At 40.9% G+C, this 120,449-nt stretch overlaps 3 protein-coding genes across 3 annotated transcripts; 2 read left to right on the top strand and 1 right to left on the bottom strand.

Moving 5' to 3' along the window:
* The first annotated feature begins 9,530 nt into the window (after window positions 1–9,530).
* On the top strand, window positions 9,531–12,496 carry sox21b (SRY-box transcription factor 21b). Its single transcript, XM_035603827.2, has 2 exons — window positions 9,531–10,394; window positions 10,572–12,496. Exon 2 carries the CDS (start codon window positions 10,590–10,592, stop codon window positions 11,328–11,330), a length of 741 nt encoding a protein of 246 aa, XP_035459720.1. The 5' UTR covers window positions 9,531–10,394; window positions 10,572–10,589; the 3' UTR covers window positions 11,331–12,496.
* Window positions 12,497–28,511: 16,015 nt separating this feature from the next.
* dct (dopachrome tautomerase) lies at window positions 28,512–32,651 on the top strand. The gene is made up of 8 exons (XM_035604181.2): window positions 28,512–29,003; window positions 29,111–29,410; window positions 29,664–29,764; window positions 30,544–30,710; window positions 30,852–31,031; window positions 31,156–31,291; window positions 31,393–31,594; window positions 32,014–32,651. The coding sequence occupies exons 1-8, from the start codon at window positions 28,715–28,717 to the stop codon at window positions 32,187–32,189; spliced, it is 1,551 nt and encodes a 516-aa protein (XP_035460074.1). The 5' UTR covers window positions 28,512–28,714; the 3' UTR covers window positions 32,190–32,651.
* A 153-nt stretch (window positions 32,652–32,804) lies between these two features.
* LOC118282783 (glypican-6) lies at window positions 32,805–99,334 on the bottom strand. The gene is made up of 9 exons (XM_035604180.2): window positions 98,762–99,334; window positions 80,556–80,714; window positions 70,772–71,163; window positions 67,584–67,749; window positions 55,744–55,874; window positions 54,923–55,066; window positions 37,035–37,171; window positions 35,868–36,043; window positions 32,805–35,218 (listed from the first exon to the last, which is right to left on the bottom strand). The coding sequence occupies exons 1-9, from the start codon at window positions 98,910–98,912 to the stop codon at window positions 35,013–35,015; spliced, it is 1,662 nt and encodes a 553-aa protein (XP_035460073.1). The 5' UTR covers window positions 98,913–99,334; the 3' UTR covers window positions 32,805–35,012.
* Window positions 99,335–120,449: the final 21,115 nt, after the last annotated feature.

The following is a 120,449-nucleotide window of genomic DNA, read 5'->3' as shown; positions in this document are numbered from 1 at the left end:
TTATTTGCACTCTGATTAGACAAACTGCTCCCTGCACTGACCAGGCTAAAGCAATTCTCCTTTAGCAATTTTATACTGCTGCCCTGCGTGGAAATGATTAACACCGCCTGGATGAATGTGGCAGCCATTTTTTCCTGCCCGGCTCTACTGCTATGCATTGTCATAACCAACGCATTTGGTACTCATCAAAAATGTTATGGAAATAATCACAGAAGTGACATTCTGTTACCGCAATAGGTCACGACAGAGTAAGCAAAGAGACATTACCATTTGTGTCGGGGCAAGTTTGATAATGTATGGCTGGCTGACTCAGCAAAACACCAGCCCCCTTTTTTTTCTACCCCCCCACCCTCCTCCACCCCCCGAGTATCTGACATACTTGATCTTATCGCTCAGTTTAAAGTCTGTAGTTGAAAATATATTTATCAAAGTATGAATTTGTGTAGGTCATTGTGCAAGAAATTCTGGCGGTAACATTCAATATTACAAATTGAAATGCAGAATATTGCACGACAGACACACACACGCTTATAGTAGGGGTTAAAGAAATAAATTCAAACACCTACATAAAAATGACTGGAGCTTGGAAGAAACTAAATGATACACAATCATACAAAGATGAGTTATACTACATCAAAAGGCAGTTTGCAGAATTGATCAGATAGAGCAGTGCACTGAATATTACAGTGTATATATAAAAAAAGGAGAGTCTGGAAAATCAGCACAAAGCCACTGATGCATGGGCTGAGTGGCATTCATGCTAATATGAATAACGTTGTAGCAATGTTTCCTCCAGCAATTTTCAAATGGATGTTGGCACCTGCAAAGTCGTTGCTTTGAATTTTTTAAATTTTTATCACAGTATAAGTCAGTTTTATTTTCGAAATTGTTTACATTACTTTGTCCGACCCCTATGTTCAACACTTGCCTATGTACACATACAGACATGCACAAATACACACACACACACACACACACACGCACACACACACACACACGTGCACACTTCCAAGAGCAGACAATAACAATAACCTTCAAATGTATTGTGCTGATAGAAGGTCTCCTGTTGCATTCAGAGTGGAAGGCACTCCAGCTTGGTCATTGTACAACTTATTTTTCATGCTTAGGTGCTACACAAAGCCAATGCACCTGAGACTAAATAGGTATGTATGTAGTGCGCTGGCAAGGTCTCTTGTCTTTCATCTACTTCTGTGCAGAGGCTAGCAAAGCACTAATGAAGCCGTTTTTTGATATGCTTTTTTTTTTTGATCCTTCGTCAGCATGCCTCTCGATCATTTTTGTAGTATTTACTGTATTATCATAACCCTGATGCAAAGCCCATTTAGAATTGTGCTTGAGCGACTGGCAAGAATATTAAGGCCAGAAAAAAAGAATTATTGTGAAGAAAAGGTATAGTATAAAAAGCTGAAAAGAGAAGAGTTCAATGCCCATAATGGAATCTGAAAGCTTTCATTTTCCCCCTCATTGTCTCTTCCTCCTTCTGTAAACAACCTTCCCTTTTGCGGCGATCAGAGCAAAGTTCTCAGAGAGAAAATAAAGTGCATTCATGCACCCTGAAAGACGCTTTTAAGGTTGAGTACAGCACAAACAAAAAGGGTGAGCTACGCCTAGCTGCCATGCGGAAGTTAAGAAAGCTAAGGACATGAATGAAGCTGGCTATGAAGCGCACCCGAGCCACAAATCTGGAAGACGTAATGAATGTCTGTCTGTCTGTCTGGGTTGCTGCAATGATGTGACGTGTTGCGGGTTTTGTGAAAGGTTTCCGGACAATTAAACTCACGTAGGCTAATTATTAGGCTAAAACTATTGTCGGATTCTAGTTATAGAACTGATAGTTTTTTCTTCTCTGAAAGAAATATTTTTTTAGTATAACATTATTGTATTCTTATTGATGTAGCGGGCCAAAATGATTTGCATCTTGAAGATGAATGTATGGCTGCGATAAGATACAAAGAGCATTTTTCTCAGCTGTCACACACACTCCCATTGCTCCCAGCCCCTTTCTCTCTTCATTTTGCTAACTGGTGCTCAAAGCGTCTCCTCCGCTGACCAAGCATCAGCTTGCCTGCGCTGATAAATGGGCTCCTTTGAATTGATGGCAGGCTGGAGGAAAAAGAGATACTCCTAGATAATGTGGACACAGTTTTCATTTCTTGTCACCCAATTAAACTGCAATTATCCCAAGTGCAGGAGAGGAGAAAAGTGGAAAGAATGGCCAAAGAATGGGAGAGCGGGGCTCCCTGGGACACTCGCTACCAGACACATTAGCCCAGATTTGCTCCGTCCTGATAAAAGAGACTCATTTCTTGCACTTGACAGTGCACAGCGAGTGGCAGACCAGCTGCATCCTGGGGTTCAGAGAAGAATGCCTGCACGATGTTTGTGCCCTGCCTCAAAGTGGCTGGGAAGAAAAAAGATCAAAATGTATACAGGTTGTCGCCCTATTAAAGCAGAGTGGTGTTTGTATGGCGCCCCATGTGTCTTTAGCGGAGGACATCAGGGTTTTATCCCTTAATAGCCCATACAGATTTTTTTTTAATATTCTTATTATGCTAATGGCCGAGACACATTGTCACAGGGAACAAAAGTGTATGTTTTGTTGAACCTTTGTCACCGCTGACCAATGCAAGAACCCCGGAGTTGACTACACAGGAACCTTCAAACAATCCCTTCATATCCAAAAGTGCTTTGACAGAGAGCTTGTGTGCACCTACTGTTCCTTGAAAGAATCGACCACTGCTTTAAAAAAAAAGAAAAAAAAGGAAAAGAAAAGGCAGCTTCCTCTGTGAATTGTTTGCCTCCAGATGAATCAAGGCTGGGTGAAACCCTTCCCCTGGCACAGAATCTAAGAAGTAAATTAATGTCTTTTGTAATTACTGTTCCACTCAGTAATTATCACACGGGACAATTTATGGATTAACATATTGATTTCACTTGACCCTTGGCAAGGCTTAATTTGGACAGAGAAGATACTTTTGGCTTGTGCTGCCAAATGCAAACATCCCTCAGGGGCCCCTGCTGGAGCCTCGCTCTTTAGGCGTGTCACAGCATCTTTAGCAAATGTCCCGAGGGGATGGTGATCTGCCTCTTGCAGCGTCCTGGCCTTTCGGGTTATAGCTGTCTCCTCGGAGTGTATCTCTGCATAGGTATTGATTTGAACCGAACATTAAAAAGAAGAAAAAAAAAAGATAAACTGCACGAGGGGAAAAAACTGAGAGGAGCATTGGTAATAGTAATTCATTAATCTTCACGCAGGCGATTAGCGCTTTGAAGTGTTTAATTTTGAAAAAGCCATGTTCCTTGCTTTACTATCCCCTCCCCTCACAGGCTCTTTAGATAAACACTGGAAGTAAACAGATTAGTTAGAATTATTTAGGCAAAAAATCTTAACACGCAGACACCGGCTGCCTGCTTTGGAACGGTGCTGATAAGTGTAACCCCCTCTGCAATGGCATCTAATGATGCTGCCGCCGTTGTGCGCCGTTAGGATCAGCGTTGTGGCAGCAATGCATTGCTGACTATGGAGAGGGTGAGAATACTCTGTCAAAATATGATCAATATTTTCCCTATAAGTGCCCCGGCTGCTCTGCATGAGTAATGGCCTGATTAAGTGAGCAACACGAGAGAGAGGCTAGTGTTGAATGCAGCCTCTCCACAGCGGTGTCCATCAAATAATGAGATCACCTGAGACAGCCGCCATCAACCCCCCCCCCCCCCCCCCCCCCCCCCCCTCCTCTCTCCGAAACAGGACGTGCTGACAGGACACTTGCCCTCCCATTGATCATAATGTCATTCAGGAAGGTGCGTAGGAGGAAACACACATTCACACCTGAACACACTGGCACAAAAATGCTGTGCAAATATCACTAATCTTTGCCCGTGTTATGCTGTAGTGTCTGCAAGATGAACTCAGACTCCAGCTGTTGGAATGGCCACATGTTTTGTCCCTGAGGTGTGAAAGACAACACTGCTATAAAGGGCCTCACATGGAGGCATCTGCAGGAACTCTTGTTTATTTCGCTCTTTTCAAAAGTATAGGACGTTTTTTCTTCTTCTCTCAATTACATGGTTATTATCTTGGTCAGTTAATCTCCTCACATTAGATTGATTTCTCCTCTCATGCTGTGTTAAGAGTGCCTCTGTCAGAATGCGCCCGGGCCATGGGAACCATAGAGTTCCAGTGCATCCTCGCAATTTTCCCATTTGATGGAGGTCACAGTCGCTAAGGCTGTTTCTTTGACACACTGATGAGTAGACACACAAAGGCTCTTTCATTGTTACAAGTGATAGCTAGGAGCATGGCGGCACGCACAATACGCAAAAGGAAAAAATGCAGGACAACGATTGTGACATACACATAAAAACACACTGAATTGTCAGATAACTACATATTTGGAAACTCATAACTGATGGGATCATTCTTTAAAGAACATGTAAGAAAGTCAAAGTGAGAAATAAGAATAATAAGACAAATGTGGAGAAAACAAAATCACAGTGGTTCTCTTTAATAGCAGACCTGTGAATAATTTCAACTGTTTTGCAGTTTTGATTTTGTCATATTTAACTTTCACATGTCATTTTTGCAGACTTGTGCATGTAAAAGACTGAATGTGAAAAAAATCTTGACCTTTAATCTCAACTTTTCCGCACATTCACCGTCTGCTCATTCAACCCAGATGAACACAAATCCGTGGATTCAGTTCTTCCTTTCCTATTCAGAGCGTTACAGAAATTTGCAATGAGGGTTAAAGGTGTTTAATAAGCTGGAGGCATTATACTGTCAACTTTTATGCAAGTGTCTTTGATGTTTTCACCCTCTGGATTATCTATTTTTTTCTCTGGCTGAAGGACGATGGCACATTATGAAAGCCCAAATAGCATGTTACTGCCCTGCCACGGGTTCAAGGAGATTGGATCACTTTTTGTTTGCGGAGCGGCCTCAATTCAGCCTCCACATAAAGAGTGAGAGACTAGGAGAGGACTGAGAGAGAGCAGTCTTTGTGGGGTTGAAGGGAAGGGGTGGATAAAAAAAAATTGCCTTGGTGCATCAGTTTTCTCTGATCCCAACTGCAACTATAAATGTATCTGAGATGAGCTATCTGTTGCAGGCTGCGCCACAAGCTGGCCTTTTCTTCCCTCTGTCCCTGTGATGAGTTAGCAGGACCCGGAGTGATAAAGCTGATAGAAGGGCCGCTATCAGGTGGCAGTCTGGGTAATTACAACTCTCTATTTGGGGCTTTGCAGCGATGCTGCGGCGATAAGGGGAATATAATGAGGAAGAAAGGCCAGCGATAATGTATCCTGCTAAATGGTTCAAAATAGTCCATCACGGGAAAAGTCATCTCAGTGCCTGGAGGTAAACAAGTATCCGTGGATTTGAACCACAGGACTCAGCGACAGAGGATGTGTGGAAGGTTTAAGCTAAACACATGGCCCGTGGGGGGTAGCAGCAGTCAGAGTTCAAAAATCTGACTCTCGCAAAGGGTAGGGTAGTTTTTTTTTGTTTTTTTTAATGATCCAGGGAGCCGTTTGATTGCAGCTGCTATTTTGTTTGCCCCTCGGGGTCTGGAGATATTCTGCAGTGTGAGATTACATATAATACTTTGAGAAGCGGCGGTTTAAAGACGAAGGTCTTATCAACCTCGCGGACTCCACATCCCTCTGTGTAGCCATTCTCCTTCCATAATGTGCTTTCAAAGTTTGTTGTATCTGTCAGTTCAGGTCCTCCAAGATTGGACTGACAATCACTCCTCTCTCGTCCCCCTTTACCATTATTCAAGCAGTCACACATGCAAACACACACACGCACACACGCACACATACAATCCTCAGGGCCATTTGCCTGTTACAGTCCCCAGTCTTTAATGCACACTCCAGTGTGTTCTATCTTGTATGGCTGCTTTATTGTGAAGTACAGATTCCCTCACCCGGGATCATGACCACTATCAATAGTATTTGCACTAATGTGATTAAGTTAATACTGTGCTCTATGAGGGGATTATTTCTCAATTCCTCTTGATATGCATAATATTTAGGTTGTGGTTGAGTAAATATTTTGGTTCTCCACCAAAATAATTCCCACTGACACAAAGACGTGAAAGTCTGCCCTAAGGAGCAATAAAGACTGTATAATTAGAGTGATTAAAGAACTGCACAACTAATTTGGCACTTATTGAATATATTTTGAGAACACAACGTTCAAAATAGGTCACATATTTAAACCACAAAAAAAATATATTAACTTTATTCACATTAATTATGTATTTATTCAGACACATCCAGTGTGTGACTCATTTGAGGTGAAGCAGAAGTCGGCATTGTCTCCTCACCAATCCGATCATTACATTGCCCTGCGCTTAAGCATATTTTCTACATATTGTGGGAGCTTTGAAGAAACCTCATTAGACAAAATGACTTCTAATCTAAATGCACTCATCTTTAAATAGTAATCAATTGGATCCCTTACAACGCTAAACTGTTTGTCATTAGCACTTCAACAAAGGCTCACTTGAGATAAGATTCTGCAGCTAATGGTGTGTGATAGTGACACATTGACTTTCAATACTCCCCACATCATGCAGCGATACACTTTTGTCCTTCAGTGTATGCTCCATGTTTGCTTTGCAGGAAAATGTATTTGCAATTTTTAGATTTTGTTTCCTCGTAAAAAAAACCCCACAAACATCTTTGATGAATTAACACCTTTGTCTTGGAATTTATTTCTGCCAACGATTTATAAAAAAAAATAGGCAAAGTGATGAAAAGAGTTGACTGAAAATGTATCGGCAATTATGTTTGCAACTATGTCACATCTATAGCCACTTACATCCCCAGTGTTTTAACATCAGTCACGCGTTTAAATTTGTTTTTCATGCTAAATTAATGGAGTATTTTTGGTCCCCATTTGTGCTGTTTATCTGCAGAATAAATCCTTAATCAGAAAATCGTGTGTAAAAAGTGGAGCACTTGTCACGAGTGTCGATGGAAATCACTAGACGGGAAAATGAGAGGAGTACCTTTTTTTTCTTTCTGTGGAGGCGCATCTACTACTGCGTCTGCCTCGGCCTCGGCCTGCGTGAGAGCAGCTGAGCCCGGAGAGGAGAGGGGAAGAACCAGGCAGAGCTGTGATTAGACGAGCTGAAAGGAAACCACATCAGGTACACAATCAGCCACCCCTCCCTCTCCCTTTTCTCCGGTCCATCCTCCAATAATGAGCAAACTTTCAACGTGGCAGTAAATACTCTCCACTCTGTGGGGTTTGAAGTGGCAAACAGGGGGATATTGTTGTTTACCCATGCTCACTAGAAAAAGCCATCTGATAGCAAGAGGTCAACTTGTGTTCCCTTGAAATCAATTTATTCCAAGACTTGATTCTCCTCCCTCCTCCTCCTCCTCCATGGGAGAATAACAGCAAACACCTTGGAATGAAAGGGGTTAGAGTGCACATCCCCGCAATATTCTGTACAGATGAGGTCTTTTTATGCAAACTGGGATCATCCCGGGATCCTCATCAACCCTCTCTATAATTTGTTTTGCTTTATCCCAGAGTTAAGTCGAGTGTTGGGCAAAATAAACTGCTCGGTGCTATCACCAGGAGTCTTGCACCTCCAGGGGCTCCTATTTCAGAGTGATGGCTTTGGCACTTTGGAGTGAACTGTGTGCGATCTCTCTCCCCGGGTTGGAAAATGTCCCCATGGGCTTGTTGTTGCTGCTGTCTGCCTTCTATTTGCATGATATTTTTCTATTCAGTCTTATCATCAGTGTGCTGTGAGGTGGGAGTGCTGGCTCCGTCTCAGAGGCTGGACTCGGGCTTTATCGGCAGGTAATTCTCCCACTCTCACTAACTCATCTTGAATTATTTAAGTGTTATTTCCAAGACCCAGGCACAAGTAAAAGATGAAGAAAGAAAAAAAAAAAAACCACCACAGACAGGAGGTGTTATTATTATTATTTTTTCTTAAATCTAATCTCAATTGAATTACTAAATTGAATAAATTAATGTTTTCTCATCCTGCAAATTAATAAATTGTTTTTTTAATAGATACAACGAATCTTGACATTTTTATGAGTAGGAAACATAATGGATGGCTGCACCTGCTGTTAATGCAGCCTCAACTAGGCCCAGGCATCATCTAATAACCTCCAACACGTGTTTATAAAAAAACAAACACACAGAGGTTGTTATTTGGCAGCAGCACAGTGAGGAGAGGTGTTTTCTCAGAAATCATTTAACAAAATCCTGAAATGACATTGGGAGCCGTGAAAAATGACCAAAAGAGGCCAGTTAAAATCATACATGTGAGCACGTACCTATGGCAGTCAACCCCCGATAAGAACTTTTAACTTATTCATATAATTCATAACAATATATATATATATATTTTTTGCCCGCTGGTGTCACGAGAGGCAGATGCTCCTGCGGAGTGAGTGGAGCGCTTCATTGCAGGAATGTTATCGAGGAGAGTGACACGCCGACAAAAGGGGCGCACGGTGTTGAGAGATGCTGCGACGGAGTTTCGAGGCAGCAGGTCTGTCTCTCATCTGGTCCTTTTGGAGAGGCGTCATTCTCACCTTGTCAGGTTTCCTGCTTGAGACAAAAGAGCCGGTCCCTCAGTGAGCTTGTTTCTTCTTCTTCTTCTTCTTTTTAATCTCCGTTGCAATTAAATAACAACCACCCCGAATTCTCGCTACCGAAACATTTAAAGCAACGTGGAGCAGAAATGAAGGAGCCAAAGTGATGCGTAAATTGCGCGTAAATTGCGCATCACTTCGGGGATAAGTGTCACATTCATCACTTCACTTCCACCCTGTCGACACATTCGTCCGATTATTCAGACTAATAATATTCAATATATTATTCTTATTATTAATATTATTGTCATTATAAGCATTACAATTATTGTTATTATCATGAATAATAATAACAATTATAATAGTAATAATAATAACGACAACATATTGTGTAAACTGTCCTTAATCAGGCTGAGCCGTTGAAAAAATAACAATAATATATGAATTGAATTTGACATCCTTTTATGTAGACCTACAGCCTAATTCGTCATTTATAATATTGTTCGATGCAGCCCCTTCTCCATTTCCTTTTTTTGTGCGCGCACACTGTATATAATTATGTACAACGGGGAAGGTGCGAGAACAAACCACTTAAACCTACAATTTACTCAACAAGTCCTGCAGATAACTGTAATTGCTTAGTTGAATATTCGACAACCTAATTCCAGTTGTCGACTCGCTGCCCTTGGGAAAGTCCTTTGATGTGAAAGTGAAAAGGGGGGATTTCAGGAAAGTAATTAATTTCACCGAGCGCGATTAGAAACACTTCAGACCTCCTCAGCATTTTAGTATTTACGCCAAAATGCCACAATATCTGGAAATTAAAGAAGACATTCTTTACTTTTTCTTGTCGCCCCCCCCCTCTCTCTCGTACACACACACACACACACACACACACTCGCACCACGTTTCAATGGCAGTGCCACCCATGGGGAAGGGAAGGGGCACAGACCCGAGGTGAGGGAGTGCACAGTGACAGCAGCTGATTCGAGTTGGCCATAGATTGTCAATGAAACAAATGAAACAGGGAGGAAGGGGCGATTAGGCGTCTAGTGACTTTTAGTTTTTTTTTAAAGAAGAAGAAGAAATTAAAAAAGAAAGAAAGGGGAGCTCGATCCCTTTAGATTCAACGTCTGTCCAGACTCGTCCTGAGCGCCACGCACCAGATCTGTCAGTGTGTCAGTGTCAGGTACGTTCAGGTGCACCCCATCACCACGCGTGAAGAAGTTGATGACTCCAATTGAAATATAAATGACTTCTGATTGTTTTTCTTTTTTCTTTTTTTTTCATTTTGCTCATTAGAATAAATACAATTGACAACACGAGCTCAGGCAACAGGCGAGGTCACCGCTCTGAGTCAAACCACTCTCTCTCTCCTTAATAAAGACACAATAATAAATAACGAGATGCGTTTTCTTCTCAAACTCAGGGTGGGATTTTAAAAAAAAGAAAAAAAAAAGAAAAAAAAAATCGCTCAACGCGCGGCCGGCGCTGCTGCTGCGCATGCGCCAATGGCACTTTCACTACCCTCCACACAGTCGCGTATTTCACATGGGGCGAGCGGGAGGTCTCATCCACTTGCGTGAACGCTGCCGCGGAGAAGTGGTCGACGGTCCCGGGCGACGCGACGACGCGGTGTTCTCCCTCCCTCTCGCTTGGCTGCAGGCGTCGGCTTCACACTGATGGACGCCACCATGGAGCAGGACACATAAGTCGAGCGCTCACAAGGACGCGGCCACTCGTACCTGTTTCTTTTCTCCAGAAGACAGTCAACGGTGGGGATGAAGAATTGAACTCCTAAAGTAAGTGGTCGAAACACGGGCTGCGCGTATGTATAGTTGTCGTCGAGTGAATTTGAATTAGAATTCGAACTTTTTTCCAATCATAGCGTTGTGTGTGATTTGTTTGTGCTAAGTTGTTTATTCTTTGGCTCGTTTTAATTTGAATTTTTTTCCCCCTTCTCCTCCCTACACTTCCAGAGCGCATCTGTGCCCGACATGTCAAAACCGATGGATCACGTAAAACGCCCAATGAACGCTTTCATGGTCTGGTCCAGAGCCCAGCGCAGGAAAATGGCTCAGGAGAACCCGAAGATGCACAACTCCGAGATCAGCAAGCGGCTGGGAGCCGAGTGGAAACTTCTCACGGAGTCCGAGAAGAGGCCGTTCATCGACGAAGCCAAGCGACTGCGCGCCATGCACATGAAGGAGCACCCAGACTACAAGTACAGACCGCGGCGGAAGCCCAAGACTCTGATGAAGAAGGACAAGTTCTCCTTCCCCGTGCCCTACAACCTCGGGGAGCACGACGCGCTCAAGGTGAGCGGCCTCTCCGCCGGAGCGCTGTCCGACTCCATCATGGGCCACCCGGACAAGGCGGCGGCGGCGGCGGCGGCCGCGGCGGCGAGGGTGTTCTTCAACCCGTCCATGTCCGCGAACCCCTACTCCTTTTTCGACCTGGGGTCCAAGATGACCGAGCTCTCGCCGCCCTCCTTTCCGTACGCGTCCCCGCTGGGCTACCCGGGGGCCACGGCGTTCACCGGCACCGGCGGCGTCGGCGGCGGGACGCACGCGCACACTCACTCGCACCCGTCCCCTGGAAACCCGGGCTACATGATCCCGTGTAACTGTTCGGCCTGGCCCTCTGCGGGACTCCAGCCGCCCTTAGCCTACATCCTGCTCCCCGGGATGGGGAAACCTCAACTTGAACCGTACCCTGCATATGCTGCGGCATTATGATAGACCCCCCATCCACCCACACCCCCCCCCCCCCCCCCCCCCCCCCCCCCCTCCACATTGGACTTTTAAGAAAATGAAACGTGAAAACAAAAACAAGAAGAAAAAGGAAGAAAAAAAAACAACTATCCATGCAAGAGTTTTATTATGCATGCACAAACTTGTACATGTGATGAAGTGCTCGTCGTCTCCGATATCACATGTGTATGTACATTGATTAATGCCTTTATCTACAAGGTCATGCTTATTTAGAGAACCCCTCTAATCTGTTAGGACCCGGGGCCGTCCCCTCTCTCGAGGACTGAGGGATGGCACAGAGGGAAAAGGGAATCAGGACAGTTTGTGCGAACTCATTTTGAAAAGGTACCCCTGTTCGATTTCTACCTTATTTTTTTTTTTTTGCAAGTTGCACCTGCTTGACTGACCTGTTGGAACGAGGGCAGCCAATGCAATGACAATATGAACCACGGGACCAAAGCGTTTCCTCTCAGATAACATGTTGCCGGGCCCTAATTCACGGATCAAGGAGGATTGTCACAACAACACCCCCCCCCCCCCCCACCACCACCCCCCCATGCGCCTCTTGAGTGACTGTAAATGTGTACAGATAAAAATGACTCTAGTTTATTTGCCGTTATAGGCTTAGTGTTTGAGCTAGGGGCCAGGAAAACCTGCGTATTTCACTAGAAATCCGCGGTATATTTTGAGTTTTTCCAAACCGTTTTATAGATGTCTGTAATATTTATTGTTTTTAGTGGAATCTATGGTGACCCAGACGTTTTTTTTTTTTTTTTTAATTTGAAAAAGGACAAAAAGCAGTTCTGTAATATTTGCACATGAAACGGATGTAATTTATTATGAAGGTGGTATTAAATTCCAGTGCATTGCAACTCTCTGGGTTTTGCTCGGCGGTAAGAAAAAGTACACACAGTTTTTAAAATGCAAATGGAGTTTATTCAATTTTATCATTTTTCTTGCCCCCCCCCCCCCCTCACACTCCTCGTATCATGTGCAGCAGCAGAAGAAGAAAAAAAAAAACGTTTCTAACTGACTCTTAAGGAATTTGTATGTTTTTGTGTTTTTCTTTTAACCTCCGTTGTGTACTTCAACCTGCTGTCCACCTGTTGAGCAAGGGGACTACAATAAAGCGTCTTCGGATTGAACGGAAAGGGAATCGCGGCTGTATAGTTCTTGGTGAGATGAACAAGATTGTTATCTCTTTCCTTCTTCTTCTTCTTCCTCTGCTCCCCAGTCCAGGTGAAGTGTAAGGTATCCTCCAAAGGCCGCTTTTGTCCTCCTGCTCTGAATGGCACGAATTAAGGGGGGGGGGATCTAAATCAGCCCATTGTAATCAAGAGCCAAAAAAACCTTATTTATCACAATTTTAATCGTGAGCAGGGAGGAAGATAAAACTCTTGAGCTTCCTTTTCCCAGGGAGAGAGAGAACAAGCTCGTCTTTGAGTCTTTTCACCAACCTGAGCTGCGAGTGTGTGCTGACAATTGATGATTAACTCAACTGACGTTTGAAACAAAGTCATATGTGCCCGAGGAGAGCACGCCCCTGCACAGGTGTGTGTGTGTGTGTGTGTGTGTGTGTGTGTGTGTGTGTGTGTGTGTACATGGCTCCATGCGTATTTTTTTGGGGGGTGCAAACGCCCCCCCCCCCCCCCCCCCCCCCATTAGATCTCCTCCTGACGTGCATTGCGCGTTATTTAAGCAAACTGCCCCTCCTAGATTACACCGGGAGATTGATTCATAAGGATCAGAGCGATTATGCAAAACTAATTTGGGACAGTCCAGGGATAATTATCTCCGTCACGGTTAATTAAACCCTTTCAGCGCCATGTTCTCCATTGTGACACCCCCGACCACTTCTCTCCACGGAACTTCCTCCTTGGCCCCCGAAAATAACGCGCAAAGTGACCTTGTGGATTTTTCTGTTTTTTCTTTTTTTTTTTCATTCACAGCCTGGAACTTGGTGGCATTTACACTTCATTTTTCAAATATTCAAAATAAGGGAAATGGAGGCAATTTAAGTGAATAATGTACTGGTTGTCTTTGACTTGAAGAGGCTATAGGTCTTTGCATTTATTTTATTGTATTTGATCGGTCATTATTCAAACTATCACATGTTGTATTTTTGAGGCCGAAAAATGAAAAAATGAAAATAATTCGATCATGATAAATGTAAAATAATAACATTAAAAGGGCAAAAGTCTCTCTAAAAGAACCTGCATTATGAGTTCACTGGCCATTTCTTTCTCTTTCTTTTGGCGTTTTTGTTTTTTTTTTATTTTTATTTTTTTAAATCATTTCCCCCTTTTCTTTTCCTTGAGGGAGAAGAAAAGGGTGAAAGAAGTTTTTTTCCAACTCTGGGAGCGTTTAGACGGTCGAGGAGGTTTTGTCTGGGAACAAAACGTGGGTTGGGAGGTTTTGTGAGAGTGTTGTTTGTTGAAGTGGAGCTCAGCAAAAGCGGCTGCTTTCCCTCATTGTGATGAAAGCAATCAGTGGTATTTGGAAAACTGTTAGCATTGTGCACTTCTTCTGTGTCCATTGTGGAGGATTTCTTTTCACCAGGTTTCCCCCCCCCCCCCCCCCCCCCTTTTTTTCTCAGCCGATCCAGCTGGCCGGAGTGAATAGCACTGCAATGTGTACACGCTTTGTCCCTGCGAGCCCTTCAAGTAGCCCACACTGAATGGAGTGAGTTGACACTGCATGACAGTGAAACAACATAATAAAAAATACATGAGCGCATGAATGGAGGCAGGCGCATAAATAAATAAAATGGGTGGCCAAAACTGGATAAACTGAATGACAAAACGGTGAAAGGGGAACAAAAAGATATTTAACACGCCAGATTAGCATTAGAATGCAATCTACAAGCCAGAACAATTGATGAATGGGTTTACCGGCCAAGAAAGAAATGGACTAAATGCCTTTTGAATAGATAGCCTATGTTTTTTTCTAAGATGGGAGCTGAGTGGGAAAAGGTGGAGACGCAACTATGGAAATAAGTGGAAGAAAACTTTTTTTCTTGTCAAATATTTTCTCTCTCTTGATTCCAAAAAATACTCAACACAACAGGAGAGATGCTCTCTAAAAAAAAAACATCACATTCCCGGGATTTGACTTGAAATTCTGGTGAAATTCCTGTGCAATGTTTGACCAAGACCTATTAAATACCCTGAACAGAAGTCACGTCTTTGGGTTTCCTCCCTCAGTAGCTTTTCTTTCTTCTTTTCTTTTTGCCTCGTGTCACAATCTGCAAATATGAATTGTCACCACTTTTAATCAAGGCATAACTTTTTTTCTTTCAAGATATGAATTTACACATTAGCCCACGAATCAAAATAGCCCCACACCACCCAGCTTCTCTAATGAGAACCAGTTTGTTTGTGGAAACTAAGAGCTGTATAAGTGATAAGCATCTGGTCCTGATGTAAAAAAAAAATTAAATAAAAAAATAAAAAAGCTGTATAGATGCTGAACAATCTGAGCGCTTGGTAAACACACCGGGGGAAGAAAGACAGTGTTTGGATTAAAAGAAGACTGATTTAATTTAAAACACTTATTCAAACTAGTTAAGTTACTATAGCAGCAGTTCTGTATCGGTTACCATGGCTCTCTCTTGGCACAGGGAGAGTGTTAGGAACGGGAAAATAGTAGATTGAGTGAGTGAAATAAAGTCTTCTCCTCCTGCAAACGCAGCCTCTTTTTATTCATTTCACTCGCAGACCACATTGATTCATCTTCAATTCAGAGAGGAGCAGAAAGTTCTGAAAAAACAACAGTTAAGTAGTTTTGATTAAAGCTTTATTCATTGTTAACATGAAAACAAAAGAAATTCTATCAGAAATTCATTGACATTAATCACACATTTAATTCAACCAAAACATATAGATAGGAGATGAGTAAAAAACTTCAGGAGGAATTCAGTCATTCATATTTAAGAAATTGATTTAATAATAACAATGTTTGCCTTGCTATTTCGCTGTAGCTATTCTGACGGTCCACACAAAGGTTTCCATACGTATACAATTTAAAGCCAAGGTTGCCTCATGTTTTCGTAAGCTCCCCCCGCCTGATGCCCTGATATCATTATGTCTTAGTGTTAAACCCTTTATGTGCCTGTAAGACATTTGTAGAAGTGAGATTAGGCAAATTAACATACATATGTATCACCGGTTCAACCATGTTGACCTTAGAGGGACGTACAATGGTTTCCTCATCCCTAATTCGCCCAGGGCTGCCCCACAAGCATGTGGATTATCACCTGGCTTCAATGGCTCGAGATGGATCATTTTAGGTTCATTTTCTTGGGACATGAATTATACATCAATATCCCCTCTTTGAGGATATTTTGCTCAGTTTGTTTGCAGGAGTCTGCCTCTCGCTCACCCCGCTTGTCATAGCATGCGTGTGTGCTGTGTGTCCAACGCTGGGAGATGTAGAGCCAGCGCTGGCCCTCTCTGTGAGGAACCTCAAAGAGTCTGATCACTGACTCCTCCATCTCATTTTAGGCAAATCAAAGTGTGAAAAGTCTCTCCTGAAGCAATATCTGTGTGATCAGGTTGGGTCAAGAATGTTTATGAAGGCTGTGTGGCACATTACCTGTAATCTCCAGAGTGTGAGCTGCTGCATTTCTTACTTCTCTATGCTCCCAGGAGGGCAGTAAAAAAAAAAAAAAAAAAGCCAAAATTATCTTGCATTGCACCTTTTCCGCAACACCCCAACGTGGCAAATCAAAGCCTCAAAACGGTACATGTCACTGTGCCCAAGGTCACCAAAGGAAATGAGAAATCTCTGTGTACTGTACAGTCCATCCCTATAAACATGCCACACAGCCTCTGAAGTCTGACTCTGCTCTTAAGAAGTCCAAGTTTGTTTAATAGTACATAATGCAATAAGTCGATGGGCCCCTGCTGGAGTTCAGAGAGGGAACGCTTGAATTAGGTCGGGGGCCGGTGGGCGGAGGTGAGGAGCTGAGGGGGGAGTCGAGGTAATCGTGAGGTTTTTTTGCAGGTGAGACGAGTGAACTGCACTCTCAGTGTCTGCCAGAGTGTCTGGCATTAACACGTCCATTGTTAAGAACAACAATAATCTCCATTATGCTATTATCCATAACTGCATGTTAATATAAATGTTAAAGCACTTTTTATATTAGAATAAAAATATCTCTAATTTTGACACCATGACTGAAGCTGATGAAATCGTACACTAATACTGTACATCGTGTGTGTGTGTGTGTGTGTGTGTGTGTGTGTGTGTGTGTGTGTGTGTGTGTGTGTGTGTGTGTGTGTGTGTGTGTGTGTGTGTGTGCACACAGATTATTTCACCCTTCTGTCTTGGAACCCTCTTTAACTGATAATAAAACACAAACATAACACAACTTTATCAGTATAATTATTTATGATTAGTCACAATTTTAGAGAATTGCTGTTGACACCTTACAAAAATCATCACAGAAAATAATATGAGTAAGGTTTTGTATCGGTACTCAGAGTTTGTTTTACACACAAGTTTTAACCACTTTTTGGCAAACAGATTAAATATAGATTTCTTTCTCTTTCGCCCATAGAATATAGAAAATGCAGAACATTTCCTTTGGGTGTAATAATAATGTTTTATGTCCATTTCCATGTTCCGTCACCTTCCCTAATTCCGGCTTGAGGGAACGGTTACTACTTCAGCCCTTGTCCACATGCACAAGGTCAGAGGAAAGGGAAATATTTGAAGGGAAAAAAATAAATTGATTTTTAGCATTTCTTCAGTGTTATTTTTGCACACAGGGCATTGGGATTTATGGGTCTGCAAACAACGAGGAAGTAAAGCCAATGTCAACGAAACAAGAGATACGTTTACTCATCAGACCGTGGAAGTCTAAGTGAAAAGAAGAAAAAAAAAACATCTCAAAAAGCAGATATCCATGACCTCCCAGATTTTGAGCATTTCTGGGGTCGATTTTTTACTTTTAAAAAACACTTAAATGGAAGAAGTGATGAGATTTGTTGTAAAGACCAACCTGACGATGTTTGTTGTAGTCAATTTAAAGCAGAGGGAAATGTGCAACGAGAGAGGCTGTCTAACTCTAAAGCTCCCACTGCTGTCTAAAGGAACTCACTGCACTATTAAATTCACATTCATATTCAGTATTATTCAGATGGATTTTTATTTTACAAGAGAGGTTGAGACCTCACAAAGGCCGGTTTGAAAATATACAATATGAAACTATTATATACAAGCATAAATACAGAAACTTCCACGTGCAGATGTTGTGTGCGGCGACACAATCAAATGTTTGGCAATGTTTTAGATTCTCTCAAAAAATACCCTATAGCTGCGAGGTAGTCTCTGCAAATCATTAAGTTAATAACCTGAAACATGAGGCATAGGATTACTCTATGAATCCATCAATAAATTATAATAATGCCAGTGAGCAGCCTTAAAATATGTTCTTTAAACTGACATGACATTTTTTGTTCCATTTCCAAATGACCGCTGGCAGAGATTGCTGGCTCTCGTATTAATTCTCAGGTTTTTCAAGGGAAAAAAATAATATATATATCTATCATAAGTAGAAATAATGAAGTTGAAGAGCTGATGCCCCGGGGAGAAGTCACAAAGAATTATATCTTTCTATAACACAGGACACAGGCAAAAGATAAGTACCTGTCAGTTGGCATACTCTCTGCTACATGTGCCTATCAATAAAAGAGATTATTTTCCCCAGTTATTACAACAAAGATCTGGAGGGCTCGAAGATTGCACCTTTAATGAGAAGGAATGATTTCCTCATGCACACTCACAACCACACTTGAAGTGAGTGAGCTGTAATGCCATCAGCCACCCCCCCACCCCACCCCTCCACTTTCTCGATTTTTACAAGAACTTATTAAAATGAAATATTGCCAACATTAATTCACAGGGATTATTTATTACATTTTAACAGGATTATGGTGTGCAAAGCTTGATTTGGGATTCACACCCTGCATTGTGATATCGAGGTTTAGCAGTCAAATTCTCGCAGACTTGTTGTAATTAACAGTGGCAAAATAGATCATTGCCAAATGATATGTCACTCCAGAACTAATCTTTGTGTTCTGAAACGTTGGAGTCCTGAAGAATGCATTCAGTGGATGGAATCTTGGATTTTGTCTCTATCAGCCGTGGACGGCTTGCCGTTCTGCTGCCGCTACTTTTCTGTTGAAGAGACTCCGTATGGGGATCTCTTCATATCAGTCATGTTGGTAAGTTGTTTAAGTCAGGTGTGTAGTGCTTTTTTAATAGAGCTGACACTGATCTTGTGTCTGTCGCTGTCAGATTCCCCCCCACGCAGTTTTGTAGCCACGGTGTAATGCACTGGAACAACCATATAGATGCCTTAATAATAATAATATCAAGAACCCAAACGCATGTACCTCGATGACAGCAAACCAATAATTCATATGACCGCCTTATCATATTCAGCAGAAAATCCAAACACTTGCGAAACACGTCTTTAATCTCCAAACATGGCTGGTTCATGAAACGTGCCATTAGTTATACTGATGAGGGAGCATGACTTCATACCTTAATTGGGAAGCAATGCGAAGGTCCTCAGAACAAATCTATTATGAATGGTCCCAGGAGATATCACACGCGGGGGTCCTTCAGACGTGCCTTACTCTTTAGCCACACCACCACGCTTTGCCTATAGTCATATTGTGTTGCGGGAATTTTCCATGTTCTTTGTTGCCACAAATGGGGGTTACACTGAAGGTAATGGCTTTTGAACAGTGCATTTATTCCCACTTTGTTTGCTTCTGTGTAGGAAGAAAGGGGATCTATAAAAAAGAGATGTGAGACAGGGAAAGCAATCATAAGTCTGGCCTTCACTCTCACTGTGCTGCAAACAAAAATGTTACAAGGCTAGGAGCTGCTGAAGTACCTGCAGACACAGAGACATCTCTGTCTCTTTCTTCCTCTCACTCTCACTGAGACATTTCTCATCTCTGCATGTTTTTTCTTCTTAATTATTCCACATGTAAGACACGCGGCTTTATTCAGGGCTCTTCTTGGCCAAATCAAATATCTGTCTAGGTTACAAATAGCAATTAAAAGTGTGGTACAGCTAAAGGATTGAAGCACATTGCATTGAACCGTCTACTGCTGCTACGTATGACACATCCGTGGAAAAGTCTGGAACTTTAAATATGTTAATTCAAGCACACTGGAGTTGTTTGTATGAGAACTAAAATGGGTCAAGTGGAACAGTGCCCTTTGACAGTCCTTTTCAAAATGGAATGAAACCTGGGAATAGCACCATGTTTTTGTCCCCCCCCCCCTCCCCTCCTCAAAGAGATGGCACCCATACAAACTCTTACAGGAGACACAAATGAACTTGAATATCTAAAAGCAAACCTCTACACTTTGATATTAGCTCAGACAGGTGTAAAAATATACATAGCTCACACAGAGCAATAATAGGAGATTTATGTATATAGGGCGCAAAAGAAATGCCAAGCGGTGCCTGGTGCTGTCAGGCTCACTTTCCTGTTGCGTCATTCACCGTGCCCGTGCACAGTGAAGCCAAATATGGCAGGAGCCTCTGTTTCTCGCACCACGTGCCTCATGAGCTCTTGTCAGGCGAACAGATGTGATGAGCACCATGGATTGTTGGATGTTTGTATATGTGCGTATGAAATGAGTAAACAAGTTGAAATAGTCCCCCAGTTAATTTGATGCACAATGCATCTTGACAGCTAATTCAATTCATGCAAATTCAAGATCCAGTGTCACATGTCAGGTCCTTTCTGCTCGGGTAAATGCGCTGGTTCAGCGGCAGCCGGCTAATAACGCAACATCGCCACCCAACGCGACCAATTGGGCGTTTCTATTTGTCCTGTAATATTATCACCCCGTGTTGACCCTGTCTAACCTTTTACCTGTACAGTCAATACACTCCGAGGTGATAAAAGACCACGGGTGAATGAAGTGTGTGTGTAATGTTGCAGCCAGCAGCGATAACAGAGGTAACACGAACACTTGGAAGCGACACTGAGACGGGGCCCTTTGTGCCTCCTAAATTGCTGGACAGCTCCGGGGCTGACATTTAAAACATAACATCACCAGACAAAAACACATTAAAAAGAGAAAAGCTGAGCAGGGGGCTTTAAGCAAAACCTGAAATTCCACTTTTGGCGAAGGCAACTGACCCAAATTTCCTGCCCCTTCTTCTCCTTAACATGCTTCTGCAAGCCCGGGCCCTGGGGTGACGTATCCCTTACACAGGGATTGCCAGTGCATTTACATAGCATGGTTAATGAGAGATCAACACCAGGAAAGCGCCTTGAATATAAAGCTTTCTTGTAAAAATAATGAGCAAGCGATTGATCCATACTCAAACAAGCCGGTTTGCTGAGTTAATACCAAGGGCAGATTATAGCGGGTGCCAAAAGTGCCCTGGCGTGCGACGCCTTTTGCTGTGGGGGTCCCCAAACTTGTCATCACATTAGCACATGGTCAAGGAGTACATCCTACCACTCTCATAATCTGCTTTCCTGCACAATTAGCCTTCTATAATAAGGCAGCTGCCTGAGAGCCGCCAGGGAGAAAAGAGGAAAAAAATCACTGAGTTTCACATGGGATGGATGGATCGTTTACCGCCACGGAAATATAGACTCGGAGGTGATTCTCTCTCCAACGCATCACCTTCTCCCGGTCCTCATATTAGGTCTGAATGTTTTGACAACATGGAGACTTGCTCCTCTTTATTGTGCCAAGCATCTATTGCACTTTGATGAAGCCAGACAAAGGGTGGTAAGGGAGGAGGGTGAGGGAAAGAGTGAGACAGAGAGTATGAGAGAGAGAGAGAGAGAGTGGCCAGGGTGGATGTGTTTTAGCTCCGAAAAATCGGAGAGAATCAGATGTTGGAGAGGGTAGAATGGCAGGGGAGAGCAATTTTTCTGAATAAAATAATAGATAATTTCATTCCGACAAAGGCGAGGAAAATACGGGCGAGAGAACAAAATAGCAGGAAGGGATGGAGAAGGGAAGGGGTTTTGAAAAGAATAAGAAGAATTCAGTGCTGCTTCTTGCAAGGGAAAAGAGAAAAAAAAAACATTGATGACACCCGGTTCCATTCTTCCGCTCTCCCCTTTCTCTGCTCCTCGCCTCGCAGCACGGCGGGCTAAGCTGGGAGCTGTAATGTCATTAAATTGCAAATGCTTTTTTTTTTTCATTTCCGACACACACTGTTTACTTATCTGGCAAAAACATATGTTGGAAGGAATCCGTTAAATTCTGCCCATTGCCTTGGGTGAAAGTGCAATAGAAACGGGCCCACTGAGCTCCTTCTGTCGTCTCCTTTTAGCACTTTGCCTTATCTACAAGGCTGCTTAGCAGCAAACTGGCGAGTTCAATGAAAAATGAAGATACAGTGCAAGATTAGGGAAGAACAGTGAGGGGAGAAATGCTTGGAGAGAGGGTCATCCCATTGCAAATGATTTCACTCCTCTCCATCTGCATAAATGACTATTTTTAAGGCATCTCCAGCGTCTGTATATTTTTCTCACTCTGCCACACATTTAATTTCACGCCCCGTGTTCTGAATATGCTTAAATGCATATCTCTGATGCACCTTTAAGCCAGAGGAAAGAGGATGGGGGGAGTGGGGAGGGTACGAAAGCAAAATTAAAGATAAAATGGTGTGATTTGCACTACAAGTCTATTACTTTATGGCATTTACATATAGTTTACCTCTGCAATTCCAAGATTTTTTTTTCCTATCAGTATTTGGGCTTGTATAAATATGTATAAATCTTTGTTGAGAAGAAATAGAATTCCTAGCACTGCACTGGAAAGTTTGAAGGGTGCACTTTTTTTGCTTCAACTTCTTCTCTTGCTCCCACGAGACTGTCAGCATATCTGCTGGGGTTGTTCACCCCCCCCCCAGCCTGCCCCAACAAAGGCACAGGCTCCGAGCACTTTGTGCCCCATGATCCCCAGATACTCCTCCCCTCGTCGCAGTGACTGGGGCGAGGGATCCCCGGGTCAAGGCTTGGCCGTGGCTGTTTGAGGGAGGGCCTGCATGGCAAGGCCTGACTCAAGTAAGGATCCTAAAAGCATCCTTGTCAAACAGGCGGGTGAATGGCAGTGTGGCCCAACACCGACTCTGTGATTGGGGTCATGAAGATTGTCATCGGCAATACTTACAGAGGACCCCCGCCTCCAGCCTCCCACACAGGCCTCTCACGGGGACATGATGAACGTGTGTGCCGTTCCATGTGCTATCAGGTGGATTTGTTGTTCTACAGCGGCGAGGAAGTTGGAGCCGCGACTGGAGAGCCCGCCCCTAACAGCAGAGGAGAAGACGGCCGTGGATTGGCCTGGGAATGAAAAGGAGAGAGGGAGACTATTCAGAGCACGATTCCTCTCCCTCATTGTCTGCCCGCTTAGATTTGAATACGCTCACTCAAAGCAGACGAGAAAAATGCTTCAGCCCCTCGCATTGTTGGCTTTCTCTCTCTTCTTTTCTATTTGCAATTAAATGCATTTCAAATGGAACAACTGTACAGAAAGCATTTCTGATAAGAAGGAATTCCATTGCCTTTAACCTCCTTTGTAATGGCTTTGCGATTTCTGAGCACTCTTATTATGGGAACTGCACAATCAAAACATATCTTTGAATGGAAAATGCCATACAACTTAAGTATTGCTTCATTGAAAAATTAAATTGCATTTAAAAATCATTTTTAGTCCCCTGTGTTCCTCGTTTCTTAAGCCAACCTCAGTGTTTCTGTTTTGTTGCTTTGTGTACACGCAATATTGTGCCTTGACAGGACCCTTGTGTCCTGAGCAGTATCACACACACTGGTCCTGAGCATGGGATGAGATCAGTCAATTAGAATTAATGTCATCTGGTCATTTACAGCTAAACACCCTCCACGTGTATTGTGTTTGCTTTGTGTGCAAAGCATCAACTGCAAAACCAATCTCATCCCCCAGACATGAATTTTTGAAGGATTTGAACGCTGTAAATAACTCCAAACCCTCTCTTACGAGGTTTACCCCTGGAGCACTTTGTAACTTATCAGGGCTGCCTTGTGCCTCCTCTAATGCCTGCATTATGCTCAAATGTAAATCGGTAAGCTGCCAGAGAGGTGGGCGGGAATCACTGAAGAAAGAATCACTGAAGGGTCTAGCCAATATTCTGATTGGGGCATAGCAAAATAAACAGTGTAGTTTTGTTTTTTTAAAAGAAGCCAGTTGAACAAAAAAATACATCACACTATTCTCTTATACTCATCAACAATTGTTCTTTAGTGTTACACACTTCCAGATATTTCAGCTTGGGTGATAAAAAGTGACAATCCTGCCTTCAAAATTATTACAATATTCGGTAAAGTCTGAATAGTTGCGAGTTTTTGTTTTTCGAAATGCCAACACTGATAAAAAAAAGGAAGGAAACTCTAATATATTCTAAGTCAATGATGCCCAGGGGTCTGTTTTGTATTTCTAATTTCCATCTCTAATGGTACAAGAGGCTGATTAGTAATTAGGACAGACTCATTTAAACGCATGTAATGAGCATCATAGGTTTTCACATATACTGTGCACTCCATGCCGAGGAAAGTGGATAGCATCTTCATCGTCAATTTTAACGCATGTTGACCTTTAATGGTGATAATCTACAACATGACTCTTCATGCTGCTTGTCCTTGAACTGGGAGTATAGTGTAATGAGTTTATCATTGGAATCTACCAAATAATTGATCTGAAGCGTTTTAAAGCATAACTAGGCCTATTAATCTTATTTTCCAGTGAATAATCTGATCAGTTTGCTGGAGAAGTGGGCTACACAAGTACAAACTAGTGCAGAGGCATATGTGGCCCCTAGATATTAATTTGGAGATGGATAGGAGTCTTAAAGAGGATTAAAACTCCATACAGGCTACTCATTTCACAAGGCCCCATACCACCCAGTCCACTGTATATACTGTCAGTCACCGCTCGGCATGGTTGAGATTTGAAATGGTGACAGTTAAAGTACAAAGATGTCCAATCCAACACTATTTCATGGCATATTTGGTGGAGCATCCTGAAGGAAATGCAAACAGCAAAGGGCCAGTCATTGCACTGAACCACAGCCACCAGGAACAGCAACACTGCCCCCTGCTACTGTCTACAGCTACTGCACCGCCCCTCACACAGTGGCACTCCATCTCCCGGACTTGTATATACACTGTAATGTTCAATATAAAGGAGAAACACTACTACAACTACTGCTAATGTTTGCATGTCATTCAGGTCTGCTTTTTGGCATTTGTGATATTTCTTCATGCACAAAACGGGGGAAAAAAAGTCATCCTTCAGAATTGCCACAACTAGAAACATCAACATCATATCAGGAAAAACTGTAGGAAATATAAATGAGACACCAGAAAAGGCATTCGTGGCTTTTGTGGGACAAATATTGTTTGGGGATATGAGAAGAGGAAGACGAGATGGCCAGACAAAGAATTATATTTTCTTATAGAGCAATATTGATGAGAGGAGAGGGTTGTGGATTTGGACACATTCTTAAGAGCTAGGCAAGCCAGGACTTCTTAGAATACAATTAAAGATGAAATATTAGAAAATGTACAAACATTGGTTAGAGATATTTAATAAATTAATTAGTTTTATAGCTGTCATGTATGTGAGTGTGTGTGTGTGTGTGTGTGTAAGTGATCATATGATCTGTGCTATATTTCAAAACTCCTGGGAGCTTTTAATTTTCAAAATTGATCATTTTGATTTCATCTTATCTGTTGATTAACGATAATTTGCAGTATTTCGTATTCGTGGGTACCCGTGCAAGAAATGACCGGGCCGCGTTGAGGTTCATGTAACCTGCTGTCCAATCCTCTTTCATCGTTGAAGCATATGTGCATTTGCAGAAGAACAGAAATACTTAAGGTTGGGAGAGAAATGCACAAAAGCCGTGGAGGAGGAGTTGAGTGGCTCCTCACATTACGTGTCATTGATGAAACACAAAATACAAACAAGCGAAAAACATTTAAATGAGTTGGTTTTCACAAGTTTCCGGGACACTGAGCTCCGCTCTCTGTAAATGTACCTGAAGTGGTCTGAATTAAAAATTTGAAAGGCCTTCTATTATTTATCCAACACATAAACCTATAAAACTTATGCAAAGTGGGATAGGTGTTAGGTGTAATATTCACAAGGCTGCCAAGGAGATGGGTGCATTTCTCCATCCACATGGTAATGGGTGGATTTCACCTCCATCTATGTTGAAAGACTATTTACATATACTTCAAAGATGCATTACGGACTATTATGCACATCCTTCTGTTGAACCTGAGAAGCGAACCCCGTCTGAAAAGAACAACAGTGAATAACTACTAAGCGATATGCAAATCCAAATTCCATCTTGCAACTCCCTTGTTTTTGTATTATAATTATATTTCCATGGCATCTCCTCAAGACATAATCATATTTTAGGGCAGTGGAACTATATCGGCATTAATCTCATTCTGACAATTTGATTTTCTGAAACGGATCACAAGAAAGGTTCCAGTTTTTTTAGTTTTTTTTTAAATAGCACACCATTTTATTTTAAATATTTTTGACTCTCACAGACTACTGTACGTCTTGCATGCCATTATACGGACTTTCTCCATGGCTCTCTGGCACCATCCTGTGTTTCAGTGGGAAAAATGGATTGTGTTTATTTATTCAAGTGGAAGAAGTCAGTTTTGGGTCAAAGGTAGTTCAACTGACAGAATCAAAAATATCTGAAAGATACTATTTAATTATAGTCAGAGCATTCAGGGATACATTGATGTTTGTGCTTTTACCATTTCCATTCTATTACAAAGAGACGAGTTGCCAAGTGCTTATATAAATCTTCATAATCCAGGTTTTAGTCCTCTAATTTATTAACAAATCTGTTTTAGAGTATCTTTATAGTAAAAAGAATAACAGCCTCAACTACCTAATCTGTGTTAAGCGTGTTACTATTTAAAACATACTGAGTAAATCTTCAAAGACATGATCTTAAAGGGAAAAAAAATCACTGTGTAGCACACACAAAAACGTACCGCATGTGTAAACAGGTATGTTTTTCACTTCATGGCACTTGATCGTATCTCATGTTGGATTTGATTTAAGTTTACATGCTGCTTCAAAATGGGTTACGCTTTTTTGTTGTTGATGCAGAACATCAAATTTTCCTTCCGAAGACAAGCCATGACTGTGTTGAACAACATTGAAATGAGTGGTTTTGTCATTAATTTGTCTCTCACTTACATGCCCGCAGACTTCTTTAATGAAATAAATGTGCGATTGTTTTTACAGAGACATTCCATTTGACTTCCAGGCATTCTGCTCACTAATCCCGTTGAGTGCATTGAACCTCACACGGCCTGTTGTGTAAAGGACTCACTGGTCACACATGACATGTTTTTCTCACAGGGCCATGTTTATGTCTGCTCCCGGCACACACTCGTGTCTTTTGACTTGTACAGTAATTTTGAATCTATCACTTTACAGTTTTACAGAAATTTACAGTTCGGACCGAATAAACGATATTAACAATCACAAAATTTGTTGAAGGATGGTGTTTTGAGAGTAAATTCACTTTGGACAGAAAATACATCAATTGACTTGATCTTATTTGATTTTGTGTCGGTAATGATGCTGCACTTGCGAATGTTTAGCTTCAATAGGAAAAGTAGCCAGTAACTTTGAAAAACAATGGTGTTCTCTTCAGTGTAAGCGGATGCACAGTCCCCCTTTCATCTTAAAACATTTCATGTAGCTTAACAGTCACCGGTCACATGTCTGGCCTCTGGAATGCATCAGGAGGGTTAAACTGGACCCACGCATCACTTTAATCTGAAGTGTCTTTTGTGGGTTCCTGCCTCTGAGAAAGGGCAGCACCTGACTGTATACAACCACACATTCAACAAAATGCACAGATAACACAACACACAATACACTCTCCCCAACCGTAATTATTGTTTACTAGGATCAATCTCTCTTTCAATGTCCTTCTGCGTCACTGTCTCCCTCTCACTCGCAGAGTACCACAGACCAGAGACGATGTGGTAATTAGAACTGCCGACTGCTGAGATTTGACAGATCCGCGAGCCTCTCTGCTCAGGGAGAAATTACAGATGGCTCAGTGTCCAGGATTTCAAATTAGAATAAGTATTCTGTTTTAGAAATGTGTTTATTTCGTCACAGTAGATAAACTTGCTTTATAGTTTGGAGAAAATAACCACGAGTATTGAGTATTTCCATTTTCTGCTACTTAACTGCTATTTACTCTTGCTATATACTTATCACTCTACTATATGTATTTGATAACTTTAGTAACTAGTTAAATATCAGATTGACAAAGTATAATCGACAAATTAATGATGATGTAATATTACAGGTAAAAAAGGTTAAGATTACTATGTTATAGGAAAATTCCCCACGTTACCCACAGTTTCATCAGTTAAAATCCGTCCCACCATTACCTGCTGCAACATTAAAGTGATGTACACAATAACACAAAAATAATTATTATCTAAGTATAATATATACTAAATATTCTGAGAAAAAGGTTATTATGCATAGTAAGGTACTTTTGACCATTTTGATGCTAGCATTTTTGTACGTTTAAGTAGATGAAAACGTTTGTAAGGAGGATTTTAACATGTGACATATTATTTCTATACTGTTGTATTTCTACTTTTGTCTAAGTAAAAGATGTGGCTCATCATATTTCAAAGAATTCCTAAAACTAATCTTTGGAGATTTCATATATGAGGTTAGTTAATGCTAAATTAGTCAATAAACAAGATTGAGTGTGAAAGTGTGAAAGATAATAAGAGTGTAAGTCGAACGTCAAGTCCTACAATTCCTTCTTTCTTCTCTTCCCACCGGACATGCACAGCGGAGGGTGTCAGCTGAGAAGCGGGTGAAAAGTTAATCAATGGTAAAGGAAGCTTACATAGCTCGTAATTTACAACATGGCCAGCAATTTGGTGTTTCTTTTGTACAAACTAGCCATGCAACAACGTAACAATCCCTTTAGGCAGCACAGGCGCACACCCAGCTCTAATGCAGCTCACAACTCTGTCAGGTGATCATCACAAGACTAATGACTTAATCCCCCCAGCTCTACAAAAGCCAGAGGAAAAATTTTAGGCTCTCTAATGTGCATGCAACCAACTGGAACACAACATGATTTGGGTCTAAGTGTTGTTTCCACTAATGTTGACGGTGATGATACACTCCACATCAGAGTGCAATCATACGCTCTTCTGTGGAGACTAATTTACAGTGGACCTGCTGAAAAATTGATCTGCAAACTGATTGGTCACCGTCGACCGGAGAGAAGAAACAGGTGAAATATGGCGAACATCTTGGGTCTCGGTCTTCTTTGCTTACTCCTCTGGCCGGAGCAGGCGGAGGCTCAGTTTCCTCGAGTGTGCTGCACGGTGGAGGGGATCCTGTCCAAGCAGTGCTGCCCTGCTCTGGGTCCAGATCCTGCCGATGTCTGCGGCTCCCTGTCAGGGAGAGGGAGCTGCTCTGCAGTCCGAGTCGACAGCAAGCCCTGGGGAGGACCGTACAGACTGAGGAATGTCGACGACAGGGAGAGGTGGCCGACCAAATTCTTCAATCAGACCTGCAGATGCACCGGTTAGCGTCTCCAGTTTTATCAAAGTGTCAATCCTTTGAGCAGCTAAAGGAGAGAACAACATGATATTTCCTGTCCATTGACATTTAGTGTGCCCTCTGTGTTGCAGGTAACTTCGCAGGTTATGACTGTGGCCAGTGCAAATTTGGCTGGACCGGACCCAACTGTGACCAGAGGAAAGCTACTGTGGTGCGGAAGGACATCCACTCCCTGACACCCGAGGAGCTCCAGGAGTTCCTGAACGCTCTGGAACTGGCCAAGACCACCATCCACCCGGACTACATTATTGCCACCCAGCACTGGCTGGGACTCCTGGGACCGAATGGAACCGAGCCACAGATTGCCAACATTTCCATCTACGACTTCTTTGTATGGCAACACTACTACTCAGTGCGAGACACTCTTCTTGGTAAGTGAGCATGCTCACATTTCTTGACATGAAACCATTAGAACTAGTTATATCAAATAGGAATATGTTAGTTTATAGATCCCCGTTTAATCCATATTTCTATAGCCTTTAACAAGGAGGATAACAAAGGAATGTACGAGGTATAGTAGGTTGTGTTTTCATTTTTAATGGCTGGATTGTGCCTTATAATTTTTTCATGAAAACCCATAAGTCGTTTGTTTAATCTGAATGAAACACCTAACTTTCCCTGCAGGTCCCGGTCGCCCGTTCAAAGCCATTGACTTCTCACACAAAGGTCCGGCCTTCATTACCTGGCACAGGTATCACATTCTGAGCTTAGAGAGAGAGCTGCAGGTACGAGTAATATTCAGTGAAAAAGAAAAACTGATTTATTTTCTATTCATCTATTGCATTTATTTTTGGCATAATAATGGTTATTAAACAGTTTGGAGTATCCAAGTGGGTTTGGAATATGAAGAAAATCTTTATATATATTCAATATTTAAATAAAATCTTTATTAAAGATTTATATTAAATTCTTCACTTAATGTTTTTTTAATCACATTTTCATTGTGTTATACATTTTTAATATGATAATTACCTTTTCAGTTAATCGTAAATCCTAAATTTGGTTAATGTTATAATACTGTCTTTTGTAAATGAATTTCAAATATCTTGGAGGTATTTTGCTGAGAGCTACATAGAGAAGTTTATAAAACCTTCTCTTCAGCTCTTAAATGTTGTTTTAGTGTATTCATTACTATTGGTTTATAAATCCAAACCATTTGAATGATTTCATTCCTTAAAGCACAAATCAATCACAGACTCCCCACATTTAATTTAATGTGAATCACTGCCTCAATAATCAGATTAAGAAATGTGATTTGTAGCCTTTTAGTTTCCTTGCAGATTCTTTTTTTGATCTAAAAAGCTTTAAAAAAGAGAGGGAGAGACAGATGATAGATGAGAAAGAGAGAGATCATACAAAGACACCGTGTTCAAAGAGAACATCGCAGGTTTTGTAGTAATATGTACTGCTGCTGTACATTACCTCAAGATGTTTCTGATGAAAATAAGCATTTCTGTTATTTATGCAATCTAATATCAATATAAAATGTGTCTGTTCCCTGCAGAGACTGACTGGCAATGAGAACTTCGCGATCCCCTACTGGAACTTTGCCACAGGGCAGAGTGAGTGTGATGTGTGTACCGACTCTATGCTGGGGGCCCGACACCCTGACAACCCCTCGCTCATCAGTAACCAGTCCAGGTTCTCCAGATGGGGGGTGGTGTGCAACAGGTCAGCACAAAATGTCAAAGGCAGGGACAAAAGAGAGAAAGAACCCCACATTTACCAGTCAGATTGTGAAGAAATATACAGGATGGAAATGAATGTGTTTTCAGTGGAGCATTTTAACATTTGAAATATTTTCCCTTTCAGTTTGGACGACTACAATCGCCTGGTGACTCTTTGTAACGGCACCAGCGAGGGTTTCATTCAGAGAGGGATTATGGAGCAAAGTAACATGTCTCTGCCTACGATGAACGATGTCAGAAGCTGCCTTGGGATCAGGGACTTCGACAGCCCTCCCTATTTCACCAACTCGTCCTTTAGTTTCAGGTATAATTATACTCTTTGGCATCAATAAAAAAGTTTTCATTCATGCCCGCTCCCTCGCCTGATGTCTGATGTTGTCAGCAGGAAGATTTGTCAACTAAACATAACCGTGTCTTGTCACTCACAGAAATGCTCTCGAAGGGTACGACAAACCAACTGGCGAACTGGACGAGTCCGTCGACAACCTTCACAACCTCGTCCACTCCTTCCTCAACGGAACCAGCTCTTTGTCCCACTCTGCAGCCAACGACCCCATCTTTCTGGTCAGAGGCTGCGCTCACGGTTTCACGGTGAAATGGCCCAGCAGAGTTGTCGTTTTTAAAAAAAACAATCCTGTGGTCTTCCTGTTTGTTTGACCTCGCAGGTGCTCCACGCTTTTACTGATGCCATTTTTGACGAGTGGATGCGGAGGATCGACCCATCCAACGCCACCTTCCCAGATGAGATGGCCCCCATCGGGCACAACAGGGACTACAACATGGTTCCTTTCTTCCCTCCGATCACCAACGAGGAGTTCTATGTCGCATCTGAACAGCTGGGATATTCCTACGCCATTGCCCTAGATGGTGAGCACGTGTTGAAAGGATGGGTGTGAAGGAATGGCACGGCATTCAGCGAATTTGGGACATTTGGATTTTCTTGTCGAGAGTTGGACAAGATTGAGTCCTTCTATCTGACCTCAGACAAAACTACAGCTTGTAACAGTCCAACAGAAGTCCAACTAATCTCAATATATATATAAAAGAAATAGTCAATATAGAGCAGAAACTCAAGTCTTGTGAATGCATATCAATGCACAAAATACCATAATCATTTTGCTTTTGCACATTTGTTGTCAAGCACAAGAGCGCGCACATGCAACAATCCTCTGCTCTCGGGCAGTTCAGTGTCTTCAAATACTTAAAACAGAAAGTGTGAACATATTGAATGACATTTTCATGACAAACAAGGTTGTTTTACGTCCACCTGTACTTCATCTTCACAGATGCAGACGGAGGGGCGACTGTGTTTGTGCTGGGCTCCACTCTTGGGGGAGTCTTCGTCGGTCTCCTGGCGCTCCTCCTTATCTTCGTGCTCTACCTGCGTCAACAAAGAAACCGCGGCTTTGAACCTCTGATAAGAGCAGACTTCACAAATAGAAAGTACACAGAGGAAGCCTAGATTTCACCTGTTGTTCTGAAATGCACTTCAGTACTCATACATACGTAGGAAAGATGGAGCAGCCCATCTTCAATGTCCTGTAAGCCCAATTCGGACGCAAAAGATTAATGTTAATCTTTTAAATGAATGCCACTTGTACATTTTAGATATTTAGACACACATGAATAATAATGTGAATTGTGCTATCCACTGAAACATATTGATACAATAACATTTCAAATGAAACTAATTGAAAATAAACATATATTGTCTTTGAGAACTATCTTTTTTGCCAGCTCAGCAAAATGTGAAACTTTATTTCTATACGTGCCTTCAACACATTTTTCTTTTCTTTTCAACAGTCGCCACAAGTACAAATCTATTGGAATGTTTTTAATAAATATTTATTCTCAACAGTAACAAAACACAAATGCGTTCATCGTAATTGCACTGGAAAACAATAAGGCATATTTGTTCATCTAGTTCCTCTTTATATTCACACTCCAAACAAACCTTTTTTTCATTCAGAGGTGAATTCATACTGCAATGTATCGATAGTAAAATAAAAATAATAATTCTGATTTATATTGTTTCCTTCCAATTCTATTTTTCAGATAACTTGTCTGACCAGACAACCATTTTCAATGTTTTTATTGCAAAAATATTACCATTAAAAGTTCAATGATACAAAACATAAAAAGGGCATCCTGTAAAGTCAAAATCCATACTAAAGAATCCTCTCAAATGACACATTTGACATATTTTCTCTATATTTTTGCTCCTGCAATGTGGATGCAAGTGCGGGACGTAAATGCAATGAAAAGAAAAGCTAAAAACAAATATTCATTGATATACTTTTGCAAAGGGTATGTAGGCAGGATATGTAAGCTTAGCTGGCCTGGTGGTTATGGAGCTGACGGGCTCTCAGAGAACAGTGGACGTACATACGGGCTGGTTTTGTCCGCCCCCCCCCCTCAGCAGTGCCAGGCCTCTCACATTCTCTGTAAGTACGCTCTACTGAGGAGCTTCACTGGAGCGTTCAGCCCTGTCCAGTCTCCACATATTCTCATTTCACAGGTGACTGTGGTCGGCTTCAAGCCTGTCTGTGCTGCAGACATAACCACTCAAGCTTTGCAGATAAATTTAGGGACCCTTTCTTTGCATTTCTAGTGGCCACTGTGTGCTGTTTGCTACTTCCTCACTTAATAACACCCCCAACTTTTGCATAACTGTGGTAATGATAATTTTTCTGGAAATTGTTTCATTTTACAACTTGACTTTTTATAACTCTGTGAGCGTATTTTAGTTGTGTTGCTACAATGCATAATTTAACGACTATCTTATCCAAGGTGGTGCAGCAATTATACACCCTTCGGCTATTGCATCACGTACACAAAAGTGGCTAACACACTTGTTTTGTTGCTGTGTACGTAATTTCAGAATTTATCTAACATTTTAAACATTAAAACCATTAGGGCCCCAATAAGTGTAAATTAATATAGATATTACAGCTGTACATACACCTTGTTCGGTGATGGTGATTCTGTATTGTATTTATGTGGTTTTCATAGACATTATTTTCCATAACTAGTATTTTCAAACACGTTTTTAAGATCTTGATATGTGTATTTCATTACTGTGAGGAGGTGCAGGTCACTGATACTTTACCGTGGCTAGGTTGAAGCACACTGTGTAAACAGTCACTTAGAGGAAACCCCTACTGATATAAAACAGAAATACATTATTAACCAATCATAATGCGGTTCATAAGTGGGGGTTTTAAATTGTTACGCACACACTGTTATGAATTAATTGATTTCACACAAGGACATGTACCCAACAACACTACAGAACCAGCATCACTATTATACTGGCGGCACCTTCTCTGAAACAGCTCCACAATAATTCTGTCTACTCCCGAAGCCAAGCCTGAGAAACCATCATAGTATGAAAGATTTTGCAGATAATAAATTTGTTGCAAGGCAAATGAGTACATAAACAATGTCAGTTGTATCCCTTTTAAAATAATGTGGGTTGTAGCACAAGGCAGCTGTTGAACTGTTTCATGGAGAGCTGAGAGCAGAGCAGACACATGACAGAGCCCATGACTAATTGCACGTACAATCTTGCCAAATGCCGTGGTTATTGTAAAACATAGGATGAAGCAGACATGATGCTCATGGAAACATGACAGTGTTGGTGAATATTCAATCACTCCTCCTAAAAAGCAATAATTGGCACATGAGTTGATGACAGTGGAACAAAGATTCAATCAAATTTTTTGGTGGAAACCACATGTTCCTGAATTTGTACGTCATTTTGATCATTATACTTTCTTTAATTTTTAAAATATAATACTAAACATCTATGAAAGTTACTGTGCCTCTTTTAGGTGCATCAATTAACCACATTCTCAACATTTTTCAACACACAAACAATTTTCGCATTCAAAAAAATCGAAACAATCAAAAGTGCGTGTTATTTTTTTTTCCACATTACCTACATACTGTATACCTGCCATATGTGCAAGAAAATACTTTTTTTTTTTTTCAAATCAATCTCTGAAGCAGAGTTTGTTGAATGGGGCACCATCAGTTTTAGATGGGGGAAGTGATGCCATAAAATATCAAGTCTAAGGATGGCACTGCATGATCTTTGGGAAAGTGGGAAATCATGATGCATGACCGCTCTCATTTCAGAGCAGACTCCTTTAGCCTCGAGGCTGGCAGCCCGAATACTGTCTGCTTGACTGTAGCTCCAATCTGCCTGATTACAAAAAACTGCAAGAAAGGGGAAAACAACAAAAAAGATCTTGCTGTCCATGTTTGGCCCATTCCTCCAGCATTATCTCCATTGTCGGTGGAGTGCCAGGGCTGACAAGGCCAGCATGGTTGGCAGGGCTACAGAGGGGGCATGGAGCGGGCCAGAGTCACCCACGGGCCCGCTCCGGTCGGCTTTCACCACTGGGGCTTCGGTGGCAGCACTGTCCATGTCTGTGGGGCAGACTTCTGTGCAACCGCTGCCACTGCCTGAGCCACTGCCCTCATCACCTGCGACACCATGACAAAACATAAGCCAGATGCACATCACTGAAATAGTCACATTAGTCGACAATTCAGCCCCTATTGTACAAACCTAAAACCGTTAGTTTAAAGCTAAAGCATTTTTTTTAATTAATATTAATAGGGGATTAAATGATCATGTGCATGTGTGGGTTTTCATTTTTCTAAAGAGGAGGTAGTGACCCAAAAGTGAGCTTAAAGAGACTACATTAAGTAGACACCAAATTAATGCTAATACTGCTGTAACTATAATATATAAAAATAATAGGTGATATCAATTCAGTGTTTGGGTCAATTTGGGGTCAGCTGCACAAAAGGGCTACGGAAACTGGTTCATGGTTTAACAAAAAAAAAAAATAGATGAAAAAAATTATACAAGTCTGTGTGTATGGTCAAGTCATTTGAACTATATCTTTTTATGAGATCGTGGGTAGTCTTTGAGTATATTTAAATCTTGGAGAATACTGCACATTTAATGTGCTACCTCCAAATAACTGTCTTTATCAGTTTTGTCAAGATGAGTGACAAGCTGGAGTATGAACGTGACCAAGAAGAGATGGGGAGACTAAAAATAAAATTCCTGCCTTAAGAAAAAAATTAAAAAACTTGCATGTTGTCACGTGTGACAAAAGCTTACTTGAGTCTTGGAAGTAGATATCGTTGCCGTTGTAGGCATTTTTCAGTTTGTTGGTCATCACCCTCAGAGCCATGATCTGCTGGCGGATGAAGGTGTCGGGGCGCGTGATGTCCACGACCACCTCGGGGTTATTCACCTGGTTGGTCAGTCCATCCTTTTGGACTTCAGGGAAGTACCTTGTAGTTTTAAAAAAAAATAAAAAAATACAACAAATTAAGTAAATAAGTTGAATTGCTCGTGAGTAAATATTGATGATGCTACACAACTGTCTCATAGGAGTTCTCTGAACTGAATGAATTCTTGTGTCTAAGAAGTATGACCACAGAGAGGTTAAGGGCGGAGCGCAGAGGACAGACATGTGTCTGTTGTTATGAGATGTGGGTCTCACTTAACATTTCCTCTTCCAGGAAAGGCAGTTTTGGGGAAATAAACATTTGATCTTCTCATGTTCTGACATACATGGGAGCTTTTTCTCCAGGGAAAACCTGTCAGCTGCCTGCATTCTTGTTTGATGTGTAAGCAGCAGGCCATCACGTGAGGGCATTCCACAAACCGTCCAACACAACAACTATTGTTTCCCCTAAGCCCAGGTCACTGTGGAGGTTACATTTGATTTTTGTTGCAGTTTCTTTTTGAGCACAGAAAATGCAGGAGTTGACCAATATAATAGCAAAATAAAGTCTTAAAGTATTAGTTGTAATCTTTATTTCAATCATTTAAATGCTGAACATCTTGGGATCACACAGTTGACAGAGATTAATGGGCTGTAGGCATTTGAAGCTCTTGTGCAAATATTTGCCTTGACAATTAAGTCAGATTACAAGAGAATACACCATGCTGGTAGCACATTATAAAAGAATAATTAAAACAGTTCAATAGTGACACAAACAAAAAATTAAAAAATAGCATGAAGTAAATTATACTTGGAGGGATATTACCAATTCTTGACTACTTGAGAGACCACATCACGTTTCTTTAGTTGCCGAGAGTCAAAGTATGCCAAGCTCCTGCACGGCTAAGTTTAACACAGTGAAAGTAAATAATCTGGTTCTTAATTCTAGGATTAGACTGATTAACAGCTGAACAGACTTTGGAATGCTTAACAATCTTTGGTGCTAGCCTGCATCAGCCCAGGGCCCCGGGGCCCCGGGGCCCTGGCGCCCTTACCTGCCCTTGGCGTGTCCGTTCCAGCACTCCTCATCACTGGCATTTCCAGCGGTCACTCTGTCCTCCACGCACATCGCCTCAGGCAGGTTGGACCAAAATTTCTTGGACAGTTTCAGTTTCTCTTTTATGTCAACCACCTAGGCAAGGACAGGGGTCATTACATGGGAGGAGGGACAAAAACAAAAAAACAAATCAAGTCTGTGTAGCAGCTGCAGCCTTACAGCTGATACAGAACATACTGTAACACAAGAAATGTGGGCACTGAGAGAAAATACTCCCTTAAGGTTATATTTAAGATGATAATTATCGTATTGTCTAAAAGTGTGTTTGATTAGACATTACAAAATCACAAAAGGTAGGATCATTGCCTTTCAATTTTAAATATTAAAATCAAAGCTCCCACACAAATCCATTCCTTTATTTATTCTTCAGCCCTTGAAGCCTATAAAACATTATTTTCTAATTACCATATATCCTTGTAAAGGCATCTGAAAGAAAAGGCAGGTAAAGGAAGAAATCCCTGATGTTTCCGATATAAAGTACATGAAAAATGGTTAGGTTGAATTTAGCGTGTCCTAACTAGTGATGTAGTTCATTTGTGAATTAATCTTTTCATATTCACCCAGGGTTTGTAAATCATAGGATTAAACCCCGAAACATCTTAACCCCTGATTTATATATATAAAAAATGGATTTCATTTTCCATCCTTTTTGAATATGAAGGTTTGCATCATGGAAAGTAAGACCACGCAGGCTCACAGCAATAATTTCAGCTTGAATGTCAGACTCAAATGATCCTTTGCATCCCGGCCATGTGACACAGTCAGATATCGCTTCCTGACTTGAGTCCGTTGACCTGCAATCTTTCATCAAACACACAGAATTTGACATATTTCACTGAAGCTGAGGGGAAAGCCTGATAGCAGCAGGTTGACCCATTATCTTTTTCCGTCTGACTTGCTGTTGGCTTACGTGAAATTGTAGTGAACCTGAGCAGAACATGAAAGGTGCTGTACTGAGTGTGTGACGCTGCTGTAGGCCCCCGAGAGTGCTTTTGATGTGTTAATCCTGTCACACTGATGCCGAAGCACTTCAGCAGCTCTGATACTGCCCCGAGGGTCAAGGCTGCACTCAATGCAAGAGACTGACTGGCAATGTTTGACTAAACCTCAGACATTAAGTTTAGTTTAACAAGTGAGAGATTCACAGTTTTTCTCAGGGTCTGCCAGCAAAACCGGGCCGGTGGAAACGGCTGAACTACACTGGGAATGACAAACTCACATTGTCATAAGGTAAATGTTTGCAATGTGCAATATTGACACTTCAAGCCACAACGTGCTTATAGTATTGGCAGTAGCATTAGACTTACTATTGAGAAAAGAACAAAAAAAAATAACTCGATGAACCTCAAATGTCTGATGTCTGATGCTTCAAAGGAGTAAAAAAGAGGAAAAGGTCAAGCCTTTTCCCAAAATAATAAATATGCATCTGGGAAAAGTCTGCCCCTCACTTCACTGCGCAATGCCCATAAATAAATAATATGACCGCAACAAGCAGTCCCGGCATGCATCAGCTGCAATGCACACTAGATGGCACTATGTCTTTGAGAAAGAGGGCAGACGACAGCAGCTGGAACTAAAATGCAGAAAGGAAATGAGTACACTTCAAATATAAACCAATTATGTTTGCCATTAATGCTTCTTTCACATCAAACCAAATGTGCACATGAGTTTCCATGTGGTTTCACAGAGAACAAGTACTTGCCATGGAAACAAACTCCCAAATTTGTTGAAGTATATGAAGGAAAAGCTTGTTACAGTACGACTATGAGTGTGAATGTGTGCAGAGCAAATATCATAATTATAATAGAAATCCATTTCCTATTACTGACAATGTTGATATGCTAGTTAGAAATCATGATGGACCCCGCCCACGCACACACAGCCTCATATCAGGATATTACACAATATTCAGATTATGTCCTGACAGTAAATAATAATAATAATAACTGCTATTAGTTCTTGGTACAAGGCGGTTGACAGATGCAATAACTGGATGCCATGATCATTTATAGTAGAATGTTTCCTTCAGAGCACTTCAATAACTTGTGAGCTCAAACAATTTATAAAATATTACCAGCCAACGTTTGGGAAACAGAAATTTCCTTTTGTGTGCATTTATTGCACAGATGTTTTTACTGAATGCACTCTTCCCCGGACATGGACTAAGGTTTTAAATATTACAAATGAATATTACAACCCCATTTCTCCAGGTTGGGGGGTCATCGTTCCGACTTTGGTGTGTTCATGTGTTTTGAATTTGGAATGTGGAAAAAAACACAACTCACTCATACATGCTTTCTATATAGCATCTATATGTAGCATACAAACACTACAGAGATTACAAACCATTTATTAAACGATCATAGAGTTACAGTTAAATAGGGAGGCTAAAAGCATTACGGAAAAAAAGAGAGCTTTGGTTTTCTCGCTGGATATAATTAGATCATTCTACCCTCAACCCACCTTATCACACAGATTTTTCTTTCTTTCTTTTTATTTAATTCCATTGTAACAGCAATGTAATTAATCACATCAATATTGTACTGTACTGTAATTGCATTATGTATTTTCTGTGACATCAGTGTTGTGTATGGAGCGGTGTGATGAAGGCTCATCCTACAGGGCTGTGCTTGGCCTTGTATCTTTGCACTTATGTCTTATGTATCACATCATCTATATTCTATGTTTCTTAAAGGCAAGATGTATATAATGTGCCTTACACTACAAAATGTGTGTCTACATAGGCTCAAGAAAGAACTAGAATATTCTGCTTCGCGTCAGGGGCTGTGAAGATTCTCGGTCTCACAGTTAGGCAGATATTTCAAAAGTGAAAGGTTTTGTCTATTTATATTCGTTATAAAAGAGAAAAATACAGTTGGCCCAGACTTCGTACGGCTAGATATTCACATTAAGGAGCTAACGTTAGAATAAAGTTTCAGATTTTGAGGGGCCAAAGGTTTCACTGGTTCAGCTGAAGTACATATCTACAGCATCTGTCTCAAACCCTCCACAATATACTGAACTCACTTGTAAAAAGACTAAAGACAACTATACAGTTTAATCAAATTAGTTAAAATAAACTAGTTTAATTAAAGGTTTTCGTGATGATCACAGGATTAATTCATTGTGTGTTTTTCCTTGGGATCTGATGACGATAACGATTAAGGAGTAGCGACTATCGCCACGCATGCTTTAAAGATGCTTTAAAGATGCTTTAACGTGGCATCGACAGGCAGATAGAGTATTCTTGATCATGCATCATCAATTGAAGACCTTGACGAAGGAAAGCTGCAGTAAGGTGCTCTCTCCTTTCCTCTTGAGTTTTTTTTCCTTTCTGCCCTCCTTCTCCCTGCTTCTTCTCAACAACCATATATTACTTCATTGTGTTTCTCTCTTTCTTTCTCTCTCTCTGACTCCTCACTATTACTCTCGTCTCATCTCTCTTTGGCCTTTCTCTCCCCGTTACCTCAGTCTTAAGTGAAAGTGAAGGTTTCATGGCTTGCTGACCCATGATCTTATGGCCCAGACTCCCATTTCAATGAGCTTTGTGAATAAAGCCTCTCTCTTCCCACAGAGATATACATCGTATGCTTACCCTTTCACAGTGTCTTCACTTAACATTTCTTGAGAACCAAAACTAAATGAATTGTAGGACATGATTGTGTAGTTATGCCTCAGGAAAAGGAAAAAGGGGACATTTACCAAACAGCACTAAACCACAATACAGGAGATTAATTCAGCAGTAAACAGTGCGTTATAGTAGCCTGTAACGTCTTCCAGCTCACATGGCTTAGCTTGTCATGATCCAAACATAATCTTATCTTTGTTCTCATTTTAGTGGCTTGTTTGAATGAACAAACATGAAGAGATGTTTACAAGGAATTATTATTTCCAAGAACATGGACTGGTGTTCGCAGGATTAAAAATCTGTGCGCTTGCTGACGCTCAATATAATATTTACCCTCTGTCATGTTCCTGTGTGTTTACACGGGAGGTCGTGTCCGCATGTTAACGGGGTGGCAGTCGCGCGTCCGCCTTTCAGCTCGGCACAGAAATGTGAGCGGCCTGCACTTTGACCAGTGGTTTTCTGATGCCCTCGCCCATTCTCAGATCAAAAGCCGACGTGTCGCTGGCTTTGAAGCTGCAGTCACACTACTGGCAACAGCACGATGTCAGTGGCCTGAGCTCTTATCTGGCTGTGGGTTGATGCCCCGTGTGCTCTCTGCCTTTCAATGAGAAAAGAAGGTTCAAAAAATAAAAAATAAAGCTAAAAAAAGTAATACTGTACAGCATGTGGCCGGACTGCCTCTCTAACTTTTTACTCTCAAAAATACAGAAATGATGCTCACGGCGCTGCCAGAGCTGAAATACAGTGACTGTACAGCGGCTGTTCTGTAAGCTGCAAAATCTGATAACAATCATCATATGTCAAGCACCTATCTGGGGGTGTGATTGCTGCTCGACACAGAGATCATGCCTCTGGTGCAAGTCTGAGCTAAATTAGTGCATGTTCAAGCTAATGATAGACTCGGCAGCAGGTCTCACCACAAGGCCACAAGGAGCGGACAACTCCTCGATCCACTTATTTTCCCTGGCAACTGCTCCTTCTGTCTGCGTTAAAATAGTTTTTCATTTGATACGAAAGGCAGTATTCTCCCTGCATCTCAATTACAGAGGTCAGGGAGTCAGCCCTGCTCATACCGAGACCTCGGCCGTGCCGCGAGTCTCTCCCTGACCAGAGACCACTTTGGGGACTGACCGAATAGTTTCTCACAAGCAGGAAGGCCGCAGTAGGAATAACTCTGCCTCTTCATCACATTCTTCCTCCGAGTTATATTGTTGACCGAGCCAATCCTCAAAACTAATACACACCCCTGTCCAAGTCTGAGAGCGGCAACGCAGCCAAAGATTCAACTGCCACAGTGTCGAGTATCAGGGGGCAGAGGCCCTGAGGGTGTATATCCCCGGACATGGCTATTTAATCTGGTGTCTAACACGTCATAAAGAACCCCTCGTTGGTTCAGGTCTGTCCATGAACAGCAGATTTCCTCTAACCAAGACCTGCCATCTGGCTCCTAAGCACTTTCAGCATATTAAAAAATGGGTAGCGCAGAATATACTGGCTAGTCGGGAGCACACCAAGTAAATTTCCTCTGTGATAATATTTTGAGTAGCGGTTGTCTCCACTCTGTCATGTCCCCTTTGCCCTTGTCTGAGAAGGTGACTGGCGGTGTTGCTCAGAGCAGGTAACTACCTGGGTGCATATAGATGCGGGCCGTTTTTCATCCAGTCAATATCCATCAACTGTGTTTCCCGTCTGTGACTTCACAACAGACGAGACTAGAGAGACAGTCAGCTGTGTGTGTCGGAGTTCTCACACGGAGGGGAATGGTGCACCACGGCAAATCATGGTCAGACAACAGCGCACCAAACCACTTGCAAGCGGCACGTGGTTTGGTGTGACAGTGCAATGCTGGTTTCTGTCCTCCACTGCTGGGCCACATGCCACGTGTTCATTATAAACCCGTTCTTGGCGTTACTCCGTGGGCCGTTGCACTTTTGTACACTCTCAGCCGAAGACACCCTCCTTGTTTCCCTTGATTACAACTGATTATGTCCCGGCATAAATCTGCCACGGCAGAATATTACAGCAGAATTCACGGCGGACATCTCGAAAAAAAAAACTCAGCCGGGGCAGTGCATACATCTTTCTAACATCTCCTGGTGACAGCAATGTCGCCGGTGACAAATGAGATTGTGATTTCAATGCTGTCTGGGAATAGATACTTGATATCAAGTGAAATTCTACTGCTATTCAAAACTGGCTATTAGTTTGCATTCTTTTTTTTTTCTGCCTGGGTTTCAAAAGCAGAAATGCTGTGAGATCCACTACAGTAACAATAAACAAAAGTAATACCTATTCATTACTTATCAAGGTAACACATGCTTTAAGATTCAAAACCACTTTCCCAAAGTATCACGGTACAGTGTGTTGATGTAATCGCACGATACATTATATTTGATTTGCTGCCATACTGTCAGAATGTGTTGTCAAATATGGCTTTGATTCCATACTTCAGTGAAAGGAAGTAGAATACTGAATTAAATTATTCAGCTCTATGGCACCCTGAAGGCATAACTCTATTGTCAACTTTCATCAGTCTTCATAACCGTTGTTGGAAAAAGTATTCATCATTAATATAATGTGACGGTGAATTTCTATACACCTTGAAAAACATGAAAAAAAAGAAACGCTTGTTCCAAAAATAGCAGAAACGGCATTGTCAGAAGAGATGCATAATTACAAACCAACAACTTTGGTGTCTTTGGTCAGTAAATAATAATACTGAAAAGTAATATTAGTCAAAAATAAACATAACATTTTGAAACAAAAATAGCAGGAGTATTCTATCTCTTAACCATGAAAATGTGGTGCCATCATCATAACTCAGAAGTCAAAACAAATGTAGAGGTCAACTTAGCCTCTTACTATTTAAATTTTTATCCATATTTCACACCACATCATAAGGTCTTTTGAAAAATCTCTGCATGTTGTGTAGCTCGCGTTATATTTACATACTATCAATGTGCAGTAAACTGTAGGTCATATTCTGTGGCCCTCAATATGCCTCCAACCATTAACTCAGTCCCATGATAACTACACAGTTAGGTGATATGGTTTATCATGGCGAGCAAAATTTATCACACAATGATCCCGCTGTGAGGGGAAAAAAATGACAGAATATTGATGAAAGAGTGGCGAGGGTGCGCTTGTGATTTGCCCACGGCTACAACAGGAGAAGTTTGAAAAGGGGAGATGATTAAAGGGAAGCTATGCTCTGTGGAGAACAGAGCAATCATTGGCAGGCCTGGTCTCTCCCTGCTGCCCTTGTTCCCCCGAGAGGCAGGCAGCCCAGAGTGTAATGGGGCCAATGTGCCTCATTAATACATTGACAGAAATGAAAAGTAGCAGCGCCTTTATGGCACCAGCATTAGTTGCTGAGGAAGGAGGGACGATGTATGGAACGGGTCTACTCTCAGCATTGTGGCTGCTGCTCGACTTGGACTTTGAAACATAAAATCCTCAAATTGAGGGGATTATGTCACAAAAGTTACAAATCTGAACCATTTCAACTCAGCTATTGCTAAATATTATTTTCAACATACCTCAGGCAAATTTTCTGTTGTAGAAAATCTACAAAACTCCCAGAACAACCACAAATACATCAAATCATCTACAGCTCCAAAAACATCTGACACTGTCTATCTTTGTTAAAAACATGTTAAAAAATACCAGATTTACTAGATTTGCTTAAAATGTGATTCTATTCAAAATTGTTCATAACCCCACATGTTGTCATCAAATTTGAATTTAAAAAAACCTCCAAAAAAACCCCACCTTTTTGAAATAGGATGCAAATTTTTTATTTTTTTTTTCTATTCTGGCTTAAAACCGAGAAAATAAAAAACAGCAGGATCACAGTCGACCATATATAATTCATCATAGTTGACATCCTGTACTGTATTCAAACTGCATTTACAGCATTTAAATGATAATTGCAGCCTTGTCGTTCTTACTACATCACTGGAGTTGAGGCCAAGATGATATGACGAAACCCTGGTGCCATATTCATCAAAATGTAGAATGCTGAGATGTTTAAAGAGGATTAATTAAATAATTACTTTACTCCTTGGTGCAAATAACAAGAGCGAAGTTGCCACTGATTTTGTCAACATTGTAATTTCTTGCATCTTTTTCTCTGCATATTTTCTCTGATGCTGCTGCAACGATTTTCCATTTTGATTTTGTGTCCATATTCCCCAGTTGAGTATAATTCATCCCTTTTAATTTAACTTAATCCACTACTTGCGATTTCAAAGAAAACACAATAACAATAAAATCATATGAGCTTAAGCAGGGTAAAAGATCACTGATTAAATATTATAATTTATAATTAAAAAAGAACAGTCTTATGTTTAATGCTTACTGGCAATTCCTCATGTGATCAATCTTGTGATTAACTGAGAGCTGTTTTTAAAGATTACTTTGAGTTTATATATATATATATATAATTTTGTCTTTTTTGTGTAGAACTTTTTTTCTGTAAGCTGATTCCAGGGAGCCTTCTTAAATGTTCCTCTTAGAACTATGGGACAGATCTGACCCATGAAGTCACCCTGTGATACAAACTGCAGTCATTCTTTATGAAGTTTATTATGAACCATTTTGGAGTAGGCATTTGGAAATGTTGAAAGATGTCAAATGTGGGGGGTCAGGAATCAGGAACTCACGTTTTGGCAGTGTTACCCTTTTTTTTTACACTACACAGGAACATGGTTGGCATTCAAATTGTTCTGAAACGGTCTCAGAGAATAAATTGATCACTTCTACATCTCCTCGTCTCTTTGATAACATTACAGCTGTTTCCTTGTGATTGACAACAGTGGACTGTGGAAGAGGTATTTTGTGGTTGTTGCACCGTTTGGCTTGATTTCTCAATTCCACTACAGGACCACGGTGGCGAAGCTTTTCTGTACTCTACATCTGAAAGATCAATTCTTGATGCCTGATGCATTATTGAATTATGCCTCCTGACCTAAAGTGATGGATGTGTGATGAAGAGGAGCTCTACCTCCCATTAATTTAACACACAGTTTGTTTCTGTTTCTCAAAAGACAAGACGTTTCAGTGCTTCCCCTGCAAATTAACCCGATTTGTTGGATGTGGCGATTGGTGGTTATTGGACACTTTAAGCTGGTTTCAGTATAGTAAAGACGCTTTTCTCTATTCCCAGGGATGTGACCAATAGAAGCATACCAGGCATACCAGACTTGTTGTTGTTATGATCTCTAGGAGTCCACCAACATCAGGTGTACCCAGGGTGTTCCTGACCTTCGATGTCATGGTGACAATAATAAACAAGAGGTTGAGGTTGTGGAGAAGACCTGTGTTTAGTCATGACCAGGCAGAAAATCGACTTGGTCAGGATCAGGAAAAGATTGCGGTATCGGTTAAAATAAGTACTTCCTTAAGGGTTAGAGGACCTCTGTCGTCATGGTTACAATAATCATAAATATGTGGTTAAGGTTGCGGGATGGTCAAGGATAAAAAAAAACAAAAAAAAAACAATGATGACTTGTCAGTTTTACATGGGAAACAAACAGGATGTCTCCTCTGTAAAAAGACATGTGTGTTTTGTGGACCCATTCATCCATCATACTTCTCCAAACACCGACTTTGTTGCTTTAGGTGCCACATCACCTGACTTCCTCCTCCAGCCTTTAGAAGTCACCTAAAAATTTTTTTTTTACTATGGGTTGTAATAAGCTGCTTGTAATAATGACCTATGGGGTCCTCCCCCCCCCCCCTTCACATGACAAGCATGCACACTGTGATGTGTCATGTGGACAACGCTCGTATTCAGACAGAAAAAGGCTTTGCTTGAATTGGAACCATGGGTGTGGCAATATTTTGGCTTCCATGTCGAATGAAAGAGTTCGGGACAAGAAAAAACGGTAAGCTGTGCAAGACACCAACACAAACAGAAAACAAAACCGACATGAGTACAGGCACGTAAAGACTCGACAAAGGAAAGACACAATGAAAGAAACCGCGACGGAACCAAGCAACATGACTGAAAGTCGTTTTTCTCCTTCTCTTCCATAAGTCGAAGTTTAAGAAGCTAAAGAAATAAAAGAAGCAAATGGCGACTCCAGCCATTTACTGGAGTCAAAAGCATGGGATTCAGAAAGTTGCTCAGAGCGCTGGAGCCAAAATACCAATTTATACCAAGGAACCACTTTTTGTGTGTGTGTAGTCACACCAAATTGCCACCGAGGAGTGAGACAAAATGTCACAGAAAGCTTGGAAGTGCCCGACTGCATTTCGCTAACGCCAAAACAGGTGGACCTTCCACTTCACTCATGGCTATATCACAATAACAAGTCATGAGGGAGACCTGAGAGACGGGCCCCCGTGTGTTGCAAACGCGCCCATCCTGGCTGTACTGGAACTTGTTGGAAATTGTGGACTGGCTTTTTTCGAAGTCAAGTGTTCAGCCCAATTGTTTCCTAACAATATTATTTCACTAACCGAAAATGAAGGAACATTCTTTCCTGTGCCATGCGTATAAAATATGCTAAAGGAGAAAGAATCCCTCGTTCCCACAGGTATATTCACCAGGACACGGGAGAGAATTCACAGGATCTCTTGGCATTCAACTGTCTCCCCAACAGGCAACCAGAAAATAAACCCAAGCATGTTTATTCTTTTGAGACACAATGTTCAATGCTGGAAAAGACAAACAAACAGAACACACTGTACTACCACAGCTGTGTGGGAACAAACCGTGCACACACTAGTGCATTCAGGTTTCAGGCCATTGTAAAATGAAGAATATCTGCATGTGTTGTCCTGCCGCAGCTTTGTAAGCACAGCAGAATATCATGCTTCAAAATGGAAGGTACTTTCTGTTTTAGCAGACAACAGTAAACACAGTGGTAAACATAACTTCATGTCTGCTTTGGGAAGCTCTTGATGATTTTTGCTATTTTGTGTTCAAACACCGCACGCGGCACGACTAGTGTCTGTTGGTGTTAAATTGAATTAGTGAAGTGATCAGTGTTTCAAAAATAGGTCTGTGACCTCCCTGTAAATCATGTGGTTACTAACAAGCCTTTTCACTTAGTGTTTGTTTTCCACATCCGGTGATAAATCAGTGGAGTTTGGGTTTCACACAAAACTACTCAGAACACTGGTGTTTGAATGCCGAAACAGGCGGTGCAGAAAGCGTGATTTACATTTAAAGGTATTTTAGATTTTGTCAGGCTTTCATTTCAACAGTCAAATATGTATCCACTTCTAACCCAGGGCCCATTGTTACATTCACCCTCAAACAATGCCTTGAAGGATCATGCCACATATGCACTTCGAGACTATTTATTTTGATGTGGTCTGAGAGAGAGTTATGTTAGAATCCGTGGAATCTCCATAATTGCATACCCTGGGCAAGAGGCAAGCACATCCATTGCAACGACTCGGAGAATGGGGCTGTGGATATGCCCACTTAACTTCCATTAATCTGTATCCAAAACAAGAATGTCAGTGGCTTGACATGTTCCTGGACTGAAGAAATATAATGGCAGGGTCAAGATTTTGGGAAAGGAGTGGTTGTGCCTTTTCTTTCTCCTGACAACTGACTTTACAAACCACACAAAAGGATGTTTTACACAGTGTTTCCTACTGAACATGGCAACGGATGAAAAAAAAAGAAAAAAGGATTGTGAGCAGGGATATTTAGTTTTACTCAATGTTATCCATCTTCTAACAGTATGGATACATAGAGCACCCTAAAAATAAAAGTGAGTAGAGAATATGAGTGATATCACTGTTTCACAGTCGCCATTTACCATACAAGACAGGCGCCCGTGTATTGACTGGACCCGGAGACAAACCCCAGGCAGATCACTGGTCTGTTTCAACGCTAACAAACACGGACAATCACACAGCCACACCTAATAGCATTTTATTGACCTGCACACCATGGTGGCTGGAAACTGGAGTAAATAGAGAAAAGACAAAATCACAGACGTGGAGGAAACCAAAGACTGCAAAACTTTCTTGCTGCGAGGCAGCAATTCTAAGCATCGATCCACCGAGCTGCCACATTTTCCCATTGAGAGGGCATGCCAAGAGAAAAACAGAAAACGGCCTATTTTTGGCTTCACTGTGTTCCAACTACCGAGATGGACACGAGGAAGATGACGAATGCGGCGGACCTGAGGGTATCAAGCACGACAAATTGTCCTCAATCTAATGTCACAGTGAGAGCGCTGGCTTTTGGATATTATTCATAAAGTCGATCTCAACTAAAAATGTGTTTTGCTTATTGCTACTTCACTTGGATGTTTGAATTCTACAATTTTTTTGTGTGTGTGGGGAAACCATATCAGAAACAAATTATTACACCTTACTATTCCAAATACACAGTATATCAGATATATAAGAATAATACACCTTGCTTTTTGTTTATCTTGTTAATCCTCATGCAATGTTTTGTAAAGTGTTACTTTTTTCTTATCTGAGCAGGAACTAATTGATGTAGTAAGTTCAGACTGACCTTGGGGTGTGTGCCTAAATGCATGCTGGGTAGCCACTATTGATTGACTTTGGTTTTTCAAAAATGTTTACCTTATCCGACGATACAAAAAAATGTTTGACAGAGTGAGATGGGCAGAGGCCGAGAGAGGGAGAGAAGGTCAGGAGTAAATTATGTCTGTACAGATGAAAGGCAGCTGCGATTTGTTTACAATTATTGCTTCTCCATTTGACGTGCATTGTAGCAATATTAAATCCTCTATCATGTTTGTGTGCACAGAAAAACAAAACTATCAATGAATGAGTTTGGATATTATAAAATGGGTGAAAATTGGATTTGAGAAAACCTCAATTGTATTTCCTCCTCTGTTGTCGCTTCTTGTTTCATGTGAACTGAGGTGATTCGAATCTTCTCGTAAACAAAGTTGAAAGTGGTCAAAACCAGTCAGAATCCATTTTGTACTTTTTTCAAATGTAAGAAATTCCATGCATTCCTCTGAGAAAAAAAAAAGGTTTCAGAATTCATCAAGGATTTTGGAGCTGGCCATTTCAGTTTCATTTATTAGGTATGTGTACAATTGGGTTAATGATTTCTTAATAATTAAATTCAATCTATATTATCGGTTATCGGATACATCGGATTGACCTTAAATTCTGTTTCTTCTTAAAGCTGCCTAGAAAGGCCCCTTGCTATTCACAAAGTCATGGATCAGAGGATTGCATTTTGACAAATATTGATCCCTACACTCACTTTCCACAGTCTGATCTGTTTGTGTTTGGCTCTCATTGTTTATAGTGCCATTCTGATAAAATATGAACCATGTATTACACAAGGGTGACAAAGCAGTCCAATAAAACTACTTTAAATTGAACTGCACAAAACTTGTTACAAATGTCAAATTAAAAGCACCACCTCTTATCTTTAATGTGCCTCTGGGGCTGACAGTCTGTTGTGCCTTTATCCCCTCTTTGGACTTTGAAATCTCCATTTCTCTCAGAGCTTTGAGGGTGTGTGCTCTGACAGAATGTCAGGCAATTAAACAGCCATGGCTCATTGGGCCTGGAGGCCGGCCCGCTCCTCCAGGCTCCTCTATGGGCAACAGAAGAAACGAACGCCTTCCCTCGCACGCAAAAAACTTCTTATCAAAGGACAATTTTAACCATTGTCAATTTTCACAAGGCTGAGCAGTGTCACTGTCATGGGTAATAATGCTTTGTCAGGATGTTAACAAGGACAGTGTGTGGGACAACAAAGCTGTGCTCTCACGGGGAACCCAGTCATACAGGAGGAGAAACGCATAAATGGCGTCACATTAATGATGGCAACGAGGCGGCTGCTGGACAAGACTGACACCTTTACAAATACCCCTAATGTACAGAACAGAGATATGAGAATTGACAGGGAGCAGTTCCAATTAAGACGCGGCTCACTGACAGAAAGTTTCAGGTTAAAACCAAAGTCACACTGTACTTTTGTGATATTTCTCCCTAAAAAAAGAAGAAGCTATATGCACAGATTTAAGTGTGTGCACGTTTTTCCTCTCTCACTCAGTGTAATATTTCTTGTATTTCTCAGGTATACCTCCAAAGAGCTGTTACTGGTCAAATCCTGTGTTTAAACTCCCATATTTTGTTTATTCTGGATATTAAAAGAGAATTGGGAATCTTGATTACACACTCCGGTCACAACAGTGGCAGACTCGCATCTCGATCTGCGAAATCATAGTGCAAAATATTTGTTCCGACACCCAGGACCCTTTTGAAAAGATCACTAGCCACCTACTGAGCCACTGCAGCATTGCCACATTGACGGGAGGAGGCAAGAATCAACAATGCCTAATTTAATTGCTTGTCATAAATCAAGTTACCACATTTGAGTGGTTTCCTCCCACTGAAAACCTGTCTCCTCTTTGCTCAAACAAATCAGAGATACAAGGGTAAGATTGCGGAAATACAGGTAACAGCTTCTGCCAAACAAATTATAGTATTTATCCTTGTGCAACCTAAGCCCATTGGTGGATCCAGAATGTGGCTAATGAATTGGTCTGGAAAAATCTGGATGGGCCTGAGTTGTTTTTATCAAAAGTCAGAAAGATATATGAAACAAAAAAGGGGGTGAAAAAAACTGGTGAGCCAATAGTGAATTGTAAGCTGCTTAGTACTCAGAACACTGTATAGGTATATCGATGAACCTGCTACGTTTCTGTTGAGCAGCTGAAACAAAACGTCTGAGCAGGACACAAACACACCTGTGATAAGCAATTTATAGGCAGCCTGTCTATTGTGTTCACCCAGCATTAGTGGATGTGTTGTCTTGCTGAGAACACGTAGCAGACCTAAAAACAGCTGACTGCCACGGAGAGAGGACGAGTGTACATCCATCCACCCATCACCTGCACCACTTATCCTTCGAGGGCCGCGGGGCATTGGGCGAGAGGTGGGGTTACCCCCTGGACAGGTCTGCAGTCCCTCACAGGGCTGACAAACAACCGTTCAATTTAGATATTTAGATATTAATATATGCACTGGACACCAAGCCTTTGACTGATATTGTCAGAATCATATTACTATTGCTTTAATCACATTAAATTTAATTTTTTTATACCGCTCTTAAAGCATCTGCAGTGTTTGATTAAATAGACTTAACAAACATTGAATTCATTATTCCCTTTAGGTGTTGCTGTGCATTGGCTGAAAATTTTTTATTTGCTCTTATTTGACTTTTTCCCTTACGCGCCCAGTGAATTAACAGTGCCTCAGAGACGGACGCGGGTCTGCAGCGCACAGCAGTGATGCATGAGTTCAACTCAAGTTCTAAATAACTTACAGAAACAAAGCATATATATTCGACTCCCGGTCGGCTGGATCATTTACTGTTTACCCTTTATAGAATTGTAATGAGGGAGAAGGAGGGGATGCAATTTTTAGATTTAAAGTATTTGAATTTTGTTTTGGGGAGCGACCATATGGAAAACTAATGATTATTACTGTGTCGATCGAAAACAAAGGCAAAAGAAAAAACATTCTATAAAATGACTCTCAGTAATTCTGTTTGCTATAAATACTTTTTCCACTTACGTCTATAGTGGAATTTTCCTTTGATGAGATTATCTGGTGATCTAGCTATTTCAGCAGTCAGTGGTGACACATCTATATTCTGCAAAATTGAGCACATCCACCTTCTGCCAGTACGGTGGCTGCTAGAGGCTCTGATGTCAGCTGCAGCACCTCAATAGAAATCAATTTAATTCATTCATTTTACAAGTTTGAACCTTAAGGTTATAAATAGGACAACCATGCATCTTCCAGGCAGTTTGTCCTTGTCAAACCTTTGCATGCTTATTGTGTGTTAACAACCGATGTCACGATGTTAGATGTTTGACAGCTGGAGGTAAGCTGCAGCCGGACACAGCAAATATGTGACGTCTAAACTGCATGACCTCAACCAGAATAATTCAGTGTTGGCTGAACAACTTGTACCATTTTTTTTTAGTAGAGAATAATAAATGCTGACTAGCGCATCTCTCATCTCACACAAGGCCACTTTTTTTTTTCTGTTCACTCACCAAATTCATAGTGTCATTTTCTGGTTGCAGACGGCAGCTTTTTCCCACTCAAAAGCTATGATAAACACTTCACACCAACCTGATATTACAGACAAAGTTGGTGAAAATTATTGAGCATTTAGCAGCTGAAAAAATATATATTTCCCTCAAAGATAATGATAGAGATAGTGGAGACCCCCTCGCAAAAAAAGAGCGAAAAGGAGAACAAATATCTGTCAAGTTGCCTGAATGGGTTTGTCACTAAACATATATTCCAGAAAGCCTTTAAATCGATTTAAATATTCATACATTTTGAGTCTCAGCTGATGTGAAACTTACAGACATGTCACAATTTGCAGCGTCCTGTGGCCAGATCAGCATGGTTTCCTTGGCTACACATGTTTATGATTTATCATTTTCTTCTTTCAGGTACACTTAGAAGTGTATTCATGGGTAGTCGAAAAAATAATCTCCAGTCACTAAGCTCCATTTTGTGGGACTCTCCAAGCAGGCTAATTGGCGTAGTCTGGAACTTCCACATCACTGTTCCATTAGAGCAGATGCTGGCTGCAACACTCATCCACCAGCTCTTCACAGTTCTCCCCTCTGCCAGCTCTGACGGCCCGGGTCACACATCCATTGGTTGGCTACCTCGAGGAGCCGACTCTATTAGCTATGGCAATGAGGGTCTGAGACTGGAATGTGACTAGAATAGATTTGGTGGTCGGACCAAGGTTCATGTTGGATCTCCAGGGAGAAATCCCCACAAGCTGAGGACACCATGGCACCTTCTCAACTATCCCTCTGGAGTTAGCAGCTTGACCGTAAAATACTGTGTTTAACAGCTGATACCATGATGCCATAACACACCACAGAGGCCATTGTCGACCTCTGAACAGTTCCTGCGTTAGAGCGCCTGATAAATTAATGGAAAATGCTCCTTCATGGCAAATTAAAGACAGTTTGTGACACTGAATCCCTTGTGAGATGAAAATTAGACCACAACTGACACTTACCACTGGGATTAACAGGTCACAAGGCTTGTGTAGTTTCTCTGTAATGCCACACATTATTACATACGTTTTGCTTCCAGCCATGATACATCATACAATATGAGATGATAGTCCCAGAAAAAACCCCTAAAATGAGTATAAAATTATGAACCTTACACTGTGTTGCATCGCATTCCATACAATCCTCTGGTTTGCAGCATGAAGGCAGGGAAACAGAAAGTCTTAATTAATTCAGAGTACAGTAGGTAGAAGAAATAAGTTGATGGACATGCAAAGCTACAAAGGCAATTGCTCCATATAAAACATTAAAAATATGTGGCAAATGAATTAGATTGTATTAGAAAAATAATTACTGTATTGTACTGTAATTATGTAAAAAAAGCTGTTGTTTTTTCTAATTATGTATTCATCAACTTAATACATATTATATTATATTATCCACATGAAGGAAGCCGCTAAGACGTGTTGTCTCAAGCACTGTGGGAGAGACTACCATCCCACTAAAGTCAACTAATAAATCTGCTACTTTTTAAGGGTCAATGATAAAATTATATATTAGGGGGTTTCTGATATAAATAGCTCAAAATACCAACAAAATTGAAGCAAGTCGAAAAGATTCACTTTGGAAGGGGCAAGAGGGGAGAGGGCACTGTGTCCGTCCATGATGAGAACTGTCTCTCACTTGAATTGGACTGTCAGCTCCATGTTAACCTTTAGCCTGATGCAGCATTTTGGCTTTCAAGGTTGCTTGAGATGGAAATCCATGTATCAAGATCCAATCCCGCAAACATGCAACTAATCTGCTAGAAAATAAAGGCGTGCTTTAAAGCGAACAATTGATATGGTCAGCCACGCAAAATCTATCCATCCATCTTCCTTCAGCCCCTCTCCTTTTCTGTTGTCCAAGTACACAGAGATGAGAAGGGTACTGAATGCATTGCGCCGCACCTTGCAGTGCCCTCTTGGGGTAAAGCTGTTGATTCGTTAACAAACACAAATCAATACAAGGGCCTGAATGGAGGACATGTACAAAGAATTAATTTCCGGCTCCAGGGGCTTACGATGGAAAATCACCAGCTTTAATCAACAGTGTCAAGTCAGAAAGACAAATTATGTTTACACTAGAGCGGTGTCTTGCCTGAAAATAGCAGCATTGGCTCGGTCTCCTTACCAGTCTGTCTAGGCTTGTGCCAGCTGCAGTGGTAGGCCGCTCCTCTGGGCTGTACGGCCTGAAGCGAGCGTTGAACACATCCGAAACACCACGGGTAGACCTAGTCATTCCTGCGGGTTTGGGCTGGCCACAGCCTTGAAAAACCTGCAATTACAAAAACATGGGCACGCAATTGTCAGGGGTTTAAATTGCTTTGGATGCGGAAAATAGGGAAAACATGCTGTTTTGCTAAGGTCTTGTGAAGCATTTACCCCACATTACCAGCATGACAGTGCTCTACGTCAATTTGAGGTAACCATGTTGATAGGTTACTCGACTAGGAGCTGTGACCAATGCTATTTAAGATGACAGAGTTTAGTTTTTACAGGCTTTTTGGAAAACACCACATATACTTAAACCATAAACAAAACTGCATCTGTTGCCTGGGAAAGCCAACAGAGCATTTAACTTTGAATGAAAACTGGCATCCAAAACTGTGCGGGCAGAAAAAAAATAAAATCTTCACAACCACGTCCATTTTTTTTTTTCTTCCTGACTCCAATTTTGTGGCCAAAGAAAAATGCAGTAAAACACAGGAAACACATTAACTACTGTTAGTTGAACTAAGACTTTTCTGACCAAACTGAAACATGTAATTCAAATACAAGACCTAAACTTGGACATAATTAGAATGCGTTGTACTACACACCTTAGACACGGCCCAGTATGGCTTACAGTGAGTTCCTTCCCTTTCTCACTCATAAGTATGTGAGAAGTTGGATTTCAACAATCTGTCTGAGGTGATACTTCTGTTCTCCAGGGAATAAACCTAACTGACATACCCTGTAGGAGACCTGGGCACTGTTATCTTGCATATTCATGATGGCCTCGGAAATCTTGACATCAATAGGCTCCATGACAGATTCAATGTTGAAAGGTCCCTCCAGCCTCTGCGCCACCAGCAGCATGGCATCTGTCATAACAGTGGTAAAAAAAGGTTGAAGGTGGAGGAGGAGGAGGTGCAAACAGACACACTTACAGTTTAAGAAACTAACACTTACATGCAAAAAAAAGCTGCAATATCTAATTTTGTTAAATTAAATGCAATGCCAATGCAGGGATTTGAATCTCCATGGGAAATTATAGGATTTTAACTGACCACCTTTATTTTTGGTCAATCGCAAGACTAGAGCAAACACGGTGCACTGCAACTTACAGAAATACAAGAGGAACTATGTTCAGCAGTTTGATTACACATTTAGAAATTAACTGAAAATGTAGAAAATACCATCATAAAGACAAGCGCCCCGAATTGTGACCGGATTCCTTCAGTTTATTTGAATTTGGTTAAATGTTAAAACGCTGCAACAAGTTGACTGCAAAAAGGATTTACCATCCACTATGATGTGAATAAATTAAAGTATAAAAGTTAATTGTTTCTAGTGTTTTCTGTTTTACATCCCTGTAAGTTGAAATAAAATGTTTTGGCCTCTGAGGAGCAATTTTGACATTTAAAAGAATAAACAATGAATCCATTATTACAAACAATAATGAAACAAGTGAGAGTATTCAACCTTTCACTGGAGGACAAAGTATGTTAGTATAACTTTTGTGTCTTGGCTTCTGATTACTACAAAGTATTCTCAATTCCCTCTGCATCACAGTCCATCAACACACACTTGTGAAGCATGAATCAGTCTTGGGGCAAATTCAATTTTCATGTAGATCAATTTAACAAAGTCAACAAAATCCTGTTACGCCGCATGTAACGAATAGTGCTGATGAGTCATGGACTTAAGAGAACTTCTGAAAGCCAAGCACTTGCTTATTTCTGCTGTGGGCAACGAACACCGAAAGGTCAATGGCTCATTAATATCACTGCGTGGACACAAGCCAGGAGGCCTTGTTGAACATAAAACACATCACATTACCATCTCCACTGAGTCCGTTTGTTTTCATCACTCTCAATTAACACCTCTGATAGCTGGGGAAAAAAGGATCAAATTTCTTAATGAAAATATTGAATATTTACAACTGTGACGGTGCAGACTTCACAGGAGCTCAAACTAGTTTGGCAAACGTTTAGAGGCTAAGTGAGTTAATTGGTATTGCCATGAAATTACAGTGCTCTCAACCCCACAGGCTCTTTGCCAATGTGCCATAGTCTTTGTAATGGCAGTTCTGCATTTGGAGAGTTGGGCATCAGCCAACCACTAGATCATAACTGTGCAAGTTTCAGACCTGGAGACATTACTTAGACAGTCTGTGAGGAGAGGTTTCTCCATCCACAGACCTCCCAGGGTGAGACCTCAGCAGCAGGCTGTCATAATGACTCTACAATTACCTCCCTACTAAATTAGGTCATCCCGTCATTTGGAGACTACAGAAACAATGACATGCCCGTGATTGCCTTTGCTGTTCATTTAATCTTACGTAAATGAAGGAGACAGCTTGCTCTTGTTTTTTAAGAAAATAAACAACGGTGACAGAAACAGTGTAAAACAGATTTAAATTTTTTTTTTTAATCCTGTGGACCTTAATCTGTAACATGATACTTGGATGTGAAAGCTCGCCAAATAGTTAGAGGAGAAATTGGAGACAAATACTGTACTTGAAATATAAAAGGCTAATTACACTCCAGTTCTTTGACAGCAGACCTGTCCAGATTTTCATTCGTCTGGGACCTGAGATCACCAATGGCAGCGGAAGAGAGCCGAGAAACATTAGCACAGCACTGGCTCCATTTCCTTTCCAATCATGTGGAAGTCTGAGCCTTTGAAGAGCTCTTCTGTTTGTTTGCACGGTGGATTGCAAATATCCTGTGATGCTCGCCAAGATTTCAATATAGGTGAGAGACTGCTGTACGTCAGTGCCAAGCGGTTCTCGACTGTCGCTGTCCAACCGCACCACTGTGGTGACGTGTCCATGTCGCAGCAGAGGAACCAGTGGCTGCCTGTCTATCAGCAATGGTGCTGATCAGTTGTCGGAAAGTTTCTCTTGAGTCTTGAGGCTGAATGTTTTCTCTTTGTCTCGCAGTGCCTAAAGAAATAATTTGAATGTGGCATTGGCATACAGCTTGCCTTTTCGGTCTGATTATGATGTAAATTCATTCAGCTGCCTCAGGTGCGTCTGCTTACTTTATAACAAACACTGCTTAAAAAAAAACCAACAACAACAACAACAAAAAACGTTAGCTTAAGAACTGTCAAGTGCAAATACAGAGAATTTAGGTCAAGGGAGCCAAGTGGGAACAACTCATATTTCATAACAAGAGAAAAGAAGAGTGCCTCCAGCATCAGAGGCGATTACAATCTTTCCAAACAATGGTGACTTATCTGCAACTTATCAGATGGGCTCAACAAACAGAGGGAGCTTTTTACCACACTGAGGGAGAGCAAACTTACAAATGAGAGACAGGAAGATAGAGAGAGAGAGAGGAAAGAAGAAAGCAAGAGAATGAGATGTGGTCCTGACTGGGTTGAGTCAGGCCAGGCTATGGCTTCATCCCGGAGGAAGAGGGGCTCCCGCACCACATGTGGAAATGTCTACCTATATGCAGAATTAATGACTCTCATTTATGAAGCGCACATGAAGTCCGGTCCTCAGTGGCCTGGCTGCAACTCTGAGCCAAATTTCCCCCGCCTCACTTAATGCTGCACGGAGATAGGCCAGTGGCCAGCCGGAGGATATCTTGTTATCGCCATGACACAGCCATGCAAATAGACGCATCTTGTCCTATTCCGAGCCAATGTTTAAAAAAACAAACAAATACTCAGATTGCGCCTCAGTGGATACAGACATGTAAAACTAAAAGACGCCCATGTTGTGAAAGCACAGTGTGATCCACATATTGCGTTTCATATTGGAGGTCAATGTGTCAGATTGTGATGTGAAACATGCCTATTTGAGCTGTCTTGCTAAACAGCCCAAAAAAATAATAATGTGCGGAGGTAATATTACTCTGGGCTCTGCCTCTTTATCGAGATTGATGTCCACTTAAATTCAGGCTATGTCAGCCGGCAGCGAGCCTCCAGCAGACAAGGACAAATAAGGAAAGTGAAAAAGCCCATCTATGACTCTTTGCCTGTGAAGAGCTCCACAGGATGAAAAATGGCTCTGGTGTAATTTGGATTCTGTAAAGCATAGCTCATCTGTGGCTCAGTCAACAACTAATGGTGCTGGATGAAATGGTACGAAAAGGAAACAGGAAAAAAAGACGATGTTGTCATTTGGTCACACATGACATTGGGGGGGGGGGGGGTAGGTACTTGGGTTTAGTTGGTTAGGCTTTATATTTTGTTATACTTGGCGTCCATCTTGTCTTCATCCTATGTATTATTTGGTTAAGCCAAACCAGTATTTTCAGAAAGGTTTTTAGAAAAAAACAACGAGATTCCAATGAGCCTCAGCTGTATTTTGTTCTGATTAGCATTCTAATGTTAAAAGCTAAGATAATGACCAAACGTAAATATTAGTAGCCGCTTTTGACGGTAATTCATGCCACTGTTCACATTCAACTGCTAACATGGCTGAAGACTCCTTGTCTCGTATAAAAAAATATAGCATGACTCATTCATCATCATTCTTTTTCCATTAATACTGTACAGGAGTTTAAAAGAATCCTGACCAATTTTGAAATCGGGTTGCATCGAGCACTAGTGCAGAATCCTAACAGATATTCTCCTCCCAAATCTCAAACATGCACACACTACAAGATCTGAAAATATACTACAGTATATTATTCCGATTATCGCTCCAGAGGGAGTGATGCACCACCTCACGTCACCTCTCTGAAGTGATCTGAAAAAAACGAAAGCCAAAATAGCAAGTCTGCTTGAGAGAATGGTTGGCGAGCCGTGGTCAACATCTCCCCATCTCTACTCTTTGTCTCTGTCCGGATGTGGTAGGTCTTGGACTCGGCCGGAAATTCCTATAGTCTGAACCCAGCTTTATCATGGGTATTAATGCAAGACCCATGCTGGAGCAACACTGATGCTGTACTGCACTGCTAATGAAACTTAGCAGGGAAAGCCAATAATAAGCCATTCAGAAGCACATTGTCTTATTAATAGATGTTGCAGATGTCATGGAATTTGAAGAAATCTACCCCCACCGCTCAGACAGCTTCCTCGTTTGCCCTTTGCATAAAAAAAAACCAAGTGTTACGGAGCACATCACCACCATAGAGCTCAGATGTGATGTGGACAGGCTCAACGGCCGAGCAGCTCCGAGCAAAAGACAATGCTCGGCCTCGCTGCTCATAAACACACCAGGGAGAATCATTTCAAGAAGTTTCCCTCTTTCTGCAGTTTCCTAATTGCACAGGTGGGAAGGGAATCTGTTATTACAGCCGCTCAACCACGTCTTCATGTAACTGTGAGTGATTAGGCAAGCAAAGAACCATGAAACAAAATGGAAATTAATGTTGTAGAGACAGATGCTTTTGCACATTAAACAGTGCGAGGGCACAATTTTTCACCTGGTGCTGTTGTGTCAAGGAGCACAGTATGTTCAATAAGATCTGTCTGATTTCTTTGGACAGATTATGTAAATGAGAGATACAGGCTGGGCCTATAATATGCCAGTGATAACTCCTGTGTGAAGGTAATAAATATATATTCTAATGTGATTTCCTCAGCTCTCAGTTTTCCTCTGCTGGGAGAATTAATGAACAGTCTGCAAGTTGAATTATCTGCTTGAATACCAATTTAAATTATACTATTTCATATTATTCAATAGATTTATTAAATATAATCTTATTCTTATGTAAAATCAATAACCTTCTCAAGCCCTTTTTCAAACTTGTTTCAAGGTAAATTTGTAAATTTTTCACTGACTACTTTTCAGCATGAGCAGGAAAGTCTGAAAAGTGCTTTGCATGGTTTTCACATACATCCTGCAAGACGAGCTGACTCCAGCCCCCCATGATCCTCAAAAGATTAGAGGTATAGATAACGGATGGATGGATGGGAGGATGGATGGACATTCTGAACATCTATTAAGAAAAGTCAGACCAAATGAGGCAGGACAAAAAAAATGTTGTCAGGCATAGTCTTCACTGATGAAACCTATTAGAAAAATGAGCAGGGTCATTTCAAAGTTAAAATATAAACGTGGAGATCCGATTTTCCAATTTTTAACTTTAATAATTCATCAGACTTAAATGACTACATTAAGCAAAATTTACCCAAAGGTCCAGTTTGACAAAATTACATTTTTTTTGTGTGTTTCTCTGTTTCTTTGCTGGGATATGAAACTTATGCCAGGAGATCCCGAATTGATCTGAATAATTCAGAATACTGAGGCCACACTTTGGTTGAACTTAAAGGAATAACTTATTGGATGGTTAGCTTAGCATAAAGACTGAAAACAGGCGGAACAGCTAGCGGGGCTCCGTTCAACAATAATAAAAACTGCCTGCCGGCAACACTTAAGATCACTATAAATATATCTTATTTGTTTAATAAAAGAAGTAAAAATGACAATTCAGTCTTTTGTGGGTGGTTGAGCTGGAGAGCAGGTTGCCAGGAAACTGGCAGGAACGACATAAAGTTACTGCCCCCAGAAGACTGTGGATTCGCCCCAATCTTCTATAGGGTATTCTCGTTATAAGGTGTCGCTTCATGGCCAGTAGGATCAGGAACATTCAAAACAGCGAGCAATAACTACCTTATCATAAAAATCATGGGCAAATGACAATGCACTTATGAAGTACTGCTGAACGGAGTGAGTGATTTTAAGAGGACATGGCTTTTGTATAATTGGATGGTTTGAGGTTTGCTGTTAAGTGCACCCATGGCGAGCTACATGCTCCTTTTCCTTAGGTATATTGGAGCAGAATTCATTATTACGAAGACAAGAAAAAATAATATAAATTCTAGAAGCTTTATCGTGAAATGTTGAAGTCTCAGTATTTCAAGTCTGTATTTCAAAAACAAAATCAAAGCCAGGGGAGATTTATGCTAGTTACAGAAAATCATTAGGTCATTTGTACTTACTCCAATATAGTAGATTTTCGTGTTGGAAGAAGATATTTTTCTACAGAGCGTTTTGCCCATGGGTGTGAGACAAGCTACAAATATTAGACAGTGCAAACAATTATTATAAATCAATTTTACTCCAGAGGTGTGGGTGAAATGGCATCAAGAAAAAAGAGGCTCCACTGTCCTGAATCATCGCGGTTCAAAAGCATCTGGTCCTCTGGAGGGATAAACACAAACTAGTTTGCGGGCAAACTTGATGTTAATTTTTAATGTTGGTGAAGACAATGATGGCCAGTCATTTCCTCATATTCAATATAACCTAACCTCTTAAAGTGGGTGATCCAACTTTGGGAACCTGACATGCAAACTAAACATAATGACCTGTGGCTTTTTACAAGAGCTCAACCGCTCCAGTTTTGAATCCACGCTGGGGTCTGATTGCACAATACGATGGATTATTACAGAAATATCAGATCCAAGGAATTTTTCTGTTCTCCTTTTTCATAGAGGTCAATATACGGAACAAGCAAAGCTTAAGGGCTCATCAAGAGATCTGTACTGGGAACCATAGAAGAAATCAGAGTCAGTGTGCCTGATTCAAATTTTGCACTGGAGGATTATGACAATCAAAAGTAGCTTTAGGGTTGTTTTTTTCTAAGAATATGATTATTCATATTCAGTTAGAGCAAACTTGTCAATTATGTTCTCAATCCACAATTCCAGTGCTGGATGGCAAATTAAATGCAGATACTCAACTATTGTTTAGTAAAGATTTGGAGTGTATTTTCTTTTCATGCTTATTCATAAATTTACTATAAGCCACTATATTTAAGAGGGGGAAGATATTTTACTCTAAAAATTATCTGACAGGTGGAGATTTTTGCTAACCAAGCACAGTACTTAAATAAACTTCCCACGCAGAGCTGAAACAACAAGTATTTTTAATCAATTAGGTAATTTCTTAAATTAATTAATTAAGTGGTAACTGAAGATGCTACATAGACATTATTACATCAGAAATAATAATTTTAATCATATAGAATACTGTTAAACTCACGGGGCAATTGTTCTGCATTCTGCAGGTATATTTTTCTGATTATGCTTACATCCTGCGCTTTAAGTAAGATTTTCCATACAGCGTTTAACTTATAATTTACAAAGTATTTCTACATTGAGGTATAAAGTGAAGGATCTGAATACCTCCTCTACCAGCGATTATTTCATGTCAGAGGTTAATGGTGGCCGTCACCATTCATGGAGACAGTTCCATACGCAATTACATTACATAAGTGCCAAATAGAGACTCAATGCGTTTGTTCTCTTTCACTCGCCCACTCTATGTCTCTCTGTCTTTTCCCTTCACTTTTCAGATCAGATGCAGAGTGAATACAATTTGAAACAATAATATAACTTGATTTAATCTCTACTCTTAGGTCTATAAAATTTCCAGTTGACAAAAGTGTTATCAGAACAGCTGAGGATGAGTTGCACTGGTCAATTCACATTAGCTTCTAAGGATGTGTTTAACCCACACTTCTAGATCAATTGAATAGATTCCCATTATTATGGTGAAGTGTAAAGGTGTCAGATGCAGTATATCAGTGTGTAAATTGACACTGGTAAGAGCACAAGATTCAAACCCCTTAGCGTCTTCGTGAGCAGAGAATATTTTGGTCCGTGTGTGGTCCGACTGTTCACTCCCAACGAGTTGGGAAGGGGTTATCTTACAGTCAATATTTTATTCATGAGGAATTTTTTCACAAAGGAGCGGATATGTTGCTGGCCTCAATTTTCATAAACAGTGAGGTTGCGACTGGCTCCAGTTGCACAGTGAAACAAATCGCCCCAATTAAAAAGAAATGAGCAGATAGAATCGATGCCGATCACTTCCAATGTGGTGACATGTCCCTCCAGAGAGAACAGTAACAGCCTGTAAACACCAATCCAACAAGATTGCTGAGCAGAGCTGCGGCACACTCAACCAGTTTACTTAAAAAAAAAAATGACTGACTGCAAGTCTGACTGTGAATAGTAGGAAGGAAAGAAAATACACCATAGATGTCAAGTATGCGTCAGAAAAAGAAAAGAAAAAGACAGTGACATATGTGTTGCAAACTGCAGAGGACAGTGTTTATCACCACAACATGTGACTGATATTCAAATGAGCGGAGAGGAAGAAGACATTGATTTGCGTAGACAGCTTGATAAATAACATCAAGAATGGTTAAAAAACTATGTGCCTCAGAACCTTAGTCAACAAAAAGAATAGCAAACCAAAAGAGTTTCTTTTTTCTTTTAAAAACCAACAGACAGGCAAGTAAACACTGTCAAAGTGATCATCTAAAAAACAGACACCCAGTGATTTATGCAGAGAGCGTGATGCTCTATATATCTCCGAGGGTTTGGTGTGTGGCTCCTGATCGGTTTCTCAGGTGCAGTCAACAGACTGTTCATCAGCAACACCGTGTTTAAGATAATTCATGTAGTTAAAATCGAATCGCTCCCTTGATCTCATCCAATTGCCCACAGTCTGATTTTTTCTGGTTTTGTACGGATATGCAGTGCATCAAAAGTAGCATTCATCACGTTCATTTCTCAATCGAATCTCAGCATTTGTTTACTACAAGAGATAATACAATTTAAAAAATGATTAGCATCTGTTTCCATAATTAATGCGATGAGCGAGTCTTGTGATTAGGGGCAGAATGGGGAGAGGTCAGAGAGGATTTGTTCTCCAGTGGGAAACGGATGGATTAGCGACTGGCTACTCATCAGAGAACATTTAATCTACTCCATAGCTCTATTTAGATTATGCTTTAGTTATATTGTGCTTATTTTAGCAGCTGCGTGACCAAAACTGTACAGTATATTACATGAATACAAATGCAAAGGAACAATGGTATTTAGGATGTTAATTTTTCCATCATTTATAGTACACTGGTCTCAACAAGAAATAATTAATTTCAGAGTAAGTGGAACATTAAAGCGCACCCGTGAACCATTATTGTTTTTCTTCGTCTGTGAACAGGCAGCAGGAAAAAGAGAAATTACATTTGAAACGTTTCACATTTATGTGGAATATGTAGCCGTGCAGCTGCTCGTCACACTCACATCTGTTTCAGTTTCTCTGGCAGTGCCACAAAAAGTCCCTTTTCGTTTCACACACGCATACATGTATGCGGGGACTTATAGTGAAGCGGTGCATATTTTTGTTCAAGTTAAGTCACAAGTTGGAATGTATTTAATCAGAGGGTGTCGTTTCCTGCAAGTGGAAGTGAAGGAATAAAAAGTTATGGGGAAAAAGGAAAAGGAAAAACTGCCATCAGGGGCACAGCCTCCGGGTTTAAAGGATTTCTCGCTTTTTGACTGGATACATTTTCACCTCCCCAATATCTCGTCTTCGCTGGTCACAGAAGCAGGTATATGATGTCGGTGTGAATGGACGCCATGGGATTCGAGATGGATATCTTGGCTCCAAATCTGCAAGACTCTCAGGCGGTCCTAGAAATTTCTCTCAGGCCAAATCGTATTCCCTTTCGGAGAGATAACAAACCCCACTTTACTTGACTGCTATATGTAAACGAAGGCGAGATGACAGTCTGCCATGTCTGAGAAATAACAATGCATTTGTAAATTATCATTCATTTTAACATAGTACTCATACACATCCCACTAATCTGTCTGTCTGTGCAGAACACCAGAGAGCGTTCCTGACAATTTAACTCCCATAGCCAAGTCAATACCTCTTTTGTGCTTAGACCTGAAGCTAATTGAAAATCTTTCATCCTATAATGAGCAAGAAATGTCAGCGCCAAAAGATATAGAACTGGCATTTAATCTACACCGAGGAACAATAATCCAATTGACAAGAGTTCTGATGAAGAAAGAATGAACGTTGCTCCAGGACGGATGACAGAAATGCAAAGTGTGTGAATTAAAAAAAAAATTGTTAGAGGGGCTAATTTAGGAATTTCGTTCCACCTAAAATAAAAAAACTTCTTTCTTTATGACATTTATGAACAGCATATTGTAATGTATAAGTGGAGACAGTGGTTGAGTTTACGTTTTTCTCATGTATACCAAAGAAAGGTAAAATGGTGACGCAGACTTAACAGACAAACTTAAAAGCAGGAACGAAACAGGCACGTAGGACTAATCTGCTGCTTGGCCTGTTGAAACTGTAATACACAGACATGCTGTTAGAGATTGTGACGATGTCAAGTTTACTTTGTTGATTGTTGAATGTGAGCTCTGACAGGCGTCTCTTAGCAACCAAATTAGTACGTTGCTGGGTTTCAAAATCAGCAACAGAAATAGAAGGGACAGTTTTATTCCACTGGTTTTCATCAGCATTAGATTACAATTAAATAATGGAAATAAATTGAAAAACATAAGAAATATATTATCATCATTTATTGATGAGTCAGCTCTGTAGGGCAATGGGTTTAACATGCAGTTTAAACATTTTCTGACAATTCTGACAAGTTTTGACAATTCTTTTAAACATCACAACTTCTTGCTTAAAACTGCCAAATCATATTTTACTCTTCAACGGCCCATGTGCATTTTCAATGATTTATTTGTCAGAGACTCGCATGGAACAACCATACGTCTTCCATTTCCCACAGCAGCTTAGTCACGTTTTCACTGTCACTGCTCTCGCTCGGCCCCCGAGAGAATGAGTTTATCCAACTGACAGCAGGAAACATTTGTGTAACGCATTTCATTAAATATCAAATAAATATATAAATATAACATTTGTGTTTGTAGTCTTTGTCTCGCAGCGGAACAAGCTCCCTATGAGCATCTCTTCACAAAACTTGACACTCCCTGTGGCGCTCTTTTGCCCTCTTACAAGTCCCCGCTTAGCCCAGCAGGAGAGCGGTATCACACGAATTAGATCTTTTCATGCAGGAGAGTGTCGATAGAAGAACAAGAGCCTTCACCGAGGGTCGACGTGTGTCACTGCAACTATTGTCAAAATGTGATAACAGCACAGCTCGAGCTGCAACCTGTCTTAAAATAGAAAGTCAAACTCTACAGCATATTACTCTGACTTATGTTATCCTGAATACTTAAAAATTTAAAACTTTAACCACCTTTTAACATCACGTCGATAAAATATAAAAAGAGTTACATACATTGAAGTCGCATAGGCTAAGAGAAAGACCAAACACTGTGGAAGCATAGAAATCGTAAATGGTATATATACAGTATATATATAGCTCCTTCCTAGTCTTATCGACAATCCAAAGCACTTTACAGTACAAGTCTTATTCAGCATTCACACACACGTTCATACAGTGCTGCTATACGAAAACACTTTTTCTATCACACATCACTCACACACTGCCGGCACAGCTGTGGAGGGGCAGTATAGGGTTAAGTGTCTTGCCCAAGGACACTTCGGAACACGGACTTGCGAAAGAAAGATGGTTTAAAAAACTGAATACCTAATAGTGAAATTTCAGAGAGGGAAACTGAAATCACAGTAAGATGATCTTCAAAGTTAAAAAATATTTCATTGCTATAAATTTTGTGGAATTTGAATTGCAACAAAATAAATACATTTTTGAATCATTACAGCCCTTCTGAAAATTACATTTTAATCCATTCTCTCCATGTGGTGTAAAAGTCTTGAAGCATTAGAGCCACACAAGCTGAGATAAATATCAAGGAAAAACGTCCATAAGACTTACCAATGTACTGGTTCCACTCCGGATCCAGGTCCGCTTGATTGGCCAGGCAGCCCTTCATGGCATTCAGGCAGTAGTTCTTACAGGGTTTAACTGCGGGCATGCCCTGACAAAAAGGGCAGTAAAGCATCTTCGTCAGCGCTCGCATACATGCTGGAGTGCTGCTTACCTGCAAAAGACACAGAGCGCGACAGCAGCCATTAGCATCTGGGGCAGCTCCTATGCAATCCATGATCATTTCATCATCCTATTCTGTCATTTAATAGTTGAATGGATTGGAATTTGAATGTTTGCCATTTTCTGTTTCCCATGCTTGTCTAAATTTCACAGCGCGTTGGCCGGAGGAGACAATTTGTCAAATGCATTTTGAAAATGTTTGTTTCATCAGAACACTAATGTCACTTTGTCAAAGATTTGTATTAGTGTGCACATTCAGAAATGCCACAAGACTCGAGGCAAGACAGAGTTTACATTCTGCCACTGTCAATCACAGCGTGCCAGAGAATTTACCCTGAATTAAAAACCAGTATTTATTTGCCCACTCTGCTGCCAGAATTAGCTGTCAAACATTTTTGCCCCTCAATAATTCATCTTTCTCAATTTTCTCATTCATTTCTCATCCGCTGATTTCACCAATAAAATCCACATGATGTTATTGTGTGACAGCCGGAGATGGAAGTCAGTCAGTGAAGACCAAATGGCGTGAAATGTCACACGAGGAGCAATATATGAAATGACTTAAGACATTGGCACCTGGCTCATTCAGGTGGTCTGCGGCGATTCTCGCTCAGTGAGGTCAAGGTTATCCATTAGGGTGTTGCATCAGGAGGTTTGAAAAACCTAAACCCTGTTCGATATAGTTGTGATTGCAGCCTCGTTCAGAAGGCATTGTGATAGTGAAGACGTCCCCAGAGAACCAACATACAGTCCAGGGAAAAAATATGGCCATTGGCTGGATTAGATGTGCAAAGTGCCAAATCGTATTAGGGCTTCGGCCTTGTGTAATCTAGAACAGTGGCATTTCAGAGAGCAAATACAACCTTGGCTGTGTGACCTACTGAAACAGACTTTATTACATGATTTCTAAAGAGCATGCAGCACTCAACATTCTAACTGTAAACACTTAGACGCTTGCACTTTGAAGCCCCGTGTTAGAAATCAAAGCTCCTTGGTCACAGCTAATGGACTTTTTTTGTGTGTGTTTTATGAAGCACCAACAAGCATTTCATGAAGTGTCTTTTCAGACTGAGAAGCGACACCCTGTCATGGCAGCGCTTATTAATGTCTCATTTCCTTGAAAAAATTAAAACATATTAAGAAGCAATGATACTGTGGTATTGAGGATTTTGCACCATGCACTAATATTTTTTCATGATTGACATTTTTGAGGAAAAAGCTTGTGATAAATCAGGGTGAGGGAACTCCTACTATTACTTGTGTGCACTGGTTTCCTTGCTCCCACTTGAATAAGAGCTTGTTGACAATTCCAAATTCCCCTTTAAAAATAAAATATGAGCCATGCAATAGTTATATGATTCAAATAGTATTAGGCCCTCTAAATAATGAAACCTAATAAAACTACAGCAACATAGGAGTGAATGCACAAATTAATTATTCATTCTCTTTCTTTTGTATAAAACTGTTCCATCTGTCAGATATGCTATCTTATTATAATGAGTGCATTCAGATGATGAATGTATTCTTCTCATACGCGAATTTAACAATAAAAAAAGGAAAGAAAAAGCAGACAGATTCTTATAAGATTTTAATCACTTTGGATAAACAGAGGTTGGGTAATGATCTAGAATAAGTTTGAGCTTTGTTTGTGAGATGCAGACTCCAGAAGGAAGTTTTTGTTTACTGCTGGGTTTTGTCTTTTGTCTCTTAAGCTGCCAAAAGAAATAAAGTACGACATCATCTGCCTTTATTCAATATGCAGTATATCCCAGCAGCAATAAGCATGAATGTCACATCTCAGAGACACCGTGTAACAGACTGCTCTCGCAGGGTGTCTTATTCCATTATGCTTACACCCAATCCCTCACGATGAGTTTATACCCTCGAGATCAGAGGGCTGCGGTCCCAGACACATGACCTGGATCTTAGGTCCCGTTGAAATGTCAAGAGGTGACGCCGGGACACGCTGGCAGGTGTAACTGCAGGGTGTAACTCAGTAAACGCATGCTAACAACACATCCTCTGTGGCCGCGTCTAAATGAGCCTCACCGCTACTCCTGACGAGGGGGGAAGCCGGCACAGAAGGAGAAGGGAACGCGGTTTAAAGTTCAACAAGTGCACCGTGGCGGGACAGGCACAGAGTGAATGTTGGAATCCTTCAAGAGGATCGATGTCTTTCTCTTTTTTTTTTTCTCTGCTGATCGAGGGTTAGTTTCATCGGTGTCTGGGTATATACCGTACAGCAGATCTGTCAATATTAACCACAGTGTTGATTATCCAACCCGACTGATATTAATACAGTGGTGAAGGGGAACCAGGGTGGCTGGGGATTTTCAGTGTAGCGCTCATCAGTGCTTCTCTATACCCTTAAGAACGCTTGCGGTCCTGCTGTTGATCAGTGTGAATACATCTATGCCTTAGCCTTTTGCCTTTCCTTTAATCTTACTTTGGACATGATCAAAACTACACACACTCCCAGGAAAGTATGATATACTGCAGTTAGGATTACATCGCATCAAACAGAATACGAAGGCTGCAGCTTGATTAATGGCTTCTGGATACAGGCTGAACAAATATTAGGCAAGACAGCAATAAACAGTGCTGGCAGAAATTTCTTTGTTTCTCCCTCACTTTTTTTTTTCATTGTCTGGGCATTTCTCCCGAGCAATGCACACCATACCATCAGACACTGTTTTCTAGACAGCCCCGTGAACAAGCCGCCCAGAGCCCCAAACTTCCCGAAGACATGCACCAAGAGAGCGCACATTTGTCAGAGAAGTATCTGGCAGGAGCTTGTTTGTGTGAAAATCTTTGGGGGAAATGTGTGCGTGCTTACTGCAGAAACCCCAAATGAGAACTTGAGCCTGTTCAAATTTGTCTTAATTTCAGCTGAGGTCAAATATTGAATATATAACTGAATCAGCATGGTTTGCAAGTGAGAAAAACAAGCAGACGATTGGGTGTTTCATCATCCAGTTGAATTAGAATTTTACCAACATGGTGAGAACATTTACCTTAGACACTCTCTGGGCCACCTCCCGGCCAACGGAGAGCCCTTGGACAAATGTCCGAGCGGCGATAAATGCCCGGGTAACCTGAGCCTTGAGCTTCCTGGGCACGTCTCCAAAGGGCTTGAGCTGGTCGGTGTACTTACTGATACACTCCAGATAGTCCTCAGTGATGACATACTGCGAGTTGAGCAGCGTGAACATACGCTCCAGTAGCCGCGACCAAAAGTCATTAAGCATTTCCTCCAGGTTAACGTTCCCTCCGGTGTAATAGCGCTTCAGCTCGGCAAACAGGTTCTCAAAGACCTCCGAGTTCTGCATGTAAGGCTTGCCGTAAGTCCTCACAAACATCTCATTCAGGGACCTCTCCGTGTTCTCCAGCAGCTCCAAGAAGAATTCTGAGTTGAGAGGAAATTAAAAAGTGTTAGTTTTTTGTGTGATTTTCTTTCAAACCTAACGTGTGTGTGTGTGCAAAATATTCTGTAGGCGGCATGTACAGTACATCCGGTAGATATGCCTCAGTATCTGCTTCATTTGTGATTATAATAGTTAAAGAGCAACATTACAATACATGTGTCTCGTTTTCGAGATAGACTGCTGCTTGTAAAGGAAGGTTCTTTGATTACAATTCCAACAGCAAATACACAGACAGACAAAATAACAAATCAGTCGGAGCTTTCTGATGTTGATTTCATTTTGAAGAGACCACACAGCTTTGTTGATCTTTATCTCCAGTAAACTACTTTTGACATTGCAATATAGGAGCCTTCCTCATATATTTCTGGAAAGCAATAAGTTCTGTGTTTGCAGTGCATGAATTCTGTATTGTCCACGCCGCACCTTTAAACTCCCAATATATTCATGTGCTTTGTTCGTGGTTGATATATTTGGGTGAATGATTCTTATGTATGGATTCTGACTGGGGTGTTGCTCCAAATACTGGAAGCATAAAGGCTGTCAGACGAAGTCTAATGAATTATCCTCCTACACAAGTATGATTTTAGAAACCTTGTTGTTCACCTATAATGACTCCTGTGATTCACCAGCGACTGCGATGAGGTGATAACATTTCTGTAAGGAGAGTACTGCCTTTCAAGGACCAGGATTAATATTTAAATAGGCTTCCAAACTCTGCACATTTAACTACAACGTGAAAGAGTTCGAGACTAGTAGGAGAGACTCAAATCCTATTAAGGCTAGTGGTGAATACAGAAAGGATTTTCTATTCCTAAATGTATTTTATAGGGCAATATGTTCAACCCAAAGCTTTAAAGGAGCATTAATTGATTTTTTTTGGCCACTTCATGGAAGTGGAAAAAGCTGTAACCACAATATTTGTATATTATCATCACAAACAGAAAATGTACGCATCCAGAAGACAGATTCACATCTTTTTAGATCCATACATCTGAACGCCGCCCAAATTTACATGCAATATATACTTTTTTTGGTTTATGAGCAACATTCTTCGCCTTGCACACACCACGATGGCTATACACACACACACACACACACACACACACATATTTATATACACACACACACACACATACACACACACATATATTTACACACACACACACACACACACACACACACACATATATATTTACACACACACATCACATTCATTGAATAAGTTACTCTTTTTCAATTAGTTTTTCGATTCCTGGCTTGAGTGGAAATTTATTTCAGCCACGGGCCCCATTTGGAAGAAGTTGTAGCCCCTGGGTTGATGGAAATTTAATGTGGCATTGCTTTCCCATAGTTATTTAATTAATTGTGAATATAAAAAATATTGATTAGTGCAGCTTTAAATCTCTGTGATATGGCGTTAGTAGAGTAACGGTGTGGACGAAGCCAACAGAGTAAAATGTAAATGTTGGGACAATTAGAAATAATGATCTGCGTGGGTTGTCACTGTCAAAGCATCGTCAATCATTAATACCATGGACCCTGTTCCAACGAGTGTTTTTTATTTCTCGTGGACTATTAAGACTACGCAGACGTTTTACACGAGGGACTGTATTTCACTGTAACTTCAACCCGTATGTATCTCACAACATGTTCTGAACAAACTAGTCCTCAAACCTAAATGAGAATTTAGATTTGTTTGCCACCTGCCCTCGGCCGTAGAAGCATACCAGCAGCAGGTGTACCAGACCTTTGTAGTCATGGTAACAAAAATAAACATGCAGATGAGGTGGGGACAAAAGAAACACCGCTGACATCCATCCATCCATCTATCCATCCATCCACCCCAAACTCTTCCTGAAGCTGACTGTACAGTATATATTTGCCTCTCTTTACACTACATTACCTTACTTCTCCCTTTGCCACCATCGTAATAACCACAGCTGTTGGAGGTCAGGCGTCACCTGAGTTGGCAGCTGTAACACAACTGTGAAGCGGCCCGCGGTGGCTGGGTCACGTGACATACTCTGAACACATATCTACTAACTCAGAGATCCATCTGGCACCTCTGAGCCAACGCACATTACAGTCACTTATCAGAATGGCCCTGACAAAACTGTAATGGATTTCAAGTGGTCATTAGTGCTCAGCACATTCAGGTGAAATTACAGAATTGGAGAGACAAAAATGGTTCTGGCGACTGTCCATGGCATCACGCCAAACCAGATCTGATTAGTTTTATACTGTATGTTGCACACCAACAGATAACAGAATATTTGACATTAGATATGACACTTTCATGCACATGTTTCTGCTACACTTAATGATACTTCCTTTATAAGTTCATAAAGTAAACTAATGCGGGTTATGTTTATTTTGAGCATCTCTAGGCGGCACTGTGAAGGACTACAGTGAGCAGTTGGTTAAATATGCAAATCTCCAAGTATGATTTGTGCTTCAGTGACTCGTTTTGGGTAATGAAAACAGTCAGTGGTGGTGAGTGATATGCACAATGATTAATGACAGCTTCAAAACTCATTTCATAAAAAAATAAAAAAAAATAAAAAATCTCTCAGTGTCAGCTGAGATAAATAACCATGTAATTAGGCAAGATGTATTGTTAATGTGGAAAGTATATTTGATCAAATTAACTATGCTGTGTTTCAGAGTGATTACTATTAACAATTCCATTATGGATGGAATCAGTGTCAACAATGTTTAGTTAAAAATAGACATCTTATTCTAATTAGTGGTTAATTCACGAGCGGGACAATATTCTACTATGGCAAATTAAGCTTACACCATTCCTTAAAACATTGGAGTAATCAGGACGTCTTTCTAAGAACAGAGGATAACGATGATGAAACGCCAGACGGGGGCTGTTCTCATACACACAACTTGCAGAGACTTTATTGCATTTTGCTGAGGTAGCTCAGTTTGGCTGCAGCTCCTCAATGCGCAGAGGTTACACACAGCCACTCAGTGTCTCTGTGACGAAGAGAAGGCCTGTGTGTCTACTGATGGATGCCGCTCCTTCATGTCAGAGATGTCAAATAGTCTCTATTTTAGCAATCTTGAAACAGACCACTCCAAATTTAAATCTTAAGGCGAGATGATGGAAAAAAAGGCGAGGTGAGGGGTTTTCATTAAAGGGCAGGCAACAACTTTTGGAGACAACGGATACAAACTGGATGGAGACGGCCCGATTTACTGTGGGGAACAAAACCAGTGGAGGCAGCTGAGTAAGGAGCACATCTGTGAAAGTGTGGCATTAGCCTTCTGGACTACATTCCGCATGTGGTCTGTGCATTTAGAAGTATATTTGTGGACAAACGAATTAATCAAATGCATAGTGAATCAGTAAATCAGGTTCTGTGTTAAATTATCTCAGACAAATTGCAGACACACTAGCCGCATGCAAGCAGCTCATGCATCTAGTGACATAAAGAGAGTGAAGTGCATTTCAAATTGAGTGGGAGGATCGTTTGTTCATCTTCATTTGCCAAAACCGGGGCCTTAGAACACCCCAACCCATGTGATGCAATTTGTGGCATGTTATTTTCATTTTGTGTTAAATGGAGAACGTAAAAAAAAAAGATTGCAAAGATGTGGGAGGATAGTGATTTGGTGAAACGTCTTGGGAGCACAAGGATGTTTCACCAAATCACCCTAACCTTAACCCAGCTACAACTAGGAATAAAAAAAACAACTCTGGCACAGATTTTTTATGGACGTTGTGCATGGATTTTATTTGACCTGGGGTTGTGAAATTGCAAGAAACTGGTTGAATATGTACATTTCACACTACATTCCTTAAAGTGCAGCATTTAATTCAGTCAGTCAGTGAGTTCAAAACATTTTGTTTTCTGGTCATTTATTAGCTGTTTCCTTTGTGGAAACCAATTCCTCCCAGCAACACATTGTCAGAACTGTGTGTAATTCCTTTGTTTGCCCAGTGTTAACTGCAAATATGAAATGGTTTGTTTGCCCTCATGCACCCGAATAAACAGCCTGCCAGCTCAACCACAGACAGGACTCCTACAGGACTCATAGAAGGAGTCGATCGCTCATTTTGCGACCATTGAAATTGCATTATGTAAAGTACACAGCTAGGTCTGCAACCTATTTTGAGCTCCCATGGCTGTGTATGAATCTGGAATTTTTTTCTGCCAAACGGAGCACTTTCAAATGGCACATGTCAGTCATAACCTGGGTCATTGATTGGTCTGACAGGAAGTGCTGGTCTACAGAGGGCTGCTTTGAGTGCTGTGTTACTGGCACACAGTCACACAGTGACAGTTAAAAGCAAAAGGGCTTTCGAAATAAAATAAAAAAGGAAACAGTATGCCGGAGAGTCAATGATGTCCAACAAAAAGGTCTAATCTAATCTCATCTAAACGTATCTAATCTAATCTAAACGTATCTAATCTAATCTAATCTGATCTAATCTAATCTAATTGGATTCTACGTCCTTAAATTTGAAAGTAACCTTATCCAGTGAGTGGTGGTTTACGCTTCACGTGTTAAGTGAAATTTGTTTTGCCCTCTAACTCACCGAATCCTGTGAAAACTTGCATTGAATAGATAGGCTTATCCATCAGAAACCTTATTGACGTTTGCTTCAGTCGCAGACATTTCTGTGTTAACATCCTTGTGAAAACCCTGTAGAATTTCTACCTGAAGCCTACACACTCTCACTGGATGGTCCTAAAGGATTTCTTAACTAAAGAATGGCTTTGCTGAGCAAGCATGCCCTTTTCAGCAGCGTCCGGCTCCACATTTATGTAGGCACACACATCCACACATGGTAGCGGCCGGCGCATGGACGGTCTTCTATGGACGGCAGCTTCTTTGGAGTCATTGTGCGTGAGGTTCGTTGCCCAAGGGCACATCGACAATGGCTGCCGAGAAAGAAGCGGATTCACTTTTCATATGCTTGTGTAAGTATACAGAATTCTGCAACATTGTGTGCAAGTAAGTAACTGCATGAAAGATCAATTGAGGAGGGTGGACCGCATTACTATTCTGTTTGGCTTCCCAGCACCAGGGTGTTCATGGCTAGGAGGGCCAACAATTGATTGGCAATTAAGATGAACGATTTAGTCTGTAATAAGCAAGGTAGAAAAAAAATGTATGAATTACTTGTGGTTTGGGGATATGTTTTATGGTGCTAACAATGAGAATATTCAGACATGGTATTTGATAGATACATAAGTACATTTACTGATGAATTGCAGCAAATGTGGCAGCCTGTTTGACAATGATTCATACAACTGTACCGCGCATCTGGGTTGTTTTGGATATTCCTGTGTTTGTGCTCAGGTGGTCTTGGCATAGTCGAGACAGTGCCCTCTCACTGACACATAGGCTGTGGTGTCAGGTGTGCGTGGGCTGGCCAGCTTCTGACAGCTACAGTAACACACTCATCACAAACTCTGCATAAACCTACAAGGAAATATACATTGACTCTGTGTAGGTGGAACTACAGAGCCAGGTGCTAAATGTACACTAAAGAGCATCAAACCGACGTAACGGCACTTTATTGTTTGGATCTTTATTGTTCTGTCTCAGTATCAAGGCCAAAACAATTATTGTGAATTAAAAAAAAAAAAAACTCGTGAAATACTAAACTATGTGTTTCAGCTAGTGACGAATAATGATAAAGGTGAAATTCAAATCTGGTAATCAATATTGCTCATTCGACGTGCGGGGGGTCAGTCAAGACCCTCAGCAGACACAGAGTCTCCAGACAGCAGAGGACTGTGGAGCTGCAACCTGCACACGGCCTCTGCTTTGACGCTGATGAAATTATGGAGAAAGGCAGCAAACCCCAAGAGGAAGAAGGGTGCCTGGAGTCGTGCATCTAAGTGCTGCTGGACAAACCCCATTTCCTTCCTGACTGGAGTCCTCCTTATGACATTTACCATCCTGACAGCAGCTGATCAAAATAACACTTATTTATTCATGCACGCTTCCAGGAATCACATGCGGGCTAAAGAAGTGTATATTCCTGGAAAAAACAGACAGACATCACCCAGTCATCGAGACATTGAGTTTCTGGGCAATGTGCAATCATCTGAGAGTCTTGTACTGTAACTCAATAGTATTTGTTTCATACAATATGTTGAATACTTTGGGCATAAGAAAGACAAGTCATTGAATGTTGAGTATTAAATTGCTCTATTACGCACTCAAACATAATTTAGTAGTGACAGTGGATATATTTACATAACTCGATATGAACAACTATGCTTCTACATTCTACATATCGACAAAGATTTGAATTAATTTTGAATAAACCGAATAGTTGAGGGTGTTGCTGTTCGCAGATCTATGGGGAGATATTATATTGACATAATATATATTTTACTTCATTCATATATCTTCTATATCTACAAGATGTTAAGAGACCATACAACAAAAGCCTAATGGTAATAAATTGTATAAGATTTTCTCATAGGGCATTACAATACATACATTACAAGGTGCTACCTGATAAGGCTCATGCCAGGTCACCTTAATGGGCAGCTAATACAATATAAATTGTACAGCATGTTGCTGTAAATTGTTTAGTGAACTGCTGTTTTGAAGCCTCGTATGTAGCATTTTGGCCGGTGCCATCTTTTTTTAATTTTAAAAGCAGAAGCAACCATATTTGGAGGAGCGGGGATGGGCCGACTAAGAAGCCCGTCCACTGCATGTCCAACTACACCTTCTACCTGCACCCATTGGACGGTACTATCTGTCAGTCACACGGTATCCACACCCATATGCATATCGTGGTGTATCATCTATTCTAGTACAAATAGTACCATAATTTACAGAATAAATCACGTTGTATTGAAGAAGACTTGAAAGTAGATGTTGAGATCATAAACTCCTCAGGAAAATGTTTATCAACGTTATTAATCAAGTGAGTAATAGAATCATTTTCTCATTGACTTCTATAGAAGCCAGTGACGTCGCCCTCTGCTGGTCATTCAAGAGAATACAGGTTTTAGGCACTAGCTTCACTTCGTGGACCAGTTGACTCCGTCCATCTTCATATACAATCTATGGTTCTTCTGAATGGATGCAGGCTAGAAATGAGCAGGAAGTCAACTCATGGAAGGGAGTGAATGTGACACGTCACGACACGTACCTAAAAGAGAGGCTACTTTTGTTGCATGGATGTGGTCTTGTGGTGGCACAGATCAGTCTAGCCCCAGCAACAGACTCAAACACACTAACCTCTTAAATCACCTACGCCATAATCATGGCAAATGGTACGGAAAGGGTCACGCGTGAGAGCCTCAAAAGCACAGTTGAGTGTTCAAAACAAACCCAGACGTTACACGTAGCTTTTGCCTGCAGCACAACATATGGTAAAGAATCACAAAGACGGAGGAGATAACAGCTGCCATGGCAACTAAACATCTGCAACGACACAGCCGCAATTTACACAATCCAGAAAATGTTAGAGTAATGAGTAATGATATGTATACTTACGTGGATCTAAACCGACATCTTAATCAAAATATTAGGACACAAAATCAATCATGTTGAGGTTGATTAAAAAAAAAAAATCGATGTGGCCTTTTATTCAAATCTTTTAAAATATGTTAGTTGTTTTGTACGATGTGCTTCTGGTTTGATTGTGTTTTGCTTGTTGCCTGTGCACCTGTGATAGCCCTGAATACAAGAAGCTGTGAAGTACCATCAGTTCAGTCCTCTCAGCGCCGCACTGGTAGTGGGACTACTACTCGATACTAATTTAGAATTCAGAGACACTTCAAGATTCATCGCCCCAGTCTCCTCCGTTCTGAGAGATTGTTGTTTCGCAATTTAAATTCCGAGGGTGACGAGCAGAAAAAATGGATAGCAGAAAAATGTCAGCTAAAGTTCAGCAACAAGATGATTGATTTGCTAATAACACTCAAAATAAACTTGGATTTATGTTGTTTGTGAGCATGTCTTACTACTTGGCAGCAGGAAACGTGTTTTTATATGCAACTGAATACGCAAACCACACATGTAATAGACAATATTATGTATTAATCCTACTGAATGAGATCAATACACTGTAGAATGAATTGGCTTAATCTTCTTATCAAATGCAAACTTCTGACAGCTGCAATGCTACTTGCAGATCACAACGTGTTCATTTAACTGTGCAACACACTTTCTGTTCGAGAAATTTTAATATCTTATATGTGCAATCCTGTTTGTATTGTATATATTCTGTTCACACAGTACATATTCTGTTTACATTGTATATATTACACCTACTTTTTGATATTTCTATTTCCTTTATATTGCATATATTTTTACTATGGTCTTTGCTGCTGTCACATGCTGTTAATATCTGCATAGTGGGACTAATAAAGGAATATCTTATATTATCTAATACAATATCCTTTTATAAAGGTAATTCTGCTTTTGACTGTAGAATAGTCTCAGCCAACTTTGAAAAAAAAACTTGTTAAACTTTTAACGCCATTGTTTCCTTTGGCTTTTCTAGATGTTATAACTTACAAAGTGTCTCTTTTGTTTCTCCTGTGAGAAACCTTTTCTACCCCTATTTTGGCACTGATGTATTACCATTATTTTACCATTAAAACTTACAGACTAAAGGGAAACAATAGGCCGTACTTTCCTTCAGAAGAGTGGGGTTCAAACTGATTATAGAACTTGTAATCTTTAAAAGGTTGCAGAGCTGCAACCCATTAAAAGGTTTCATACTGGATCCTAAATAAATTGTTTGTCAATGCTGGAAAGTGGCTGTGCTTGACAATTTTCACCTCCACCACCCTTCACCATTGTCCACAGTGATAAGCTGCTGCTGCGCACACAGGCTAATGTTGAGAGCTGGAGGGATTATTATTTCTCATTAAAATGTTTCTACGAGGAGCTGACTCCACGGAGAAGGATACCGAGAGGGAGAGATGGAGAGGTAGAATCAGCTTGGTTCAGTAATGTGTACATCCGCTCCCATAGCTCAGCTCAGCGGATGTGCGGTGGTCAAGACAGTCACTATGGGGCCAAGACAAGATCACACACTGCACAAAACCACCAAACAACCTTAATAATGCAGAGTTTGGCAGTGTACTGCTGTTCAGGCTGCCAATCTGCTGTGCAAGAAGCCATGTTTGTCTAATCCAACGAGAGGGTTCTCCACTCCAAGGCATATTAATGAGATTTTCACGTCTCATCTCCTCTGGAGGGAGGACAGCTGCAAATTAACACATACAGTCTCAATCCTTTGTTTAACCTCATTGTAAAAATGTATTCTACTTTGAATGACCACCAAAACCGTAAAAAACGAATGAAAAAGAAATTTAATAAGCATAAAGTATTAAGTAAAAAAAAAGAAAAAAGGAGAAGACTTAGGACTTACCATCAAATCTCTTGTGTCTGGAAACAAAGGTGCTCCTCAATTCATGGCTCGTTTCATCAACCAGATTTTCAAAGTCCTGTTTACTCTGTTGGCCAAATGTGTCCTCCATTTCCTGGGTGCAACATGTGTTTCCCTGAGGACATACACGAAGATGTTCACCTGCAAAATAGAAACAAAAAAAGTGTTGGTTGTTTTCTTTTTACACATACCTCATAACTGTAACATGACTAGAGTATATAACACCACTTCAAAAATATCAATCCTTTCAATGCTACACTCGTCCTTCCTCTATGTTTAACTTTTATAATGCCACCAATATAGTTTTTTTTATATATTAAAGTGAAACTTAACAGGAAATGAAGTCAATTAGTCTATAAGGCTGGCGCGGTCGATGCCACCGAGTGCCACACTGAGGTCAATAAGTAACACAGAATAATAAGTAACCACAACAATAACACGGCACATGCACCTTGGTCGTCAGCCATCACGAAATTACTTGTAACTCGAAGCAGAGCTGTATCAGTGCTGTGTAGTTTGCGTCACATGTGACGCAGATTTCATAAGATCATGCAGTGACATTTGAACAAAAAACAATTCAACAAACTCAAAGAGGGGGAGGTCTACTGCAGTGACATTTGCCCTTTTAAGAACAATCTTTTCATCCATCCATCCTCTAAGAGTCGCGGGGGGGCGCGGGGGGGGGGGGGGGGGTACACCCTGGACAGGTCGCCAGCCCATCTCAGGGCCAACATACACAGACAAACGACCATGGTTGGTCCAAGCAGAATTCGAACCAAGAACCTTTCTTGCTGTGAGGCGACAGCGCTCACCACTGTATGAACCAGGTTGCGCCCAATCCTTTCAGTGAAAAAGATTTATTTTATTCTATTTTCCTTGCAAGTAAGGCTGTGTTAGGAAAGCAAGTTAGCCGAATGGACGATTGCAGCTCATGCCGACACAGATAAACACCTTGTTTAAGCCCTTCACACTTTTGCTCTTGCATCTTTTTTTGTTTTGATTTTCTTATCATAATCATATTCAGACTCCATCAAAAACCTGGGTAACCTCAATAAAGCTGGTGGGCGTTTTGAGATATGGCAACACGAAAGAGCCGCATGGTAATGAATTACTTAGTGAAGAAAATTATGACTCTGAGCCACTTCAGTTAATTAGAGACTGCTTTAAACTGATTTTAACAGCTTCAGACACACGAGTTCGTGCATGTGCCAATGAAATATAGTAACAGTTATTTAGTCAGATGTGCAGCTTATACACCCAACGACATTTAAAGTCCCAGCAGTCTAACCGAAAACCCTGTCTGTTATATTTTAGGGATAACAATCAGCGTCAAAATGAAATGTGCAGTTTCACCGTCAAAAAAAGGTTGTAATTACAAAATTGTAATTTCAAAATTTGAGTAAAAGCAGCTTGTGCCTTGTAGGACCGTGGACATTATTTTGACTAGAAAAGGAACAATGGTGATATTACTTATTTGGTGTGACAATAAGTTGCACCATTTGCTGGGTTTCTTTAAAATCAATAGAGGAGACAGACAACACATCCTTTTAAAATATGCTCTTGCACATTACATAATTGATGACGGTGGGAAAATGTTTAAGTGAATCAAAAGTTAATGATCTACAACATTCTATTTTGCCAAGCAGCCTTTTTTTAAAGAGCCAGAGATAATGCAGACTCAGTCTGCAACAGGATTTATGTCTTCATTTCACAGTCTTAAACCCCATATCACCGTGGGAGGGTGAGCACAACAGGAAATGAAATGGAAACACAATTGCGCGGTAACAATGATTATCACGTCGTAATGACTGAAGACTGTCATGTGAAGACATCAAATAGAACTCAGTCCATGTATTAACCGAAATGCGTTTGCCAAAGGTCCCTTTACAGCCGGCTTTAGCAAGTATCTTAATAGTGTCATGACATTTCAAAGATTATTCCGTTGCGTACCCCCCACACGCACATTATTCCCTGATTTCTCGTTCCTCCACCAAACACAAGGAAATCAGATCTAAAATCCCCCTCGAAAAATGCAAATTGAATGTACATCGTCTACAATGAGCATGAGTTTCCAATCAGGAGAACAGCTGTATGCAGGAGGCAGCTGCAATCGTCTCACTGCATGCAGCAGCAGATAGACTGCACAGAAGTAAACTAGAGATGTATTTCACTAAGGGAGTGAACCACAATATGACATGAGCGCAAGGTTGTGTTTGCACAAAAAATAGCACGATGTCAGATTTGGAAAAGTTTTTTTATTTCAGCACCAAAAATAGATAATGATTAATGAGCCAAACACGACCTGTCAGAACTTGATTTATAATGAATTTTATTCAATATGATTCGATATGAATGCTGCGACCTTGTCTGAATGCTGCTGTTGTTCACCGTACAGTTTGCCTCAGAGACGAGTAAAGTTGTCGACTCGATCACAGACGAACCTTTGAATGGTACTCTGGATAAATGTGCATGTTTAATAAGGCCGGCATGCATTATTACTTCTTCGGGTACCACTATGCGTCGAACCCCTTCAGAAATTCAACATTCACAGCTGCAGTCTGTTGCACTTCTGGTGACTTCAGATGAACAAGCATGTGTTGCCTGGTGCTTGCGGATCAAAGCAGATCAAGAAACGCACAGAACTGTGACTACAGTGTGTGAAAAAATGATATCAACTGAACGCCAACTTTCAACTGCATCTCAGAGTCACCGTCAGTGAATGAAAGTGCCTTTAGAGACATTAAATGACCTAAACATATAATGTTAGTCATGTGATAACAAGTCATTTTAATACCTGAGCCAAATCATTTCACTGATGAAGACTGTGAGATGTGGTTGACACCTCCAAAAATTGTTCTTATTTTGTCACACATAATTAATTAAAGAATTAAACTCCTCACTAAAATTAACAACATTCCATTAATCATTCGATGCATTGTACGTATACTTTGGAACAAAATATCCATACCTTTAAACTTTTTTTGTTTAGCAAGGCATTCTCTTAATAGAAAACAGTAAAATGTGATTAATGTATACCCTTTAATAAGCTTAATGTTCATTAACAAAACAATGGAAAAACAGTGTGCAGTGCTGATAATATCATTTAAATTATCTACACAAAGTGTATTAATGCAAGTATGCATGAGGCAGAAAGAATGCGTTAGTTGCCTGGAGCAACAGAGATTGTGTAATATAACAATGTTGTAGTCGTTTATTTTTGTTGCCTCCATAAACTGGACATAAATCTTACTTTTCGACATTATTAACCATTAAAAAAAACTACGTAATTTACATTGAATTCAAATGTGGTCAGTGTTGTTTCTTGTGTGTACTATTAATCAATCAAATAAACATCCCACACATTGCAAATCTATAGACAGCTTCTAAGTTTAATTAATAATTAATTATAATCACAGACATGGATCTTTGAATATGATTTCAATATATTTATCATGTTTTCATTGTGTAAATGTTCTTGCTGTTGTAAATGCGTCTGATTTAGACAATCTCCTGTTGTGTTTGTTAAAAAAGTGAAAGGCAACCTCCTGAAAAACGTCCAGAAACAATTTTCGGAGTTCATAACTGAAAACAGCTTACGTCACTGGGACATTCCCAACATTTTGTTGAATCACAATTCCAGCACCACTCATCTGACCTACACTGACTAAAATGCAGATGAAACATTTGCATTTCAAATCGCTACGTATTAGTGATAATTACTTCATTACATCACACGCTGTCTTCGAGACAGCCAAGTCGGGCGAATGTTACTGTGAAGTCCCCGGGGCTACAGTACAAATATTGAGTGCAGCTATTTCATCAGATATATCAAGAACCGGAGTGAAAAAAAATCCATCTTGACACAACAACCCTTCTGTGTGCACCAGCAGTCTCAACAGAGCGAAGCATCACTTAAAAATAAGCATGTCGTACATCAACATATGGGAAGCGGCTTTCAAGGGACTTCGCCGCACAGCAAAGTGCCATGACCTTCCCAAACAAGGTTAAAACAGCACTGTCGCCTCACAGATAACCGACCTACGGCAGCACAGACCCCACATTACAACAGACAGGACCACACTGTCCTCAAACAGAGAGAAAACACAGTCATATTATTAGATTTTAACATTATTTTAATACATATTATTTGGGTGATATTTTAGATATTCCACTGTCAGCAACTGGGCCCCTCCAGCCAAGCCTGCTATGTGGCATACTGTTGGCTGCCCGCACACAAATGGGCTAAAATAAAATGTATGAATGTCATAAAATAGAATGGATCAAATTCTTCCGCTGCTCCTGGTCCAGGGATTGTGTTTTGCAGAAATGCTTTGGGGGCAAGAGTGCGCCCCACGATGAGCATGGACGTAGTTCAGCCACTCCTACGTCCACTTCACCTGCTACTTCACCTCATCCGGGCTAATCGCAGCTCACCACACACACCAGCTGCTTTGACATTTACCAGCCGAGTCTTTTCACTAATTACACTTTCCCTTCAGTTCTTCTCAGCGCATACACTTCAGTTGTTACTTCAACGCCTCTTTCAGTACACTTTCAGTACAGTGCTTATGGATGGATGGTGCAACAAAACATAGGACTTTCACAGAGGAGGTCGCTGGTGTTTTCCCGTGTGAAGCCGGTAGTCAGCATTGTCTCCTACATCCTTGACCTTTCCACAACCTCAACCACATGATTACTATTCTGACCATGATGAAGAAGGTCCTCAAATGAAGTACATCTTTTTAACACCTAATCAAGGTGTTATTGCGCATAAATCGGACCATTCCACAGTCCTAATTGTGTGTGAATCATTGTTAGCATGAGGACGAAGGTCTGTACGTGTCGCTGGTATGTTGCTATAGGGACCTATAGGACTGCTTAGCTACATCAGCTGATTTTCTGGCAGTTGTAATCACATCACACTAGTTTTAAACAGTGAGTGACTCATTTGGGAACATGCTTTTTCTTTTTTGTCACTGCAGTCCTGCAGCAGCACAATCCAGTTGTCTGCCGTTGATTCATAGAGTATGTTCCGAGCAATGAAAACATAGCTTTAAGTCATAAGTCACACTCCTAAAATGGAGACAAGGAGCATGTTTATTGTTGGTTCGCAGCCCTGGGAAAAAGGATTAAAAAATAAAATAAAAATTCAGCTGTGCAATGAGCAGTTGGAGATGGGGGTGGCCTCAAGTCCGCTGCCAGACATTATTGGCTGAATAAAATTCCATTATTATCATTTCTATGGAACTCAGCAACTTTCTCCAAATAAGCTGTAGACTGGCACAGACACAGTGCAGCATTTTGAAACATTCAAGTATAGCGACGACAACACATATTCTACTGCCATGGCTGTACCTGTGGGTAGAGGTGAACCATTTAACAGCCTGTTGACATTACTGAATTGTCAAAGTGCTTTTCTCTGACTCACTCACTCACTTGTGCACTTATTTTCTGCTGCATCACAAAACATTAGATTGAGATATGTTTCCTATGTTGAAGTTTCCCATATCTTCAAGCTTTTATCAGCTTGTCTATCGCCCCATGTCCCATCTTTCAGACAGAAAAATAGGTCGATGCGATTGTAGACCCAAGAGAGTTGCAAAGGGATTTTGGAAGCACTCGTGAAAACAAAAGTATCCTTTAAGTAAATGCCTCAGCGCAGCTTTGGGATGTCTCTTCACTTGTTTGGTCTGCACCAAGCCAAATCTGATGCAGATTGGGGTTTTTTGTTTGCTTTTGGTTGATATGGTACCAAATATGATTTGCACCTCAAGCTGTCTGTGATCCTGAGCAAGCCATACTGCAGGAGCTGAAGGGGAATTATTTCCCACTAATATCAAAGCAGGCTTTGGGTGAGTTATTCAGAAATAACAGGATCCTGAGGGTGAGACAAGGAGACTTGTCCCAGCCTAACCTCGTTTGCACTATCCCAGTCTTTGTCCTCCATTGGTGCGGGGCTAACATGATGATGCATGACTTTACTTTGCATCAAGCCATGGCACCGGATCATGTTAAACATGTATTCAGAACATCACATCCTTCTCACAATAACATATGATCAAGCAATACGTTTTAAATAAATACAAATGATATGCTGTTAGGTTGACTTTCAATGAAAGAGGGTTTTGCAGCTACTTATTAATGTATATTAATTTAGATCATGATATATTGCAATTACTTCGCGTCAGCCCCATGTCTGTAATCAAATGGAGTGTCAGTCAAATCAGCTTCGTTTTAATCAATGCTAATGAAGCTCTGACATTAGCAGCTCTGCTCTACCTTCTTCCTGCTTATGTGATCACATTTTTCAGTGCATACCTGATGCTTTATATTTCAGATTATTTTATCCTGAAAAATGTTAAGGGTTACGTTTGTTGGAAAACTCAGAAATCCCTTCCCTTTACTTCCTCAGGGTGAACAGTGAGGCTTTTTGATGGTCCTGCATATCATGGGATGGCATATGGATAGCATGCAATTTTATAGGACATTTTACAAGTCATAAACGAGTCATTAGCGCCGCTATGTCCCACATGTGATTTAATGCTGTTTTAATTTGGGTTAGGGGGCTAATGTTAGTCATTAGAGAAGTTACGTGGCATGAAATGACCCGCAGGAACCAGGACCCAGGACCCAGACCCTTCTTGCCGTGAGGCATACCAAGTCGGGTAGCAAATTACCATTTCAAAACTACACATATTAATGCACAGTTAAAGCCACTGAAATTTAGAAGGAAGAAAGACTATAGGTTGGATATAATCACAAAATACTTTTTAATTCAGAAATTCGTAATTTGTCAATAATATGCTCTCTCCAGGGCAAAGGTTTTTTGTTTTTTTTAGTTTATATGATGATCCATATGGCTTTTATAAAGTCATATGCCTGCAAGTTAACATATACGTGAGCTTTGAGAATAAAGTACCTCAGCAAAGGTAGGCCAATTCTCAGAAGTGCTCGTCAGTGTACCTGGCCAAAGAGACGCACAGCATATGTGCGCTGCCATCTGCTGTGTCCCATGGTTCCCACTGACAAACTTTTTATGCATTCAGACCCGAAGCCATATTCAGGCCTAATGAGATCAACATCCCTTATGTCAGGGAAGTTTTTTTATTCTTCCTTGTCACATCACACAATCAAAACAAAAGACAGCTACAAAGTCCTCAAATCTGAACGACCATACAGGTCGTTTGACCTTAACCTTTTATAGGAAGTGGCAGCTGTACCTTGGTCATAGTGGTTCATTACCAATGCAGGTAAGCTTATGGAACGATGGAATATTCATGGTTTGGTTAGTTTAAGGTAAAAAATCGTGGGTTCGGATTAAAATAAGTACTCTCTTAAGATTACAGGACAATCATTGTCATTGTTTGAATAAAACACGGTTAGATGGTTGGATGGATAAAAGAAACAACACAGACTGTTGGGTTCACATGGGAGCAAACAGTGGTCTCCTGTGTTTTGTTGACTCATCCATCCACCTCGACCTCCCCCTAACCTGGACTGTGTCCCTCTTTATACTAAATCACCTGACTTCCTCCTTTGCTACTGTCATAATTACTTTGGCCACTAGTGGATCGCTTAACAATAAAACATAACTATGGGTCGTAATAACCTCATGTACCCTATTGGTTTGTATTTACAAGAGGACAATTCCGAGAGTCCTCTGTAAGATTCTTTTTTTATTCCTTCATATTGTTGGCCAGTTTTTAACCGTACAAATCTCTGGATATCTCAACATCATTGTAGTCATCAATGAAATAGTCTCACAATTTTGAGACAATCAACTGGGATTACAGCACAGCAACGCGCTCATTCTCTCTTTAAAGAAGTGGGTAGTATCATAACTAAATGGTTTTAATGAATTACTTCCCTGCACATATGCATGTCATATGCACTTGTATAACTAATTGCATTTTTGCTTTGTCTGGGTCAACAATCTTTCTGATGATTTATTTATCAACCTTGATTCTGCAACAGTGCTTGTTTCACATTCTCAAAACAGTTAAACAAGTGGAGTACTGCAATTTGGTTAAATCTAGCCTTGCTGCAATATCAGCAATTTTATTTTCGCCCGTTTTTGCCACACAAATGACTGAATCCATAGAATGGAGTAGTGGTGGTTCTGGCTAACTGGGATAACTTGAAAGGCTAACTATTACAGTGAGTGAATACATGTAATGATATGAGTTCAAGGCTTAGGGTTAGGGTTAGTAAATGAGTGGATATACTGTAGGAATAAGACAAAAATCCGCTCATTCATGTCACCTTCCTGTCTAAAATAAATCAAAAGGTTTGCTAGAGGTTGCTGTAACTTACTGGTCTATCTAACGCTGCTCACATTCCGCTGGTGTCATATGCTTTCAGACATGCAAGGTGCACTTGAGATTTAATGTATCGGGCATTCACTGTTTCTATTCCACCTCTCACTGTATATGGCCCCAGATGGATAGATAATCAGGCTTGAACAAGAAAACTACACGAGAATGAAATTCATTGCATGTGAATATTAGCATGAATCTGTAAATCGACACTTGCTTTTACACTTTTAATGGTGTCTCTTGAGGGATTTGTGTACAGAATTGCCAAGTTTCTCACCCAGGTTAGAACTTGCATCAATGGAAAATGAATGACAGTATTCCTATCACATTGTGGGTCATGTCAGAAGTCACAATGAAAGCCATGCTCGCGTTTTAAATAACTGGAGGATGCAGATACAGAGGAGTGTATGTCCTTGGGTGAATGAGGACAGGTTCAAGAGAAAATGAAATCTCACTGACATAAAACAGTCGACAATAAAAGCAGCGCAGCACAATGGTATGATGGTATTCTTCATCCTCAGGAGAGTAAGCGTGAAGGGAAAAAGGACAGGAATAAAGATGTTGGAACAGTTTCATACTCCCAGCAAATGTGTCAGTATTTTTCAGTGAATATGTCAAGATATTCCACGGCAACATGCCATATGCGAGGCTGTGTGCATGATAAAGCAGCCAAGTGTTGACTCAACGGTTTGGTGTTTCATAGTGAAATATTTCTAAGAGTACTATTAAAAAACTCTTTGAAGCAAGAAATATAAATGCATAACTGCCCTCTGTCACCACCGGAGAAATTTGTTTAAGGGGGTTTTGAGGAAATTGTTGTCGTTCACAAAACTGAGCTACACCGTGACATTTGAACAAAAAAATGTTTCTGCAACTGATACAGAACTCAAAGGTTCTAAGACGGACATTCTGGGTAATCGTATACAGAGGAGATGACCATACGAGTTAAAAGTGTTAGCAAACCACTTGAGCCAAACACATTCTTGGATGAATAATTTCCTAGATCAACAGAAAATTAACCAATAACTGTGCTGATAACTGATTAACATTGTCAACAAATTTCAGTCCAAAAGCATGAATGCACAAATATGTTCTGCCTCCAGCTTCTCAAGTATGAGGATTTTCTCCTTTTCTTTGTCATATATCATGGTACACTGACTATTGGTCAGTAAGTGATGGCCATTTAATTTGTTTTGATTGGCTCTCTTGCATGGCATATGATATTGCGATGATTGGTTGGATATTTGCTTGACACATTCATTTCAACTGTATTTTAACTGGAAATATTCTATTTTGTCACTTGGAGAAAAACAAGTGGTTGTTCTGGTTTGCTCTGGCAGCACTGCACATATGCACCTTAGGCTTTTTCCTATCTTCTGAAATTTCCCAACCTTAATCCTAACCCCAACTCTGGACAATTAATTGAGAACAAACAACAAATTAATCTTCAAGCCATAAATTAATCCTACAATGAGAAAAAAAATAGCCCATTAGACTCATCCTTGTTTAAATATTTCCCTAGAAGATAAATAAACAACCAAAAAGAACAATACATTTGCCCTTGAGGTAACTATGGAGCTAATAACTAAGGAATATTCATGTGTCATATCCTTCTGCAAGGTGCACTAAAATCATTACAGCAAGGATTAATGTATAGATTTCCTTAACACCATGTGCAGCACATTTACGAATGACAGGCAGAGCATAATCAGCATATGTAGCACTGTGTCTGGCTTTGATATTTTTTCAGAAGTATGTAATAAAAAGTCCAGTGAAGGCATGACAAGACCAGTGTGGATATTCGATCTGTGCGGGCAGCATGCCTAGACGCCCCTGAGAATTAGACCAGAGCTGGCGAGCCACTCACTCCTGCGTCACCTTGCTAAGTAGAGCATGGAGGACTTCACTGCCGGTAGCTGCTGGCAGCTGTTTGGAGACCTGGAGGGAACATTGATCATTACTTTTCACTCAACATTTACAGCTTAGTTTACCAACACCAGCCATTATTCGTTCTGATACCTTGTTACAGCGCCAGTGGCCTCTACGCCGCTTCACCGCGAGGAAGAGGACACAACACACTGCTTCCCCTCGACGGGGTTACTGAAACACACCACTCTGAGCCATCCTCAGGAGCAGTGTAGAGGCAACACATCCTCTCCAGTTGCACATCAGGTCTAGTCAGACGTTGTCAACAAGACAGGGAGTGGCAGACGTGTGGCTAAAGATAGATCCAACGGCAGCAACAAGGCATTCGAGGGGGCTTTATTTCATGATGGCTAGGTTTTGACAAGCAGATGAGGTGTTGGGGAAAAGTACCAGCTACATGTCACAGCCAAAAGGCCAAAATTTGATTCTCGTGTCAATGACGAAACAGACATTAAAACTAAGTCGGTGACGATTCATGCAAGATTTTGTCAATTCCTGAAAATTCTACACATAATTCTAAAAAAAATTATAATAAATATTATCAGACACGGTAGACAGAAGTGAGATATATGTGCCAGAAAAATCAGACCAATAACTCCTGTGAGTCTTACACAGAGAGAAACGTAATAAACCTGGTGGCATTTCATGATCTGGGATTTTGAGGCAACACATCTCAACTACCTTGCACGACCATATGAGCCTGAGAGTATGTGAACGGAATGATGTCCATTGTATCAATGGAATCTGATTGAAAGAGATTATTTTTACTGTAAGATGTAACCTACCAAAAGGAGCTGAAGGCTTTTATTTTTTTATTACAAATCAGGCATGTAGGTTGCACCGAATATCATTATAATCATACAAAATTCCAAGGTGGGCATCTAATTCCGTCACTAATGTAGTATGCCACCAACATTTTTTTTTTTTTTAAATATGGTAACATTCTCACCTTCTGCTTCTGAGTTAAGAAGATTCCTTATGCCAGAAACATGTTTTGCTGAGCGTTATAATGTCACAGTGAAGTTGACCTTTTGGATATATAGTACACAGATGTCACTTAATAATTTCATCCAATGAGATATTTGTGTGAAACGTTGTCATATTTAGTGCATGAAAGTTATTAAGTTATTGCCAAAACTTGCTTTTTTGAGAGGTCACAGTGTCTTTGACCATTAACCCTCAAAATCTGAAAATTTCATTTTTGAGTCCAACTGAACATTCGTGCCATGATTGATCAAATTCTCTCGAGGCATCCCTCAGTCATTGTGTTCATGAGAATGGGAAGTATGGACGGAAAACCCGAAAACATTATGCCTGCGGCCTCTGGCTGTTTGCAGCACAGTGGCATTAAAAATAGGATGGATGAAAAGTGGAAATGTGTTCATAAATTCTCAGTGGCTCCAGGTTAGAGTTTAATTGGGCAGTTGTGGACGAGATCAAAATAACATCCATTCGAGCTCTTGTTGACAGCATGAGCACTGGTTCTTTCACATGATTCTTAAAGCATTAAACAGCTATTACCATGCGTCTCAGGGGAATACCTTCAATTAATTCCCTTGTTGTTCACATTTATCGCAAATGAGTTTGACACATTCATTTTTCCATGGCTGTGTTTGCACCATCTTTCCTGCAGTAACCTATATGGCAACTGCTGCTGAACAACAGCATAAACATGGAACATCAGGTTCATTGTATCTTCAATAACCCAGTATATCTTTCATGTGTTGTGTTTATAGTCTTAATATATTCAAAATTTACATGTGGCTACATGAAAAATAAGTTTTGTTGTTATAGAGTGAAATTATTTTTAATGAGGATTTCAAACTATATGCTCTGTAAATGAGCAAAATACAAAAACAGCATTGTTGATAACTGGCACCCAAACAACTAAAATTCCTTCTGGTTTCAGAACTTAATTATTCATGGATTTATCAATTATGTATGCTGAGTAACTTTGTATGTACGTCTGTGTACTTTTGATACATGTTTATATGTTATTTGTATGAATTTTACCAGGGACTGCAGATGAAAAATAGCCTGCATGGCTTAAGTTTGGCACGTTTACATGTTGGACTCAAATGCCGATTAATGTGGTTTGTCCCTTTTAAACGAATAAACATATATATACATCAACTTAAATGTGTATGTTGTATTAAAATATCGGCAACTAGGGTTATGAGCAGGAAGTGAGACATAAACCCAGCTGAAGGCCACAACCAAAGTAAACAGAAGGCTTAGGTCACAGACAAGATTAGGATTTAGAAATATTATCCAGAAAGTTCTTTGGTGTTTGAAAAAAAAAGTAACCCCTAAGTCAAGACTTTTTCCTCCTTCTTACTCGAATGCATCAAAATTCACAGCTGAGGACGTCTTCCTCTCGGGAGCTACAAAAGAAAAATAGATCAAGAGCGATAGGATAATATAATTTTGTCTAAAAAAACTGCATGGCTTTATGGAAGCAAACGGGGGCTTTGCATGTCAATATTGCATTTGTTCACATTTAAAGGCCTGGATAGGGGAATATAAAGTAGTGCGCCTAACAGTGACAGACATACTGTGAAGATCAGCTAATGATACAACGTCTCACTAAGGAACATACACTGTGTGTAAATAAAACAGAAGAATAATTTGAACCAATTTATTTGGGACAGCTATTCCCAAGGTGTAAAAAGATCTTTTAATATAAAGCAGCAATACGCTTTTCTGTCTTGGGGCAACAAAGTGTGCTCCTCCAAATTAAATTAGGGCTGCAATTGGTATTGGTTCATTTTTGATAAATCTGCAGATTATTACCTTTTTTTTTAATTTTTATTAATCAATCAATCAGTCTTTGGTCTATGAAATGTCAAAAATAGTCAATAGTCAAAAAGCCAATTAATCAAATAAATTGCCAATAATTATGTGACATCTTCAAATATCTGGTAGGAGAAGAAGCTGTTTGAGAAGCTGGAACCTTAGTATATGTTGCAATATTTAACAATTTTACGAACAATGACTGAAACAATTATTATCAAAATCAGCTAATGGATTAATCAAGTGATCGTTTCAGCTGTAGCGTAAAAGCCCTGAAAATTTGGTTTAAAAATGTCTTCATAGCATTACATATTCCTGACTAAAGAGGCAACAATCAAACCTTAAGTGAAGAAAACATATTCTCAACTTTATACCCCAAAACTGTGGTTTGATACGATTTCATCAAACACAAATAAACAACCTCTGAACAGTCTACAAGATTTTGATCCAATACGTCTAAACTCAAGTTCATGCCGTCACCTACATCCCGCTAAGACCTACCCTCATCAAAAATTGAGAAACGTAAAAGCATAAACCGAATCTATACATGTATCACCCAACTGTTCATGGTGAGAAACTGATTGAGAACATGAGTTTCAAGGCCTTTCTTCCACACCATATCACAAAGACAGTGGTAAAGACAATTGTATCTCATCAATTTACACAGCACAGACAACAGTGAAAAAAATTAAATAAACATAATTTCCCCCAACACAAGCGTATATGCTTTGAGAGATGTCTGGCTCTGCTTCCGATGCTGCAACAGAGAAACACTTGCAGGACAAAATGTTTCCTACATCTCTCAGAGGGAACACCCACCGAGAGAGCCCATCATGGGGCCATTTTGGCATTCATGAGCATGATTGATGACACAGGGATGGAGGCATCGTTTGAGAAATCCCTTCTGCAGCGGGAAAAGTGATGATTGTGTTTGGATTCTTCTTTTCTGATAGTATCCCCCCTCCGCCTCTCAGTAGGACATGCTCACATTGCATTATATAGCAGAATACGGCCTCAAATACTGGTGCTACACACAGCATACAAACTCAATCAGGCCCTGGTAATTTCAAAAGTCCAATTATCTGCAATTATCTCAAAAATATCGTGATGTTTGCAGAGTGAAATGTAAAAAGCCACTACACACAAACCCATCAAAAGCTTTGATCTTCCTCAGGACTTAACTTCCGTGCTGATCTACTGTATCTCCATGTGTGACTGACAGGAAGGTCACAATATTCTGACAATGCATCACTGCAGTACTGACGTATGCTGCAGGGGCTAACAAAGTCACCTGGCCGTTCCCTCCACAGGCACTCCCATTTAGCCCTTTTTAATCCTCTCCGTCCCATTACATGACAGTTGAGAACCCGTGCACATTACACGCCTCAGCAGAGATCATTTGCCTCATTGTTCAGGCAGCCAATGGATCACATAAAACATCTGCAACGTTATTTCTGTCCCATCTCCATCATCTGCTGGCTTGGAGTAAAACAGCGCCGGACATCAAATGGCTGCATGACAGCGTATGACATGCGAAGAAGTTCCGCTGAATCCAGCAGTCAGCTGTGTGACTCACTTTCCATATCTTCCCGTCTTGTCTCAGACGTTGGGTAATCCACTGAGTGGAAACTGAGACGGTAGGGGCAAGAACGCCTGGTGGTCTTTAACCAGAGCATTGGGGGAACTGGGTTTAAAATTAGATCACTAAGTCAGAATGTCTAAGGAATACAGAAATATGTGTATTTGTTATTGATCTAATTAAATAAATAAAAAACAACAACAAGTAAAGTATGCTGTTGACTTAGAGACGTCTGATGCTTCCCATGTTTCAAAATGCCTTCACCATGTCGCTGCTGACAGCCTCCAGACTGCCCTGGTCCGCAGGGAGAAGCATCTGCGAAGTATTGTGGAATTACTGTATCAACTGAGCCTTCAGGCTTTAGACAATAACAACACTTCTGTCAATAACACTGACTCCTCCGCTGTCATTACGCCTCACCAGGTTCCTTGTGAAAATCTGTGATTTTAAGCTTTTAAATCCCCCCCCCCCCCCCCCCCCCCCCCCCCCCCCCCCCCCCCCCCCCCCTCATAAATAAACACATAGAAGCTGTGGGGCTGGGGGCACCACACCCTGCTGTTGAACAATCACACATACAATTGATCTGGCTGAATGAAAACAAATATCATTAAAGCTGAAATGAAGAATTTTCGGCTTAAACTTGTCACTGCGATGTTAAACCTGAACGCACAGCAACCGCGGTACAAAAACACGACACCACCCGCACGTATATTGGTCCCCTGTAAGCCTTGATTTCATCGTGTTACTCTCTGGGCTACTGGGATGCAATTGTCCTGGAAAAATTACAACTCAATTTACGGCAACAAAGGAAGTGTGTCACCCATTGGGTAAACAAAACAAGAGCGAGAAAAGCGATCTCCCGTTATCTACCCCCAGTGATGGAATTGGATTTAACTCTTGTTTTCTGCTTTGGACAGTAGCCATGATGCTGGCAGTGAGTTAGCAATGGTGGTAACTCTGCTGCTGGTTAACGCTATGAGCCACAAAACGAAAGTAGGAGATTAACTGTGCATACGTGTTGACAACTTCCCTCTAAGGAAAAGTACCTGCGTCCTCGCCAGCGTCTTGCTACTGCAGCGATCTTCACGACAGTTGCCAAACAACAATACCACCTGGAACCACAAGGGGCACAGAAGTTTATCTGTTGCCTCTTTAATAGATAAGCAATTGCATAGTCCAATGTGAGTAATACAGATAACAACAGGCAGCAGATAACATGAGTCAAAACATTTCAAATATATATAGTGTGATGGTTGGAATCTAGTGTTTTGTTTAGAGATTAGCGTGGGCTCTAGTGGCATCTTACATCAAAAGCAGCAACAGCACGCACACACACCTGTCACTACGATTCGACGTTGAAAGCTCTGCCGATCAGATAACGCTGATTTCTAGAAACCAAACAGCCGCGAGCCCGTCATTCAACGTGAATGTACAGCACGGAGGAGCGGCGAAAAGCATCATTGATATACAGTAGGTGTACCAGCAACATCAAGGTTGACTTTTCTTTTTTTTTGCTCAAATCATCCGTGAGTTAATAGAGTGTGATGGCAGCTGTAAGGCTGACAGAAACAATAAGCCATACAGGAAGCTTTGAGAGTCGCGCTCTACACTGCGTCCCACAAGGAGCGGCTAATCTACAAGTGCTGGAATATTAACTGCAAACTAATGTCACGACTTAACGTCCCAACCGCCTGCGACATGGGCGCACTTAACCCCTTCACTGCCACCTCCTTTTAGCTAAGATTACAAACCAGGGACGTGAACATAATGACTAAGAAGGTCATGCAAATGTTATTTGTAAATCAATCAAGTATTACATGCCCTTCAGAGAGCCTTTCACTAAACAATTATTCTATAAAAAATGATATTAAAATATTACTTTCAGATAGATGTTCCACAAAATAAACTGCTAACCCCTACAAACTATTACATTGTTCATATTCTCCTTTTAAAAAAAGTGATAAAATACAGAACCATAAACGTAATCGGGTCAAAATTATATGGACTTCCACAGTTTAACACAATGAAGATGGGAGATCTCCATAGAAAACATACTCTATTTCTGGCTCTATTACTTAACAGATAATTGGCAAATACGTTTTTGATCAGAATGTGTAATTATTATTATTGATATTATCAGTATCCATTAACCATTTCCGCTTTCACTTAAGTCAAGATTTGGCTTTGCAGTGATGCTGTTTGCATGAGTTAAAGGCGGTGGGGAGGGAGCCTGAAGGACATGTCCATCAGCGTCGGAATCTGCTGAGGTGTTGATAATGTGCTGTCTCTCCAGCAGACATGTAAGGTTAGAGGACTCATTCAGGGGCCAGATCAAACGGCGTTCATTCGGGATGACATCATCTGCGAGATGAGAGAGATTGAATTTTTCACTCGTTTGGGAGATTAGCTGTGATGTCAGGGTCGGGGATGTGGAGGATTTAATCAGTTTGTTATGCGGCCCATCTGTGAACAGGTGTGTCCGTTGTCTAATGTGCGGCCTTTGTTTCCTGCTGTACAGAGAACGAATCTCTGGCCCTGCGGCGTAAAAACAACGATGATCTGGACTGGAGAGATAACACAGCTGCCGCAATATGAAACAAACACACACTCTCTGAACAGAGTCACACATAAATGACAGTGAAAAGTGAAATCACAGAAACTTATGAACTAATATATCACTCTTGCACTTTTTAAATATGTTTTCATTGGCATTATTGTGAGGAAGATTTGTGTGCTTTTTTGACATTTTACTGGAGTAATTTTTGTATATTCATGTGATCAGATCAGATCAGCTACTTATTTTTATCCATTTAAATATATAAATATAACTTATATATAAAATATAAGTTTCCAGGTTATTATAGTCAACAGGCAGTCCATCTAACCATCATTAGAGCAGCATCATTTGCTCTTATGATCTCTGTCCATTTTTACACCTTTAACTGCCACAGGAGCCAGACGCCAATGTGTATAAGGCCTCAATGTGTCATTCATCTATATGAGGTATTTGAGATAACTGCTCTGCGGACCAGTGGCTGACATGAAGTCGAATGGGTGATTCCCGGTTCTGGACTGAAGCGCCGTGAGAGGCGGCAGTTCCACTTCACCCCATCGCCTCCTTTTTCGCATGGCACCACACAGTTAATCTGCAGAGTTGACCGTTCGTCATCTCTCTGCCCGGGGGCCACTGCGTGTCGGGGACCTCTGCTTGGACCTTATCCACACTCGGCGTCGATGCTGGATGGCATCATCGGAGGACGCTGTTATCGCAGCAGCGCCAACACGTGCACCATCATCACGGACGGTGCGTGAGTGCCCCGGGGCGCTGTTGGCCGCCGTTCCTCGGGACTATTTGGCAGCGGAGGAATACTGCCCCTCCGGTGCGGTTTTTCAAACTTTGCTCGGTGAGTGACAGGTGGTTGCGGTGCAGTCTGCAGGATTCTCCCCCTGCACCACTCGCAGGACCGTACATAGTTTGCGTCGCGAACGAGTTGAGCGGCGGGACGGTCCGGGATCATGCAAGTGTGTGAGCCCGGCACACAGCGCGCAGTGCGTCGGGGACGGGCGCCACTCACCTGGGATCTCCTGGAGGGGGACGTGCGCGAAGCTGAAGCCCTTCCCGACGCAAGCCTCCCGCACCTCGCTGCAGTTGCGCGCCCTGAAATCCGCCCTCGCCGCCACCGACAGCACGGAGAAAGTGCAGAGGAGGGTCCCCAGCCGGAGCATGGTTCACGTGTGCGCGGCTCCGCGTTGTTCGAGGCTCTCCGCAGCGCAGCGAGGTCCCGCTCGCCGCCGGTCGGAAGTCCCCCGCAGTGGGCCCGCAGGTACTCGCCGAGTGCGCGTCTGATGGTCGCAACTTCCCCAGTCGCGTCTCTCTTCTACCAGCGCATTTCCCAAAGCTGCTGCCGCTGCTGCCGCTGCTGCTGCAACCGAGATTGATCAAGAAATAAAGTCCCTCCGGCGCCGCAGACGAGACGAGTGAGAGTGTGTCGGTGCCTCATGAATCCAGGCGACGCGTTGACTTCCAACTTCGCCAGAGCAGACGAAGCCCCCGGTCGCTGCTGTGGTGGAGTGGAACTGCTGCGTTGGAGAGAGAGAGAGAGTGTGTGTGTGTGTGTGTGTGTGTGTGTGTGTGTGGAGGGAGCGCGCTGCGTTCAGATCAGATGCACTGGCGAGGCGAAGCGCAATACAAAATATGGACTGGAATCCAGCCCCATCCATTCCCGTGGGGTGGTTGTTGGGGGGGGGGGGGGGGGGGTGTCTTCCTGGCTGCAGGTCGGCCCCCACCACCGAGCACGTGGTGGGAAATAATCATTCAAGACATACATAGAATGGTCCAACGGTGGGTGGACCAAGGTGTGATCAAATATCTGGGAGGGATGTTTTTGTGAAGTGGTATCAACTAGAATATATGTACAACAATTGACCGAACTACATTCCATGTTACAGTAGATACCCAATTTTGATCAGTGATAAGTTAACTCTTGGTAAATCCTTATGGGTGCTATATTATAGATGCTTCAAGATGAAATGTTGTGTTGTGAAATGCACCTTGTCCCAGTTTTATTTGTATTTATTCATTTCATATTATCAATATTTTAGTGGTTAATATGATTCTGAAAGCTTCACTAACTGTATTTGGTCTATGAGGATTTTTTTTTTCCAGAGATGGGGATTTTACAGAATTCAGTTGATGTTGACATGATGTTTTTCTTCTTCTTCACATTCATGTGAACACCAAAGCTAAACCACCAGAAGCACAGTATCAATTTGCCTTAACTCGAGGATCTTAAGGATGTGATGGAGACCAGAAGGCAAAGCGTTCGTGACTTTATTGATTTTGAAACAGCTCGATCCTTGGGGTGGCTCAACAGTGGATTAACATGGCTGCCATGAATTCCTATTCTGAAAGGTATTTACAAGTGACATTGGCTCGTATTCACAGGGTGACGCCGCACTGGAAGCTCTGGGGTTAAATCCACTGGTACAGGATTTAACGGGGACAGGTTCTCCTTTTTTTTATCCTGAAAGAATCTCAACTTCCCTTTAATGGGGTCACACTTTAAGGAGAGTGATTTTTTTGCTACAAAAGACAACTACACTTTGCCTGAGAAGACGCGTAATCCTTACAAATTTACACTCGTCTCCATGTCTCAGATTAGTGGAGCATATGTGTTTTTTCACAAGATATAATTGCAGACATTAAAGAAGAAACCTGTCCATACACTATTGTTAACATAATCTGAAGAACAAATGTAGTCGCTACGCAATGGCATTGAATTAAAGGATGATAGACGCAGTGATTTAGTCTCAGTAATCCCACAGCTCCCTTCATGAATACTCCGCTCTACTTCCATAGCTCTACTTCCTGACCTGGACATGTCACAGTTAATTAATCTACCCAACTTTGACACTCGGGGGAAAGTTTCATCCAAATGAAGAAGAAGAAATCATACAATAAAAAATTTTCATGGGAAATTCTCAGCTAAGAAAGCTGTCAAGTTGCCTCACTAGACTGTTAGGCACTGCAGGGAAGATTTCCGTATGTACAGTATGCCTCTGTGTGTGTGTGTGTGTGTGTGTGTGTGTGTGTGTGTGTCCACAAAGCCATTTGTAATATAACTTATTTTCTTTAAAACGCTGCGGCCATCAAGGGAACTAAATTATAACTTTGAACATTGTCGCACTAGTAGAACAGAAAGCAACAAACCGAACTTGGACATGAATGATCGGACACTAATACCCCAACAGTACTTACAATGGACACATTATCATGAGAAGGAACACAAAGAGCAGCTCCTTAGATCTCAGCAACCAGGAGGTCATAACACATACGAACACATAGGTACAAATTCAGTGACGACACAGCAGCTCGGCCATTGTCTTCATTTGCAACTGAGAGCTATGCGATCAGAACCCTGGAGAGCTCCACAACCTTTCCGGGGCACCTGAGATATACCTCACCTGGGTTCCTCCCGTATGTATCGAGATCCTCTCAGTCAACTGAAATTTCCATCATCTCTCTCATTCTGAGATATGATGATGTTTTGTCCACAAACCAAAATATATGAAGTTTACCGTCATAGAGGAGCAAAGAAAACCTGAAAATATTTGCATTGTTTCGACTTCTTTTCATAAGTACCTTCTCAACTATCCAAAAGTTGCCAATTAATTCAGTGGTTGATTACTAATCGATTAACGGTTGCAGCTTTATACCTTTTAAATATTATAGAATTCAATAGGTTTTGATCAGATTTACAGCTCATGTGCAGGACTAGATAAGAAGAGTAAAATGAATCATGAGAAGTTTGTTAAGTGGGGGACCAGCTAAGTTAGGACTGCAGCATGGAGAAATAGATGAGGGGTCTTTCCTCAGAGAAGCCTTGAGGGAATCATATTTTAGAATTTTGCACAAAAATGATATGGAGAATGCTGATGGACTTTCAAACCTGCGTGAACCTCATTTGCGTGAGTCGTGACAACAGAATCAAGACAGTTTCTGAAGATTTGAACATGAGTCCAAGTGTTCCACTTCTATACCTACTACATGTCTGTAGTTGGGGCTGTTGCTCCTGCTCATGCCTCATATGGCTGAGAAAATAAATCTGTGTTTATTCTCGGCAGCAACCGAGGTGTCAGAATTGGAGGCGTGGAGACACGCGGAGCTGATGCCATGATGTAATGAAACCAGCATCATCTGCAAATAGAGTGACTCAAAACTCCCCTTGTTGTTTGACAGTGTCCATGGATATAATAAACAGTGAAGGAGTGTAAAGCACATGCGTGTATGGATTTCGTGTTATATACTGTAAGCACAGGACATGCTTGACTTGTTGCCAAGGATTTAAACAAGGACTCCATCTCTCATTGTATGGGGACCGCTTTACTCATGGCAACCGCCACAATATACATGTACAGTATATCTTCAACAAATCCTCAATACATGCAGAAAGGCAGCATAATCCCTGTGGTATTCCATTATTATCTATGTTGGAGACACTGTTCATTGTTTTGAAATCGGATATCATTCTTGAATCCCTGGTTCAAGCAGAAGCATGAATCTCCTGTAATGCATTTCTGGCAAATAGGCTTTTTTCTAGAGAGGCTGTGTAGTATCTGTCTGCAGGTATTGTTCCAACAATTAAGAGGCAGGTCAGCTGCTGAAACAGAAGATTATATCTCACCATTCCGTGTCATATACAAATGCCATGCTGTTTCAAACCAGTTTGCCAAAACCATGAATAGAAAAATGATCAATGTCACAAATGTGTCTTTGAAGACAGCCTCAATCTCCACCACAGATCAGCTGACGGTTCAGTTTCTCCTGCGAGTCAGAGGGTCCCGTAAATCTGCTCTCACATGAGATCTGATTTAATAAATGTGTGCCAGGGACACGATCCACACTGTCCACTGTTTTCTACTTTTAATTTAACCACTGTCAGTCACGATGCCCCTGTCCCTGGAGGGCGAAGCCAATATTATGCACATCTCAAACTATAGATGCTTAAAGAGCTAAAGATTCCTGGAGTGGTGTCTTCTCTCTGTCCAGTAATCCCCATCTCCACTACAGTCAGTGTATTGGCAATGAGCCTGACACGCAATGAATCTTCAGGGGGAGTGACTCCATTTCAAGTGTTTCCTCAGAACAGAAAAAAAAAAGAAGTGACAAGATTCGCTCTGTGTGCAGCTCGACTTTGCACAGCGGTCAAAAACTGTCTGGCTTTGCTTTGTGACTGAGTCCAACCGAGAACCGCAGGCTATACAATGTTTGCTTCTAAGTCACTCAATGCATATAGTATTATCAATCCTTGAATATGGCTCTCAACCACTTCGCCGCTCACTGAGGGAATCAGAACATTTAGAAACTCGGAAGCAAGCGTGTATTTAAATGTGTCGGCGTTTGTTTTCGTTGACCTCTTAAAAATTCCCCCAGTCTATTTGATGTCTGTATATTTCTTGTTGTGTTGCCCGTTGAAAAATTGAAATCCACCCTGAGAGACGGTGTCTGTATCAGTCTATAGCTTCGGCAGCTGTGTCCTCATTCAAATTTCTCTCCGAGTCAGCGTGAGCAGTCTGGAGCTGTGGGGAGACGTAACATCTCCTGCTGCACTGAACAGATGCTCAGAGGACAGCGACTCTCAATCCACCCTCAGTGAAACGAGCCGCCGGGATTCAGCAGAGTCGGGCGAGGATAAAGAATAGGAAGACACATCTGTTGGCTTCTCCAGCGCAAAAATATCCAACCAAAAGTAATTTGGCAGCTCTTGAACTAAAGTGGTTACCTGCATTCACCAAACCAGTGACTGTGTGCACCACATCCAACTGGCACTGGGCACCTGGGTCTGTGCTCGAGGAGAAAAAGCTTGTTGAGTTGCCTTTGTGTGTGGACCTCCACCTGACACCCCTTCGCCTCGGGTTTACAGAGGCACGAGTGTGGAGTGACTAGGGTTCACAAACCTCTCAACCGTAATGAGGCTGCAACTTCAGGTGGAAAATGCCCCCCCCACCCCAAAAAAATCAAAACCCATTCTTACCCACATTTCTAAAATATGAAAGAATGCAACATGTCAGCATCCCTCTCAATAACACAGCAAATTATCTCTATTTTGTTCTTGTTAAGCAGAGCTAGAAAAGTTGACTTTTCTGATAATTCATGTAGAATTTAAACAATTTTTTTTTTTTTTACAAATTCTTTGTAAAGATGAAACAGTTAGAGATTCGATCAAAATACCATTAGAAGAAGCTCAAACAGCCGATGGGAAATGAATATGTTTTAGTGTCAGTTTGAATGTGTCAATGTTGCACACGTGAAAGCTGTGAAAAGCATTGGAACTGTTCATTTGAAGTGTAAGAAGAAATGAAAACAGTAACAGGAAATTTGTTGTTGACGTGTAACCACCGGAAATAGTGTTGTGTGAGGACGGCAGCTGAGCTGTCATTCCAAGGGTAAAAGACGAAGGCACCTATGGTAGAAGTAGCCAAACATTTCAGCCCAAGATTGAAAATCAGATTGAGCTTTAACGGGCACATGATAGGTGAAAGCTGTTTCAGTTTCAGGGAACGTGATGAAAGTGCATGAAATTTTTTAAAAGTGTGTGATAATGAGACAGTCGAACCTATTATGGGGCACTAGGATTAACAATGTAATCATGACACGTATCATAATAAATCAGTCAGTGGAGGCATTTCTTTCTCCAGAGAGAATTATTTTATACCTTTAACTGATCGTGGGATTTTTAAATGCATTGTGTATGTTATATATTTTAGTAATGCAAAAGATCTGATTTCTTCACAGGAGATTCAACTCGAACAAATTGAACACAAAGTGGATATGAAGTGCATGTGCATCTTGTCAGTAACAATCCTTAATGGTAATGACATGCTGATTTTGTATATTATATTATATCAAAAAGCAATATGAGTTTCAATTGTGCAATTGTGTTTTCAATAAACAAATGGCACTCCGCAACGGACACAAAGCTAATTCCTGTCCCATTAAATCAAGTCAGGAGATTTCAATTAAATCAGCTTAAACTACAAATTAACCAAGGGATTCTTTATTGCACATTTTATCGTGCAGACACCAGCAAGCAAAACAATCTGTCGTGATGTTCATGAAATCACTTCTAGATTGTTCAGATTAAGACATTTTACCGATCTCAGTTATTCTGTAATTAAACTAAACTCCAGTTAAACAGAGGGAATCTGAAGCCACAAGAACCTTGATAATGCATATTTTTCCAGGCTTTAATGTGAACCTTTAATGTTGTTATAGCTGTGAAAGATGACATCCAAAATCAAGTCTTCTTTTTTTTTTAAAAGGCACAAAACCTACACAGCCCAGTCAGAACACAGAATCTACTGTAAACCATGCTCGTATTAGCATTGCGTGCACTGCATTTATGAATATGAATATCACATGCTGTCATTAATGATACGAGGTATAAGGTGTTACACTTTCTTAATTCATAGCTTGCCCATTGCTAAATCAAATATACATCTGAATTAGTTATGACAATTACCCAAAAGATATATTTGAATTCAGGGTTTTAGTTATGCAGATTCATCCATTTTTTTAAAACTGTTAAAACCCTTCATGACTGTAAGCAAATTGCTTTACAATAACTTGTCCCATAATGGCACCATCTTAATACGCATAATATTTTAAGTAGCCTACACATTGCACATTTTAATACAAGTATGACAATTGTGCACTGTAAGGAGATTGATTGATTGCCAGTTGATCAGACTCCTCGTTATGCTAATTAAACATCACATTTGAAACACCAACACCTTATAGGTACCTGCAGAGAGTTAAAAAAAAAGGCTTGTGTGACAGAGTTGTGTCTCTGACAGCATCAGCACTCCTCTCTTCATGTGCTCCACCAATGAAGAGTCTGCAAAGTGCGGCCAGTGAGGTCCCACACACTCTCCACAAGCCTGAGGCAAAGAAAAGAACTGAATATATTTTCATTACTCATCCTTCATCATCTCAGCAATTGTTCATTGCATTAGAAACAAACATGTCTTGGGCTGACTATGAGAGATGAATCCATTATATAATGAAGAACGATCAACAGTTACAGTATGCAAATACGGCGAACAGCAAGACAAATTTTCCACATGATGATTCCTGCGTCTGCTTTAGTCGACTGTGGCACAGTCCCTGTATCAACCCAAACCAATTTGGGTTTTTTTTATTCTCAGAAACATTTTGGAAATAACACAAAAATTACAATGAAATCAGCTTTTAATCATTATCATTTCTGACCTTGCACAAAAGCACGCCTCAAACTTTTTCCTCCCTGCGGCCCACTGAAAATTAATTAGGAATCTGGCAACGCTGGGCTGCAGTCTAATCTTCAATGTGGACCACCCCGAGGAGAGGAATTCCACCTGAGGGAACCTGCAAACACCAGAAAACAGGCCGCGTAAAGTAATAAAGCCTGGCAGATTAGCACATAAAGATAAGAGTGTTGTCATTAAACCTGACCATTTCAGTGATTCATCCGTAGTCTGATGGCCTTGACTGTCCCAGTCTAGTCTGGACTGTTTTATGGTGGTGGTGTTTAAGGGCTGCATTTTAATGCAAGCACAAATATTTAGCTGACCATAATCAAGAGCTGTCAGTTATGCTGCCATATATTTTGCAAATATAAGCAGACTGACAGCTGGAACATGTCCATAATTAAATTTAATGATGAGCAAATGACTTAATTCTCTTTAATAAGTCCCTAATCATTTTTTACATGCAAGACACTAACTCGGACACTAACAGAATCTATCCAGAGACTGCAGGAGGACACAAGCAGGTGTTTTAAAACGTTGCAGACGGTGAAGCAAGAAATATCCATCAAAGTAATCGCCCATTCATACAGTGTATTACATTAACCTGTTTTTTTGTTTTTTTTAACTTCCCGTATTACTGACTGCTATGTATGCAACACTCCATTTCCTGTGACTGCAGCGTGTTGGAAGTCAGTCGTGTTGGAAGTCAGTCGTATTCAACCAGCGACTTGCTATTTTATATCTGCATTTGAATCTTCATGTGTTTTTTTTTTTCATTCTACTGATGTTCAAGCAAGACCGATTTAATATGCAGCGCAATCCTTCAAGCTTTGCCCCCTTTCCTCCTCCCAGGGCATCTAATGCAGCGTAATGAATCAGTGGCAGATACTTAGATTAAGCCTGTGTCATCGTCAATGGTATGGATCTATGCAACTTTCATAAATGATCCAAAACATGTTATGCATTTTGTATACTATGCTGCGGTGCTTGTTCTATATGTCAGATGAATATTCAAAGTCGTGCACAGAGCTCACTAATTAGTTGACATCAGTTGCTCGGTGCAACTCAAATTAAATCCACATAACATGTCTACAGTGATGGTTGGTAACTTTATAGTCAAATACAAATTTCCAATTGATACACGCAACATTAAAGCAATAGGATTCAGGGCCAGAGGAGGTTTGTCCTTCTCTTCTCTTCCATACTCTGTACATAACACATAAGTGTTTACATTATTAAGAACAAAATGTGAAGCAGTTACAACTAGTCAGAAGTTGAAGGTTTTTTATGCCATTGTTAGAGAAATGTATGCTATGTTAGAGGAATATTGTATTTTAGTGTAAATTTAAAAAAGTAATCTGTTGGACAATAAAATAACACCCTACATCAACTGACAGACAATTTGATCACTGGTGTCAGATGATACATATAAAGGGGAAGATCAATTAAGGATAGTTTGTGTATTTCCTTCTGTTAACATTGTTTAAACTCTGTGCAATTTGCCAATAAGCAGTCAAATATGATGTAGTCATTTTTTTCATGAAAATACAGTCATCAAGACATTAATAATTGATTGATGACTAATTTTTTTGAAAAAAACTCCTCTGGCAATCCTTTCTTTTCTTCCACCTATGATTAACTTAGTCTAAATGTGACGTAGAACCTGGCTCCACACCTCGCCCAGTCAACGCAGCAGAACCTCAACGCAACATTTGCTTGGTCACTCACACAGTTTTGTTCAGTCAGAGCAGCGGACTGATATTCATCATGGCTGTGCCGTCATGAGCAGGGGGAGGATGGATCGATACAACCCAATTAGAAACACAGTATCTCTCGGATCAAAGGCCTTCTCCGATCCGAGGACTCTGACTACGAGACAATACGTTAATATAGAACCCAGTTGTTCTAGTGACAGCAGTATCCCCTCCTCTGACACTCTCCTAACGCCCCTGCCAGAATACCAACAGCCTTTCATTGTTATAGCCCTTATGCAATCAATTTCAATCTAAGGCTAGTGGTCAATCACTCTCCAGCGGTGGACACACAGAGCCTGCAGATGAGTGTAAGAGGAGATAAAGGCCCCGAGGTCCGACGCCTCTCTGCTGGCCGCAGTCTGTTGTGCTGCACTGAACGGACTATAGCACGGGGGGTTGTAAACAACACGGCTGGGACAAACCAAATCCTGACACTCCTTGCCTCCGCTACGGTTTAATTCCTTGCAAGCGCTGTGTCTGCCAGAAACCATAATGATTTGGGCTGTTCAGGCGCCTGCAAGATGTTCTGAAAATATACTGCAAGTCAAATTACCTGTGGGAATCAGTGAGACACAACACGTCAGATTGGCTTACAAGACGGGATGGATGAGAAGGAGCGTCCAGATTCAAACTGAGCTGTATGGAAATGTCCAAGTGTTCCATTTGCATCGTCGTGTGTACAGGCATGTTTTCGGCAAAACAGAGACACGATGTTGTGCGTGTATGTGTTTGCGTGGGTGAAAGGGGCTCGGGTTATTTTTGCCACCAAGGTCCAAGAGACAGATTTCAAAACAGAAAAAATCTGTAAAAAAAAAAAATCACATATTTTACACCAAGCCCCAACAATCGAGGTCAGAATTTCCCCGTCCCTTAAATCTGTTTCTTTTTTCAGAACAATACTTGAAATGACCAATAACACCTCTAACAGACTCCAAGACTCCTAAAATATATCTAACACATATATAATAAGTCAACCGTTTCTCCTGTTGACTATATTATGAAGTTTTATTTTTAAACAATCGAATAGATTTAGGACCCTAAATATGTCTTTAGTTAAAAAATGTAATTAAAATAAACAATAACATGCTCAAAGCCTTCTTGCCAGAGACATCAGTGCACATCTTCACTTCCTCTGGAAGGAATGTCAGAAAAAAAACTATCATCGTCTTCCTTTCTGTGCCTGCATAAAACTTAAATATTTATATTAACTGATATTTCACAGAAGCACCAGCAAGAGAATTTTGTATCCGTTGCTCAAACCAAACTGTTTTGGGAAGTTGCTCAAGATAAACACAGCGAACACATAATTCCAATGCCCAGTGTTTATCCATGTTACACATTTCCGATTTAATTAATTGTGTTTGGTGTTCCCAGTTTATGGAAGAAATGTTTTATAAACTGTGCACATTTATTTTCAAATGCAGACAGTATGTGCCTACCGTACAGTTATCAAATATTTCACGTATATTTTTGGACCTTAGTTTCACTATTCTGTCATAATCTGTGCATGTTGCAACATCAATGTTTGTCTGCATCACCACGGGGCCTGAAGTGTGTCTTGGTTGGGCGTAACAACTAAATAATAATCTGATTTTGTGCGAGCCTCCGCCCGATTAATGACAGACTTAATTTTTTTTTAAACCATTGGGTATTTAACTGATACACTTGAACATTTCTTAGTTATAGGTAAAAAAAAAAAATGTGCTATCTGACATGTCCCGGAAAACAAATCAAAAAGCTGCGAACACGTCCAGAGGGGGCTGTGAATCTTCTCCTGATTAAAGTGAATTTCCATCAAGGAAATGACATGCTCTGAGATTTCAACGCCAGTATGCAAGGGTCCAGGCACCTTGGGGACCCCAAGTCTAATTTGCCTCAAACCTAAAAGGCAGATAATATTGCTGATCTGACAGCCAGCCAATTCCCAGCTTCCCTCGTCAAGAATACATTCAATTTCAAACATCAAACTGCTTGCAACAAGAATGAAAAAACCCTTTGAATGAATGAAAGTTGGATTCGGGGGTAAACCTCAAGGAATTCTCGATACACTTGACAAGTTTGAAGCGCTATCACCCTCAAAGTTCTACGCTCATGTATGGTCCAAAATTTTAATTAGATGGAAAATGCATGGAATATTTATTTGTGTGTTCGTTAAAAGCTCATTTAAATAGGTTGATGTTTCAAGTCACAAACTTGCTCAGACCTCGGCAAGAAGCAAGAAGTCGGGGTATCAGTTGTTGCAAAGTGTTCATCCCAAACACATTTGCAGAATGTGCCCTGTCAACACATCGCCGCAATTTGAGCTCACGGCAACTAAAGTGTGATTTAAGTATTTTACTGAGTCAACTTACGAGGGGCAAGTTTATTTATGTGCAGAGTGAATGATTGTATAGGTTCTGACCTCATCACTCCCCACGAGCGTGCACCGAGCTGAGGTCAGCGATAATTGGAGGGTGGCAATAGGGAAGTCCTTGCAAGCGGGTGTTATAGTGTTCAATATAAATGCGCAGTTGACATTAGAGGCAACTCAGTCACCAGGGCTCACAAGGTTTACTCAATTTTTTGTTGTTGTGTTATAGTCGTTTACGCAACTGTAAATATTTTCATTGAGGTTAGTAAAAAAACATGTTAATCATAGCAAGCACAGTATAATTGAGGTATGGGGAATGTTAAGGTCAAGGTTCCGTGGTATCGCTTATTATAAAAGTCAAAAGTTTGTCTTTGTGTGACATTCACATGCAACCGCTCCTTTGCAAATGAGTTGTAAATGGACGCAACTGGCAGGGGAAAGGTTTGAATCATTTCATACTGCAGGTGAAAATCAATTGTGTTGCAATCAGAAGACAAAAGGGCAAGACGGAATTGGAAAGTAAATGGTGCATTAACCGACTTCTGTATGTCGCCAAGGTATTGCGTCAGCAATCGACAGATGTCTGGCCGTAAACAGCGGCCTGTAATTGAAATAAATAAGCCAGCCAGTAAACCAGTTAATTAAAGAAGAGAATCAATGGATCAGAGCAGGGATCTAATGAGGAAGCCATGTAGGCTACATCTTAATGAAAAATTTGAACACTATCACGCTTGGGGCATTTTTTGAATGTGAGGTTTCAAGCTCTGGGTATCAGCATCCATTAAGGTCATTTTGTGCTATGAGGCAGGAATAACCTTACTCATAATAATGGTTGAATTACCGTCACAGTCGTGTCTAAATGATGGCACAGAGATGAGGATATGTGTCATCTGGCAGGATAAAACCTGGTTTTGTGATGGGTCTGAAAGCTACCTGCACTCAGCTCTTGCTGAGCCTCTCATGCGGACACAAGTGTTTTTCACGATCTGCACTTTTCTGTTTCTCCCACGTACACGTGTGTCCGCTACCAAAAGAGAAAAGAAAAACCACACACAGAAGAAATGCGACTCAATTCTTTCCTGATAAAAGTTTCTTCCCTGCACCTGCCGGCCTGCGTTACTGCGCCTGGGTCCTCCCTGCCTGTGCTGCTGAACTTGTTCAGTCCACACATCACTACCAAGATGACCCTGCCACTGAGGATACAGCTCATTAATTCAAAGCCTGTATTTTCATACTGCGATGACGAAGGTGAAGGTCTTGTTTGCAGAAGAACAGATTGGACTGCTAAGAAGTGTTATAACTTTCAGGTCGATTGAATTATCGTGTGCAGCTCTCATACATAGCTAATATGATTTTTTTCTATCTGTTGAATGAGCAGCTACTACGAATTAAATTAATTAAATCTCCTTTTCGGTTAGAAAACCTTTTTTGTTTTCTAAGGAGAAACAGTCACCCTGAAACAAAATACTCTGGATGCACTTATGCAGGTTTACATAGGCTATGCCATGAGTTCAATCCACCCACTAATTAATCAATAAAGTCCTCAAGCCTCCTGCAATACCACGCATTTCTATAGTTGGAGGTTTTCTGCAATGAAATGCATGCATAAAGCAATTCAACTCTCTACACCGGTGTGCAATTAAGCGGTGGAGTCCATTGTGTAAAGAGTGCAATATATTTTCTACCGTGTTATAAAGAAATAATTGTGCAGGATTGTGCCATTGAGGCAGGTCATGATAAACTTTAACTGTTCCAGTGCGCCGTGATGGCTGCCTCGTGAAGTCCTTTCACAATTCATCCCGGCAGCACTGCCAGGTTACTTGTAAAAACTGTCTACATAAAGTAAGTCTTGAGCAGACTTTATGAGAACTCTTTGGATCACATTAACAGACATACAGGGTTGTTTTTTTTTACAGCCAGGACAAAGGGTATGTCAGTACCACAGTTTTGTGCGTGCGTGTGTGTGTGTGTGTGTGCGTGTCTAGCATATGTTCAGGACTGACTGCCTCGCAGCAATTAGGAAATGTAGGGGAACAGAGGGCTGTTGCTGGGAGGAAACATTAGTTTATTTTTTGACAAATGGTACATCTTTAGCAGCAGTCAGTGACGTGTGTCATCCAGAGTTCGCCCCAGCTGTCTGGTTTGACATTGCCGGCAGGAGTACGAGTGTCAAGTGTGATTTTCAGAGGAGTGAGGTCAAATCATCAATTCTCCTGACTGAAGTTGGTGACAGATAATTGCTCGCAGCTTCACGTTGCAGACTTTCAGAGGATGGAGCTGAAACATTATGCTAATTCAGCCCGAGTAATTAGGAGACATAGTAATCTCAGCTCAGAGGGGAATCACTCTGTAATGACAAATGATATGATTCGTTGTCCACAGAGGGACTGTAAATGTATCTTTTCACTGCAAGTGATGTGTCGGAGGATGGATAAAACTGTTTACAACTGTTCTCTCTCTCTCTTCTCTCTCTTCTCTCCCCCCTCTTTCTACCCACCTCTCCTCTCCTCCCCCTGTTCTCTCCATTCAAGCCGACCGGTCGCAGCAGATGGCCGCTCACAACAGAGTCCGGTTCTTTTAGAAATTTCTTCCTGTTAAAAGAGAGTTTTTTTTCTCCTTCTCAGTTACCGAGGTCTTGACCGTACTATGTGCCTTGTGATTTGGCGCTACACAAATAAAATAGAATTGAATTGAATTAATATAAATGCTCCTGACGACTATATCTTCATCTATAATATGCGTTTACATGTATAAATACATAAAAATGATGGTCAGCTATTACCTTTTATACACGGGATGAACGAGTTTACATTTGGAGGCAGACCATATAATGCAATATGCTGAGATATACTGTATAACTTGACTTATTTGTTGAAGAGTAAAATGCCTCGAGTATTGCCACATTATCAAAATGTTGCCTACTGGTGATTGTAACTGACAAATAGGCCGTGGTTTTATAGATCTCTGAAATGTCTTGCTTCTCACCCACACTGACCGCGACTCTACATAGGATGCAGTTTTACTAGACCTCTCCTTAAGTGTCTTATTAATTTTGAATTAATAAGACACTGCCAACTGGCGTGTGTCTCTCTCCTCTCAGTTGACCTCCTCGGGAAAAAAAATAATCAGTGTGTCATTTGAGCTGTTAATAAAACTCTCCTGTGACACGATTTTATTTCCTTGTGACTTGTGCATGAGACATTGCATGCAGTGTGCAAAAAGGCAAAGTGAAATGTCAGGCGATGAGATAAAATCCCTACACGGATGGTCTCAAGCACTTCTTATATGCTGCTAAAAGGAATGATATACTTATTAAACCTTATCACTGAATGGTAAAAGTAATTTGGTCAAAGTTGAGCTAAAATGTCCTGTGAAGATTATCTGAAACCAGAGTGCAGTATCTGCAATTTTTTTTAAATATGTTGTAGGTTCAATGGCAACTATTTCTGCTGTCAGATAATCTGCATGAAAAGACATAAAGTGAGGACTTTTTGTTCTATCTGTTTGCCAGCCACCTCCTTTATTTTAGACTTCACAGCTCCCACAGTTACCGCCCTCTGCTCTCCTTTTAAGGGCAGATTTGTTGTGAACGGTGTGAAATCTGCCAGCGGTTACTAAGGCAGCCAATCAGGAAAACCCCCAAATTTTCGATGCAGTGACAAAAACCAATGTCAATATGTGTTAACTCAGATGGCTGGCTTCACAACTCCCCTCCAGAACCCGTGTCAGGCAGTGCTCAGCACTGGTGAGCCATGGAGAGACTGAAATAAAGTAGCTCCAGCCTCCGTGAGCCAGCATAGAGTTTTGCCAATTCAACGACAGCCGACAAAATCAATGGAGCCTTTCTCGAGTCAATCTGTTGCCACCGTGACATTCTCAAAGATAGATTACCATCAATGAATGCAGAACTTGAACGATTTAATACCGAAAGGAGATTTTCTTCAAGCGGAAGTCACACAGAGGGAGAATATGTCCTTTGAGGGGATAGGAGTTACTCTCAGAGCTGAAAAGAGAGCTTTGCCGCTCTTTGATTGAACATAACTCTCACAGAGAAATGCCATAAGTGAGATAAGGGCTAAGCCAATATTTCATGTTGCCATTATAAAACATAAGATCGACCTGAAATTATTTAACGGCAATCTTTTATCCTCCTCGTCTGCCAGGAAAATAAACTGACTTGCAGCCTTGCAGACTCAGTGGCACACAATCTTCTGTCATTCATCTAACATTTCCACATTGTTGTCGCTGTTGTTGGCCGTGGCTAGTGTCTGAGGATAAAGAGTAAGTCGACAGTTGTGAGACACTTTTCACGAGGTGTTACGTGCAATTGTTGTGTGAATATGATCAGATCATGTGTTAATAAAGCTGATGCTTCAGCTGTATATATATGAGACAGCACTTGAGGCAGATGTAACATTCCCCTCATCGTGGCAACAGTTTACCAAATGTAAGACTACATTTACCATGGCGGAGACCAATTTACTGTTCGTTTTAATGAGGATCTCCACTTCAAAGTGCTCTTCCTCTTTTCTTGGGGAGGAAATACTTTGAAAGGATGTCTGTACTGGCTTTCACTTCATCCACCATCTGCCATTCGGAAGCCTTCTGAAAACATTCGCTGTATTTGTTCTGGAAAGAGCCCACTTCCAAATTTCTCTCACAAAACCGAGTCTGGTGGCTAAATACCATAAAAATGCTGTGCACGGCCATTTCCTTGCAGTTAAAATTCTACGCTTCGCAAGTTTACCACTACTAAAGTGAGGTATCATGCAGCTTGTAAAGCTGGATTTCACAGTAATGGCTGTGATCTGTGCCTGTTGAACCACCAGCTGCGCTGCCCCAGCGTTGCTCTCTTGATCCGAGCAAAAGTCAGCATGGTAACTTCAACCGACATTAAGGCGATATGTCCAACTCACTTTCCACACTAAATTACATAACAGGCTTTCCGAAATGACATGTACATCTGTGTTCCAATCTGCCGCCCCCTATTGGCCAAACGAATCATTAGCCAGTGCCTTTAAAAACCCCCATTCCCCTCAGCTCTGTGGAGAATCTGTGTGAAGTCGAGTTGTTTTTGATTTTTAGGAACATATTTTTCTTATTGATTTGGTTCAGTCTCTCTTCTCCCATCAACCTGTTTCCATCAGCAGCAGGCAGCTCTTCTCAGTGTAAAAGCCCAAATAAACCCACTCTACTGCACAGTGAGCTACAGCCTGTGTATGTGAAAAGATACAAAATAGAATGATAATTATAATAATGAAGCTAATATATAAGTTTATAGGTTATTTCTGTAGGTATAACACGCATGGAACTGAGGTATCCCACTAAAGATCACTGCACATTGGAAAAACACAAACGTGAGTAACAAGTACTGTGAGTGCTACCGTCCAGGAATGGGACCAAAACCCCAGATGGTACATCGATTGTTCACAACATATAATACTGATGGAATATTCCTATATGTTTAACAACCATTTGCCCTGTGTGGTCTTTCTATATAACCCGAACCCAGGAGACGGCAGCCGATTAAGCCAGTCCCTTTAAATCTATTAAAAGATATTTTTGTTCCTCCGCACTGCAATTTGGACAAAAAAGTCCCAGAAGAGAGAGCGGCTCCCCTCCAGATAAATCTTGAGCAGCACTATTTGATGTTGTTGACAAAAGACTGCTTAGGAGGCAAATACACTGAGACCACTGTAGTGCAGATACCAGTATCCTTTCAGTTAAAAAAAACCAAATCGTCTCTCGGGCTGCACGTCCCGAAAAACTGAAGGGTTGGTGCTTCAGCTTCTGCGGGGCTGAATCCTCTGCCAGGGCTTCTCCACTGGAAATTAGTTGAGCAGATGAAAACAGATTGGAGAGGTTTTCAAGCCAAAGGGAACTCTGACTCCCTCGGGACAGGAAATGAGAGACAGGTGACAGCAAGGGTGAGTGAAAAATAGGACACAGATTGGTAGCTGTGATGTAGCGTGGTTAAATATGTGATTTGGCAGCCCTGTATATAACCACAGCAGTGTTCGTTCTTGCACACCGTGCCTTTGGGGCCCTATACTTGAGACTGCAGCTTCCCACAATCATCCACAAAACTGGCCTATATTTTACAAGGACGTTTTTCCCTGAGATTTATTCATCCACGTATAACTTGCAACTATTTCTTTTTTCACTGCCCACATCACATGTTTATGTTCTAGTTAAATTGTGATAGTGTTTCTTTTCAAAAGAAGAGTGCGTGTAAAATATCATATTGCTGGAATCACCTGACAACACTGAATATTATGCCATACAGAAGCTCATTCAAGGTGTAAAATCAGTTTGCGTCCACTAGTGTGTTTAATATGCGTCGCCTCTATCACTGATGTTCTCATCCGTGTAACGTGTGAGATATCCTTTATTTTGAAAGATGTGTAAGTCAATGTAACGAGCTAGAGTTAGGAACTTAGAATTAGTATTACAGTTATTGCTAACAGCAATAAATCACATGGGGACATCTTGACATCGCAACAGATCATGTGTGTGTGCAGATTAATAATCAGGCAAGAGATTCGTTCCTTATCTTGAATGAACATTCTTTGGATTCTGTCCATGTCTCCACTTCACATGCTACGTAGTCAGCAAGTGCTCACCCACAAAAACATTGTGATTAAGCTCCTTGTGAGAACTCATGATCAACCTGCTCAGAAAATTAATTGTTTTTCACGGCTAATTCCGAAGTGAATCTGCATAAATTGACAGCTGCGGTGTGCGGTGCGCATACGTAAATCCAGAGTTCACCCTCTGGTCGGGCACGATCCTCCTGGAGATACAGCCAAGGTTAATTCACGGAGGTCAGCAGAAGGAGCAGACCCCCCTCATCAGAGAGAATGCCAGCAGTGAACTGCAGCCTCAGCAGCACGGCTGACACAGCCTTTTCGTGTCTGTTAGCAGAATTAAACAATCCCCTGAGACACAACATCAACACGTACAAGGTCCCTTCTGAATATTCAATAAACCCCACAAGTAGCCTACGAAAAGGAGCTAACCAGGTTTACCCCGCAAGTACTACTTGTACAGGGCTCTCCAGGTTTGAGAGTCTTAAACAAGACAAAAAAAAATCAATATCTGCTAAACTGTGACCATCATGAGTGGCACATATTACTTGGTAGTTATTGATGGACACAGTTGGGGTTGTGTAATTGCAATCAGGACAAGAGTCTGTGTTCGGGACTTACGTTGATTAAGTATTTGGGGCCATCTGCAGAATTGGGGGCTATTAAATGTTGACGAAACAAACAGCAGCGAACCTCCACGAAGAGCGACTCATAGTCAGACTCGTAATTCCTCTTTCTCTTTAATCCTTGACAAATTCACAACTATAATTGCACCACGGATCCCAAATAATTAAAGCGTGTACAAAGAGACTCCCGTCAGTCGCCTCCTCAAGGAATCGTGGCGTATTGATTTTTGTCTGTTTGTCTGTTTCATGTTTGTTTTCAGTGTGCCCCTGGGAGTACATTGCATCCGAATAATGAATTAACAGCCTTATTTTGTTGTTAAATATGTATGATCCATATGATCTCCTATAAACCAAGGGAGGGGGCAACAACTGTGCACCGTAAAAAAATGAGTCAGTTTTCCATAAACCTGAACTGAAACATATCTGCCATGGGTCAAAGGGCTGGTAACATTTCTATCATTTCTATTCATGGATGAGGACAAAGAGAGAGAGAAAGAGAGAGAGAACTCTGAATACAGAACAGGGAGGAACAGGTCCGTGATGAACAACATAATCAAGCAGAAAGGCTGAAAGCCCAGCACATCTCGCGCGGAGCCCCTTTGTGCCGAGAGGATTGGGTCTTTGTGAGAGTCCTTTGAACGACTTGAGACGACTGGCTTCTGCAGAGGCATATGCAGGCGTTCATATTCCAAGGCTACAACTAATAGCTCGTGGACGTATATTCGCTTACGACCTTCGCACAGCGAATGCCCGCAAAAAGCATGTTCGAAATATTTATCAACGTCGGGGGTGTTGTCTTCATCGGCAAAAGATGAATTAAGTGACATAATCCCTTTACTCATTTTTACATTTACTCTGTTTATTGAAATAAGTGACTTTAATTTTGTCAGCCATCATTTCTTTGAAAAATAATGGCACTGATGTAACAAGACTTACACTTATGCACAGTGGTGGTGTCTTATGGCTACACGCCGCCTTGTGTTATGAGTTCATATTTTGCACTTTTTGTATGTATTGCTGTTACTTGATTTAATGTGTGTACGATACCAAATGACTTGGGCTCAATGTGTATTCGCAGTTATGCTCAGAATGACAAAGTTTACACGCTGATGTTGAGCAGGTCACAGGTGTCATGTTTAAAATGTCCACCATCTTACTTTAACGCGTTCGCATGCTGACATTTGATAATTAGCACTTTATACGTAGTAGTACAACAGAGGCCGAATGCTACTAGTTTGGCAAGCGTTTGGTCAAACCAAAGCATTCAGATTAAATTGAATTTTGTTACGATAATTGTGCTAGAAAATTCCAAAAACATCATAGTTTCAATTGAAGACAAGAAAGGAGATGAACAAAAGCATAATCATCTGAGAACCATTCATGTGTTTGTGGAAATCTGATGGTGGTCCATTTATTTTTGTTGAGATAGTTCAGTCTAAAGGCACAGATGTCCCGACAGATCATATTTCCATCCCTAAAGCTGTAGCAGCTATGCCTAAAAACCTCTCATGCATACTTGTATTATGGGCAGGAGCAGTGTATTATTTAAAAAAATTTTTTTTAACTTCGATCAGTTTCTGACACTGTTGGGCCACATTAGCAAAACAACTTGAATACACAAGGTGCCATCTACCTGACAACCCACAATCATGCAGCATCCCATGTCTAATGAAGGCATAAGATTTTTCAAGGCATCAAAGTAAATAGAGGTTGCCAGAACAATCAGCATGGGCTGACAAGCAGAAATGCATCTTTGAGTCCATGTCCGTTCTGGATGCTTCCCATTTATCTCGTCTGTCAAGTAAAGAGGACATGATAATGAAAGGTGAACACTCCAGTGAATGGATCTCTCTGCCGGCCGACCACACAACGGCGAATAATGAAAACTCTCATTGGCCTGAGGCCGACTGGATTTGTTTGAGCGAGTGTATGTGTGTGAAATGTGTAGGGTGGGTGGAGCATTCATCGTGTTATTATCTGTAACACATACCTGCCTGTGACATTAAGGGTCAATTTGACTAATTAACTTGAAAAAAGCACAAAACTCAAGCTGTCAACATTGTTTACACAAAAAAAATCGTAAGCAGGGATATTCATTTAAATTTGCAATGTTGCTTTTATCAGTCAGCACTAACATCTCCTCCATAACAATGCACACAAACAACACAAAATGTACAGGATCCCTTCTGCCTGAAACCAGCATTAAGTTAAGTATACAGATGGCTCCCTCTGCTGGAGGAAGGTGTAACTGCATCGTCTTACTCCAAACTCAAGTTTAATGGAACAATCCACGAGGACAGAAAAATAGCACCATGACAAATTCAGAATACAGAATGGAAGTTCGTCACCACCCCTAAACTGACTGGTATGGCTGAAAATACAATGAGTAACACCAACTAACAGCTACATCATATTTGTCTCCTGCAGCTCCTAAAGCTGTTTGGCAAGACACCTGCTTCAGTGAACATGTAAATGTTTATTTCTTGGACAACGTAAAAATTATGTCTTCAAATCAGATTTAGGAAAAAGGAAATAATGACATGTGCTTACTTAGTTTTTGCAACCTTACGTGCATTTCATCACAGCTCAGCCAACCATGCACTATGAAAGATTAGAAGGGATTCAAAAGTTTATACATCACATAACAAAATGGCCATGAGGTGTAGTTGAGAACATGATGGGAATACTGTAATAAATTAAATAGCTCAAGGGTGAAAATGACAATTTAGGCTGGCAATATTATAATAGTGTGTAGTATTGAAGGAAAATTAACCAACATTTTGGCAAAACTTAAAACTAAGTTTGATTTCACTTGCAATTTTATTGTAGTAACATTTAACTGATTTACCATGAAAAAAGCAGTTTTTTCAAATTGTGGAAAGAAAACATCACAAAAAGGGGTTAAATATTAATTCATGAAATATTTTCTGTAGAGCCAGGTGAAAAGTGCCAGTGGATACATTTTATTTTCATAACTCAACATTCACAACAAAGAGGATCATTGCTGTATTTATACACTTTAGTGACAAAAAACCCCCAAACAATTCCTCTGACATCTACATTGGTCTCACGTGTCAAGATATATGAAGTGGCTCTGAAATGAGAACATCAGTCCAGATTGACTGTTGATTTTAAGGATGATAATCCAAGAGGCCAAT

The sequence above is a fragment of the Scophthalmus maximus genome, chromosome 14 (assembly GCF_022379125.1).
Source record: "Scophthalmus maximus strain ysfricsl-2021 chromosome 14, ASM2237912v1, whole genome shotgun sequence".
Classification (NCBI taxonomy): domain Eukaryota; kingdom Metazoa; phylum Chordata; class Actinopteri; order Pleuronectiformes; family Scophthalmidae; genus Scophthalmus; species Scophthalmus maximus.
Note: the sequence above shows the minus strand (reverse complement) of the source record. Positions and strands in the feature narration are given on the sequence as shown.

Coding starts and splice junctions, on each gene's coding strand:
- LOC118282783 (XM_035604180.2), bottom strand. CDS start 98,912: ATGCTCCGGCTGGGGACCCTCCTCTGCACTTTCTCCGTGCTGTCGGTG. Junction 55,875..67,583: donor GGAGTGGAACCAGTACATTG/GTAAGTCTTATG, acceptor CTGTTATGACAG/ATGCCATGCTGCTGGTGGCG. Junction 55,067..55,743: donor GTGCCCAGGTCTCCTACAGG/GTATGTCAGTTA, acceptor TTGTAATTGCAG/GTTTTTCAAGGCTGTGGCCA.
- dct (XM_035604181.2), top strand. CDS start 28,715: ATGGCGAACATCTTGGGTCTCGGTCTTCTTTGCTTACTCCTCTGGCCG. Junction 29,004..29,110: donor TCAGACCTGCAGATGCACCG/GTTAGCGTCTCC, acceptor TCTGTGTTGCAG/GTAACTTCGCAGGTTATGAC. Junction 31,292..31,392: donor CCAACGACCCCATCTTTCTG/GTCAGAGGCTGC, acceptor TTGACCTCGCAG/GTGCTCCACGCTTTTACTGA.
- sox21b (XM_035603827.2), top strand. CDS start 10,590: ATGTCAAAACCGATGGATCACGTAAAACGCCCAATGAACGCTTTCATG.